Source organism: Rhipicephalus sanguineus, chromosome 1 (genome assembly GCF_013339695.2).
Source record: "Rhipicephalus sanguineus isolate Rsan-2018 chromosome 1, BIME_Rsan_1.4, whole genome shotgun sequence".
NCBI lineage: Eukaryota > Metazoa > Arthropoda > Arachnida > Ixodida > Ixodidae > Rhipicephalus > Rhipicephalus sanguineus.
The window spans coordinates 96,282,981-96,427,159 of record NC_051176.1 but is presented as its reverse complement, the minus strand read 5'-3'; the positions used below and the strand labels follow the sequence as shown (position 1 = coordinate 96,427,159).

At 46.6% G+C, this 144,179-nt stretch overlaps 1 protein-coding gene and 12 non-coding genes across 13 annotated transcripts; 12 read left to right on the top strand and 1 right to left on the bottom strand.

Moving 5' to 3' along the window:
- Positions 1-72,430: 72,430 nt before the first annotated feature.
- LOC119375139 (xaa-Arg dipeptidase) lies at positions 72,431-139,409 on the bottom strand. The gene is made up of 6 exons (XM_037645366.2): positions 139,135-139,409; positions 105,264-105,409; positions 91,528-91,677; positions 80,875-81,016; positions 79,459-79,701; positions 72,431-72,891 (listed from the first exon to the last, which is right to left on the bottom strand). Exons 1-6 carry the CDS (start codon positions 139,364-139,366, stop codon positions 72,599-72,601), a joined length of 1,206 nt encoding a protein of 401 aa, XP_037501294.1. The 5' UTR covers positions 139,367-139,409; the 3' UTR covers positions 72,431-72,598.
- On the top strand, positions 118,230-118,301 carry Trnap-ugg (transfer RNA proline (anticodon UGG)). The gene has a single exon. It is a non-coding gene; the product is annotated as a tRNA-Pro (tRNA).
- Positions 118,496-118,567, top strand: Trnap-ugg (transfer RNA proline (anticodon UGG)). Its single transcript has one exon. It is a non-coding gene; the product is annotated as a tRNA-Pro (tRNA).
- Trnap-ugg (transfer RNA proline (anticodon UGG)) lies at positions 127,704-127,775 on the top strand. Its single transcript has one exon. It is a non-coding gene; the product is annotated as a tRNA-Pro (tRNA).
- On the top strand, positions 127,971-128,042 carry Trnap-ugg (transfer RNA proline (anticodon UGG)). The gene has a single exon. It is a non-coding gene; the product is annotated as a tRNA-Pro (tRNA).
- Trnap-ugg (transfer RNA proline (anticodon UGG)) lies at positions 128,237-128,308 on the top strand. Its single transcript has one exon. It is a non-coding gene; the product is annotated as a tRNA-Pro (tRNA).
- Trnap-ugg (transfer RNA proline (anticodon UGG)) lies at positions 128,503-128,574 on the top strand. Its single transcript has one exon. It is a non-coding gene; the product is annotated as a tRNA-Pro (tRNA).
- On the top strand, positions 128,769-128,840 carry Trnap-ugg (transfer RNA proline (anticodon UGG)). Its single transcript has one exon. It is a non-coding gene; the product is annotated as a tRNA-Pro (tRNA).
- Positions 133,954-134,025, top strand: Trnap-ugg (transfer RNA proline (anticodon UGG)). Its single transcript has one exon. It is a non-coding gene; the product is annotated as a tRNA-Pro (tRNA).
- Positions 134,220-134,291, top strand: Trnap-ugg (transfer RNA proline (anticodon UGG)). Its single transcript has one exon. It is a non-coding gene; the product is annotated as a tRNA-Pro (tRNA).
- Trnap-ugg (transfer RNA proline (anticodon UGG)) lies at positions 134,486-134,557 on the top strand. Its single transcript has one exon. It is a non-coding gene; the product is annotated as a tRNA-Pro (tRNA).
- Positions 134,751-134,822, top strand: Trnap-ugg (transfer RNA proline (anticodon UGG)). Its single transcript has one exon. It is a non-coding gene; the product is annotated as a tRNA-Pro (tRNA).
- Trnap-ugg (transfer RNA proline (anticodon UGG)) lies at positions 135,018-135,089 on the top strand. Its single transcript has one exon. It is a non-coding gene; the product is annotated as a tRNA-Pro (tRNA).
- Positions 139,410-144,179: the final 4,770 nt, after the last annotated feature.

Sequence of the window (144,179 nt, the reverse complement as noted above, 5' to 3'; positions counted from 1 at the left end):
TTGAAGCACGCTAGTTTCCTTCGCTGCTTCGGCCGCCTTTGCAACAGAAGCGCTGTTCAAACTGAGAGTATCCATTGGCCAGCCTCACTTCGTATAGCATTAGTTCCTTGCTATTGGCCGCGAGATCGAGCAGAGTCGCCGCCTGGCGGCTACTGGCTGAAGCGCGCCTAGTGTGGATTGCTCCCTGCGTCGTCTGCTAGCCACGTCGTGTTTGCATGTGCGCGTACGTCTTGCACATTCTCAAAGGGCGGCTTGTTCTGTTATGTTAGCGCGAGCTTAACTGCTTGTACGTATACCTAACATGGTGTACAGAAGCAAATGGGCTTGCTAGGTTGCATACGTATTGTAATAAGATCAGTGAGCGCGACTTTTGAAAGAGCAGTATACTGGTGTCGTATCCTTCGTTCGCCAGAATAATTTCAGTGTTGGGGTCGCTTTCTGGTTCAAGCACATCGTAAAGTGCGCTTGGCATAGTCCCAAACATGAGGAGCATTAAAAATTGTGTGAACGCAGCGTTTTACCGACTCGGTGGTAAACAAAAACGAGGCTCTGGGCCATGCACTTTCGCGTTGTTGTTAGGTGTATAACTGCGGCGCTGTAGTTCATCGGTTATGCGTTGAGCTTTAGTTGTGCTTGACATGTCATTTTATTGTACGGTCGTGGTCCCACTACAGCGAAATATTCCTATCAAGTGAAGTCTGACACTTCGGTACTCAAAATGTCCCCTAAAAAAAACAGACAATGTAATGACGCGGCAGTGATAAAACAAAGTTGCCGCGCGCAATTTTAACTTGGGGCGAAATTTATGCAGAACCACCCGTGGGCTTAGATTTAAGTGCGCTTTGACGAACCCAGATGTTCGTAATTCCGACGGCGTGCCTTACATTTATGTCGTATAATTTCACGCAAAACCTAATCCTTTTTTCTTTTACATTATCTTTTAGCGTTTGTGTGGAGTTGTTATAAATTGATGGAAGGCAGCGGACATTATTAGTTTGAAAAAAAAAACACTTATTCCATAATATAACCGAACCTTTGTTGCATCACTGTCGTGCACGTAATCAATGGATGAAAGCTCTGTGCTAAACTCTTACCTTTTTATTCTGTTACTTGAGCAAGAACAAGTGCGTACGCGTTGAACGCCTCCGTGGCGCTAAAGCGCTGTCAACCACGTAGCTTTCCTGACTAAACTTATCAACTGTCCTGGATTTCACGGAGAACTGAACAATAAAAAAAAAAAAAGGTGTAGGCGTATTCGCGCGAACAGTGCTGTTGAACTCAGTGCACAGGAATATTGGTTGGTATACAAATGAACAAGTAAATACTTAAGTAGTTCAGTGGTGCTACAGCAGTGCGTACTACACAAAACACAAGCTAAACACGTACACAGAAAACAGCCAAAAACGTCATACACTGTGTAAGCGCAGACTGTCATCCAGGGCGAGCATCCCTTTCATCGGCAGATTCCGCTTCTCTCACTAGTAATAGTAACGTTGGATGATCTTCGTGCACGAATTCAACAATGAAGAGCGTATATTACCAGTAAGCTGCAGTCAACGCGTTTTATTTGCCGATAATCGGCTCAAATCATTCACAACGAAGCGCCGCCGTGTGCATTTGTATACGCGGCCCCGACCGCCTGTCCACACTAAAGCGGCGACGGTGCTACCACCTATAGGTCGATCTCGCAGCCAATCGCATTCATTGCTTCGCCCTTGCGGCGAAACTGTGACTTATTTCTTCCTCGCGCCTTAGGTTGGCAAATCCACAGCATGATTAGAGGCTCAATACATGTGTAGCTCATTGTTCGTACACCGGTGCACCGAGCAGACAATGTTGAACCAGCTGCAATGGAAAGCTTCTGAGCTTTCATTTTTGCCAATACAATTAAGTGTAAACGATCACATTAGCAGTTTGAGTTGACAATTAAAAAACGACCGTTTTAACTGATTTGACGTATTTCATCAGGGCTTATAGCTTAGAACGCTAGGTTACGTTAAATCCAGTTAACTTGTATGTTCAACAGCTAGGGCACACTGTTCATTCTGCTGTGATTAAGCCCTCTTTCGGTCAGTCCAAGAAACGGCTCTGTGAGCACCATAAACATAATTATCATCATCTTCAACCTATTCAGTGACCACTTCAAAACTAAGGTTTTCTCTAACGATCTCCCATTCCCCCTATCCTGCGACAGTTGATTGCACTTTATTCCTGGGTTATTCCACGAGAGATCGAACATGCCTGTCCGGTCGATGTTTTTGTTTTGCCTGGGTTTTTTATATGTTATGTGGGCACATTCAAAGTGCACGGAACCGAAAATTTTATTTCCAAGAAACGCTCCCAGCGCGCCAAAAAAAAATAATTGAAGGTGGCGGCGCGGGCCTCCTGTTTTTGCTCACTGCAATGTTTTCGGATTTCGCGGCCGAATTTAACGCGAACTATAAATTATTTGTCGAAATATTCTTTTGCTGGTTTTAATACGCATTGCTGTGAATTACATCCATGCTCTTTTTATGCCGTCCTCAAAAAGAAGAAAATGTGAAAAAATGGCAAACACGGCCGAAATCAAAAAAGGGTCCTAAGTTTGAGGCGCCTTGGCGCCTTTGCTTTTTCAAACAGAAACTTGAAAACAATGTGAACTATAGAAAAGAGCCTTTGCAACATTTATACGGAAGGTCATTTTCCTACGAGCAGTGTGAAAAAAGAAAAAAAATAGTTAAAGAAGCGAATTTTTTTCAAAACAGTTCATTTTCAAAAAATAAAATGAAAAACCTCCCGTCTCAATTTTGACAAAAATTTTTTATCGAAGAGCGCTTATGTCAGTGAACACACGGTTGTAATATCATATGTCATCATTTGCTTTGTTCACGAGCTATAACGGGCCAAAATGACTCTTGCTGTGTGTGCTCACTTCAGTGCGACTGATGGTTGTTATCATCTTGCATTGTGCGCAAATCTCAGTTTTAATTATTCTGCTGCAGCAAAACCTTGCTCTGGTGGCTTTTGGTAAAGAAAAATGTGTTCTCAAACTTTATTTGTGTCTAGGGTGTGCGTCGGCGGGCTGCTGCCGCTCTCTAAAGGGCTAACGCGTACGCAGTTTGCAGCTTACAACCTTAAATTTGCAGATACAGGAAAAAATATTTTGACTATCATTGCTCCTCCGCTTGGGTTTTTCTCGGGGGAACGTGACTCGACACATCGTTTTTCTTTCTTTGCGGGCTCACTACAGGCAGTAGTATATAACTCCTCGAAAAAATACTTACAGAGTCCCAGTTTCATGCAGGAGCGTTTTACAGCACTTTGAAGGAAATCTATACATTTATGGCGTTATTTCAAGAAGTGCGCAAAAGAGCTACCGAAGAATTCGACAACGAACAATGCTTGTGCGGTAGTGTGGACGCTGCTGCCTTCCCGTCTGCGTCGAAGCATCAAACGCTCGATCACGCAATTTTGAACCGCCACCTACGCAGGAATCATGATATGATGCTTAACCAATTCGCTCAGTTGACGAATTTGAATGTCACTCCGGCTGAGTCATGCTCACAACTGATAGGTCACTTTTATTCTGATTACTGCTTAGTAATTCTCTTATTTGCTGCATTTCTTAGCGAACCTTTGGCACTTTGAGCGTTTCTATCTATCTATCTATCTATCTATCTATCTATCTATCTATCTATCTATCTATCTATCTATCTATCTATCTATCTATCTATCTATCTATCTATCTATCTATCTATCTATCTATCTATCTATTTGGATCTCAGCAGGAATCGAACCCAGGGATTCTGCGTGGCAGTCAGGTATTCTACCACGCCAGGTCTATAAACTGCTTTGGAAAAACACCCAATGCAGGCGTAATGTCGGTGCAACATCAATTGTGGTTGTGATGCTGGGTATATAATTGTATAACAATGCAATAACATGTACTCCTACGATACAGGCGTCATGTCAGGTTAACGTCTCTGGTTCCAGTGTTGGCTCCGCTTTTATAGCAGTCTAATAAACATTACATTTGTATTCGCATGGTTTAGCAAGCTATAATGAAGCATTGCTCGACCCCGGAAGAATACATATTAACGAAAGTTACGTATGATATTCCCATGATTGCACCGTAAAGTGCATTTAGTTTCGATAATACTGACGTATGTACTCTAACGTGAGGGCTCATGTTACGTCGCACCATAAGTTACACTTTAAACGCCAGTGTTGTCGACGTGCCTGGTAAGCCCAATATGTGCACACAGCTACTACACTTACAAAATCACTTTGATCAACCTCGCAACGGTTGGCTCAAAGCCATAAAATAGAGCATAGAAGTACTCGCTGACTGCTTCGCATAAAACCGATTCCCAGAAAGCATGGGATCTGCCGAATTTTTATTTAAGGCAACAATCCGAAAATGTTTAAAATTCATGTGAGTACTTCTTTAACGAGTTGGCCGGCTACGTCACGGGTCCCTGGAGTGCTCTTCGAAATCGAAACTGCCTCAGGTTCTAATATACGAGCATATAAATAAACATTCGTCTCGTGCTGGGGTAAATGAGTTTCGTTGCCGTTATTAACGAGACCGTCGCCACTGACTGGGAGAAAAAAAAAGAGGTTCACAAATTTTCTGTCACCCCTTCTTTAAGACATGCACACTGCACGTAGTTATACCACGGTCACGTAAAAGCGCGTGCGTTGTTCTTCAGTCCCGCGTACAGGCAGCATCGGCAGCTAATAAGCCCAAAGAAATCGTGACACTTGCTGGGCAAATAAAAACGAAAATTTAAATAAAAAATAAATTACCGTCTGGATTCTGATAGCGTTCATGTCAGACCAGACTTTGCGTACAGCAGCAAAAAAAAAAAGCGTGACGAATGTTCCATTCTTGAAGCAGTTTGCGCATGCGTGTGGGAGCGACATTGGTATAAAAGGCAAAGCCGCATGGTCGACAAGTAACAGCGGTGTAACTCTGTGTTGGCAACGATTCGTGCGGCTTCTTCCCGCGGTGGGCACTTCGCGTCTTCCTGCAGATGTGCTTGGACGACCGATTCACCGATCGAGCATCTGCGTATCGGCATGGCTTGGTGTCTGCGTACCAGGAGCCAGGCCTCATGGTTCTACCAACAGCGCTCTAAGTGAAGGTGAGTTATGCGTTGTAATATTTTCGTTGGAGCATTCGTGTTTCGCTGCAGGTGGCAACGAAGTTTCATTTGTTCAGAGTAGAATGGTGTAATACTGAAATTTGACATTAGCACAAAAAGCATTCAAGAGTAATAACAATTCATCGGGTTTTACGTGCCAAAACCACAATATGAATATGAAGAACGCGCTTCAGTATAGTAACGGGGAACGCTCCAACAAAAAAGCAGCACATAGTTACTCTCGCAGAGAAAGAAATCTGATGATGAGAGCAGTGCTTTAATAATACACAGTAGTCCTGTTATTCTTTCATTCATTTGCTCCTGCGAAGAATTTGGGACGCTTCTTTCAGCTCGACCGGCTTCCGTCGACACCTAGCATGTTGCCGTCCTATACATCACAAAGCCTACCGAGCAAGGTAACTGCGATACCGTGACATTTGCGCCAGCGGCTACAAGAAATGTGTTCAAAGCCAACCGAGTAAGGTAACTTGAGTGCGATACCCGGATGTGTTCACTTCAGTTTTGGTCGAAGGTAGTCGCGTGTTTGCACTCTTCCTGTTTTCGCGGATTCTGCGAGTTCCACAGCTTAGAAATCAGCGCCGTGACTTTTGTCCTGGCGTGGCTTCCTTTATATGGTGCTACACATCTGTTACCACTGCCAATAAATGTAGCCGCACCGTTGGCAAACATTCAATCTAACCGCAGGTTCAGTGCCATCGACCAGTCGTCTTAGTCACGCTAGTTTGTTTTTTATGGCAGAACATAAGCATTTTGCGCCGAATCAACTAACCCTTTTTTGTAATGAAAATTCTCTATTGTGTGAAATACACTGGGAATAGAGTGAAGTGCATGTAGTGCTCTACAAATTAGGTACGATAATGTGCGTTAGTGCCCCTCTGGTGTTTTTCGTCATGCAGGAAGATACTGAACACTTCACGAAGTTGAAATCATCTCTTGCATGCAAAGAACAAAGCCTATACTCGGAGACAACTTTCTGTGGCAATGAAGGGAAAGCTGCAGAGCCACAATGCACGTATCCTACCGCTAATGAATGTAGCCCCACAATTGCGTCCGTATTTTCTGCGCGAGATATATAAAATACTCCTTCATGTTCTACATGTATAGCTTTTTGAGACGGAACGCAGCGCACACAAGCGAGATATTTGTATTTCTTTTACTTTATACGTTGTCACTTTACGTTTTTGCGTGCTTGAAAAAATCGCGCCTTTTACCCGTACCTTAGACGCTGAGCAGCGTTTGCGTCGAAATGCAACGCTAGCCATCACTTTCCACGGCGTTACGAGACGCGCGCCAAACCGGACTATTTCGCGTAGCAGTACATGTGCGGACGCTCCGCCCCCCCCCCCCCCTTTCCCTTCATTGCCACAGAAAGTTAATAATATCCGGGGTTTAACGTCCCAAAACCACGATATGATTATGAGAGACGCCGTAGTGGAGGGCTCCGGAAATTTCGACCACCTGGGGTTCTTTAACGTGCACCTAAATCCAAGTACACGGGCCTGAAACATTTTCGCCTCCATCGAAAATGCAGCCGCCGCGGCCGGGATTCGATCCCGCAACCTTCGGGTCAGCAGTCGAGCGCCATAACCACTAGACCACCGTGGCGGGGCTGCCACAGAAAGTTGTCCCCGAGTATACATGGTCACCCAGAACTAAACTTCGTAGATGCGTGCCAGATTGTATTCTGGCCGATAAGTTAACGGTGGTTTCTTGGCCCGCGCTCGGTACAACTTGCACCGTCACGCGCGCCAACTGGCTGACGCGGGCCAAGAAACTACCGTTAACCTATCGGCCTACCGCTGCAACGGAGCCGGCGTGTCGAGGCCGCAGCTGATTTCGTTCGCTCAAACCACGGCTGAGAGCAGCATGTTCGCTGCGCGCGAATGCGCCAGTCATGTGGCTCTTTTTGTATTTCGCGGGCTTTCTTTGCAGCTTGGAAAAAATGGTATACGTGAGACTTTTCTTTATAGCAAATAATGCAATTGGGGTTTCTGAAGACGCTCTCGAACTTTGACGTTAGGCAAGAATTGCAACTTTAAATGTCTAGCGATTTAGTTAAATAATCCTATTTAACAAATTAATTAACTAACAAACAAAAAAATGTCTGTAGTGCACAAGATGACTGTCAGCAATTTACAAGTGATTTCACTCGCCTGCCTCTAATATTGTATTTTTTATCCCTTCACTAAAGATAGCTGCGACACTCGGTATATTGGGACTGGGCGGCGGAGGTATAACCAAGTATGTAGTCATCCTAATTACACGTTAACTGCAGATATGGGTAGCTATAGCACACAGTCTCGCGGAGCGCATGCATATTCCAAGGTACTTGTAGATTGATATGATCAAGATAATGCAGCTAGATATTGAATATTCGCGGATGGGAGAGGATGGCCTGCAGTGGAAGAAGTCATTAGTGTACAGAAGCAATGACCCTTTCCTTCACCAGGTTGCGATCTGTGTCGGGAGCATTGACGAAGTCGACTATACATACGAGGTGCGTCCGAGAACTATCGAATTTTAGGTCATGAGAAATAAATTTGAGTAGAAGGTACAAAACCCTCATATCCCTTCAATATATCTCGTCTGTAATGGACACGCTTCTCCTAGCGCTCCCGTCCTTGTTGGACACACTTCTGGCATGCACCTTTTGGAATGATCAATCGGGTCGTCGCATTCCAAATGTCTTGGCTCGAATCTGATTCGTTTCGGCGGCATATATATATATATATATATATATATATATATATATATATATATATATATATATATAAAGGGAGAAGGTTACGATATTCCTCTAGGTTTGCTTGCTTTGCTCGCTAAGCCGTCGTCTGGCGCTGCTGTCGCATGCGAAAAGCTACACCGCAGTGTGTATTTTCGCAGGGCACAAGTCAAGAAATGGCTTCTCCTGCTCTTTGTATTTTTTTTCAGTCATATAGCAAGTTGAGAAATCCAAAGCACGACTAGACGCTTAAGACGAGTGCGGTTTAAACCAATGCACTGCTGAGAAAACATTCAACCAGGTTGAATATAGAGGCTTCGAGCTTTAATTTTTGGTAATTCAATTTACATAAACCAACACTCTACCAGTATCAAGTGTTATTAATAATAATAATAATAATAATAATAACTGTTGAGGTTTAACGTCCTGAAACCACGATATGATTATGAGGACGCCCTGATTCCGTAGTTCCTGCGTAACTGCTGATACTGGACCGAATAAAATGCCTTCTCGTAATCAATGAAGGTTATATACAGGGGTTGGTTATATTCCACGCATTTCTCTGTCACATGCTTGATAGTGTCAATGTGGTCTATTGTCGAGTATCCTGTACGAAATCCTGCTTGGTCCTTCGGTTAACTGAATTCTAATGTTGTTCTAATTGCCACGCCCACTTGTTTTATTTTGATGTATTCGGGTTTGACCAGCAAGGACGGTTTTCAACGCTCGACGCTGTCCGCGAAGCAGCGTTCGAGAAGCTTCGCGATTGTAGTAGATCGTTTTGTTAAGATTGCGCGCCGCACGCGAATGTTCCAGCTTTGTCGAGAGATAATGCCACCACCAGCGATGTCGCTGGAAAGTTCGATAGCGCCTGTATAAAAGCCGACGCGCTTGACCGCTTGTCAGTTGTTCGACGGCCGACGCCCAGTTCGCCGCTATCAGTGTACAGCGTGTATTGCTGTAGTCTAGTTTTTATTTCCCGGCCACAAGTTCGGTCAAATAAAGAGTTTCATCTTGACCACGCCAGCTGTTGTCTTCGTCGACGTCACGACCCCGGGACATAATTCTGTTAGCTATTGTGTTTGTAAATAGCTTGTGGACAACGGACAGTAAGCTGATTGGCCTGCAATTTTTCATGTCCTTGACGTCCGCTTTCTTATGGATTAAGATTATGTTAGCATTCTTTCAAGGTTCCGGTACCTCACCGTCAAGAAGCACTTCGTATACAGGGTGGCCACTTTTTCTAACACATTCTGTCCACTGTCTTTCAACGGATCTGATGTTACCTGATCCTCACCAGCGGCTTTGCCTCTTTCCCTCCAAGGCTTTCGTTATTTACCTTGTCGTTACTGGTGGGATGTCCGATTCCTCTGGGCTACTACTACTTCTTACATTATCGTCCTGGTTGCCTCGGCTACTGTACAGATCTTTGTAAAACTCCTCAGCTACTTAAGCTATCCTATCCATATTGTTAGTCACTTTGCCTTCCTTGTCCCTTAGTACCAGTGTTGCGGAGTTGCCACTCCGGAATTGGAATGACTCCGGAATCATTCCACATTTTCGCGACACCGGAATGGAATGGGAATGTAATTAAGCGCTTTTTGCAAGGAATGGAATGCGAATGAAATTACGTCTTTTTCCGAAAACAGCAAGTTTTCGTCTACGCGCCGTTTATCAAACTTTTCAAACATCAGTAAGCCAGAACCCTGAATTTAACAATAAAGCAGTATTTTTAAAATACCTTGGCTTATTACAAGCACGGTACATTTATATAATAATAATACTGTCTGGGGTTTAACGTCCCAAAACCACGATATGATTATGAGAGACGCCGTAGTGGAGGTCTCCAGAAATTTCGACCAACTGGTGTTCTTTAACGTGCGCCTAAATCTAAGTACACGGGCCTCATAAATTTTTGCCTCCATCGAAAATGCAGCCGCCGCGGCCCACGGTACATTTATAAGCAACGCGCCTACTACAATCCTGTCCTTATATAGACTGTGTTGCTCCGAAGTCTCGAGCTGGTCAGCCTGCACTCCCACTGCTCCGGGGTGGGATCACTTCATTATTATCGGTATCCTTTTTCTTTGCATCTTTTCTTCGCTCGGTTGCTACGACTCGGCACATAACCGCGTTAGCATCGCCAAGCAATGAGTGCATTGGGGAGGAACGTATTTTGCTACACCTTTAATTGCTACTACTGTAATATGATGCTGAAAATTAGTCATGTAGGCCTGAATACATGTTTTTTCGAAGTCGAGGGCAATAACGTATTCTCTAGGTCCACCTTTAGTTAGCCAGAGCCAAGGGTAAACGTGGTGTAAAAGTGTGAACGATCTGCCAATTTGTAAAAGAGAAACTGAGGCATAAGTTAGTGTACAAACAAATGCATTATCCCAGCAGATACTGAAGGGAGAAACAAATTATCCCTACGCGTTGGTTCCCATTGATACCCCCAGACGAAAGCGGCGAATACTCTATGCACAGCCTGATCTTTATCTCACGAGCAGTTCAGTACCTGACACACGTAAATAACCTTTGCGACAAGGAAGATATTGCATACCTGCGCACAGGCGAACACAAAGTCCTCCTCACCTCATCCATGCTTGCGAGGCGCGCTTGACAAGCGTGAGTGCTGACGAGCAGTGCTGCCCAGTGTTCCGTATTCGATGCAAAGGCACAAGGTGCCCGAGCGGTGCACTGTACTAACTAATACCAGCAGATCTAGAGGGTTTTGTTCACTATTAACCAAATCTTATTTTTCTCTATATTCACGACCGCTCCAGACGCGTGGCAAAACTGCTTAGTCTTCTTAAACGCTGCTTTTGTCAGCATAAAAATGCGTTATGTCGTCATTTTAGCTTAAACACATTTAAGCTTAAACAATATTAAAACATCACCATTCGTTCAAACATGCTGACCATGCAAATACTATAAGTAGCGGGAGAACTGCCCCTATGGGAATTAGTAGGGTGGATGTACTGCACGAGATATGTCCGAAGCTACTACCCCTTCACCTTGATTACGTGCTTTGCGTACTTTTGCAGTTCTTGATGCATCTGATGACATCAGCTTGATGGGGCGTTCATTCTTAACTCGATAAAACTATCAAGATGCCTTTCCTACACTGAGGAATTGCAGAAATGGAATTGAACTGCCCGGCCATTCTTTCATTCCGAAGAATTGAAAGGAATGGAACTGCGGCAAGTTCTAATTCCCGGAATGGAACTGGAATGGAATGAAGGCGCCCATTCCGCAACACTGCTTAGTACATACATCTGGTTTTCGCCTGTGCCCAGTTTTCTGTTAACCGCTGTGAGGCTTCGTCCGTTCTAGAGATGACTAATAAAAACATGGCACGAAGTCAGTCACGTGCGAGTCGGGCCGGGTCCCCTGCAGCATAAATTAAATAAAACAATACAACTCGGCTTCCTAGATGAAGTTCAGGAGCGGTCTATGCAATTCGCGGATCCATTTGGAATCGACGTCCGTCGACACTGTCGACGAGCTGAAAGTGAGGCTCTGATATTTAAAGAGTACTCGAGAGAGTATAGTAGGCGTTTACTAAAATAAAGTATACATTGATTAGACCGCGTGCGCGTCGCTCGCACCATATATGTAACAAACGGTAAACTTTTATCGCCCTTCGTTGATACTAACTGCAGTTGTTGCATTTTAGAAACGCTGGTTGTGCTTTCGCGTGTTGGCTAGCTGGTGAATGTATACCGCAGATATGAATAGTCGTGAGCAAGATGAGCTGCAACTCTGTATTACCTTTTGAATAGGCTGTAGCGACTAAACACAGCGAGCAAGCGCAAAAGTGTTCATGACACCAAATGCTCAAACGGGAAGGTGTGTGTGGCAATTCAGTACGTCACATTTACATTAGTACGTTATAAGTATTCGTACACAAAATTAATACATTAATTCGGTGTTCGGCTCATATTGATAACAGAACGTCTTGACGGCATCTGCACGCGATAACGCACATGCCCTTTAAGTGCTACGTCCGATATACATACATACGCTCGGCAATACCTACACTGACTGCGTTATTTCTTTCACATTTCATGCGTAGAGATACATGCAGATGCGTTCGGATATGTGAAGTGTTCTACGATGTAAGAACATTCAAGCGGCGACGTGTTTTTTTTTTCGTCTCGTGCTCCCACGGCGCCAACGAGCAGCGGGCGACCGAACGGCTGGCTCGATCGATGTACACACTTTTCCCATAGCGCCTCACGCTCCCGCGGGGCGTTCTGGGATTGCTTGAAAGGGTTTATTAGCAAGAATCTCCCAATGCATTCACCCTCTCACTTTAGGGTATCGTCTGATGCTTTGCAATCATATCCTTCATTTATTATATATCTCCACTTAATTATTTGCCTATAACTATCAGCGCAATTAATTACTCCTTTAAATTGCGGAACGGTGTCTTGAAGGGCCAGTTGGTGCCTGTTACTGCGTTGAAAACAGCGCGAAAACGGGACGAAGGGTAAGGAACAAACAACACAAGGCGCTCTTCCTTTGTTTTCTTAGCTTTCATGCCGTTTTCGCGCTGTTTTCAACGCAGTAACATGTAGCAAATGGCCCTTCAACACACCCTTCTGCAATTTGTTTCTCTTACACCAGGCTCTTTCGCACCCAGTGCTTTGCATAATTCATCAATGTGCCAGCGCTTGTGTCGTTTTTTCTTTAGCCTTTGTCCAGTTTTCGCGCTGTTTTCAACGTAGGACTCCTTTAAATCGTGATCTCTCGTAAATGTTTCTTGTAGCACATGTGAGTGATAAATGGCATGTATATCAAACGACTAATTATCATTGATTACGAATTCATGATATCTATCGCTGCTAATAATGAACGATATTCTATTTCCCGCCATTGTGCTATAACTACATAGATTGAGATACTAGCTATCTACCTGTCTTAATCATGTCCTACACTGACAGCTTTCACCCCTACATTTAAAATATGTTGAATTCGTTGTCGCCATTCATTAGTAATGCACTGCATGCCAAGGTGTGAATGTGGATCAACATTAGTCATTCTAACTGTGAATTCTGCTTGGTTAACCTAATTTGAGAAATTCGCGCAGCTTGCACTGAGTCGCGCAAAGCTTGGCTAGAGGGGAGGTGGTCGACACTTGGCTGGTCCTGGCTTGATTAGCCAAGTGTCGACACGTGCATTCACACGCCGATGCACGAAGTGTTCACGGGATCACATTCTAAATCACGAGTATGGACTATAGTTGTTGATCGGGTTCGATTGGGTATCGCTTGGCAATCACGACACCAGGTAGGATAATTAATTAGCTTAATAGCATTGTAACGGAAAAAACATCGCGAGAAGACAGGGACGGAAGGGGCACACATACAGCGCTCGTGTGGGTGCCCCTTTTGTTCCTGTATTCACGCGCTGTTTCTTCGTTACAATGCTACCAAACCAACTAGCCCACCGACATGCAATAGCTTAATAGGTCTAAGTGGCACATTGGAGACTTGGTCTCGGTTAGCTTGCATCCCAAGTCAGACAAGCCTTAATTATAACTGAATTAGCTAAATTATAACTTAATTAGTTTAATTAGCCTAACTCGCACACTCGAGGCTCGGCCTCGACTAGCTTGCATTCGAAGTCAATGTAAGCCTAATGAACGAATTATTCTAATTAAAGATAATTAGGAATAGGACTATTTAGTCTTAATTAGGCTTTGCTCGGCACATCTTACCGAGCGCGGCATGGCTACGCACACCAGGCTTAAAGGGACACTGAAGCGGTTTTGAATTCGCGAATTTATTGCAAATGCGGTATCGCGTCCTCTTAGAATATGCCTCCGAAGGTTTTTTTTTTTTCGATTTTCGACTAAACAACGGCGCTATAAGCGAGCAAACTTTGGCCGAGGGAACGCCCCCTTGCGCGCGCGGAGCGTAGGGAAGGACGACGGCAGAGAGAAAGGTGGAGAGGTGACGTCATCGACAGGAACGAGCAGGGCCATTGCCGCCTGTTTGCTTCGGTTTGTTCCTTGTTTCTGCTACGACCTGCTGCCTAGCGAAGCATCAGTTGTGCCAGTTCGCAGGGGTTTGTTGCCGTTGCACCGTTCTCTTGTTTCGATTAGATTTTTGCTGTCCGACATTCACTAGTTGTGTTTGTCGGGGGTTGAAGCGGACTCGCGATGCCGCAGTACTGCGCGGCATATGGCTGCTGCAACACTTTCGGTCGCGATGAGGTCGATTTGCATAAGTTTTCTCGGGATCAGAAGATGGCTGCCAAATGGGTCACTGGAGTTAAAAGAAAACTTCAAACCTACGAGAACAAGTGTGCTGTGCTCTAAGCACTTCCATGACAGCGACTACGTACGAAGCCCGTCTCTGATGCAGTCGCTGGGATTGACGATCAAATGTATGCGACTGAACAGCGACGCGTTTCCTTCTGTGTTCCCGCACCTGAGGGGGCCCTCGCCCAGGGCGTAAGGTGCTTCCGTGTTAAACTTTGATATGGCTTACGATGAGATCTCGAAATCGGATACTCTACACGAGTCGCATACTTATGACGCAGCAAATATACCGTTTGCATTTCAACACACCATCATTGCAGTACTGGCCAGAATTCCGATTCATGCGCAAGATCAGGGGCGTAGGCAGAAATTTTTAGGGGCGAAGCTCCTTATGCCGTGGGTCTGTCCATCCTCCGTTTGTTTGTAGTAGCGACGTCTAGTTCGTGAAGTGCTCACTAGATGGCGTTGGTGGCGCTCGCTCCATATATATATATATATATATATATATATATATATATATATATATCGCTAGATGGTGCTAGTTTTAGTATAGTTGATGACTAAACTTAAGAGATGGCGCGTGTTAGCGCCCCAAAAGCCTCCCTCTTGGCGCGCTTTCTCTTTCGCTCGGAGACGCCGGACGGAAGCCAAGGCTGCGGAACGGAGGGCGCGGAAGGCGGCGGCAGCGCGCGCTCGCAGACAGAATCCTGAGGTGAGAGCCCGCGAGGCCGAAGCTGCACGTCGACGCCGCGAAGCACATGCCGCCGTTCGAGCCCGCGAGGCCGAAGCTGTTCGACAAGCTGCACGGCTGCGGCGCGAAGACCCCGCCGTTCGAGCCCGCGAGGCCGAAGCTGCACGGCTGCGCGGCACGACTGTGAAGCGGCGAGAAAGCGCGTGTACCGGCAGGCAGAGCCCGAGGCTGTGCGAGCACGTGAAGTGGCTGCAAAACGCATCAGGCGGGCTCTGCCCGAAGGCGCCGACGCGCGCTTGCAGCGGGAGTTTCTTGACAAGTTTCGGCCATAGTTGTGGCGTGTGCGACAGATTTTGGTTCTCAAACAATCTAGGCACAATGCGTTACACGGAAGATTCACGGTTTACTGATTCCCTCCGGAGCTTCCCCCCACTCATCATTCACCGCGTGGATATGCTGTGATTTTTTTCGTGGGGGGGGGGGGGGGCAACTCCTTGATCTGAAGTGGGGGCCGGGCAGGAAGATGTGGTCGAGTGTCATTTTGTGCTCTATATTCTGTGGCGAAAAAAAAATTCGGGGGGGGGGGGCAGGGGCCCAGTGTGCCTCCCCCACCTCCACCCTGGCCACGCCACTACGCAAGATTGCAGCGCAGTTTGGAGCACATGTCACCACTGCGGCAAAGAGCGGCTCTCGTGTGCTTTTCCTTTGTTTTTCTCTCGCGATAGCACACTGACTCATCACATGCTTCTTGCCCGCTGCGAAGTGTGATACTGATTGCGTAAACAACGCTGCACTTTGAGCAGTGAAATTCACGAACAGCTGATTTTGTGGCACGATGTGCGCGCGCAGCGCGGACCCTGCCAATACGCGGCTAAAAGCGAGTGCCATATGCTGCTGTTCCTTATCTGATTTAATATACATGGCTGAACGTATCATTTCTATCAGTTTACTGCAGTGAAATTAAGCACTAACATGCGTCTTGCATGTACCAGTCCATGTTTCCGACGCGGGTGAAGGTTACCGGTTGGGACACGCTTTCTTGTGCCGCATCATCGGCGCTGGCAGCGTCTTCGGTCGTCGCTCTTACAGTGGCGACTGGCTCGGACATGTAAGGATATACAGTGAACTCGTTACGACTGCCACACTTCGCCATAACAGCAACTGCACGCCGATTTCAACAACAAAAAAAGAAAAACACGGAATCGCCTGCTGGAATGCGCCGTCAGCTGTCTTCACGATACCGTCGATAATGTCACGGAGCTTCGACCAATCACAGGCGGCGGCGAGACTCGCAATGCCGCTGGAGGCGCCTGTTGCTCGTTTTCGCCAAAATAAAGTTATTTGCATTGGTCTATGCAAATTTTCGACATGACTTTCGAGTTTGCCGCACGAAATTACTTAACATGACACGATAACCTAGTTCTTTTCAAAAGTGCTTCAGTGTCCCTTTAATTATGGCTAATTAGCCTTCGACTTAATTATGCATGGCTAATTAGGTTCTTCCCTGCTCAACTATGCTTAATTAGGATTGGCTACGATTCACTCGGCTTAGCTAGGCACCGCTATGCCTAGCGCGCCGGCATGATGATGACTGTTTGTCGACATCGCGAGTCGGACAAAGGGTGGGCATAACAGCTCTTCTATAAGAATAAATATTTTAATTGTGCTGCAGGCCCCTAATTGCCAATTAGTAAAACATTCTAAATGTATTCAGCCTCTATGCTTTCGTTTGATGCATTACAATGATATCGTCCTGTTAATTCATTGATAATCTACCTACACTTGATAATTGCCTACAACGATCACTAATAAACTATAAAATATGTTTCTCTTTCATAAAATTTCATTTGACACCTTTAATCACTCGGTTCCATAGATTTTCCCCGAAAATCATCCCTAACTACTAATCATCGATCACTACCACTAAAGATAGTTGCCTGTTACTCTCTATCTCTGATCGTAATTTCATGCATTGAATACCGTACATATTTCATGTACGTATGCTTCTATACTGAAAGCCTTCTCTTCTGAGCTTAAAATTGGTCATTTCATTATTACAAGTGATGACTTATATCGTCAGGGTGCAAATGTGCATAATGTTGCTGAGTAAACATCAGTCACTGTGACTTCTTGCGGGTCATTGCCAAATTGTTATTTTTCCGTAATAATTAAGCTAAAAAACCCCCAATCACGAATTAGCAACTTAAGATTATATCTTCCATCCTCTTCGTCTCCACTCCATGTGATACATTACAACGCGATCCTCCGATCAGTTGATTCTTAATTACCCCTTTCCTATTTAACACTAAGTGTAAGTATTAATAATTCCAGAGTACGATTATCATATCTTTTATACCTTTGATTCGAAATTAGCTATAACAGTAGCTACTGCTAGTTACATGCGATAGCCGTGTAGTATCAATGGTGTACATTGCAGTACTATCTGTAAACATATATGTTATAGATGTCCTTCTATACTGACCGCTTTCACCAATAAGTTTTAAATAAATTGTGAAATTCATTACTACCTTTGATTACATATACTCAATAGGGGAAGATTCGCATGCGTATCAATGTCTCTTGTTAATTCTTACTTGCTTTGAATTACGAGGAGCTATTCTCGTTTTTGATCTGCTCTAATTAACCTACGATTTCTCATTGCCAATTATCAACTGAAGACCTCCACGGTATTCATATCCTCTATATCTTGAGCAGCTTCAAGAAAGACAAACTTGTATAAAAAGACTGACATTTTCACGTGTTTTGGGGCCACCGAAAACACTATGAAGCGCATGCACCCCTATAAGGTGGTTTCGCTGCATTGCACCTTTTCATAAAAACTTCCCGTCGAACCTCATAAACTTCGCCAACATCAGCCAAACTTCACAGGTTCGAAGACTGAATAATAGAGATTGGGTCACCTTAGTGATTTAAGCAGGTGAGGGCGCATTGTTTTTATATAAATTTTTAAATTCTCTCCCATGGAGTTTCACATAGTACGTTAAAGTGGTTCTCGAACCCAGAATGTTTATTGGAATAAAACAAAACTTCTCGCACTGTGAGATGGACTCCCAGATTATATGGACGAAGTGATTTAAGCGTATATTGAAGCGTTGCACTACAGTAAATGTTTAAAGGTCGTTTCCCATTCAGTGACGCTGCCACTCAGCAGCCAACGCAACAGATGTCGCTAGTTGTCGATGTCCCCAATTCCTGGACATGGCTCAGAACAATACTGCGCTAATTGGAGACGCGTAGCACCTAAGCTTAATATTTTTAATATTTGGTGCTTTTTTCTGAAACACTCTGTATACGCATGAAACGGCACTCTGCGGGTAATATGTTCCGGAATACAACAAAGTACTACAGTGCATTTCACATAGCAGACATTTCGACACATGTACGCATTATACACGTAAGCAGTATACGCACACGGCACTTCGTATGTTGTTACAATTAATGTAGAGATGTTGGTATAATCATGACTGAGATCATTTGCATGCTGACGTCACGCAGGGCGTGATCTTTTTACGAGCTGGCAGCTGGACAGTAAGCACTGGTATACTACCTGCAGGCATCAAGTATGCCAGAACGAGACCCCCGCTACGAATGAACGAAAGAAGGTAGGGGTGTGCGAATATTCGAAAATGTCGAATAGCATTCTATTCGATTCAATACTCCAATCGAATAGCAGACATTCGAAATACCACATGTTTTAACAGCTAAGCTGCTTAGCAAATCGTTCCCTGTCCGACGAACCAAAAAACTATCGTCACCATGAACGGGTATGTGCCACAGAAATTGGGCAAATCCCCACTACTCTCCACTGGTCCACTAAAAATGAAGAAGGAAACAATTAGCCCAACAACAAATGGCTGCGAAGCGACGGCGGCGAGCCGAAGATCCTGAGTACGTACAACGAGAGAATACTAGGTAACGGGAAAGGCAGCGGCGGCTGCGGGAAGACCCCGAAGCGATGGAAGGCCTACACCAACGATGACGTGCCCGTAGATATGGGAAAGGGCGGACGCTTGGTTTCGGCGCGAGTTTCTGTCTCTGGAGTTCGGACGTCCATGTCGTCCGTAACCGTCTGTGGTTTAACTCGAAACTCTCTACGCTGAGAATCGGCGTAGAAATAACCTAGCATCACCTAACTAAAGCCTAGCAACGACCTTGAAACAACATGCATCACCTAGCTAAGGCCCAGAAACAAACCTGAAGCAACCAGATTAGTCTATGGCGAGCCGTCAGCGTCGCGGAGAAAACGACGAAGTTGCGCCTCAGCTGCTCCGCACGTTCGAGCCTAGCGCGAGAGAAGAGGAGGCCCGCAAGAAGACAGCATCTGTGGTTGCCCATCGGAGAGCAAGCATCGATAAAATGTGTGGGAAAGCGAACGCCTCACGTCTTCCCACAAGTCTTCAGAAATGTCCAGTTTCGCTGTTTCAAGCTTTGCGCGGCTTAGTGCAAGCTTCGCGAATTTTCTTTTTCGAATAGTTTTCGAATAATCAGCACCGACGGGAGAACCCGAACACAATGAAACTTTTGGAACAGCCGAAGGTCATTTTTTGTCTTTAATCACTGAATTACCAATATGCACGCAGCCCAACATTTTACGAGACTACCTGTGCTAAATTGATTACCGGATGAAGGCGTTTTTTCTTCTTAAAACTCCACTCCTACTCAATTTTTACTATGCTGCATCGCATTAATCGGTTCCTGTCTTCGTCTTGTACTAACTGACGGTGGGGACTACGGCTGCGTTCAGCTTCACTATAGACAACAGACGCGTAAATTGTTTGCGTAAATTGTTCTTGCAGATGCAGCTTTCAACACTGATGCTTTCGGTGCAGAGGCCCATGTTGTAATGCCAGATTTATCAGTTTTATGACAGATTTAACTGTATGCGTGGTGTTCGGTTAAAAATTTATTAGTTTTTATGTCTCAATTTTATTTAGAAGCAAGCGACTAAGTATCACCATGATTACGGTAGTCACTGCTGTATTTAAACCTACAGTTGCGAAATATTTCGAAGGCTCTGGTAGCTGCTCTATACGAGCTTAACTCAGTATTCATAGCCGAGGCATTTGGAGTCTGTTACAAGTAACCGTAATGGTGTTTGGTGAAAGTTTGTGAATATTCGTTTAAATTAAAATGTTGTGGAGTGAATGTTTTGAAAGTGGTTGTCTTACTATTCGAAAACTATCCCAAGAGTAATCGATTAGTATTCGATTCGGTGTCATGACTATTCGATTCGTATTCGATTTGGTTTTAAAATTCACTATTCGCACACCTCTAAAAGAAGGGGAATTTTTAAGGGCTCGTTTTTCTTTGTTAGACACAACGTTGCATCAAGTCGGCCGTAACGAGAATCCCGCTACGAATGAACAAAAGAAAGGGAATTTTTAAGGGCTTGTATTTCTTGTTACACAACACTGTGTATAACAAAGAAAAACGAGACCTGCTAAATTCCCCCTTCTTTCGTCCGTAGCGAAAATTGTAGCACTTGTTTTACATAACTAAAGTTACACCCTTTAATTGAGTCTTCGGCTATGCGTGTAGTATTTGTCTTGTTAGCGTTTAGTCCGGCTAGTGCTGGTCGCTATTCAGTGTTATAATATAGGCCATGCTTGTAGTTCCGTCATGGCCTACAAGTTCACATTAGACTAACATGCGTAGTATTGTGTTCTACAAAAAGATCAATAAAGAGTTAAAATGTCAGGCACTTTACATATTGCACAAAAGACGTGCTTTCGTAATAGTGCGAGCCTGTAAGCTGGCAAAAAAGTGTATAAAAAAAGTGGCAAGAAGTGTGGCAAAAAGAAACATGCTGATAGATTTAGGACGATTGCAATAAATATGACGCATTTTCAGAGTTCAGAATAATCGTATGGTTTGCGTGTTCATTTCGTCAGTCAACAAGAACTTTATTGACAGGTCCTGAGGAGTTTAAGCCGCCGGGGCATCCACGAGGGACACCCTAGCAGCCGTTACCGTAGGCGACGCCCGAGTCGGGGCGGGAACGTGGTGGCGTTCCGCGAGTTCTTGGGCCCTTTGGGCTGCCTTGAGTTGCTCCTGAGTGCCCTGAGTGCCTCCTGAGCTCCTGCCTCCTGAGCTCCTGAGTGCCTCTTCCCAGTCGTACTAACTGGTGAGAGGTCCCCGAGGTAACGCTAGACATTGCCAGAGCATGTGCGAGAGTGAACAATAAAAGTTCTCTGCAATCTGGGCATTGTGGAGTGATGTCTGAGTTGTAATGGCCGAGTAGGCAATGTGATGGGTACAATCTCGTTTGTAGCATGCGATAGGCTACCGCTTGCGCGCGTTCAAGCTTTGTGTGTGCTAGGAGGTATTGGCTTCCGTTGTTACGATAGTGAGAGGTGATTTCGTGGAAGGTGAGTAAGGGGTCGTTAAACTAAACTGTATGTCTGGGCCCAGCTCTTCGGTGGCTGATTGATCGTCGCGGCGGGTGAGTTCTCGCGCTCGGTCATGAGTGGCCGTCTTTGCTCATGTGGGCAGGGAACGAAGAGAGTCAGTGCCAGCCCATGTGCTTGCGTGTTTGTAAAATTTGGGCTGCTTCACGCGCGATACTGCGGTTTCGTAAGCCCGAATGGCGGCTCTGGAGTCTGTGAAGACGCTGGTGTGCGAGGGATCGATCATCGCTGAAGCTATGGCGACCTGCTCGGCTATGGCGCTCGTTGCTAGTCTTACCGAGGCGGCTGAGCGTAGGGCTCCGTAGCCATCTACTACCGCGAGTGCAAAGGTGGAGGAGTTACCGTATTGCGCCGCATCGACGAGTACGGTAGAGTCGCGATTCGCGGCGGTGCGGTCGAGGATCGCGTGAGCCCGGGCCAGGCGGCTGCCCTTGTCGGGTTGTTGGTGGACGTTTCGTGGGAATGGGGTTACCATGTAGGTATCTCAGACATCTCTCGAGAGGGTTACTGAGCGTTCAAGGTAGGGGTGTGGGGGACATGCCGGCCTCGTTTAAAAGTCGACGGCCTGCCTTGAAGGAGGAGAGGCGGACCACTTGGGCCGTAGTCTCTGCCTCGATGACTTCGTCGATGTCGTTGTGCATGCATAGTTGGTCGATTCGGGAGATACTCGTGTTTTGGGGCAGGCTGAGGACTTGTTTAATGCTTTTGCGCATGGGTTTCATCTTTTCCACCTTTGTCCAGTTGTGGGCAGAGGCGACGTAATTGATGTGGCTAATTAGGTACCTGTCTTGGTTAATTGTACCCGCTCTACTTGCGTGCCAATTAGCACGATTAGCTCAATTAGCACGATTTCAGCAATGTTGTTTCGAGGTGCAAAAATACTGCTTTAGCTTTATTGTTAATAAAAATTAGGCAGATCCCACGCCTTGTGGGAATCCGTTTCATGCGAAGCAGTCAGCGAGTAGTTGCCTATGCTGCATTTTTTGGCTTTGAGCCAAGTGTTACGACGTGGACCGACGTATTGTTGTAAGTGTAGTAGTTGTGTGCATATCGTGGGCTTACCAGGCACGTCGACTACACTGGCGTTCACAGGGTAGCTTGTAGTCGGACGTAACGTCAGCAATCACGTTAGAGCACAGACGTCAGTATTATCGAAACGAAGTGCACATTACAGTGCCATACGTAACTTTCGTTAGCGTATTCCTCTGTGGTCGGGCAACGATTGAATATAGCTTGCTGAATCAGATAGAAATGTAATATTTATTAGGCTGCTATAAAAGCGAATCCATCCCTGGAACCTCAACTGACGTTAACCCGACATGATGCCTGTATCATAGGAGTACATATGTAATGTTTGTTGTTTTGTTATAAAATAGATAACCAGCACTACAACCACAATTGACGTTGCACCGACATTACGCCTGCGTGTTCTCTGAATCAGAATAAAGTTGATTCAACAACGCCTGCATAGGGTCTTTTTCCAAAGCAGTTTCTAGATCTGGCGTGGCTCTGTGGTAGAATACCTGATTACCACGCAGAATTCTGGGGTCCGATTCCTGCTGGGACCTTAATTTTTGTTTGCATTCGTCTGGTCAACGCGGCCGATGTCGGTTTTTCTTAACGCCTTACTTAGATTTAGGTGCATGGTAAACAACCCCAGGAGGTCGAACTTTTCGCAGCCCTCCACTGTGGCGTCCTTCATAAATGCTGGCTTTGGGACGTAAAACCCCAACAATTCTATTACTCAAACGTCTGGAGTGGGCCAAGTTTGTTTTGAACATGAGTGAACTGAACCTTTGAATTCGGTAGTCAGTTTCCATTGAGTTTCCATTCGTCCATTCATTTTTGGGTGGGCCTAAAAATGCCCAATATACCAAACCATGCATTGCCAATGTTATCCTGCAGGGACATTGCCAAACTGTACACTGCTTGTTGCGTTGACATGCAATCCATTCCCCCGGCGAGTCCAGTTGACGCCCCGTATTATTTCCCGACATCTGCGACATCTGATAGAGCGCGCTCCGAAGGGTATTAATGGACTTTTCCCATCTATTGTTATATATGCGAAATCTTGACAGGTAGAATATGCAGTGAAGAGTTCGACGAAAGTTCGACTGGTCAGGTAACATTATGATGAAGTTGCGGTCACTAACCAAGTCAAGGCAAAAACGCACGAGGGACGTTTGAGGGCTTGTACGGGTTCCTTGATCACGCTAAAGCAGGCAGAACACGTAAGTCTCGTATACTAAAATATGGCTTAGCGAATTGGCGTCGTTAGCGGGCAGATTTCCATTGTTCCTGTTGGCGGTGTTGTCGACTGAATAAAAATTTTAGACGTGTTCTAGTTGCTAGATTCTTCTCCTTAGCTTTTGTATTGGAGTCATCCCAATCGATGCGGTGACCGTGAATGTGTGCATGCTCAGCCAGCACGTTCGATGCTTTCTTGTTGCAGATTTCGCTCTGACGCTCCTTCAATATCCTCGTGAACTTGCCAGTTTCGCCGATGTAGCTGCAGTCTGCACATGGTACTTTGTCGACAAGAGGGAATTCTCGCTGTTTATCGGATCCCCGACGTTAGCAAGCTGATTTTTCCGTTTCTTGGACGGCATGCGTGGATTGTGAATGTCGTATGTAAACATGCGGTTTAGAGCTTAGCTGACACCTGGAACGGACGGAACACCGGCGCGCCCTGCAGAAGGCCTGCTTTGAGACGGCTTTCGATAAAACGAGAGATAAAACAGCGGAAGGCTTCTGACAAGCCTGGTGGCATGAATACCGGTATGAGTCCTTCCGGGCGGCGAACGAGAGTCTGTTCCTGTTCACTCACGCAGACGTGGAGGATGGAAAGGATGTTATCCAACTTGTACTCTGCAGTGAACTGCATGGCTGTTTCTATGGTGTTGAGAAGATTCAGGAGACATGTTGCGTCTTACACTTGTATAATGCTGAAGTGCTGAGTATAATGCTGAGTATTTGGTGTGGGCGCAAAGTAAGCGAGGGCCTTCTGTTTAATGACCTCCGTTCCCAAACTGCCGGTAGTCATAGAATGGAAGATCCCATGGCAATTACGAGCATTTGCTGAAATAACCGTTTCCTGCAGGAGTATGTGTTGCTCAAGAACATCTCAAGCTCCCTTACCTGTTCACTTAGCCATTCCCGATTAAGTAATTTCGTGCAGTAAAAGAGCTCAATGTAGTAATTTTTAACATGACTGTTATCGCAAGATTAGTCCTGTAATGCAGGGATTTTGGCTTGCAATTCCAAGAAGTTTTATTAAGCCACCGTATAGCATGATTTCTTCTTATAGAAACAATGGTGTGGTTTTATCTTTCCACTGTAGAAATATGCGTGCTCGTCTGCTTCGCAGGATCCGGAGAGTAGCAGATTTCGCGTCGTGTCCTGCGATGCCCAAGCCTTCAGCTGTTTCGACAATGCTTCGCAGCAGCTCGGGGACCCATACCAGCGTACTTGGCGTCTTCTCCATCTGGTACTTTGGGGTTCTGTCGATCAGGTGTTCTGCATGACCGAGCGTGCATGTCAGCTCTCATCGCAATCGAGATGTTCAACCATTGCAGTACCGGTGGACCAAGAGCAGCAGAGTTCAAGGACTATCAAATGCTGGTGCGTAAATACATTCACCGAGGTGTATATTATCTATTGAGGCCAAATATGTGCTTGCGTGTGGTTTCGCTTTTGAATTGTTAAATTGCGAAAGCGTGTGCTCATTAGTTTGCACATTGAAACTCCTAATGAATGATGCATACTGAATAAAATTTGTGCCGTGTAAATTCTTTACCGCCGTAGGAGAATACTGGGCGCAAAAATTATACCTTCAGTTCCGAAATAACGTTGAGTGAATGTTCGCACTAATGTCATTGCTTGGGCAGTTACCAACCATATGCAGCTTGAACTTGAGGTGTGCGGAAGTAGCGTAGACGTTAATGTGAGTCGATGTAGCTTCATGTCGTGATGAATTGGCAATACAAAACCAACGAAAAGAAGTGTGTTCTTTCTCCAGTCTGACTGCATTAGTATTTCGCACCTAATTCATCACAACGCGACGTTTACTATTCGTTCAGATAAATAGTACTAGAGGGTTTTAAGTCGAAGAACGCGTTGGTTCGTAGCGTCAAGTAGACCATTTAGGAGCATACGACGCCAGAATTGGAGCCGGACGTAATGACAGCCGTTCGTTGTGTGAGCCCTGCACGCATACCAGCGCAAGCACGTAGTAGTACTGCGTGAATATTCCGAGCAGGAAAGACGAAGGTAGTGGACGAGAAACGCTGGTGTCGATTCTTTAAAATCAAATTTTCAAGGACGTTAAGTTCAACTGAGCTTAGATTCGTCACACTTACCTGAGCATGTCTCTTTTTACTCATCGGTCGTGTTGTTTTTTGTTTTGCACTTAATTAGGGTGAAGAGGAGAAGGCTGGAGGTCGGCGAAAGTCGAGTTGATTCCGTGAGCGGCTCCTGCGGTGTGCGTCTGCTTTGAAGAACTCGCTCAGATCGGGGAAGAAGCGTCGATTAAAGGCAGCCGCGACGTGAGCAAGTGCTTACGCGAACGAATGCGTGACCACCCTGTATGCATTGGATATGCCCTTAGACTCTGCGCAATATTTATACGCTGGACGTCATATGTGTACATATTTGTCGTGATTACTTTGGTTATTTTCTATTGCGTTATTCTATTTAGCTAGTCTTGTTACTGGTTGTTTAATACCACAACCATGGTCATGGATGGGTTGGCCGGCTAGAACATTGGCTGACCTGCCATATTTTCCGTGTATAATATTACAGAAAAGTTATTAAAATGTGCGTGCTGTTGTTGTTGCGTCACTGTCGTTTTTCCAGGCTCAGCCAGAACAGGTTGGCGTAAGGGGAACCTCTGAACAACAACAACAACAACAACAACAACAACAACAACAACAACAACAACAACAAACGGGGAGGAGATGCCAGATTCGTGCCTGCGCGCACAGCAAACTTCGTTTGCTGGCGCTTGGCCGACTCTGACTGAGGGGAGGAGATGCCAGATTCGTGCCTGCGCGCACAGCAAACTTCGTTTGCTGGCGCTTGGCCGACTCTGACTGAGGGGAGGAGATGCCAGATTCGTGCCTGCGCGCACAGCAAACTTCGTTTGCTGGCGCTTGGCCGACTCTGACTGAGGGGAGGAGATGCCAGATTCGTGCCTGCGCGCACAGCAAACTTCGTTTGCTGGCGCTTGGCCGACTCTGACTGAGGGGAGGAGATGCCAGATTCGTGCCTGCGCGCACAGCAAACTTCGTTTGCTGGCGCTTGGCCGACTCTGACTGAGGGGAGGAGATGCCAGATTCGTGCCTGCGCGCACAGCAAACTTCGTTTGCTGGCGCTTGGCCGACTCTGACTGAGGGGAGGAGATGCCAGATTCGTGCCTGCGCGCACAGCAAACTTCGTTTGCTGGCGCTTGGCCGACTCTGACTGAGGGGAGGAGATGCCAGATTCGTGCCTGCGCGCACAGCAAACTTCGTTTGCTGGCGCTTGGCCGACTCTGACTGAGGGGAGGAGATGCCAGATTCGTGCCTGCGCGCACAGCAAACTTCGTTTGCTGGCGCTTGGCCGACTCTGACTGAGGGAGGAGATGCCAGATTCGTGCCTGCGCGCACAGCAAACTTCGTTTGCTGGCGCTTGGCCGACTCTGACTGAGGGGAGGAGATGCCAGATTCGTGCCTGCGCGCACAGCAAACTTCGTTTGCTGGCGCTTGGCCGACTCTGACTGAGGGGAGGAGATGCCAGATTCGTGCCTGCGCGCACAGCAAACTTCGTTTGCTGGCGCTTGGCCGACTCTGACTGAGGGGAGGAGATGCCAGATTCGTGCCTGCGCGCACAGCAAACTTCGTTTGCTGGCGCTTGGCCGACTCTGACTGAGGGGAGGAGATGCCAGATTCGTGCCTGCGCGCACAGCAAACTTCGTTTGCTGGCGCTTGGCCGACTCTGACTGAGGGGAGGAGATGCCAGATTCGTGCCTGCGCGCACAGCAAACTTCGTTTGCTGGCGCTTGGCCGACTCTGACTGAGGGGAGGAGATGCCAGATTCGTGCCTGCGCGCACAGCAAACTTCGTTTGCTGGCGCTTGGCCGACTCTGACTGAGGGGAGGAGATGCCAGATTCGTGCCTGCGCGCACAGCAAACTTCGTTTGCTGGCGCTTGGCCGACTCTGACTGAGGGGAGGAGATGCCAGATTCGTGCCTGCGCGCACAGCAAACTTCGTTTGCTGGCGCTTGGCCGACTCTGACTGAGGGGAGGAGATGCCAGATTCGTGCCTGCGCGCACAGCAACTTCGTTTGCTGGCGCTTGGCCGACTCTGACTGAGGGGAGGAGATGCCAGATTCGTGCCTGCGCGCACAGCAAACTTCGTTTGCTGGCGCTTGGCCGACTCTGACTGAGGGGAGGAGATGCCAGATTCGTGCCTGCGCGCACAGCAAACTTCGTTTGCTGGCGCTTGGCCGACTCTGACTGAGGGGAGGAGATGCCAGATTCGTGCCTGCGCGCACAGCAAACTTCGTTTGCTGGCGCTTGGCCGACTCTGACTGAGGGGAGGAGATGCCAGATTCGTGCCTGCGCGCACAGCAAACTTCGTTTGCTGGCGCTTGGCCGACTCTGACTGAGGGGAGGAGATGCCAGATTCGTGCCTGCGCGCACAGCAAACTTCGTTTGCTGGCGCTTGGCCGACTCTGACTGAGGGGAGGAGATGCCAGATTCGTGCCTGCGCGCACAGCAAACTTCGTTTGCTGGCGCTTGGCCGACTCTGACTGAGGGGAGGAGATGCCAGATTCGTGCCTGCGCGCACAGCAAACTTCGTTTGCTGGCGCTTGGCCGACTCTGACTGAGGGGAGGAGATGCCAGATTCGTGCCTGCGCGCACAGCAAACTTCGTTTGCTGGCGCTTGGCCGACTCTGACTGAGGGGAGGAGATGCCAGATTCGTGCCTGCGCGCACAGCAAACTTCGTTTGCTGGCGCTTGGCCGACTCTGACTGAGGGGAGGAGATGCCAGATTCGTGCCTGCGCGCACAGCAAACTTCGTTTGCTGGCGCTTGGCCGACTCTGACTGAGGGGAGGAGATGCCAGATTCGTGCCTGCGCGCACAGCAAACTTCGTTTGCTGGCGCTTGGCCGACTCTGACTGAGGGGAGGAGATGCCAGATTCGTGCCTGCGCGCACAGCAAACTTCGTTTGCTGGCGCTTGGCCGACTCTGACTGAGGGGAGGAGATGCCAGATTCGTGCCTGCGCGCACAGCAAACTTCGTTTGCTGGCGCTTGGCCGACTCTGACTGAGGGGAGGAGATGCCAGATTCGTGCCTGCGCGCACAGCAAACTTCGTTTGCTGGCGCTTGGCCGACTCTGACTGAGGGGAGGAGATGCCAGATTCGTGCCTGCGCGCACAGCAAACTTCGTTTGCTGGCGCTTGGCCGACTCTGACTGAGGGGAGGAGATGCCAGATTCGTGCCTGCGCGCACAGCAAACTTCGTTTGCTGGCGCTTGGCCGACTCTGACTGAGGGGAGGAGATGCCAGATTCGTGCCTGCGCGCACAGCAAACTTCGTTTGCTGGCGCTTGGCCGACTCTGACTGAGGGGAGGAGATGCCAGATTCGTGCCTGCGCGCACAGCAAACTTCGTTTGCTGGCGCTTGGCCGACTCTGACTGAGGGGAGGAGATGCCAGATTCGTGCCTGCGCGCACAGCAAACTTCGTTTGCTGGCGCTTGGCCGACTCTGACTGAGGGGAGGAGATGCCAGATTCGTGCCTGCGCGCACAGCAAACTTCGTTTGCTGGCGCTTGGCCGACTCTGACTGAGGGGAGGAGATGCCAGATTCGTGCCTGCGCGCACAGCAAACTTCGTTTGCTGGCGCTTGGCCGACTCTGACTGAGGGGAGGAGATGCCAGATTCGTGCCTGCGCGCACAGCAAACTTCGTTTGCTGGCGCTTGGCCGACTCTGACTGAGGGGAGGAGATGCCAGATTCGTGCCTGCGCGCACAGCAAACTTCGTTTGCTGGCGCTTGGCCGACTCTGACTGAGGGGAGGAGATGCCAGATTCGTGCCTGCGCGCACAGCAAACTTCGTTTGCTGGCGCTTGGCCGACTCTGACTGAGGGGAGGAGATGCCAGATTCGTGCCTGCGCGCACAGCAAACTTCGTTTGCTGGCGCTTGGCCGACTCTGACTGAGGGGAGGAGATGCCAGATTCGTGCCTGCGCGCACAGCAAACTTCGTTTGCTGGCGCTTGGCCGACTCTGACTGAGGGGAGGAGATGCCAGATTCGTGCCTGCGCGCACAGCAAACTTCGTTTGCTGGCGCTTGGCCGACTCTGACTGAGGGGAGGAGATGCCAGATTCGTGCCTGCGCGCACAGCAAACTTCGTTTGCTGGCGCTTGGCCGACTCTGACTGAGGGGAGGAGATGCCAGATTCGTGCCTGCGCGCACAGCAAACTTCGTTTGCTGGCGCTTGGCCGACTCTGACTGAGGGGAGGAGATGCCAGATTCGTGCCTGCGCGCACAGCAAACTTCGTTGCTGGCGCTTGGCCGACTCTGACTGAGGGGAGGAGATGCCAGATTCGTGCCTGCGCGCACAGCAAACTTCGTTTGCTGGCGCTTGGCCGACTCTGACTGAGGGGAGGAGATGCCAGATTCGTGCCTGCGCGCACAGCAAACTTCGTTTGCTGGCGCTTGGCCGACTCTGACTGAGGGGAGGAGATGCCAGATTCGTGCCTGCGCGCACAGCAAACTTCGTTTGCTGGCGCTTGGCCGACTCTGACTGAGGGGAGGAGATGCCAGATTCGTGCCTGCGCGCACAGCAAACTTCGTTTGCTGGCGCTTGGCCGACTCTGACTGAGGGGAGGAGATGCCAGATTCGTGCCTGCGCGCACAGCAAACTTCGTTTGCTGGCGCTTGGCCGACTCTGACTGAGGGGAGGAGATGCCAGATTCGTGCCTGCGCGCACAGCAAACTTCGTTTGCTGGCGCTTGGCCGACTCTGACTGAGGGGAGGAGATGCCAGATTCGTGCCTGCGCGCACAGCAAACTTCGTTTGCTGGCGCTTGGCCGACTCTGACTGAGGGGAGGAGATGCCAGATTCGTGCCTGCGCGCACAGCAAACTTCGTTTGCTGGCGCTTGGCCGACTCTGACTGAGGGGAGGAGATGCCAGATTCGTGCCTGCGCGCACAGCAAACTTCGTTTGCTGGCGCTTGGCCGACTCTGACTGAGGGGAGGAGATGCCAGATTCGTGCCTGCGCGCACAGCAAACTTCGTTTGCTGGCGCTTGGCCGACTCTGACTGAGGGGAGGAGATGCCAGATTCGTGCCTGCGCGCACAGCAAACTTCGTTTGCTGGCGCTTGGCCGACTCTGACTGAGGGGAGGAGATGCCAGATTCGTGCCTGCGCGCACAGCAAACTTCGTTTGCTGGCGCTTGGCCGACTCTGACTGAGGGGAGGAGATGCCAGATTCGTGCCTGCGCGCACAGCAAACTTCGTTTGCTGGCGCTTGGCCGACTCTGACTGAGGGGAGGAGATGCCAGATTCGTGCCTGCGCGCACAGCAAACTTCGTTTGCTGGCGCTTGGCCGACTCTGACTGAGGGGAGGAGATGCCAGATTCGTGCCTGCGCGCACAGCAAACTTCGTTTGCTGGCGCTTGGCCGACTCTGACGGAGGGGAGGAGATGCCAGATTCGTGCCTGCGCGCACAGCAAACTTCGTTTGCTGGCGCTTGGCCGACTCTGACGGAGGGGAGGAGATGCCAGATTCGTGCCTGCGCGCACAGCAAACTTCGTTTGCTGGCGCTTGGCCGACTCTGACGGAGGGGAGGAGATGCCAGATTCGTGCCTGCGCGCACAGCAAACCGCGTGCAGAATGTGCTTCGTTACTGCCTTACGAATCGACTGCTGCAAAAAGTTTTGAAATCGGTCAAGTAGAAGCGGAGTTATAGTGATTTGTTGTGCTCGCATGATAAGAATGAATGTGTACATGTACACGTTTTCCGGGAGTTCCTTGTTGTGACATTTTCTACTTTCTTAATTAAAAGGGCGCTTTACAGTATGACGTTCAGGTTGGTCGCGAATACGGGCCAAGACTTCTTGAATTGGTGTTTTTCATTTTGGAACTGACAAACTGAGTCCCTGGCTTTCGTGTGGCTCTGATCCAGATAAGTTTTCTAGCGACAGTCCGTCTCTCTGTTGTCTCTCTCCCACAGTAGTGAGGCAACGGCCCCAGCACTCAAGGTCATTTCTCGGCAAACTCTGCGAGAGCTGTTTTATTATTGTTTACTTGTAAATTTACCTGACTCTACTCTTTCCTACCAAGCTGTCAAGATGCGTGTTTCTCGCACCTGCTAAACAGAGCTCCCAACACGTCGTAATTCACGGACCTACTCGATATAGCACTGACAACTTTAGCATGGTAAAAGAGGAAAGCGTGCTGCAGTTTTACTAAGCACATAAAACAATGATTTTCACAACAGGGCAATACAAAACGGTTCAGATGAACAATAAAACGACAGCTGTTGTAGACCGCTGTTTATCTAGAATCCAGAATAGATCCCGATGGCTGATCAACTACAGAAATTCAGCAAAGTAGGTGTACTAGTAAAGAGGTATGGGTGGACATTCGAAGACTTTGAAAGACGCAGATGTTAGTATTCAGATTAAAATTAGCCATAAAAATTTAAGCAAATCTGCTAGCCGGCCTAGTTGGTGGATTCCCATTTCATTACTTGATTTCTGTGCTGCGAATGCAGCGGCTTCTACCTGTAAGCTGACTTCTTACACGATATGTTGCTTGCTGGTAGGGTTCTGCGAAAATCATGCACTTCAAACTCATTACACTCACTGAAACACGAAATATGTTTCTGCATAGATAAAATGACGCGCCAATGGTTCTAGTTACGTTGTACAAAACAGTAAATGTAGTGAAACGAGCCTGACTTCACCTTCAAGAGTAGAACGCGACAGCATAATAGGGCCCCGTGCACATCGTTTTTAACCGTGCCGCGCGGAAAGGAACATTCATGCGCGGAACATTGGCAGGGGCGTAGCCAGAAATTTTGTTCGCGGGGGGGGGGGGGGGGGTTCAACCATACTTTACGTATGTTCGTGCGTGCGTTTGTATGTGTGCGCGTATATATACGCAAGCAAAACTGAAAATTTCGGGGGGGGGGGGTGTTTGAACCCCCAAACCCCCCTCCTGGCTACGCCCCTGCATTGGCTGTTTCGAACTATCCTACAATGTCTACTGCAAGTACAGCTGCGAAGCGCCCACTACGCCATTATTCCTCGATTTGCTAATTTGCGAAGTACTCACTACGCGTCAGTTAGGTGCCACGCGCACCTGTACACTTTGTAATGGTTGGACAGCTTTAAAGGGACACTAAAGGCAAATGTTAAGTCGACGTTGATTGTTGAAATAGCGTTCCAGAAACCTCGCAGTGCTTGTTTCGTGCCAAGGAAATGCTTATTTTGAATGAAAATCACGTTTAGGTGGTCCGCAAAGCGTTAGGGCATTCCAAATCACGCGCCTGAAAAGGCCTAACGTAGCATTTGCCTTGCGCAACATTGCCCGCCTTTACTGCCCGGCAACCGACGCCGTGGTTTCTGCTCTCAAGGACACATTACACAACATCACATGGCCACGGTGTTTTGTCGGAGTGTCCGCTAGAGCGACTTTCATGAGCGTGCAAGGCACACGCAGCAGTACACGATAACGAAACTACCACTGAGACGCGACCGCACGAGCGGAGCGCAGCCCGGCGAAAACGGAGCTTTTGCACAACCTGTATTGCACAACGTCTTGCAAATTTCGGAATGTTCTTTTTCATCATGAGTAGCTTGAATACAAGTGATAATTTGTACTCGGAACTCTTGACGCCATCGGGCTCGTTCCAAAACGTCCCACTGGTGGCGCACACAGTGTCCTACATTTACCTTAATTTTTCGATTACTAGAGCACTGCTATTGATAATATTGACGTTTTAGACGTTCTCAAACGTTGAGCTTTCACTCTGACATAAATTTTTATTTGCCTTTAGTGTCCCTTTAAACCACCCTTTCTCTCTCAATTCAGATATTTTGACGCCTGGCGCGATTCTAGAATTCTGCCACGCAATATTAGGGTAAGGCGGGGCAAAATGAGACGCAGGGCAAAACGCGACATTTTGACTTTGCCGCTCTCTATTGGCCACGAGACTGAACAAAGTCGGCACCTAGCGGCGAACGGACGAAGCCCCGAAGTGTGGATGCGAGTGGCCCGCCGCCGCTCCAGCAGCAGTGTGTCTTGTGCTTGTTGCTGGAGAATTCGCGATGGAAGTTGCAACGGGGACGACTTGGTCGACGTTCAGTAAACTCATTTTTCCTTTTTGTAATGGAAGCACGCAGAGCCAGTCGCTTTTCTTTTTTTTCTAACTAGCGATGCGAAAAGCATTTGTTTAATGCGACCGCACCACATACGTTTGCCACTTTTAACCACATACGCTTGTCCTCCAGCCTTTCGGGCTTAGCAAAAACAAAAAAAATTAAACATCTTCCCGAAGGGAACCCTGAGGTGATGCGAAGCATCGGGGGGGGGGGGGTGGAAGGGGGTGGTTCCGTTGTTTTAATTGCGTAGACGAAGGTGAAACGGTTAACGAAGGTCTTTATTGAGCAGCGTGTAGTACTTGAGGTGTGCACTTTGCTTTGAAGAGGATGGCTTTGTGGTCGCTGAAGTGAACCGCGAGGGGATCTTGGTGCAGTGGGTGGATCTTGAAATTGGTGAAGACGTGATCAATGCATGTGCCGTGAATGGTAGTTGGCTACTGTTTTCGGTCGTCGTGTGATACGTGTTGCAGCGAGTGGTGTGACGACATGTACTCAACTATCCAATCGCTCTTCATGACGTTGACATTAAAGTCACCAATGGACATGAAAGGATGTGTGTCTGCGTATTGCTTTTGGTAGTCACCCATGGCCTCGTCGATGTACATCTCCATGGCTGTGCGCGAGAGGTTGGGTGCAAGGTACATTGTCATGACGTTAACGCCGTAGACGATAACGGCACAATGCTCGCCGCAATCTACACTGACCGGATCTTCGACATGATCATGAACATCTTGGGAGACAAGCGCTGCTCTCCGTTCAGGCCGTACGTGGTCGTTGATTACTTCAAACGAGTGGAGTTTCAACAGCGCGGCAGCGCACACATCACACTTCATCGGAAGCATCAACGGAGTAAAACTGAGTAAACCGAAGCAAGCGCTGAACTGAACGCGCACAGCGCTCAGCCAACACCTCCTAGAACTTTTCAGGCCTGCGCGCAAGAATTTGACGTCACAAGCCGCCGGCCGACCAACCCGTCCGGCGAGTTCGTTTACCTTGCATTCCAATCCCCTGTCTCCCCAGTGACCCTGCCTGAAGCGCGTGTGTCCGCGTCGTTGCTGAGGGCACGTTTCATGTATTTCTGCATTCGCTGGAGAAGAGAGGAGACTAGAGGAGAATAGTAGCGCATGCGCCGCGAGAGCAGAAGCGAGAACGCAGGAGAAGCGCAAGCAGGTGGTATGAGAGAAGTGGAGAGTGAGTGCGGAGTGCGGAGAGTGCGCAGTGTGAGTGCGGACGCCGACGAGCACGCGGGACATGTCGCCGCTAAGAAATGCTTCGCATTTAAAAAAAGTTTACGTCATGTTGACTAACGAGAAAACAATGTTAGGATATGGTTGGTCGCGGCGCGTACTGCAATTTGTTGAATCGCCCCTTGCGAGGGAGCTGATGCTAACCAAATACGCGCTACGGTAATTTCAACTTTGGTACTATATCAGGCCTCAATCTTTAGTGGAAGATCCCTTTCAAAGATTAAAAACAAAAAAAGCCGGCAGATCCCACGCATTGTGGGAATCGATGTAATGCGAAGCAGCCAGCAAAGAGCTGCATACATCGTCTTGTATGTCATTGAGGAAAATGCGTGTCATGGTTTTCATGTTAACTGCTATTATTTATGTTCGTCACACAGTAACGTCGCGCAATACCAACTTCGGGGTCGATCAAGCTAGAGAAACGGCCGCCAGCGACCCATGAGCGTGGCACGCAAGTCATGCTGTACATGACATACGTGTCATGACTTTCATGTTAACTCGTGTTATGTTCCTCACACGGTCACGTCGCAAGATACCAATTTTGGTGTATATCAAGCTAGCGAAACGGCCGCCAGCACCCCATGAGCGTGGCACGTAAGTCATGCTGTATATGACATGCGTGTCATGATTTTCATGTTAACTCGTGTTTTTATGTCCGTCACACAGTCACGTCGCGCAAAACCAATTCCCGGGTAGATCAAGCTAGCGAAACGCCGCCAGCGCGCCATGATCGTGGCACGTAAGTCATGCTGTACATGACATGCGTGTCATTATTTTCATGTTAACTCGTGTTATTTATGTTCGTTACACAGTCACGTCACAACATACCAATTTTGGTGTATATAAATCTAGCGAAACCGCCGCCAGCGCCCCATGAGCGTGGCACGTAAGTCATGCTGTACATGACATGCGTGTCATGATTTTCATGTTAACTCGTGTTATTTGTGTTCGTTACACAGTCACGTCACGCAATACCAATTTTGGGGTAGGTCAAGCTAGCGAAACCGCCGCCAGCGCTCCATGAGCGTGGCACGTAAGTCATGCTGTACATGACATGCGCGTCATGATTTTCATGTTAACTCGTGTTATTTATGTTCATTACACAGTCACGTCACAAGATACCAATTTTGGTGTATATCAAGCTAGCGAAACTGCCGCCAGCGCTCCATGAGCGTGGCACGTAAGTCATGCTGTACATGACATGCGTGTCATGATTTTCATGTTAACTCGAGTTTTTATGTTCGTCATACAGTCACGTCGCGCAATACCAATTTCGGGGTAGATCAAGCTAGCGAAACTGCCGCCAGCGCCCCATGAGCGTGCAACGTAAGTCATGCTGTACATGACATGCGTGTCATGATTTTCATGTTATCTCGTGTTATTTATGTTCGTTAGACGGTCACGTCGCAAGATACCAATTTTGGTGTATATAAAGCTAGCGAAATAACGGACCCCAGCGCACCATGAGCGTGGCACGTAAGTCATGCTGTACATGGCATGCGTGTCATGATTTTCATGTTATGACTTGTCATTTATGTTCGTCATACAGTCATGTTACGCCATGCCAATTTTGGTGCACATTCGATGAACCAAGCGACCAGGAGAGCACAAAGTCGTAGGCGGCTAGATAGATAGATAGATAGATAGATAGATAGATAGATAGATAGATAGATAGATAGATAGATAGATAGATAGATAGATAGATAGATAGATAGATAGATAGATACCCACGTGAAAATGGGATGTGAATTCCCAGCTGGAAATCGGGTTTCCAGCCTGGTTTTGAACTGGAAATGGCTCTTCAGGCTGGAAATTTTCCATTCCCAGCTGGAAATAGAATTTCCAGCTGGGAATGAAACCCATTCCAGGCTGGAAATGGTATTTCCAGCATGGATACGGAAATAATTCCCGACTGGAAAGCCAATTCCAGCTTGACGTTTCCAGTTCCAGTTGGGAAGTTATATTTCCAGCTGGAAATTTTTCCAGCTTCAGTTGGGAAATAATTTGCTCAGCATGAAATTTTCTTGTTTGAGCGAGGAAGTGGTTTAGTTGACAAAAGGAATTCCAGCTGCCCAAAGATTGATCTGCATACAATTAAGTGATAGCAGATTAAGTGTATAATGCAGACCGTGCATTTAGACATGACTTAGAACAGTGGTTCTCAAATGGGGTCCGCGAGGTCATTCTTCGGGGTCTGCAACACCCAATTAAGCTTGCAAAAAAGAGAGAGTTTTTTGAAGGCCCACTATGTCCCGTGACAGCGGCCCCTTCTGGTTTTTGGTATGCTTCACTGCATTACATTTGTGCAGTGCGACGGAGCTGACTTATGTTTCTCCTTCATGAGGTGGCTGTAAAGTTTCTGTCGCAGTTTTCTACGACATTTGCGAGCATGCTTTTTCCAGGCTTGCATATCTGAAAAACAAACATCGCGATAAAGAGGCTGAATGTGGCTGCAGGCTAGAGAACTTATTGACAAGTTGTTCAGATCGAATTGACGTGGCACTTTTGCCTGACCATTCTTTGCCACGTAGAAATAAAAGGCACCTATTTCACACGCTGCATATTGCGTATAACCCACCCACCCCCTCTTCCTCTGACTGCAAGGGGTCCCCCTGAAACATCCATGTCTGAGAATCACATTGAATATTCATCACATGGCACATAGGATACATTTTACAACCGTGATCTTCCGCGCCCCGTACGGCTGGGTTGCAAAAAAATTGGAAAATATGTATGGCTGGGGTAACACGCACTTTTATTTGACCTTTTCAGTAGTCGTGCGCCCGGTCGACACGGCATTACAAATGTGTTACAACTGTATACGTCCAACCACGTGCTTGCTCAGTTCATCATTGAGCCGTTGCGCCAATAGCTAGTGTTTAAACAATAGTAGTTACTTCCTTGTGAAAAGGGGCATTATTTTCAGCATTCGTCATTGACTGCCACGATCGAATAGCAGTGAACTTTGCTAACTTGCTCCCTCCGACGCCGCGGCCATGAAAAACGCCGCACTGCCGCGATCTGTTTGTTGGCGTCTCAGTAGCTCTATTCTCGTATCATTTCTCGGTGACTTATGACGTTAATGCTAAATAATAACCTACTCTGTAATATAAATACAGCGTACAAAAGTTATGTTTCTTTTTTTAAGGTTAACGCCATTAAAGACAGCGGTCCGATAGACCGCATGTCGCCGCAGTCAGCCACAGTTTCGTACAGCACATGGCGGCTAGTCGTGGTGATATTGGTGATATCTGTGCGTGTGTGTGCTCGGTGTTCGCTACTCTAGGGAGTTTCCTTGATGAATATCTGTGCGACAGTTACATGGAATAGTTCTTTGTGGTGAGGTTTATCTCTGGAAAGTGTTACGAGTGATGACCAGCATGTTCGAGCGGTTTTTATTGCTGTACTGTGTGCGATGTCTTGGATACACCAGCGCCGATCAAGGGACAGCGATTTTCTCAGCTCTAATTATTCCATTTGGAGGTAAGTTGCACTGATATATTTCAAGTATAAGTGAACGTCTGTCTCGAATGTTTGTGGGCTTCGTTATCACGATGTCATGTTACCTGGCTGCGTGTAATGTTTACATATGCGCGCAGTACACTACAGGCCGGTTTGTGTAAGCAGCCTTTGTCTCCAGTAGCCCTGTGCCGTGCAATGCTTGTGCCTACTGGTGCGCATGCGTCTATGCAACAAACGCGAGTAATTACATATGTTCGAGTGAACTCATTGGACGCCTATTCGGAGTAGTTTAAGGTCGATATAAATAATCGTTGCATAGCGCCTACAGTATGAACCGCAGTGCTCATCAGATCTTGCTCACCTTTGCTTTGCACTGCATTGACTTTGTATTGAGGTACTGCTTTTGAAAGCTGTATTGATGCTGTTCATGTGATTTGGTAAAACTATACTTCTGCTAGAATTGCGTTTTATGGGTCATTGTGGTTTTGATGTTTGCTCATATGTATAAATATTTTTTTTCAGGTGGTGTACGAGGATATGAGCAAACTCATTCTACATCTCGAGATATGTTCTAACACTTGCTACAAACGTTCAAATAAATGCTGTTAAATTTCACCACCATGTTCTTTGACTGTGTGCAGTTCACTGGACGAACAGGTCCTGTAGGAACCATGCCAAGACGCATGCGATAGCCGCGAGGTCAAATCTGGAAACTCTTCCATTTCCAGCTGGGAATGAAGGATTCCAACTAGAAATTTTGCCATTTCCTGCTGGAAATATTTGCTGGAAATATTTCTATTCCCAACTGGAAATATTTCCATTCCCAGCTGGGTTATGGAACCTGGAAATTTTTCCAGGCTGGAAATTTTCCCATTTCCAGCTGGGAAATTTTCCAGCCTGGAAAGATTTCCAGGTTTCATAACCCAGCTGGGAATGGGAATCATTTTCACATAGATAGATAGATAGATAGATAGATAGATAGATAGATAGATAGATAGATAGATAGATAGATAGATAGATAGATAGATAGATAGATAGATAGATAGATAGATAGATAGATAGATAGATAGATAGATACGCTCAAAGTCGCAGAAGTTCGCTAAGAAATGCTTCGCATTTAATATATCAGCATGAGCTGTGCAGCTCGCTTTCGGATACTCGTTCATCGCTTATACGGTCCGTCCGTTTCTGGCTCGCGAAACGATATTTTTTTGCTCTGCACGAGTTCATGCACAAACTGGACGAGTTTCAGCGCTTATATAATTCTATCGGGACACTGAGAACGCTTCTCTTAGTTGAGTAAGCGCGACGGTAAACGCGCTAACAGTAGGTAAGGCTGAGTGACGCTCGCTTATAAGGACTCGCAGCTAGTGTGGACAAACCTTGTATTCACTACGAAGGTGACGCACAGAGGATGTAAACCGCATTGCATAATTCGAGAATCAATTCATTTACGTGCGGAAGTACGAAAAAGCGCAAGTAAAACATGACTGTCAACCCTGGCCAAGCCGCCACGATCTTTTGCGGACTGCAACAGTGTTAACGCACGTAGCGCGCAGAAATTACGCATTCATCAAGCATGAATGCACATATTACGGACTGGTAGTGAGAAACGGGCTAGCGTATTTGACTGAGCATCAACAATTTTCGTCAGCAAACGCTTCAAGCCACCGTGATCGAAGTGTTGGCTACGCAGCATCATCGCAAAGCGCCTTGCCGTTCCGACGCCTGACAAGCCCCTCTCGGTGTTGTTGCGCGTTGCCGGGGGAGGAATGAAAGCCTATTTCTGGCTTTGTGCATTATGTGTGGCATTGCGGAACCTACCAATACTTCCGCTTGGAAATTGAAACGTTTTCAACACTTACGGAGCGCAGAATGACGACACAGAAACAGCGGCTCCCGTACACTTACCCACAGCGCACGGCCGACGATCCACACAAACGCAGGGGCAGTGCTGCCACCTATAGGTCGATCTCGCCGCCATATTACAAAAAGTACCTTTTCTTTATTTCTCTATTTTAGCGATATGTGCCGGTAGTTTTCGACGTTTTTGTGTAAAAGTTGATGATCGCTCACAGCGTTCACGCGGATAAAATTGCGCGGCTGATGTCAGCAATGCCAGTGTGTTCGTGACCCGCCGAAAAAGGGCGAAATTCTGCTCGTCCAAATTTTCTGATGCGTGCATGAAGCTACTCCGGCGTCAGTCCAACAACGCAAGTATTTATGTTGTTAGCTACATGCCCCCAAAAGTTTAGTTCATTTGGTGCCATGGGCCAAAGGGGAATTTTTTTTTTAATTTGGGCATGTGAGAGGGGCAAAACGCGACAAAAAGGCATTGAATTGCCTTAGAGAGTGTCTTGTTAAGTGAACCATTTACTTACGCTCATTATGTATAATATTCTTTTGTTTAGGATGGTGCGGACGTGCACCAGGATATCATCTAGAGCTTCCTGGGAGAAAAACGACTAGAAAAATGAACTGAATGTTGTTCGGGAGTTTTTGAGTAACACAGCGCCGGGTTCTATATTGATTAAATGCGTCGAGTGCGAAGACTGTGCTCATGAAGACTGCGTGAGGGCCCACGGAGTGAATTTCATGTGCTGTACTGTAAGAACTGAAGAGATGAAATTTTTTCACACCGTCTCGTTTCGCCCCACGCAGCGTCTCGCTTTGCCCCGCAGATTGGGGTAAAATGAGACATCTGGTGCATTTTTTGTTTCTTTTTAAAATATTTTTTTAAAATAAACTTTTGTTCTTTTTCTTTTGTTTTCTTTTTTGTGTTCTTGTTTTTTTTTGTTGTTTTTTTTTTCGTTTTTTTTCGTGTTTCCAATATGCTTTTCTTTTGCTCGCCACTTGCCTGTCCTGTATTCAATCAATACAATATCGCTAGGAGGTCCCCCTAACAGTGTTTACTTCGGGACCTCCTTCTGTAATACTTATGAACCATGTCACTTTTATTTTCGTGATGTTACAATACACTTCAAACTTCAACAGTCCCAACACCGCCATATTTATGTAGCACATACCTTGTACCCAAAAGAAAGTTCCGGCGTTGATGTTTTATGGTAACAAGTGAAATAAAAAAATAATATTCACTATTTTCACATTTTTGTCCCATTTTGCACCGCCTTACCCTACGTGCGTTAAGGCGACCCCTCCCAATACATGACATTCTTATAGCGTTTTTTTTTACGGAGCACTTTCAAGCACTGGTATGGGTTCGTGGTTGAACAGCAGCTTGTCATGCACAAGGCCTGGGTTCGATTCTTAGACGGGCCGAAGATTCTTTATTATTTACTTATTTGCAGCTATCTCGAATTTTAGCTCACGGACAACGCCGCCGCCGCCAAAGCCGACACCGACACCGGAACTTCTGTCAAACGAGCTCTTTAACGCTGTCGCGTTAACATTGGCGTAGCTCCGTACTGTATAGTGGTGCGAAGACTGATGAAACAGCGGCGGTGGTTGCATTATCCTCCTCCTTTCCCTCGTCTTCACCTTGTTTTAGGGGCGAAGCTCCTTAAGGCAGCACCCGTTCGTCCCTCGTCGTGCTCGTAGTAGTGAGTAACAAGTCTTACCCTTTGACCTCCAAGGTGGTGCCGGTGGGAGATTTCTCCTGTGCGTTGTTGAACAATAAAAAATTCGCAGCGTGCGCGTTAACTAAAAGCCGAATTCTTCTGTCTCTGTAGAAGTGTAAGTGTTAGCTAAAAGCCGACTTCTTCTGTCTCTCATTCCCATCAGCAGCCATTGTTTACCTCCAAGGTAGTGCCTGGTGAGATTTCTCCTGTGCGTGATTAAACAATAAAAATTTTGTTCAAAACGCCGTTGATTGATGAAATAAACCAACGAAAGACGCCAGATGTTTTGTAAAAACAAAACGAAAGAACGCCAGATGTTTCTAAAGCAAAACGAAAAAGACGCCAGCTGCTTAACGAAAGACGCAAGGTGTTTTCTAAAGCAATGGTTTTCTAAACAATGAAAATTCACAGCGTACATGTAAAATTAAAGTGAGCTGCAAGTCGTCATAACTCATCGAACCTTTAGTATAAACGCGCCCGATCTCACGTCGGTGATGATGTACTGGGCAGAATTCACGGAAGATTCACGGTTTACCGATGAACCTCCGCAGCTTCGCCCACTCATCATCATTCACTCCGTGGATATGCTGTGATTTTTTTTTCCTTTCCCGCTCCTTGCTTTACTATATTATACAAGTATATTTTATGCTTTACACTCTGCCATCCTCCTTTCCATCATCCTTACCCTCAAATCACTCCTCCTCATCCCCACTTTTCTTTCTCACCCCTTGCTGTACTCTTCTATACATTGCTGTGCTATGATTCACCCTCCCCCTTCATTCTTTCTTCCCTCCTCACCCCCACATATCACTCCTCCTCACAATCACATCCCTTTCCCGCCCACTTGCTATATCATACTATAGATGGCTACGCAATGCCTTACCCTCTCAGAAGATCTTCTGTAAGGATTAGTTAGAACATAATGGATGAAAAAGTCAGCGATGCAAAGTTCACAAAGAAGGCAGACACGAACGATGAGACGAAGCGCATCCAACAACTGATTTAATGAAACAAGTAGACAAGAAGGGGTGGGTAAAAACATAAAAGGATAGGGCACTGTTGGCAAACCGCGCACGGGCAAACGTGAATGCTAACAATAATAAAAACCCTCGCATTTTTCTTGGAAATTTACGTTACCAAAATGCCATATCAGAATCCAAGATGAAAGATGTGCGGCGACCACAATTATCTTTGTTTCGCTAGAAATGCAACTTGCTTGTCTTTAAGTGCAATGGACGGAGAGCTCACGCATGCGCCAAAGTGCCCCGATGGCATAGCGTACTCTTCTACATTGTCTTATTTTTTAATTCGGTCCCTGCTGTGTCAACATAGTTTTGTCGCTGAAATTCGGGTTACCCTTAGAAGAAGATCAGTGCTGAGCGTGATTCCCCTCAATTGAAACTATATTACACATATTCTTTTGTTCCTGTAGCCTTTCGTTCAGGCACCTGCCCGTCTGTCGAATATATAATGAGCCGCAGGACAGAGGAATCCTATAAACTACTTTATCCTTGCACTCAAGAAATCACTTGACACGTTTTACGTTACATGTTGCATCTCGGGCGTCTTCATCAGTGCTCTACATGTTAATTTTAGACACAAACCTATCGATTTTCCGGGCGCCGAGAATATCATCGGCGCATCGCACCGGGAAGCCATTATTAACACGAAAGTGTTTTATGCCGGGGTCCACCACGGCTCCACTGACGCATTTCCGTCACGGAAATGACGTTGTAAAATATAAAGACTAACAGTGGGCAAAGAAAAAAACCAGAAGAAAAAGTTCCGTCCACCGGAATAAAACTCATGACCCCTCGCTCCGCGGCGCGCAGCGCGAAACGATTCGGCCACAGACGGTACGCTCTTCACAATGCTAACGGCGAGCTATTTATATACATCATTTGCCGGTGGCGGTACTAAGAGATCGGCGTTACAGCGTGTTTTCGTTATCACTAGCGAGATGGCGTGAAGGGTGCGAAGAGCGTAGAAAAGCGCGCTTGAAAAGGTCGTCGCCGTTGCGACGAGCGCCCGCGTCTACAGGGCGTGGTCGCTCGTGCGTGCGCTTATCTCGTGATCGTGGTGGTTTGTACGTCTCGCGTTGAGAGCACGAAGGTCACTTGGCTCACTGCAGCGGCCGCTTTTGCGAAAGGAGCGCGGTGCTCACGCAGAAATAAGTTACAAATGTGACAGTTAGTTCGCTCTCATCATGTGTATGTTCGTTCCGTGCGTCCTTTCTGCTTGAGCAGCGCGTTGCTAGTTTCGAGCTGCTTGCCGTTCTTCGCGTGACATTACAATTTGTTGCTGTAGCATTCATTCCTTTGCCCTTGGGGCGAAAAAATGCGCAACAAACGCTCAAGCACGTCTGTGAAGACACGTTTCACTTTTGTGTTATACCGATTCCTATGGCAGAGGGATCAGCCGTGTCTTTTTTTTTTTAATCTGTGCGTTATTGTGTGCAAGAACGCCAACACAACCACCGGATTCCTGTTTCTTTTCTAACAGGAAAATGTTTTATGCCGGGGTAAACCGAGACTTTCATGACGTATTTCCGTCACGGAAATACGTCGGCCAAATGAACGCCCATCAAATGGCAAAAAAAACTGTAAAGAAGTTGTGATGGCAGGAATCGAACCCATGACCTCTCGGTCCGCGACGATGGCTGGTGGGAGTTTAGCCCGCTGAGCTACCGCCAAACAAATAACGGAAGCTACATGAACGCGCCTTTTATCTTTCACACTTTCCTCTCGCAGTGCTCTTGGATGGATGCTATGAGCGTCCCCTATATAACGGGTCGGTGAGATGTGTGCCACCAGGTTTGAAAAAAAAAAAAAGCGCGCCGTTGCTACGACCGTCCCCATTCGGCGCGTTTACACTGGAAATGCAATTTCTTCGACGCTTTAACACACCGCGGGGTGGCTTTAGCCCAAGCCTCGCTCATAGCATCCATCCATATCGAAAAATCTCTCCGACGCTCGCCTGGCTGTCGCAACGCGTTTCCCGCTCGCCCTATGCGAATTCACGGCCAAGCTAGAAGAGACGATGCACGTAGCGTTTCTCTTCGCGTTTCACGACGTTTTGAAGGAGTGCATATCGACTTTCAGTGTTTATTATGTGCCCGTTGATGCCATATTTGCGCGGGATTCACCATATGCGGTGTCCACATATATGTTAAGAACTTCAGCTGCATGCAGCAAGGTTTAAATCATGATCATGGGCGTTAGTAGTAGGTACGGAGATGTGCCTCTAGGTGACAACGTGAGTGCGTCCACATCAAGTGGTGCTATGTCTCCCAAACAACAGTTGACATTGTACAAGTTCTCATGTACCAATGCACTATAAACAATGAACTGCTACTGTGACGACACGTTTCACTTTCGTGTTATACCGATTCTCTTTAGCTTTACCGCGATTGTTTATCTCATTCAGGCAGAAATCCGTCACCGCCACTAAGACCACATTCGAAAAACCACTCTTTCGCAAGCGCTCTATTTCCATATTCGGGCTTTGGCTCATTCTGTTCTGGCACGATATCTTAGTGGCCTGCAGCATGCAATATTTTATTCCTTTTGCGAATCAGCGAAGGGCCCACTACGCGTGCGCAAGGCAACACGCGAACCTACGCAACTGTTCACTTTGTTGATGTTTTTGCTGATGATGATGCTTAAATATGTCTCAGCGCTTTGTAACGGGTGGGTTTTTAAAACACCCACTCATCGCGCAATTCACGTGTTTTGACGCCTGGCGCGATTCTACGCTTCTGTCACGCAATATTGCATGCGTTAAGGAGACTGCTTCCACTACATGACATTCACATAGTGTTTTTTTTTTCGAAGCAGTAGAACACGTGGTAGAACACGTGCTTCCCACGCTGACGGCTTGGGTTCGATTCTCACTCGAACCCGAAGATTTTAATTATTTATTTTATTTGCATCTTTCTCGATTATTCATGTAGTGTTCTTTTTTTGTCGAAGACGTTTCAAGAAATAGCGTGGCTCTGTGGTAGAATACCTGCTTGTATCAGACGGCCTCGGTTCGATTCTCACTCGTGCCCGAAGTTTTTTATTATTTATTTTATTTGCGTCTTTCTCGATTTTTCTGTCACGGACGAGGTGATCATTTTTCGCTCACAACCAACGACACTGTCACCGACGCCGACACCGGAATTTCTGCGAAACGAACTCTTTAACGCTGTCGCGTTAAATCCCTGATACCATGAGAATAAATTGCTTGACTCGTATCCCACGAAGTAAAATGCACTGCATTGAAACATTTCACGTGCAACAGCAGCGCCAGAAGACAGCCTAGGGAGCAGAAGCAAGATCGGAGGGGCGGAATAAACATCCGTCGCGGTAACTGGAATACCTCATCGCGAAGCAATAGCGTCAGTAGTCTGGAAACGTTCATATGCGCATGCTATGTGCATGACTAACTTATGCTTGTCATAGAACATTCCCAAGCTTAATTTCGACGAAGCTTGGTGCGTGACACCCCCGCATTAGCGACAAAGCATATATGCGTGGTTGTGTTCAACGGGTAGTATCTTTTTGCCCCCCAGTCACCCATGTCGGCGACTTCGGACTACTAAATGTTAGGACTGCCACCTGAATTTTGTGAAGTGCTTATTGGTAGTATCGCATGACTGAATTTGTGACAATGAGGGACACAGTAGTCGAAGGCACCGAATAGGTGTGCTTAGAGATTGTATGAACAGGAAAAACTCAGAGGGACCCTTACGCGATCGCCTAAGACGACTCGAAGGCGATAGCCATTTTAACGCGATGGCGTTAGAGAGCTCGTTTCGCAGAAATGCCGCCGTCGATGTCGGCGTCGCTACGTAGCTTGTGAGCGAAAAATCGTCCGTGACCGAAACATCGAGAAAGGTGCAAATAAAATAAACAATAAAAATCTTCGGTCCCATTCATGATCGAACCCGAGCCGTGTGCGTGGCAAGCAGGTGTTCTACCACAAAGTCACGATGTTACTTACGACTGCTTCGGGAGTGAGTGAGAACTTTATTGTGGTTCAAAAGTGGCAGAAGCTGAACGCGACTGGAGGTCCCACTAGCTCAGCCAGGTGGCTCCACCCAGGAAGGTGCCGGAAGCTGGAGCCTCTCGGCGATGTCCCGGGCCCTCTGGACTAGGAAGCTCTATGCTCTGGACCAACGTTACTAGACCAGGTTCCTAGTATAGTGACGCAACGTTACTAGACCAGGTTCAGTTTACAAACTGCGCCGCGTCGCGCGGAACCGCCACCGATTCCGCTTCGACTGGCGCTGCAGTCGCATCAGGATCCCGCGCTAGGGTGGCTAGGGTGGCCCGCGCTGCACGCGCTGCGCAGTTAGCTGCAGTTCAGTGAGGTTCCGTGCAGGGAATTTTCCCCTTTTCGGGGAATTTTCAGCCGTCATTTTGATCGAAAGGGAAAAAGGGAATCTTTGCGATATTGCAGGGAATTTCAGCAATGGTGACTTCGCCTAATACGAGAAAAACATAGCAGTAATGGGCTCGTTCGTGACCCATGATATTGATGAAGCAGCTTAAAAAAGACACAATCACGCACATGTAAAAATGAGGCAAAAACAAGCGTTGGGTGTGTGCGCATCATTTTATGTGGGCGAGCTTGTGTCTTTCGTGCGCTACTTCACCAATTTCTGCAATCGGTTCTGACGTAGGCAGGAGGGAAAAGCAGAACCCTTAAAATTTGTTTACGATAATTATACGGAGGTATTTATTGTTCACTCCGGGTGTTCGACTCAAAACCCACGTATGTACAGGACATGAGGTTACGAAGGCCATGCTTTTTGTGCCGTGCACGAACGCAGGCACTAGTGATGATTCGAATAGTCGTAAACATGTCGCACGCATCCATTATACATGTGTGCGTGCGTGTGTGTTTTCGCACTTCGCGTGCATTACTGCCATAGTGCAAGGAAATATGCTGGGATTTTTTTCGAAGTATGCAGGGAAAATGCCCGAAATAGGGAATTTTCATGCCTCGAAATGGGCATTCTTCGGCGTAGGACGGAACATCACTGCTGCAGTTAGCTCGAGTAGTACTCCGTGTAGTCCCCGTTGGAACTGCTTGTGGCGGTTAACCTCCCTCATTCTTTCTTCTGTCGCCGTATGTTCGGAACTTTGCCAGTGCTCGGTAGCTGATGTGTTTACATGACTGCTAATTCGATGAAGTGTTGTGTGTGCATCTAAACCGACCAAGTAATGCCGACGTGTTGTGTGCCCGGTTGTACGAGCGGGTACCGGAACGACACAAGCCGGTCGGTCCGCCACTTCTTTTCCGCTCCTAGCTCTCCGCACGTATTTTAAAGTTTGATAGAGTAACTCGCATGCATTTTTATGCAAAGTTTCTAGGGCAACACAAAGACACGAGTGTGCAAGTTAAAGTTGCCAGAAAGCGTGCAAAGCTCTTGTAAGCACCGGCCGAAGCAATGATATCTGGGGTTTTACGTGCTAACACCACGATATGGTTATGAGGCACGCCGCTGTGGAGGGCTCCGGATATTTCGACTATCTGGTGTTCTTTAACGTGCATTGACATCGCCAGTACACGGGCCTCTAGCATTTCGCCTCCATCAAAATGCGACCGCCGCGGCCGGGATCGAACCCGCGACCTTCAGGTAAGCAGCCGAGCACCGTAACCGCTATACCACTGCGGTGGACATATGTACCGGCCAGTACTTGAGATTTGTGAGTGTGAACTTGAGTTTACTGAAAAGTGGGAGGACAACCAGCGCATTTATCATTTATTTCGTGCCAGTAGGAGTAAACATTTGCCCGATTTGCCCGCCGAGTTAGCATGAAGCAGCATTTACGTTGAAGTTGGGGTGCTCACGAGCACGGAAGCCACGGCCGTTAGTTGCGACACGCTTGGGTTTCTGTGCGAATCGTTTGTATAGAAATCGTTTGTATAAAAAAACGTGGCCAAAAGATATGGCGTTGACGTAGTTTTCTCATCTCCTCATAAGCTGGTGTCCATTTGTGCAAAGGTACAGCAAAGCATTGATAAGCAGAGGAACGACAGGGAAAGTGTTCCTGGCAACTGTGCAATTAACCACACCTACCACTATACAGATTGCAAGGAGGCCATAGTATACCAAATACCATTATCATGCGGAAAAACTTACATTGGCCAAAGCGGAAGATGCGTTAACGTTCGTCTTCGTGAACACGAACGATCATTGACAGAAACAAAGCCATTTTCTCTCGCCGCTCATTGCCACGAATGCGGCTGCGCACCCTTCTTCAGTGACACAATGATTTTATCGCATCATAAAAAGCAGGTAGCAAGGGAAGTGATCGAGGCCTTCCACATTAGAAGAAAAGGAGATAAGTGTGTTAGCATGCCATCGATTTCGCTGAGTGACGCGGAATTTTCGTACCTTTGCAGCACCTGCAGACTATGATACCTGTTTTTTTTGCTTTTACTTGCTTGAGACTTGTTTGGGTCTTATTCGCTTTTGGTGTTTTTTTGTTGTTTTTGTTGTTGCACATCACCATATATATTGGGTGTTTTTCCTAATAAACTTTAGTTGCGAGTCAGCGCCTGTCCTGTGCCTTCTTTTACTTCGTCGTCGTCTAGTGAGCGCTGTTTCTACAAAGATGAACGCATACCAACTCGCTCAAGCTTCCATTCTTATCATCATCATCATCATCATCATCATCATCATCATCATCATCATCATAATCATCATCATCAGCCTGTCTACGCCCACTGCAGGGCAAAGGCCTCTCCCATGTTCCGCCAATCAACCCGGTCCTGTGCTTTCTGCTGCCACGTTATACCTACAAACTTCTTAATCTCATCTACCCACCTAATTTTCTGTCTCCCTCTCACGCGTTTGCCATCTCTTGGAATCCAGTCAGTTACCCTTAATGACCACCGGTTATCCTGCCGACGTGCTACGTGCCCGGCCCATATACATTTCTTCTTCTTGATTTCAACTATGGTATCCTTAATCCCCGTTTGTTCCCTGACCCACTCTGCTCTCTTCCTGTCTCTTAAGGTTACATCTATCATTTTCCTTTCCATCGCTCGCTGCGTCGTCCTCAATTTAAATTGAACCCTCTTTGTAAGTGTCCAGGTTTCTGCTCCGTAGGTAAGTACCGGTAAGATGCAGCTGTTATATACCTTCCTCTTGAGGGATAGTGGTAGACTACCATTCATGATTTGATAATGCTTGCCGAATGAGCCCCATCCCATCCTTATTCTTCTAGTTATTTCACTCTCATGGTCGGCTCCGCGGTTACTACCTGTCCTAAGTAGACGTACTCCTTTACAACTTCCAGTGTCTCGCCCCCTTTCGCAAAGCGCTGTTCTCTGCCAAGATTGTTCCACATTGCTTTAGTTTTATGCATATTAATTTTCAAACCTACTCTTCTACTTTCCGTATTCAGTTCAGTAATCATGAGCTGTAATTCTTCTCCCGCGTTACTCATCAATGCAATGTCATCAGTGAATCGCAGGTTACTGAGATACTCTCCATTAACTTTTATCTAGGGGTGTGCGAATATCAAATTTTTCGAATACGAATCGAATACGAATATCCACCTTCGAATATCGAATCAAATATCGAATATCAAAGGAAAAATGCCTCCACAGTAACAATATTTTATTTAACATGTAGCTATTTGAAAAAAAAAAAAACATTAACAGCCTGACTGGCAACGCAACATACACTGCTATCTCCAGAACACAATTTCCAGGCTAGCACAATGCACATCACAACACAAGCAAATATCACGGCACATTGAGAGTAATGACTAGATGTTATCATGAACAAATATGAGTTGCTCAACATGATCAGGCAGCAGGCGCTCCCTTCTAACAGAGACAACCCCCCCCCCCCCTGCCACTGAAAAGGCACGCTCGCTTGGACATGGGGCAGACTGGGGTATCTGAAGGTGCCTATAGTCCGCCACCAGTCACGAGGGTCACTGTCCTTCTTCAGAAGTGGTCCCGCATAGTGAACGAGTGGTAGTGCGGCACGTTACGGCCGCATAATATTGAAAATGTACGGTTACATGATCGCCAACAGCGCTGCACATCGGAGACGCACCAGTCATACGTATTGGGGCGCTCGTCGCAGGCAGATATCGTGCCTCCGTGCACTTACGATGTTTATCGCTCCTCTCGGCAACGTTTTTAGCTATACGAACGCAGCAGAAATGTGGAAGACGAGTTATTTTATGCATGATAATCGAATCGCATATGCGAATTTTTCGAATATGCAAAGTTATCAAATATTCGAAACTTTTCGAATACACGATTTTCGAATCGAATACGAATATTTCGAATGTAATATTCGACGAATATTCGAAACTTTGGAATATTCGCGCACCCCTACTTTTATCCCTAATTCTTCCCAATCTAGGAGAGATCGCATTGGAGAGATCGTGTCTCCCTGCCGTACGCCCTTCTTTATTGGGATTTTATAGCTTTCTTTATGGAGGACTATAGTGGCTGTGGATCCGCTGTAGATTTCTTCTATTATGTTTGTGTAGGCTTCGTCGATGCCGTGATTCCGCAGTGCCTGCATGACTGCTGATGTCTCCACCGAATCAAATGCCTTCTGGTAGTCTATGAAGGCTGTGTATAGGGGTTGGTTGTATTCCGCGCAGTAATGCGCAATTTTTCAACAATTTTTCTTCTACGAGAGGACATGTGCAGCCCAGAAACGTCCCAGAAATATTGTATACTTGCAAAAAGCGCCGCAGGACACCGCCGCTATTCCCACTATATTGCCACTTATAGCTCCAATTATCTGAATCACCAGGTAATTGGAGCTATAAGTGGCAATATAGTGGGAATAACGGCGGTGTTCTGCGGCGCTTTTTGCAAGCATACAATATTTCTGGGACGTTTCTGGGCTGCACATGTCCTCTCGTAGAAAAAAAAAATTGTAAAAAAATTGCGCATTGCTGAGTACGTCGCTAACGAACGCTTTACGCCAGCAGATAAGTAGAATGTAAAAGTCATTGCAGTTTTAGGTCCTCTACGTAAACACGATGCGTAGCAAAGAATGACGCTGCCAGTGTCCTTACTGCTGTACACCTGTTCGGTGATCCGGTATTGCGAAAACCGTAATACGTTTACGGACAAGGTAGAACTCCCCAGCGCTACTTGCACCATCATGCGGAGTCTTCTTTTCTTATTGAAGTTCTTGTGAATAGATGGCAACCCGCTAACTCCTCGGCAAGCTGAGCAGCGACTGCCACCAATTACACAAGCGACAAGCCAAAACCGCAGGCAGCGAAGTGTATAAAGAGCTGTCATGTTAAGCAGCTAAAGGAACGCCAATAAGGTGTTTCGGAATGAAACTAATGTGGCATTGAGCAAGAAATACAAAGCTTTTGAGATACTAACAGACATTTCATTCAAATGAAAGAAAGTGGGTCGCAGGTAATACATTTTCAAGCGAACATTTTTGTGCATAGGCGTTTAGTGGTACATTATCTAGGTATACAATAACCAATTTGCGAATGTGTCGAATATACAATTGGAATGTATCGTATCGATTACGATCAGTGTTGTGATATCTTGTATCTGTATCTCAAATACATCTTGCCCGAGTATCTTGTATCGTATCACGGTACAGTTTCAAAGTATCTTTGCCCAGCCCTGAAATTTATATGAGCTGGGAACCCATGCTCACTTTTAAAAATTTTATTTCAAAGCATGGATTTAATATTTATATAAATAGAAATAAAAACAAAATGGCCGCTATAGCGAGATGTGTGTCCTCCCTTGTGATTTAACTGGATTTACGCCAGTGATTGGCAGTGGGGTAGGCAGAAATTTTATCGGGAGGAGGGGGAGGGGGGCACCTCCTTGATCCCACATTGGGTCCGGGAACATAACCGGCCTATCATAGGGCGTGGCGGCTGGATCAAGACCTTTCGCTACTTTTGAAAGATAGAAGGACTTTACGCCCGTTGCGCTCCTCGCGCCATCATTGGTAATGAAGAAACGCTTATGAGCGCCTTCCGCCTCTGAGTACTGCGGTAAAGGGTGTGTATATAATGCTCGCCGTTAGCTACCTGAAGGATCTGCGTTTTGTGGCGTAGTGGTTAGCGCCACGCGCTGCGGAGCGAAAGGTCGCCGGTTCGATTCCGCGTTTCGGAAGCATTTTTCTGGGCCCGTATTCTCAAACGATCGCAAAAGGTGATAGTATCGCGTTTGGTGACGTAGAATCTATGCTTTCAATAACTGAAGAAACACTTGCTCGTGAAGTCATTGTTGCACTGGCCGTTGGTGTTACGAATGTCTCACAACACAGGAGTGAGTGCACCGTACGGCGCAGAGCGACCCGAGTGCAGCGTTTTCGAGCGTATTCTGGCTTCTATGCAGTGGCCAGGCTTGGCTGTGGCTACTTGAAATATAGGACGTGTTGAAAGTACTTTCAACGTCTTTTTGCGGAATTGCGGAATTGTTTAATGCACAGTGTAATATTTAAAAAATGAAACTTTGTGTCAAATGTTTTTCGTTGAGAGTTTAACACGTCATACTCAGAGAATTCAAATGTAGTGTTCCGCACGCAGCGACATCGTCTCGACATCTCAACATGTTGCCGGCGCGCGATAAAGCACGCGAGCAACGCACGGTTCATGTTCCTGGAACGCTCAAACGATGCGAGAACACGCGCTAGCAAACAACGAGTACTCAAAACACCCCAAGGTTATGCTCCGCTGAAATCTTCAGCGTAAAAAAATGCTGCGCACCTCCACCGAAGATTGATTACTACACACTAAGAAAAAAAAAAGAGTATGCGTGACTCTTTTCAGAGAGTTCTGATTTGCCACGTATAGGACTCTCTTTAAATAGTCACGGTGACTCTCTTGGTGGGTCAGGGTCGGCTCGCTCTAGGAGTGTCCCCTGACCTTCTAGGAAGAGTGCAAAGACTCTCATCGGGAGGATCACGTTACCACTTATAAGGAGTCAGACGACTCTTGCCGGTAACGCTCCTGGGGGGTCAAGGGACCCACACCGAAGCATCAAGCGACTCCACAAGTATTTTAAGCTACTCATTTGATCCTTGCTCTACTTTTGCGCGACTACTGTTGGAAATAGTGGAGTATTCATTTTAAGCAAGTCCAATAATACTTGCCGTTCTGCCCAGCGACTGTAAAAAAAGGATAGTTCAGTTTTAGCATTATTTTAAAAAAACTCGTCAAAACAACACATATTTTCCAACAAAGTTATTTAGAAAGCGCGAAAAGATGGTCTGTGATTTCCAATTAAGAAGTTTGGGTATTCCTCATTTACATGCTTCCATGAGTATAGCCAACTAAAATGTGTGGCTGTGATGTGCACAGTGTCATATGGTGCTAAATGAAGTAGAGCTGTGCACGGGCCGTATTTCTGAGCCCGAGCCCGGCCCGGGCCCGCTGACTTTGTTGAAGGCCCGCCCGAGCCCGACGGCAAAGGGCTGCGAGCCCGCCCGGCCCGGCCCGACGTACGAAAACACAATCCCGGGCCCGGCCCGGCTCTTTGAACGACATTTGAACGAGCAGGTAATGCATCTATATCTAGCGATTTTTTCACAGAATGAAGGCAATTTTGTTATTGTCCTTTTTACCGGGCTTGGCTGGCAGAGGAAAAACGGAACGCGAGACAGCCGGCGAGTCACATCCACTCTTCTTGCGTGCTGCCAGAGTTCGCGTAGAGTAGTTACGAGTAAAGGCCAAACCCCATATGCGCCAAAATGCACGCGACAGCGACGAGCGACGAAACGGGCCGTTCGCGCGATGTATCGCGTGGTCGATATCGCGCGATCGCTCGGTTTTTAAATGCGAAGCATTTCTTAGCGAACTTCTGCGACTTTGAGCGTATCTATCTATCTATCTATCTATCTATCTATCTATCTATCTATCTATCTATCTATCTATCTATCTATCTATCTATCTATCTATCTATCTATCTATCTATCTATCTATCTATCTATCTATCTATCTATCTATCTATCTATCTATCTAGCCGCCTACGACTTTGTGCTCTCCTGGCCGTTTCGTTAATCGGATGTATACCAAAATTGGTGTGTCATAACATGGCCTTATTACGAACATAAATGACAGGTCATATCATGAAAAACTTGACATGCATGTCATGAACAGCATGATTTACATTCCACGGCCTTTGGGCTCCCCGGCCGTTCCGTTAATCGGATGTATACCAAAATTGGTGTGTCATAACATGGCCTTATTACGAACATAAATGACAGGTCATATCATGAAAATCATGACACGCATGTCATGAACAGCATGATTTACATTCGACGGCCTTTGGGCTCTTGCGGCCGTTCCGTTAATTTCATATATACCAAAATTGGTGCGGCGTGACAAGAGTTCATGACGAACATAATGACAGGTCCTAACATGCAAATCATGACGCGCATGTCATGTGCAGCATGATTTACATGACATGGTCTCGGGGCGCTCGCGGCCGTTTAAATGAAGGGATACATAGAAAAACTGGTATGACGAGACATTTCTGTATGACGAACATAACTGACACGTGGTAACATGAAAATCATGATATGCATGTCATGTATGACATGATTTACATGCCACGCTCATGGCGCACTCGCGGCCGTTTCGCTAGATTGATATACACCAAAATTGGTATTGTGCGATGTGACTTTACGAAGAACATGAATAACAGGTGGTAGCACGAAAACCATGACATCCATGACATGTATGTCATGCTTTACATGCCACGCTCATGGTGCATTCGCGTCGGTTTCGCTTGCATGATATACACCAAAATTGATGTTACGCGACACGACTGTATGACGAACGTAAGTGAGACGTGGTAACATAGAAATCATGACATGCAAGTCATGTACGACCTGATTTACATGCCACGCTCATGATGCGCTAGCGGCAGTTTCAGTAGATTGATATACACCAAAATTGGTATTGCGCGATGTGATTGTATGAAGAACATGAATGACAGTTGGTAAGATGAAAACCATGACATGCATGTCATGTATGTCATGATTTAATTTCCACGCTCATGATGCATTCGCAGCCGCTTCACTAGCTCAATGTACAGAGTCGTCCACATTTAAGCTGAACACCTCAAGTATTCAAGACCTCATTGAAGCTGTTGTTTAATATACAATTCGGAAAATCATTACTGTGTTTGTCGACACCATGATTAGACGTTCTATAACGGGCATTGCACTTGTGAAGTATAAGAAACCTACTAGTTTTACCGGTTTGAATACTAATGAGGTGTTCAGCTTAGATGTGGTCGACCCTGTACACCAAAATTGCTATTGCGCGAAGCGACTGTACGACGACGGTAAATGAGACGTGGTAACATGAAAATCATGACACGCATGACATGTACGACATGATTTACATATCATGCTCATCACGCACTCGTGCCGTTTCGCTTGCTTGACACACCGAAATTGGTATTGCGCGACGTGACTGCATGACGAACGCAAATGAGAGGTGGTAACATGGAAATCATGCCATGCAGGTTATGTATGTCATGATTTACATGCCGCGCTCATTGTGCATTCCCGGCCGTTTCGCTAGCTTGGTATACACCGAAATTGGTATTGCGCGACGCCACTGTATGACGAACGTAAATGAAAGGTGGTAACATGATAATCATGACATGCATGAAATGTACGTCATGATTTACATGCCATGCTCATGGCGCACTCGTGGCCGTTTCGCTAGATTGATATGCACCAAAATTGGTATTGCGCGATGTGACTGTATGAAGAACATGAATAACAGGTGGTAACATGAAAACTTTGACATGCATGCCATGTATGTCATGACTTACATGCCACGCTCATGGTGCATTCGCGGCCGTTTCGATAGCTTGACATACACCAAAACTGGTATTGCGCGATGTGACTGTATGATGAACATTAGTGACAGGTGGTAACATGAAAAACTATAATATGCATGTCATCTATGGCATGATTTACATGCTCTACTCATGGTGCACTCGCGGCCATTTCGCTCCTTTGATATACACCAAAATTGGTATTGCGCGATGTGACTGTATGACGAACATAAATGAGAGGTCTTAACATGCGAATCATGTTATGCATGTCATGTACGGTATGATTTTCTTGCCACTCTCATGGTGCGCTTCCGGCCGTTTTGTTAACGTCATATATACCAAAATTGGTATGGCATGACACGAGTGCGCGATGAACATAAACGACAGGTCATGCATTTATATACCAGAATATGCGTTTCATTGGCATGGTTTATACTAGATTGTGCATGCATGCGTGCATGGCAAACATGCGATATATAGTGGACTAGATGCGATGGCATGAATGATTTCATTTGGCTCAAAGACAAACAAGGCGATGTATGCAGCTCTTTGCTGGCTGCTTCGCATTACATCGATTCCCACAGTGCGTGGGATCTGCCGAATTTTTTTGACATTTGGAAACCGTCGCTCATCACCCGGAAGTCACAAAACACCCGAACCGGATGTAACATACATCAGCGACGTACTAAGCACATCAGCTGTACACCAACAAATAACGTAATAATTATCCACGTGAATATAGAAAATACTGCGAGACAACGGTAAACGTTTTACGTACCAACATGCAACAAATATTTTATTTGCATTGCATACCTGCGACAGCGCGGCACTTTTGCTGTACAAGTAGACGGCCTCATGCCAGCAGCAATGGAGTTCGCTCGCCAAAGCCGTCACGTGTATGGGGTATGCCCATGCAAGCGTCAGCTTGCACGAAGGCGATCTACATCGGGTCGCCCGTCGCTGTCGCGTGCACGTTCACTCATATCGGATTTGGCCTTAAACCTAACGCGAACAGTCGGGTGGCGCCGTCACTAGCTCAGGTGGTGTTACTAGTCTGGTCGTCGGAGTGCAACAGAGGCAGTGCTTTACCTGCTCCCCTTTTGTTTAAAGCAGCGAATGGAAAGGAAAAGCGGTAAAGGGCGGTCGCGGAAAAGGCGCTGTATGCGTGCTGGAAAACAATTCCCGCTCATTCTCTATATTTCGGGCTTGAGTCGGGCTTTGCGCCGGGCCCGAGCCCGGCCCGATAAAACTCCAAGTAGCCCGAGCCCGGCCCGTGCCCGAGGTGAAAATACGTCGGCACGCCCGAGCCCGGCCCACGGGCCGGGTCGGGCTTTCGGGCTACCCGGAGCCCGTGCACACCTCTAAAATGAAGAGAATAAATCGCCATCATGTTTCCATATTTATTCCTTGTGATTAAGAATAAATCAAAAAGTGGTGACGGCTTGAGGCATCAGACTTGTGGCTTGCTAGGTTGTCGCTCCTGTCCAGCGTGAGCACCATGAAAAACGGTATCTGAAAAGCAGAATGTGATATTATGATGAAAAAATGAAATTGCAGTAAAGGTTTGCAAAACCTACACAATAAGTAGTTCACAAAGACATAATAAAGGCTAACAACAAAACAACAAAGCACATCCTCCGGCAGCCAGGGGCATGCTGTGAGCGGTTATTGACCGCACGTTTTACAAACGTAACCCATCCTTAAATACTCAGATAAACAGATGCGAGTACTAGGGCCCGAACGATACCCAGCGCGTGCGTACGCCGTCTACGTCGAGATCAGCTAGAATTAGCGCACGTAACTCCCACAATCACGTACACTCACTCGATTCTGTTATAGCGCCCGACGTCATCGCAGTGTATGCAAACCACGAAAACAGCAAACAGAAACGAGGGAAAAGAGCGCACGGCGGCGGCCGCAACAACGCGCGCCGTCGAAAGTCTAGAGCTTTTTCACTTTACCAGCGAGGCGTGTCCAACTTGAATGACTACCGCATACATTCTGGAAGCCACCGTACTATATCTGCCCCTCAGACTACCGTCTGTAAGCCAACAAAAACCATTACATATAGTGCGTCTGAGCGTTCTGTACACAGGCTTTTTTTTTTCACGTTCCCACGCGTGGAAGCACGCTGCACACTCAAGGTCGATGGAAATGTTATTATGAAGTAGACTAAAGTGCATCTCAAAACGACATCTTGCACCTTCAAGAGTGCAGACACGACGTGCGATCAGCAAGAAATGACCCTCGATTGTTGGCATCGCTCACTTTATTGGAGCTTGTACAGCAACGCGCATAACGGTGGCAACTCGTTAACTGACAGCTTTAGTTGGGCATCCGCAACAGCCCCGCGGATACAGGCTACTGTTGGAAATGGCTGGCAGATTCCGCAGAGCTGCTGCAGACGCCCAGCTAGAGAGAGAGAGAGAATTTATTTACAGAAAGGCAGAGAGGTCGGCCTGAGCTATAGTTTGCTCTGGCCTGCTACTCTACACTGGGGAGGGGGGACAGGGGAGCGAAAGAGTGATGAATGACGATGGTAAGGTAGGGAGATGAGAATATAGTTCGTGACGCTGGGGCAAATCTAAAGACGTGCATCCAGTCCAGTGGCTTGTAAGAAGGCTACGACTGCATCGATGACCACACTTGTGCTGCTGACGTCAGGCCAAGGACCTAACACAACCTCATCGGTTAAAGGCCTACTATGATACTGCCCAATCGATGAGATCAGTTTTTGTCGTTCTCGTGCGTACGCTGGACAGGCGCAAAATATATGTTGAAGTGTCTCTGGTATCCGACAATGACCACAATCGGGACCTGTGTCACTGCAGCCGATCAAGTGGGCATAGCGTCTTGTGAATGCCAAACCAAGACGAATGCGGTGAATGATGCATGTCATATTTCGCTTCAGCTTGTGAGGCATACGAAACTTCATTTCTGGGTCCCATTTATGAAGCCGCTTGTGCCGGCGTTCTGGTTTGTTCCAGTGCTCCGAAGTGTAGGTGCGCATTACTTGCCGAAGTAAGGCGTTAGTGTCTGCTCGCGAAAACGCAATGCACACTTCCGGGGCATTATGTAAAGCTGTTTTAGCTTCGGCGTCAGCCATTTCATTCCCCATCACGCCACAGTGAGCAGGTATCCACTGGAATGCTACATGATGTCCATTTTTCATAGCATTGCCAAGAAGCTCAGCAATTTCTATCGATAAGGTATAATACGGGCCTTGTATCATGATGCAATCGATGGTTTGGAGAGCAGCTTTGGCATCACAGAATATAGTCCATCTTCGAGCGGGCTCTGCGGAAAGGAATCTTATTGCTTCCCGAATAGCAACAAGTTCCGCAGCAGTTGAAGTGGTCTTGTGATCCAACTGGAAACTTCTAGCGACGGTCATTTGCGGAATGACAAAGGCTGCGGCGGAAGCACGTGAGGTGGTAGATCCATCAGTGTATACGTGTGCCGCACCGCCATACATTGTATAAATGTGCAGGAGGGTAAGTTGCTTTAGGCCGATAGATGGTACCAGGGACTTCTTCGTAATCCCAGGTATCTGAAGCCTAACAAGCGGTCTAGGCAGAACCCACGGAGGTGTCACAGGAATAGATGTTGGAGAGAATCTTGATGGCATAATGTTCTCGTGCCGCGATAGAGCTCTAGAATAACAGCAGTCTGGGTGGGTAACTGGGAGTGCTGATAGGGGATGTTGCCTGTGTCGGGTCAGCAAGCGAAGATGGACTCGAAGGGGCTCGCAGAGCCTATATACATCCATGGGACAAGCCCGAGCTTCGGCGATAGTACCATTGGTTGATGTGCACCGTGGCAGTCCCAAGCATGTGCGCAAACCTTGAGCTTGGATGCTTTCTAGCGTGCGCACACAACTAGGTTTCATGTTGGAGAGCACGGGCATGCTGTATCGTAAGTATCCTACGAATAAAGATTGGTACAGTTGTAGGAGAGCAGCCTCCGGCGGACCCCATCTTGCTCCTGCCAAGAACCGAACCACGTGGACAAAACTTTTCAGCTTTGTCTTCATAGCAGCGACGTGTTTAGACCACGATAGATTCCGGTCGATGATGACACCAAGGAATTTGTGTTGTGCTACCGTAGGAATCTCGGTCCCATTCACGATTATTGGGTACCTCGTCATTTGTTTGCGCGTAAATGCTAGCAGTGCGCATTTTTCAGTTGAGAGTGCGAGACCTTGACGTCGTAGGTACCTTGCTGTGATGGTCACTGCACGTTGCAGTCGGACACGCAATTGAGGACGTGTAGCTCCAGACGCCCATATGCAGATGTCGTCAGCATATGTGCTAACCTTCACCGTGTCAGGAAGTTCAGCACCAAGTCCAATCAACGTGATGTTGAAGAGGGTCGGACTGAGAACACCCCCTTGGGGAACTCCGCGGATAATATTATAACGATCGGTATCTCCGTCGCTCGTCGACATATACACGGTACGGCCACTAAGGTAACTCACGATCCATGCATACATTCGGCCGCCGATGTCTAAATCCTCTAGCGCATCAAGGATGGCATAATGCAAGACATTGTCGTAGGCGCCCTTTATATCAAGAAAAACTGCGGCCACTAATCCGCGTCGACATCTTTCCTGCTCAACGTCGGAGACCAAGTTGATGACACCGTCAATGGCTGATCGGCCTCTCCTAAAGCCATTCATGAATTCAGGAAAGCAATTATTGCTCTTTAAGAGCCACTCTAACCTCGACAAGACCATCCTTTCTATCACTTTGCCAACGCAACTGGCTAAGGCGATCGGCCGGTAGGATGAGAGTTCGTTAGGGCACTTCCCCGGTTTAAGCAGCGCAACTATGCGACTGCACTTCAACTTCTCTGGAACATTTCCCGACTCCCAGGAGGTGTTGTAGTAGGACAACAGGATCTGTCGTGCTTCTGTATCAAGATGGCGGAGCGCAGCGTACGTGATTCCGTCCGGCCCTGGAGCCGATGGGCGTCGGGAAAGTGAGATTGCTGCTTCCAGTTCTTGCATTGTAAAAGGTACATCAAGGCGCTCATCAAAACACGGGGGGGGGCCGTGGTGGTAAGAGTTTGAATCATGGTATCAGAAGTGTCCACGACAAGGCAACAGTAGTCCTTGGCTACCTCCAATTCGCTCCTACCCTGATGCAGAGCAACGACACGGAATGGCTGAGTTTGTTGTGGAAATGACTGCAGACTTCGTACTATCCGCCAGATCTTAGATAGAGGCTGTCTTGGGTCCAGAGATCCGCAGAATGTCCTCCATCGCTGCCTGTCAAGCTTGTCGAGGTGCCGAAGAACGTGTCGTTGAGCTTGACGACAGGCTGAGAGGTCTGACGGCGATCTTGTTCTTCTGTATCGCCGTTCTGCGCGGCGGCGGATAGCACGAAGGGCCTCGTATTGTACATCGATAGCTGATCGCTGCATCGGGATGTTAACTTGTCTTGTTGTGTCACGCAAGGAAGAAGCAATGATCTCTTCAACTTCGGATGGCATAGTTGTGCGCTGACAGCCGGTTTTCACCGATGTCCTGAATAAACTCCAGTCTGTTTGATGACTACACCGTCAGTCGAAGCGGCGGAACCACTTAAACTGAACGTAGGTTGGAAGGTGGTCACTACCATGAGTCTCTATATCCGTGGACCAAGATGCAGAAGACAGGAGACTCCTGGACACAAACGTAAGGTCGAGACAGCTGCTATAAGAAGTTCCTCGAATGAATGTAGGTGATCCGTCGTTGAGCACCCTTAGTCCGAAATTACACACGAAATCCGACAAATCTCTGCCACGACCATTCATTACCGTGCTACCCCAGAGGGGATGATGAGCGTTAAAGTCACCAATCACAATGTGTGGGCCTTGTGCAGTCTGAAGCATGGACCGAAGGTGGGAGCAGTCGATCTTCGCACTTGGATGGATGTATCCTCCAACCAGGGAGAGCCTGCGTCTTTTATGTTTTAAAGTCAAGCATACGTAATCGTTCGTAGTATGCGGCGTGATGTCGTGTCTTACGTACGTCAGGTCGCGGCGTATACAAACTAATACTTTGCTTGCTCGTTGATCACTGCGAGACCAAAGCTGGACATACCCAGATAGACGAAATGTAGAATCCATGTTTGGCTCGCAGATTACAATCACTGGAAACTGGTACTTCAACACCCGCTGTCTAAAATCAGACAAACGGCCACGTAAACCACGAGCATTCCATTGCATAACAAACGTTTGACGCATGCGCTCTTCGAACACCGATGCCATATACACTTACTGTAGAACCACCAGAAGTGGCTCCAGCACCTCAAGTAGCTGTACAGCAGCCTTAGCAGCCGGAGTGTTAAGACCGCCAAGGATCTTGCGCATTGAACCCATCAAACTTTTAAGCATACTCTTGACGTCAGTGTTATCCATCCTGTCTCTCTCCTCACTGCGTTCATCAGCATTATACGGTGAAGGCGTGCACGTGGGTCTTGATGGTAAAGAAGGCCATTGTATCTCCGAAGTATTAGGGGCCAATGAGTGGTTGCCTTGTCCATTCGTCGACTGTAAAGGCGCTGAAGCACATGCGTCTTCATTTCTTGCCGGTAAAAGCAAGCGAGGAGGACATGAAGACTGGACCTGCGGTGTTCTTTCTTCGACTTGATGAGCACTGTTGCCACGTTTGCGTCGGTGTCGTGAACGACGTCTACTGCGCCGGACAGCCCTTGCAGCTTCTCTGTGCGTGGAGTGATCTCTAACCATCTTCTTCATGATAGTTATTTGGTTCCTCATTTTAGGACATTCCTTTGAGGTTGCGTCGTGGGCGCCCGAGCAGTTTGGACACTTTGCAGCGGCGTTGCAGTTGCCATCATCATGAGGTCCACCACATCGTTTGCATGTTACCACGCCCTTACAAACAGCACTGACATGCCCGAATTTCATGCATTTATGACACTGTAGAGGCCTCGGCACGTACGGGCGTATCGGATGCCTCACATATCCAACCTTGACGTGTGTAGGCAACGATTCCGATTGGAACACTACTTTCACACATCGCGACCTTCCAAAGCGGTGAAAACCAAGTACAGGAGCCGAAGAAGAAAGCAGTTTCTCAAGACTCGAGTCTGTAATCTCTTCGTCCACATCATAGATGACGCCTGTTGTTGTTTCCTTGTCGTACGCGGAAAATGCGCGAACTGGAATGTCCCCCACCTGAACAATAGCCTTTAACGTGTCCAGTATAGTCTTTGAATTAACCTCGACTGACAGGATGTTCTTGCGGGTATTTATGCGTATTTCCTCGACTTGGCCAGGGGCGATGCGTTCGAAATACTCCGACAAGCTTTTCCTATTGAGAGAGTTCAGGATGTCTGTCGTCGTTGTCGGCACGTACGAGATCGTGAAGGACCGCTTGCTACTCGCCTTTTTCGGTGCCTGTCGATCAGTCGGCGACGTCCTTCTGATCTTTCTCTTGAGACGGCGGCTTGACACAACGGTGAAATCACTATCCGAGGCCATGTCTTCGGTGGAAGAGCCATCAGAAGCGTCAATCTGAACCACGTTGGGGCCGAAGCGGGCGCTCACGTCAGGCGCTCCATGATGAGACCGTCCAGGGCCGCCCGAAAGCTGGGCGGGGTTTTGGTCCCCCATTTTAAGGGACCACGTCCCCCAGTGTTCTTGTCCCTGATTGCAGCAATCACAGAGAAAATCGAGAAAACTCGGAGAGATCAAAGCTGAAGCTGTTCTCTGCGATCACTTCTAAAGCTGTATAATTAGTACCTACGAAAGCAGTACACTCACCGTTAACTGGCGCCCGTTGTCGGTGTCCGCAGCTCCATTAATATTCCGCCCTCCAAGCGTCACTTAGCGCACGAAGCCGGCGTCAATACCACCGAAGACGCGCAACCAACTCATCCACGCAACGCATTCCAATAGACCAGGAGACTGAGAGAGACTGAGACGACTGAGAGAGGAGAGCGGCGCGCCACCCCCGTCTGCGTCGCCGACACAGTGGACCGGGCGCGCAGGAAATTTATCATTCCTGTCACGTCAGACCGGAAGCTGACGTGATAATTTTTGAAATGTTATCTAATTAAGCAATTAAGCGGGACACAAAATATAGGCTCCTCAAGCAACGCTTAGTGGCGCTGCTGCTCTTGACAGGCAGCGCCATCTCTGGCATAAAAATACAAACTGGGTGCAGGCAACGCGCGTTTTCCCTTCTCTCCAACGCGCTGCTGCTCTCTTCCGTGCATGTGCAGAGCTCTCGCGGTGCACTTTCGGCGCCTCACAATGTACCGCCTGCAGTGCGGCTTCAAAAAGATCTTCAAGCTGGACAGGCACTTCCGAAAAGCGAACTTGTTAAAAGGAGAAAGGCTCGTCAGTCACGTTCGCGGTGAAGAGCAGACGATCGACGACAACGATGCCTGACTCAAAGCGAAATGCATTTCCCAAGTCGCGATTACACAGTGTAGGACGTATACCTCGGGGCAAGTCTCATTCTGTCATGGTAAAAATGAATAGTGGTCCACATGCACTCCGAAATGAAGCCGTACACGCTATCGATGTTCTGCGGTGTGGACTACGAATTATATGATTGTTGTTTTGATATGGCATGCTTACGGCAGGACCGTGTACTTTCCTGAACAAACGCTTGCGGCGTGCGAAAAAAAGAAATTATACGGCCATGGAACTGTTTCCTGAGACGGTTAAAGTCAAGTCCTCGGTGCCGCTGGAGAATCATCATCATCATCAGCAGCAGCAGCAGCCTGTCTACGCCCACTGCAGGGCAAAGACCTATCCCATGTTCCGCCAATAAACCCGGTCCTGTGCTTTTTGCTGCCACGTTATACCTGCAAACTTCTTAATCTCATCTACCCACCTAATTTTCAGTCTCCCCCTCGCGCGTTTGCCATCTCTTGGAATCCAGTCAGTTACCCTTAATGACCACCGGTTATCCTGCCGACGTGCTACGTGCCCGGCCCACATCCATTTCTTTTTCTTGATTTCAACTATGATGTCCTTAACCCCGGTTTGTTCCCTGACCCACTCTGCTCTCTTCCTGTGTCTTAAGGTTACACCTATCATTTTCCTTTCCATCGCTCGCTGCGTCGTCCTCAATTTAAGTTGAACACTCTTTGTAAGTCTCCAGGTTTCTGCTGCGTAGGTAAGTACCGGTAAGATGCAGCTGTTATATACCTTCCTCTTGAGGGACAGTCGTAGATTACCATTCATGATTTGATGATGCTTGCCGAATGAGCCCCATCCCATCCTTATTCTTCTAGTTATTTCACTCTCATGGTTCGGCTCCGCGGTTAAGACGTACTCCTTTACAACTTCCAGTGTCTCGCCACCTGTCGCAAAGCGCTGTTCTCTGCCAAGATTGTTCCACATTACTTTAGTTTTATGCATATTAATTTTCAGACCTACTCTTCTACTTTCCGTATCCAGTTCAGTAATCATGAGCTGTAATTCGTCTCCCGCGTTACTCATCAATGCAATGTCATCAGCGAATCGCAGGTTACTGAGATACTCTCCATTACCTCTTATCCCTAATTCTTCCCAATCTAGGACCCTGAAAACCTCCTGCAAACACGCGGTGAATAACATTGGAGAGATCGTGTCTCCCTGCCGTACGCCCTTCTTAATTGGGATTCTGTCGCTTTCTTTATGGAGGACTATAGTGGCTGTGGATCCGCGGTAGATTTCTTCCATTATGTTTATATAGGCTTCGTCGATGCCCTGATTCCGCAGTGCCCGCATGACTGCTGATGTCTCCACCGAATCAAATGCCTTCTCGTAATCTATGAAGGCTATGTATAGGGGTTGGTTGTATTCCGCGCATTTCTCTATCACCTGATTGATAGTATGAATATAGTCTATTGTTGAGAAGCCTGTACGAAATCCTGCCTGGTCCCTTGGTTGATTGAACTCTAATGTCATATTAATTCTGTTAGCAATTACTTTTGGAAATAGCTTGTAGACACAGTATACTATACTGATGGGCGACTTTAATGCAAAGGTAGGCAAGAAGCAGGCTGGAGATCATGCATTGGGGAATATGGCATCGGCTCTAGAAACGCCAGAGGGGAGTTACTAGTAGAGTTTGCAGAGCGCAATAATTTACGGATCTTGAATACCTTCTACAGAAAACGGGCTACTCGTAAGTGGACGTGGAGGAGTCCTAATGGCGAAACTAAAAATGAAATAAACTTCATAATGTGCGGCCACCCGGGAATTGTACAGGATGTGGAAGTAGTTAACAAGATCTGATGCAGTGACCATAGAATGGTAAGATCTAGAATTCAACTAGACGTGAGGAAGGAACGGCAGAAACTGATACGCAAGAAGCCGATTAATGAACTAGCTCTGAGAGGGAAAGTACAGGAATTCAGAGTTTCACTTCAGAATAGGTATGCGGCTTTAACCGAGGAAATCGACCTTAGTGTTGACGCAATAAATGATAATCTGACTAGTATCATTACGGAGTGTGTAGTGGAAGTCGGGGGTACAGTCGTTGTACAGGACACTGGTAAGCTATCCCAAGAGACGAAAAACCTCATTAAGAAACGTCAAGGTATGAAAGCCTCAAATGCAACAGGAAAAATAGAGCTGGCGGAGCTTTCGAAGTTAATCAATAGGCGTAAAGTAACCGACATAAGAAAGTATAATATGGAGAGAATTGAGCATGCTCTAAAGAACGGAAGAAGCCTCAAAGCTATGAAGACAAAACTGTGCATAGGCAAAAATCAGATGTTTGCATTAAGGGACAAGGAAGGCAAGGTCACAACCAATATGGATAGAATAGTTGAGGTAGCGGAAGAGTTCTACAGAGATCTCTACAGCAGCCGAGACAGTGAGGATGATAACGTAAGAAGCAGTAATAGCCCAGAGGAATCTAACATCCCACCAGTATTGACAGGAGAAGTAAAGAAAGCCCTAAAGAGAATGCAAAGAGGCAAAGCAGCTGGTGAGGATCAGGTAACATCAGACCTGTTAAAAGACGGTGGAGAGATTATGTTAGAAAAACTGGCCACCCTGTATACGAAGTGTCTCTCGACGGGGAGGATACCAGAATCTTGGAAGAATGCCAACATCATCTTGATCCATAAGAAAGGGGACGTCAAGGACTTGAAAAATTACAGGCCCATCAGCTTACTGTCCGTTGTCTACGAGCTATTTACAAGCTGGAGAATCATCCGCCGATTAAGACGCTAGGTAGCTATAGCTGAGATTTAACCACTGTGTTCGTCCATGTCCCTTCTCGTGTTCGTCTCGTTTGCGCCTGATTCCTTTCGTTAACCACTGTGAAGCAAGATGAACTGCTCGCCTCGTTCTTTCGGCTCTCGCGTCATGCTTGCACTCTCTTTTAAATGCGGAGCATTTCTTAGTCGCACCTGCCGCGTCGGCGGCGCCACATCCCCACTGCGCATGCTCGGCTCGTCTCGTGCCGGCAGCAAGCCTCTCCTCTTTCTCCCTCCCTCCCTCCCTCCCTCCCTCCCTCCCTCTCTCCTCTCCGTCCCTCCCTCCTCTCCCTCGAACGCGGGCGGTGTGTATATAAGCGGCGGAGCCCGCGTTCGGAATTCAGTCAAGGGCGTCTTTACTTGGCTTTCGCTTGACTCGACGCTTTGCTTGACTCGAGTAGATACGATGGAAGCAACAGTACTTTCAATCAGCGTCCCACCACTCGTTGAAGGCAACGTTACCCCACCCTCACCGTCGTCGGCGTCAACAACAGCAAGCAACGCAGAAGACAAGGCTGCGAAGAGACGAGCGTATACGACGCTGAACGCAAGCGTTTGAAGCGAGCTGCGCACCCGGAACTTCGTGCGCGCTGGAGCCGTTCAAGTCTTACTTGGTGTGCGCATCGTGTAACAATTAAGCATTCCCAAACCATACCCAATTATGCAACATTCGCGCGATACCTCCACCTATCTGCGACGCATTTACTCGAGTTCCCCCCGTGGGAAGATGCGGGCGACATTTATTGCGATAGCAATTATATGGACAGTCTCGGCTGGATTTTGCTGTCGCCGTCGCCGTCATGCACCGTATATGTATAAGTATGTATACATATATAAAAGCCCTAAAGGAAAATAATTCAGAAAAATTCTTCCGAAGCGCGGAATCGAACCACGGACCTCTTCCTCCGCAGCGAGTGGCGCTAACCACTACGCCACGGAAACGCAGGTCCTCCACGTAGCTAACGGCGAGCGTTATACGCACACCCTTTACCGCTGGACGGACTCAGAGACGGGTGGCGCTTATAAGCGCTTCTTCTTTATCAGCGAGATGGCGCTAGGAGCGCGACGGGCGCATTTAAATGTCGTCGGCGAGCTCGCTCGTTTCTTCTTATATTTGCGCATGAACCTTGGCCTTCCGCTGTCTGCTCGCGCGGTTTTCTCGTGGTGAGGGCAAGAGAGATGTTTCAAGCTTTCACCGTGATGTCCGCGCTCATGTTACGAAGCGTACGAAAGTCACTCGAGCTCAAGAGACGCCGCTAAACGAACAAACAGAATATGAGCGCGAACTATCAAGTGTCACAGCTCGACACTTGAAGCAGGCTAGTTTTCTTCGCTGCTTCGGCCGCCTTTGCATTTATGAGGATATCGAGTGACAGGCGTATAAAACCTGCTGCGCGAACGCGGCTAGAAAATCGCACAAAGTCAGAAGGTGGTTACTTCAAGGTTGCAAATGCAAAGCATGTAATAGGTGCCAGTTATATTTAGCGGCTTAAATATATATCACCCTAGTAAATTGACAAAAACAAAGCGAACCTACAGAACGATGTCAAAGCTTGCTGAAAATGCACAGGCGTCCGTTCCGGCGGGATCAAGCAGCCTTCCCGACGCGTGAAACGCAGGCGCCGAACTTCTGACAATGTGCTTTCAGTTGCATTAAACCAACCGCGCAACGCTAACGGCATAACGCGAGTCTGAACGTTCAACGACGACGGGTAGGTCTCACTAACACGGGGAATCAAAACACAAAGTTGTTTCACCTACAACCGTAACTGGACTTTCACAATGCGAGAAGAGAGCGAGTAATCATAACTGTAGTCGCTGCGTGCATGCGCCGCGATACGTACCGATTCAGGTAGTCGAAACGAACGAAAGCGATGAACTGAAACAGCCAAAATAGAAGGCGAGACAGCGCTGTCAGCTATCCACGCTTGCCGCCTTTATTTCCCGTGCGACACGTCCGGTAACCGATACAGTTTTACAGGCGGCCTTGGTGTTGTATGTACTGTTGTGGCAGCCCACGACACAGCAGTACTTCCGACCTCACGTCCACTTCCGTGGGGTCGCTTCTGCCATCGTGGAAATGCGCAGCTTCGCGCAGCAAGCCTCTCGGTTCAACGTGCCGAGCTGACGCCCCCCCCCCCCCCCCCCCCCCAGTTACCCGCACCGACAGAAGTACGCGTGCGCACGTGCGCTACCGCTACCGTGAAAGGGGCTGAGTCTGCCGCGCGTGCACCCGGTAGCTCTAGAGCTTTCCGACAGAGCCACATCGCGGCGCTGTCGTCGCGCCGCAAACTTGAGCTTGGGTTCCCTATAGTCTGACTTACTCCAGGCAATAGTAACAAGCATTTGATCGCGTCGTCAAAAAGTGAGTTGGCATATTTTTAAACTCTGGCTAGAGTTAGCTGGGGCACCGTGTGTAGACATAATCCAACATAATACCAACACGCCCACTTGTCCACCCTGACTAGACACCCACACACACCTACGCACGGCACTGCAGATCTCTGCCGCAGGATTCTCTTCCGCCTCCCGTTTGCTTCGTTGCCATACGTTCTTCAGAGGCGACTGTACCAGGCATATTGCACGATCATCCCACATTAAAAAAAATCTAAATGCCCTTTACAATCCTTCTAGCAGTAATTTTACAACATAATATTGCTGAAATTCTTTCAACAGTTTATCCAAGAACGTGGAGCACCTTGCTGCAAGAAACATGTTAGTGCACAAATATTTTATTATGAAAAGCTGCACAGCTCAGCGCCGGATCTTGGGGTTGTGAGGCTAGTCAAACAGTCGTCTGGACTGCTTTTCTTCCCCTCAAACCTTCGTTTCCTATGTAGGAAAGCTGATAAAAATACTGATTGAGTGAACTTGGCCTGCCCAATTTGTGGCATAGTGCATATATCAAATGTTGGTGCGGTGTGCACGTTTGTACACGCTTCCTGAGTGGATAACTATAGCGCTTATTTAACTTAATTGTGCTGCGTATTTCTGCGGGGGATTACTTTGCTGAAGACACTGTCATGTTCGTTGAGCTATTCGACGTGCCACGTTCCGGGAGGCACTTCAAGATGGTAATTTTTCTTTGCTCGAAACGATACCGGGAATAACAAACTGTGCGTGCATCCTGAGCTTAAAGGAGTACTGACACGATTTTGAGACATCGCAAAAGGGACATTTTTTGTTTCCTTGGTATGCAGTGTCAACGTTCTCCACACACCGGAGTCGGAGAACACGTATAAAATATTTTAATTCGACTTTGAAGTTTTCGTCGCTGAGCATCTGCAAGCTAGTCCCACTGCAACTGACATTATCCCGACGAGTCAACACAGTTCCCCAGAGTTTGCGAGCTCTGCGTCCTGCATGCAGCCTAAATCGTTGAAATCACTGTCAGGGTCACTGGACGACAATTCACTCATCGTTGTTTACGTGCATCACGAGCAGATGACGGATTTTTCGCTAGTACGTCGCGAGTTTCTGTATCCCTGTGACGTCACACTGCTATAAAACGTCACTGAGAAGCCACCCCCTCGATATCGAAACTGAAAGTGTCCTTTTAAAGTAGCGGTAATTAAAATATATTCGTTGCATTCCCAGGCACCGCAATACTCGTTTTAGGTTTATCGGCACCGGTATTTTTATTTAGAGCAATAATCCGAAATTTTTTAAAATTCGTGTCAGTAGTCCTTTAAGAGTTGGTTATTTGCATACAAAAAAGGAACATCACCGACAGCAGAATACAATGTATTTACTTGGACGATAATTACAGATCATTACTCAAACTTTCACAAAACAACCTATTACCTTGTTTATGCAATACAGAGTGTCTTGAAATAACGGTGTACAAATTTGACACATTTGCAGACAGTCCATCATAATGTGCGCCTGAAGGGGTCGAGAGTCCAAAACACGGAGAAATATGTAACTCAATCCGATATTTAAATTTGTCTTTCACTAGTATTTCGAGCCAAGACTAAAGTCTGGCCAGCTGCATTCTCGAGAGAATATCGCTAAATAATGTATGCGCCTTCTTAAACAATACGATTCCTACAGTAATTATAGTACTCTAGCACCTATTTTTACCGCATATTTATTCGTAAGGCAGTAAAAATATAGCCCTAACTATATACTATTGAGCTTCTGCGCACACTTATATATATATATATATATATATATATATATATATATATATATATATATATATATATATATATAGTTTTTCCATGCCGACTTTCTTAGATGTATCGCACGACCATCTTACTTTTTTAAGGCTATTTACTATTCAGCAAGCAGCCTTGAATGTTAAAAAAAATATTTTGTTCTATGTACACTTCAAAGCCGAAGGCATTCTATTGGCAACTTCCTGACAGGAATTTGATGGACTTGGTTTTTACTTTCACGATATTCCGTTAAGCACACAACAGCGGGGTACTGCACAAGGCGTGTAATTAGAGCGTTTTTTGCCCAAGAAATGTTAATTGAGGCGGAAGATAGGCTGACACGTTTTCCGCGAATGCGGATGTATGCGTGATGGCATCGACATCGTAATATGCATGGCTGCCGCAACAGGAGTTCCGGAGAAAAAGACACGTCTTCATTTAAATATCAACCACGGGAGTGCTCGTAGTGGCACATAATTCTCTTTGTATTTAGGCGCAAGAGGATTTCCATTCGCGGAACTCCCGTTGCACGTCAGCCAACAGCGCAGGGTCGGCGAGTACATCCAGCGCCGTGAGCGCGAGCAGCTTGGCCGCGCGAAGGGTCGGCGGCTGTGCATCGGGTGAATTGGCCGCTTCGGCAAAGGCCCGTGTGTGGTTGCCGGAGCTGGCTGGTATGAGAAACACCGGGTGCAGCGTGGGCAGCTCGTGCGACACGTTGCCGGCGTCCGAGGACGCACCGGTGCCGTGCACTTTCACCATGTCGTCGTCTTCAAAGCGCACACCTGCACGCAGCGCCCGAAAGACGCAATTAGCATCGAACGACTCAGCTCAGTGCCAAGCAGAGGCCCAGTTCAATCAGAAACGCTGTCATACTTTTAACCCTTTATTTCCCCGCCCCATGTGTAGGGTAGAAAACTTTATGTAGTCTATAGTTAACCTCCTTGCCTTTCTTGTATTCCTTTTCTCTCGATCGGGCTTAAAAAATGCGACAGTTTGCGGTAGTTCGTTAGAATTATTTTCCGAACGACATTGCTACGTCACGCACCCACCGCTAAGCTTTCCGCGAGAAACTGCCTAGTCGTTTTAACTGAACGTAAGTGACTCTACCTCACTCTAGTTAAGCTTTCGTTATGTAAACTGTTTTGTAGCTATACCTATGCATACATTTTTCTTTCTGGTGCCAATAATCATTTGTAAGTTCCATACCAACTCATCTAATTATGCATTGTCTCCCTTTCTGTCGTTCTTTTGCGTTAAGTGAACGATTGCAGTTTCTTGCTGCTGTGTTCTGTTCAGTTTTTAATAACAATACGTATATACGTTACTCCACCTGTGTAAGAAACCCGCTCCCCCTTATGTTACGTTTCCGGGCTGTTAAAGCAGTATTTACACAAAAATTTTACATCTTAGTTTCTTCTATTGCAACAGGTCTCTAGCGACCCACCTATATCACGGCTGGAAATCTCGTTTGCTCGAGCGCCCGACGGTTAAATATTTTGACAGTCTTTCATAGCGCCCAGGCGCAGTTTAGGTTTTAGAGAGGCGGGACCCAGCGGGGTTTTTCGGTTAACACAGCTGGCCACGTGAGCACCGCGTCGACATCTGCTGGAAAGAGCGCATGCAAGGAGCATGGCACAAACTCGTGATGTACCTGGCTGTTGGCCGTTTACATTGGAACCAAATTGATGTCGATGTATGTCGCAAGTAGCTCCGCTTCGCGTGCAGTTGCGCGAGGGTCACTTTCAAATTGAATTTAAATATGTTCTCGGTTACATTTGCCACTGGTATTTGTAGATTATCGGCGCTGGCTAACACTCCCAGGGATTATACGTACAGAAATACCCATTAAAGTGGATGGGGAAGCGCCTTCCGCCGTAGCTGAATTGGTAGAGCATCGGATGTAGAGCATCGGCGGGCTGTTGACAAGCTTGGCATAAACGAACACACGTTTTCACCGTCGGTTGGTGGCAAAGTACTAAAGTCCAGCAGGAAATTTACCTCTATCCTCAGTTGGCGGCATCGGTTTATTAAATTCGCTGTCTTGAGCTATAATTCCACATGTAGTTTGTTGTCATAATCGCCGTAAGTTTCAGTCAGCTGTTTTTTAACTGCGCCACTAATCTCAAACTCTGCGTGTGCCCGATGGCCCAGAACTTGAATGTGAGCGAATTGGTCGACATTTGCAAACTGCCGTGAGTGATACACTGTATGGAGCAGGGACTCTTCAATATAATGAGATCGCTTTGCCTTTTAATGTATTGTTTCAGGCTACCTGGCGCTACCCACACAAACGCACTATAAATACAATTACAAAACGATTGGCTTCCTGGAGGCTCTGAAATTTATGTAGTTTGCTGAAAATATACCGAGAATTTGGCAGACAAATTTGAGACCTTTACGTTCAATTATCAGGTCACTTCGGGCCATATTTATTTCACAAAAGTTATTTGATTACGAATATTGACCCTCCTATATGTAGGCCCCATATGATGAAAAAAAAAAACACTATAATGTATTTTCTACAAGTAGATGTTCTCATTGTTGTAGAAAAAGAATAAACGTGCGGAGCCTAGGGCTTTGAGAGGAAGAAGTAGCGAAGGAAGCTATCAAAGTGGCTCGGCGCCTGGTTTTTCGCCTTCGCTCGTAGTCTTCTTATAATTGTGATTAAGTGTACGGCCTTCTGATGCGAGAAGGAACAACATTCAACAGCGTTTGCACATAACAGCTCGTCACTTTTCTCGACAAACCTGGTAGCAAACCTTCCTAATTACTTTTGAATTATTATCAGCAGTAAAGTGACTTATTGACAGTGTTTATGGCTAGTGGAGGGATGCGTTTACGTTCCCTGCCATGTTCAAGACATTTTCTGCCGTTACTATTTGCAAAAATCAAACTTATGTTGTATTTCTATATGGGGACACGGTGGCTGAATAGGATATGAATGATCGCCAACAAGAAGATGTTGTCGGCCTGTCGAGTTGGTTGTCCATCCCGTCAGTGAATAAAGCAAGCAAGCAGTCGACGAAAATTACGTATTGTTAAAAAAATTACAATGTAATGTTACAGCATGCCTTGCTCGTTTTATGCGGTGGTGCATACTTCCGAATTTAAAACAAAAAACAAACAAAGAACCAAAAGTACGCAGAGCAAGAAGAGAAGCGAGTTTATCTGATGCTCTGTGGCAAAAATTATGAATTAGAGCATTGAACGCCATGTGCTTGTATCATTTGCCTGTCAAAAAACGCCCGAGGAATCTTTTTTTTCCTGCCGCACTGAAAATTGGCTATACAGTTCTGGCGAAAATTGAGGATGCGAGATGGAGACAATGAACATAATAAGTTGCGTCTCAAATTTTATCTTGAGCGCTATAACGTAAACTTATTCTATTCTCTTTCTATTACGCTTTGCCTAACGCCGAGATTTGTCACCGCCGACGCCAACTCTTAGACACACATAAATTATGCTACTGTTGGTATATCTTTGCTTTGGATATCAGTGAACTTGCTTTGTTATTTCTGCATTGAAGTTTTTCTTTGCAACCATTTTCTGTATTTTTTCTCTGACGTGGTTTTTAACTACTTAATTTGATATGTTGCGCGTTATTACTTTTTCTTTTTGCTTCGTTGCCTGCCATTTGGAAATGTGCAACGTTTTGGTCACCTAAGTTAATTTTTTATTTGTTTCTTGTTTCTCCAAGTATTGAGGAAAGTACCCAGTCGAGCTCCATAGGAATTTTGTGCTTGTCTTAGCATTCTTCTGTTTTTTATAAGAAAATGCGGTAAAAATTCATACGGCGCCTTATTTATTCCCCTAAGACGACTCGAAGGCGAAAGCCATCTTCTTCTTTTGTTCTCACTCGATTAAATATAACGCTAAATATATCTGTTAAATATAACCAGTGGCGTATTACACACTAGACGTGTGCACGGGCTCCAGGTAGCCCGAAAGCCCGAGCCCGACCCGGCCCGCGGGCCGGGCTCGGGCGGGCCGACGTATTTTCACCTCGGGTCCGGGCCGGGCTCGGGCTACTTGGAGTTTTATCGAGCCGGGCTCGGGCCCGGCGCAAAGCCCGACTCAAGCCCGAAATATAGAGAATGAGCGGGAATTGTTTTCCAGCACGCATACAGCGCCTTTTTCGCGACCGCCCTTTACCGCTTTGCCTTTCCATTCGCTACGTTAAACAAAAGGGGAGCAGGTAAAGCACTGCCTCTGTTGCACTCCGACAAACTAGAGTTACTGTATATGCTACGTAGCATATACAGTAACTCTACGACAAACAGAGAAGTGGCGCCACCTGAGCTAGTGGCGGCGCCACGTGACTGTTCCCGTTAGATTTAAGGCCAAATCCCATATGAGTGAAAATGTACGCGACAGCGACGAGCGACCCGACGTAGATCGCCTTCGTGCAAGCTGACGCTTGCATGGGCAAACCCCATACACGTGACGGCTTTGGCGAGCGAACTCCATTGTTGCTGGCATGAGGCCGTCTACTTGCTTGCTGTTTTTGCACAACAATTTGTAATCTGTGTAATAGAGACTGTTCGTCGTGTGTCGTTTGATCACATTTTCTATGCTCAATAAAACGCCAAATTACCGGAAAACGATGTTTTGCTTTCGCAGCGAACCTTCAAAAAGCCGGGCCGGGCCGGGCCCAGGATTGTGTTTCCGTACGTCGGGCCGGGCCGGGCCGGGCGGGCTCGCAGCCCTTTGCCGTCGGGCTCGGGCGGGCCTTCGACAAAGTCAGCGGGCCCGAGCCGGGCTCGGAAATACGGCCCGTGCACAGCTCTATGACACACACACACACACACACACACACACACACACACACATATATATATATATATATATATATATATATATATATATATATATATATATATATATATATATATATAGAGAGAGAGAGAGAGAGAGAGAGAGAACTACATTTGCCCTGAATTTGACGTGATTTTTTATATTCGTAGAGATGATTTGAGGATTTCCTTTTCAAAACTGTTTGTTTTAAATCAAGAAAGAATCTGCACAAACAGATTGTGCAGGCTGGGCCGCCCTATACCGCGACACAAAGCAGTGTTTAGTAACATTTTGGAAATATTACCGTGAAGTTTAAAAAGTACAGCCACATTTCACCTGTTCTTCATCTGAGCATTCCATCTGCAAACTTCACGGTCTCACTTTGGCGTTGTAAATACGAAGAGTATGAAGAACCTATTATGGACACTAGTACCTTCATGTCTCACTTATTAAACAAAACATGTGGCTGGCGAAGCAAGGTACTTGGCAGAAGCCTTCAGGATAAGCCGAGTGCCAATTTCTTTACTGTTAGAGCCCTCTAATACGAAGTGATTCTAAAGAAGAAAACCAAGTTCAGTCGACTAATATTTATGGAAACCACATTGAGCTGGTAGTGTATAGTTATAAGATTATAAACGACTACGAATTTATATACTAGGTGTCGTTGTTGCCCTCCTGCTTTTCCCAGCTTGGGTGGGAGTTGGAAGTGGCCCTTTACTCCTCCCCTCCGGTTCCTCCAAGGAAATAGCCTACGTAAACTGTGTAAGCTTAAATTTTCTTTGAAAGAATGTGGCTGATTATAACGTTAAAGGGACACTAAAGAGAAACAATGAATCGGTTTAGATTGATAAGTTGTACTTTGAGAACTACAATGTCGTTAATTTCACCATCATAGGTGTATTAATAAATGAGAAAATGAAGTTCAAAGTTTCATTTTTAAGTTTTGCACCAAGATCTCCACGCGTGACGTCACGGATTTCAAAGTGTATTTATCGTATTTTGGCGGCATTGGCGCAACAAAGTTTCCTCAAACTTGGTATGTCATCTCTATGGCCCCTTCAGAGGACAGTGCACTTCATTTTTACCATTTAGGAACTACGTAGGCCGTAGTAGGCGCCGTCGAAAATGTGAAGTCACGGCGAATGGTGCGGAAACTTCAAGGTGGCGTCGCCACCCACATTTTCTTTTTGCGCGATTTCTCGCTTACTAAGCGTCTTTTCGAAGCAAGCGCGGTGTTTTTGGTATCGTGAAAAAGTAGTTTACTAATGCGAGAAAAATCATTTTGCTGTTTAGTGTCCCTTTAAACTGCCCCGCATTGTTCCTTCCGCATAAGTCGTTAGCTATTAATCATTCCTCGAAATTTTCAGGGTTATGCTCGTCGTTGCTGACAGAGAGGTAGAGAGAGAGAAATAAACATTATTAGGAGCAGACACAATTCTTTGCAAGTGGGCAGCCTTCTTAGTCCCGAAAACCGTGGACACTGATCATTTCCTTGGTGAGGTAGATCAAGGTACAGGGCAAACTTGAAAGCTGGGCTTCTCAGTGTGCTCAAGTCCACTGCCTTGTTACAAGCCGCGGCGACCGCTGCACCTTGCTTATCACCATGTGATAAGCAAGGTGAAGCAGGCTAATCGGAGACTAAAGTTGGAATTTTTTTTACCTCCCCTGGCTAGGCACAACTAAAATACTCAGCACTTCTGCACACTCATCAACTCGCAGCAGCTCGCAGTGGCGCTATTGGTTTTCAAGGAAAGAAACTAAATTTTGTGGAAAGGGAGAGCGTTTGATCGGGCTATAAAACGTTTTACTGGTTCCCGCCCATATTTGTGTCGCCGATTACATAAATGTCAGGCCAGGCAGAACAAAATAAAATCATGACATATTGCTGTAATGTTATAGAGCCCCAGCTGAGCGATAGCCTCCTCTGCAATGCTGGAGCGCAAGGCGCGAAAGCGTCACCTAGGCAGCCCGCACCGCAGAGAGCCAACAGTACTTAGTCGTGAGACACGCAGGGCAATCTTCACAGCAGAAGCGTGGGACAAATTTCAGTACGTGATTACGTGATTGCTGTGTTGAAGGAAAAATTGGCCTCACTTGTTAGTTTCCCACTCTGCAGTCGACAGTGACCACTGCCGAAAGTGGGGGGGCTCCGCCCCCCTAACATTTCTCAGTGGGGGAGTGCCCCCCCGGTAGATACGCCCATGAATATAATGCATCCTGAATGAAGACTAGTCCGCAGAGCGATCCCGTATAAACGCAGGAACGGTGGACAGCGTTCTACTACACCGGTAAACATTTATTATGCGGGAATAAATACGTTCTCGGAAGCACTTTGCTCAATATGTGGCAGTTTTTTTGGCGACGGTTAGCTAGCTTTAATATTAAAAAATGCAGGTAACCGCCTTAAAATTTTTCTTTCGATGCACCTTTTTTTTTCTTTCAACATAATGTATAGTTGGTAATTTCTAATGTTCGCAAAATGAAAATGCGAAAGAAAATGAAAAATGAAGGTAAAGTTAGCAACGTCTTCTGACGCATATTTCTAGATGACTTACCCATGCGCCGCCCATGTTTTCGGTATATTTTTGACAGGACCGTGTTGTGGACGAAGTCCTTGTATAGTATGTCGTTCTCCATTGTCACGGTACACCCGGTAGCCAGCGCAGCGGCTTGAAAACAGTCCTCTACCTTGGCGACCAGTTCATCCAGATCACGAGCGGTTTCGCCACGAATGTTGTAGATGAGCTTGCTGCTTTCGGGTATAACATTGCAGCTTGTACCCGCCTCCACGAAAATGCCTGCGCAAGTGGATTGCGCGCAAGAATGCGCAAATTTGTTAATGAGAAGGCTAAAAGAAATCGTGTTATTTTTTTGGCACGAAGTAGTAGTTGTAATTGGTTGTTCCTTAAAATAAAATGTACAAAACCCGTAATGTCGCCGCAAGGTCGAAGCAATGAATGCGAAAGTAACAAATTGTAATGTTATATGAAGTAAGGCTTGCAGCAACCTCCTTTAATATCCTATCTTGCGTAAGTTTACAAAACGCTGGTTTAAAGGAATACTACGGCCGCTGCAACGAGCGAAGCGACCTTCGTGCTGCTATTCCTTCAACCCAAACTGAGCGGCGAGAACACAACACTTACAAAGGCATAAGCCGTCTGTTGATTCCTGTGAAGATAAGGTGACCGCACTTGGTCTCTCAAAGTACGCAGTCGCTGCGGTAGCCACGGCACTAATGGTAACTAACTAAGGTTGGCATCTGACAAAGATGCCGGATAGTGACACGTGAGCGGCGACGCGTCTCCCTGTTTTCTGTAAAACTGGACCGGCGTGTGCGCGTTTTCACTGGGAACTTATTCATTGTTAACTGCAAATCGCCCAGTGACTGGCGCCATTGGCTTCCGCGCTGAAAGCGATGCCGTTAAAGCCAGAAAAAAAGATAGCAGTTTTTTATTAAGAAACACCAGGGAACGAGAGATATATATTATACGAGATTGTGGTCGCGTGTCAGTTTTCGTGCTAAACTAATAACAAATAAATATTTACGGTACTTTATATTACCTATTCTGCAAGCCTCACTTCGTGTAACGGCCCATACTTTGCTATCGTTGTCAATGCGAGACTGGCTTTTTTATTAAGGAAAAAAAAAACGACTTAAGGAGGTAGTCAGTCGGAGAACAACTAAGTCGTTGCACCAGAACGACTGCAATGAAATGTCGCAAGGTGTCATTGCGATGCCTTCTATTTTGCACTGGCAAACGAGATTGATCACTTTGCAGTTTCGAAAAGCACGCGACTTTGGAGATGACAGTGCGGCAAACGTAAGACAAGTGCTAAACACGTTCTTGTCAATCTTACAAGTAAGAGGTGATATAGAAATTGCTGAGCTTATCCGTTGCCGTTAGTCCTTTTATTAAAGCATTTTCCTCGTTTTTCTTGTTTATCAAGAATAGATTTAGCCAATCACTTACCATGTATTCGAGAAGTTGGCTTCATCTGCTGCCGCAGTAACGAAATATTATTGTATGAGGCTACAGCTGCATCCACAGCATTCAACCCTTCCCAGGGACATCCGGCTGCATGCGCCGCTTTTCCTCGAAAACACACTGTCGTCTGCAGCAGGAATAAGACAAATTTCGTGCCCTAAACACACAACAGCTGTTTCTGAAGCGATGACAACACCACGAAGTGAAAATGCAGCAAATGTGGCTGCATTTGCTGCGGCCAAACGGGACGCTGCCTTAATGAAAGGCTAAAAGAGCACCATTACAATGTTCACAAAGCAATCCAGGGCCATATTGGAATTCACTGCCGCGATTGTGGATGTTCCCCTATGTTTGATCAATGTGAAGTGTTAAAAAAGCACCCGTCACAAATCACTCGAGAAATAATAGAAGCGCATTGTATAGCCAGCGCTGGCATCACGTGTATCAGTGCTCCTTCCTTGGCTTTATCTGAACATGAAGTGGCCTTTCTTAATCGGGGAAACCGTCTGTGAATCTGTGGTGTGTGATGGTGCGATGGTGTCTAATCTTGGCGTTGCGTTAGGGTGTTTTTTGTATGCTTGCGCAAGTCTACATATTTGATGCATTTTGACAATAAAGCTCAGTTGGAAGTTAGCGCTCTGTCCTCTTGTGTCGGTCTGCTAGGCCGTTTCTTCTTCCCCGTAATGCGCTGTACCCTTTCAAGTTCGCGAAGTGCATATGTACTTGTTAGCTGGATATCATAGTGAAAGGAACAATAATGATATTCAGATATCAAACAAACACCTACGTAATTGTTTCCCTCCGGTATGGCATGTGAGAACGCTACTTAGAAACACTGGCGCTTCGTAGTGCGTATGTGTAAATATAGACTGTACTCGTGAAGTCAAAGTTCAAGGTTACGAATACAAGAATACAAACCCGATCATTCGGGCGGCGAGCTGGCAACGCTTGAAGAACATAACCAACCTCAATGCACAGGTGCTGCAGCAGAGCTTTTTTCTTGTTATCTGTACCTTCAGGCCAATACCTCTTGCTGAATATTTGGTCTATTTATTACTTGTGGGCTGACATTACAGACATTGGCATGATTATGTCAACCGCAATCACGGCATAAAGTTAACCTGCACAACCAAGCATATCCGTATGTCATCCGTAGCATGTCGCCTATCACCATAAGAACGTGAACTCACACCCTACTTCGTTATTTGCTCCGGACAAAGATTGTACACTCTTTGTGAACTCGCAACTTTGAACTGCATAGATTATTAGTATTTAGGACACCTTGATGAAACCGCACATCATAAACTTTGCTCGCACTTCGCGCCCGAAGGACTCTTCAATCCTTCGGAACTTAAGTTACATGCAGCAACTATAATTCTACACGAAGAAAACGGAAGTTAATGTGTATGGCGGTTTCAAGTGTTTCTCGCCGCACTAATAGCTTCGCTGTAATATGTAGTAGTCAAATATTCACGGGTGCTTGCTTACTGAATGCATCGTACCTGGCAATATAGGGACACGGTTCGGGAAGGAATGTCTAGAACTATTCTTTATCATAAACAATGTCAAGTAACGTGTAACTTAAGTGTGCTTCTGGCAGCTATAGGGTTCTTTTTGTGTGTCTGCACGTGTGCTGGGAGGGGCTATTCGCTATTGCTTTCGCCGGATTGCAGATTTCTCCCTCTGAAACGGCACCGTGAGAGGGGGAGAGATTCCATGCTCAAATCGTGGCAGGTAGGTTAAACCGCGGAGAATCTGTAGTATTCGCAAAGTGAAGTAGCGTGCGGCGTGCACGACGCAGAAGCTATAGGTCCTCAGTGGGATCTAACATCGTTATCCGCCGTCAACAGGGCTCCATTCAAACTTCTCGACACTTTGTCTCTCTCATCTTTCCATTCCCCTTCCCTTTCCCCCGGTAGGGTAGCCAACCACTACTGTCTGGTTAACCTCCTTGCCTTCTCCCTTTTGTATTCCTTCCTTCCTTGGGGGGAAGAGATGCCAAATAAATTGCGGGTTTGAAATTCGAATACATTTTCATTGGGAAGCGATCGAGACTGTGACGTCATCGTTTTTGTGCAAAACCAAACACGCCTGTAAGAATCTCCAGTGATTTAAGACTGGCTTCGGAAGCAGACGTTCTAGCACAACCGCTGACATGTCACAGTAAGAACACCCTGCCATCCCCATCACATGCGCACAATCGTAATATACACTTGTAAATCAGCGCACAAATCTTGTCTAAGAAATTGCGTGGCCTTTACAATTTTTTAAATCAGTATCTCTGCGGTATACAAGGTAACCTTAAAAACTCAAGGAGCAATAACACCTTCATATACAGGAACGAAAAATAAAAAAAAAAAACAAAGACACTAGCTGGAGTTGGATTACTGCATCTTGCAGTCGTTCGGTCCATCCGTTTTATTCTCTGGTTTCGGTGCAGTCTAGGCACTGCCAGCAATGGCTCGCTGAGACCGGGTCACGACGCCAACTGCAGGTTTCGTTGCTACAGAGTGAGGTGGGCCAGAAGTCTATTGTGATGGAGTTGGAGCTACTGCTGCTGCAGCAGCAGCGGCGGGACTGTCATTCAAGATTGGCGCCACCTTTTCAAAGGTGCTGTTTTGAGCTGCTGTACAGCTTCAGTGGACAGCTTCAGTGGACAGCTTCAGTGGGAAAATATCGCCGATCCTGTCCTTGGTCGGATGTTTGACGAGTAGTTGGGCATAGCGCGCTGCTTCGGTGTTTCCACCTTGGTGTGAAGTGCTGGCTCAAGCACCTGGCCTGCTGCAGTCTGGGACGTGGTCAGAGAGCGATGGTTCCTCGTGATCACGCCCGACACAGAAGTCGTGGAGGTCGCCTTGTTGTGAGTCCCGTTCCGGCGCTTGGTAGTGGGCAACGTTGGTAGTAGGGGAACAGCATGGCTTAGAAAAGAGCGACCGCTTCGTTGTCGTCATCTTGGAAGTAGCCGATTGGAGCATGCCTGCGGGAGACTTGGCAGCCGAAGGCGCCTGTGGCAACGTTCTCTTGAATATATTCGCGGCCGGGGTTCTCGTTGCAGACACGGGGCTCCTAAGCACCGACAGAGTCACGCGGAATTCCGCCTCTTCGCGCACATGCTCAGTTGTGTGACGAAGGGCGGCTGTTGTTGTCCTCTGTGCATGGCACATACCCAATGCAGGGGATTGGCCGAGTAGTGGGTGAATTCTTCCAATATTTTTCTGTATTGTATAATTCCTAGATGCGCTAGTTAATTAATAATTGATTTGAAGTGCCAGTTATCAGTAATGAACTATTTGAAGCCCGCAGAATTTTGCAAGAGATTTCTTTAGACACAATGATATATTTCTGAATGGTGAAGAAAACATCCCTGTTGCTGTATCCAGAGTAATAGCCCCAAAAGAAAAAAGTCGCAGTTTCGCCGTCAGGGCGAAGCAATGAATGTGATTGCAAGAAAAGCGGCCCGTAATGGACGCGCTGCTACGCTGCAGAAACATCTACCCCCCGGCAGCAACTACCACGCGAGCAGACAGCGGAGGGCAAGGATCTCCCTGCGCAACTATTAGAAGAAGCGAGCGAGCTGGCCAACGACTTTTAAATGCTCCCGTTGCGCTCCTAGCACCATCTCGATGATAATGAAGAAACGCTTATAAGCGCCTGCCGTCTCTACGTCCTGCCAGCGGTAAAGGGTGTGTATATAACGCTCGCCGTTAGCTACCTGAAGGATCTGCGTTTTGTGGCGTAGTGGTTAGCGCCACGCGCTGCGGAGCGAGAGTTCGCTGGTTTGATTCCGCGCTTCGGAAGCATTTTTCTGAATTATTTTTCTTTGGGAACTATATATATATATATACACGGTGCATGAAGGCGGCGACGGGACGGCAAAAAACCAGCCGAGACTGTCCATATAATTACTATCGCAATAAAAAGAACCGGTTCTGATTATTATTCCAGGTCCATCTTTCGAAAAGGTGGTACTAATATTCTTTTCCTCACTGTATTGAACCGGCGACGGGATATAAAGAAATGACCTATCGTTTCCTCCTGAGAACAGAAAAGGCACAGAGGGGAGGTCACTGAACCTGATCTATGCAAGTAAAAATTGAGGGAGGTAACGCGACAACGAAATTTTGTGATAGCAACTTCCATCATCCTTAAATAAGGTAAATCGTTGCACCAGAGGAAAAAAATTTCGGCAGATCCCACGCCATGTGGAAATTGGTTTCACGCGAAGCAATCAGCGAGTAGTTGTCTATGCTGCATTTTTTTGGTTTTCAGCCTAGCGTTACGAGGTGGATCGACGTGTTTTTGTAAGCGTAGTAGTTGTGTGACCACCGTGGCCTTACCAGGGACGTCGACTACACTCGTTTAAAGCGTAGCTTATGGTCTGACGTAACGTCAGCACTCATTTTAGAGCACAGACGTGAGTATTAACGCAACGAAGTGCACTTTACGATGCGATGATGTGAATATCATACGCAACTTTTGTTAGCGTATTCCTCTGGGGTCGAGCAACGCTTGAATATAGCTTGCTGTATCATAGGAATACAAATGTAATGTTTATTCGACTTCTATGAAAGCGGAGTCAACACTGGAACCACAATTGACGTTAACCCGGCATGACGCCTGTGTCATAGGATTACATATGTAATGTTTATTTCTTTGTTGTAAAATTAAATAGCCAGCACTGCAACCACAACTGACGCTGCACTGACATTACGCCTGCATAGGGTCTTTTCCCAAAGCAGTTTCAAGACGTGGCGTAGCTCTGGGGTAGAATACCTGACTGCCAGACAGAATGCTTGGGTTCGATTCCTGCTGGGGTACTGATTTTCATTATCTGCATTCGTCGGTCAACTCTGCCGATGTCGGTCTTTCTTAACGCTCTCGCATTTTAATTACGAATATCTGTTATCGCCCTTCCTGGGAAGATATAACCTGTCAATCACCTGTGGCGCATACCCGCTTAGTGTGGCCCGCGGTATACAGGTATGTGCCACACGTGTCTGGAGGAAAGGGTTTGACGACGTACGCGAGAGGATTTTTACGTTATTCATGGCATGACGAGACATTGATATTCGTCAAATGCTCTTACCCTCCCATGCCAATTATGGTCTGCACCAAGCTAAGAAGGCGATCACGGGAGCACCCAGACGTAGGCGGCTAGACAGATAGATACGTAGATAGAAACGCTCAAAGTGCCTAGGGTTCACTAAGAAATACTTCGAATTTAATAAAACGAGGTTGCATTCCGGAGAAGCAGTCAGTCTCATAACCGCCCGAACAGGCTTTCTTCCTCTTCTCCACAGTAAATGTGGCTCATACCCAATACGGAGGAACTGGCCAAGAAGTGCATGGATTATTACACTCTGTCCCAAAGGTATTAAAATCCTGGGCCGTTACATAGCAGAAAAAAAATCACGCCATATCCACGAAGTGAATGATGATGAGTGGGCGAAGCTCCGGAGGTAATCTGGTAAACCGTCAATCCCCGTAAATTTTGCCCACTCGATCATCATACAAAGACCTGACACACAAACGCGGGGGTCATCATATATGACGTTAAGCTCAGGGGAACGTTTGTTGTCGGCGTTGCCGTTTTGCCTTTCGAGGGCGACAGCGCGTTCACCATCGTTTTCATCCATGGCAGAAAGAGAATGTGTGGTCTAGAACGCGCTTATACTTCATGGTCATCAGCGTCATCGTCATCGTTATCACGTGTAGTGGGTACATTCCATTATACTGGAACGTGCTCATTCTTCATGGTCATCAGTCGTCATCGTCATGGAACGCGCTTATACTTCATGGTCATCAGCGTCATCGTCATCGTTATCACGTGTAGTGGGTACATTCCACTATACTGGAACGCGCTTATTCTTCATGGTCATCAGTCGTCATCGTCATCTTCATCACATGGAGTGGATACATCCCACTATGCATGGCTGCCTACTACTACATACTACAAAGGAGGGACAGGCCCACACCTTGAGGAGCTTCGCCCCTAAAAATTCGGCAGCTTTACATCCCTGCAACACAAGACGGCAAAAGCCTGGCTGCAATCGTATATAAGACAACTGACTGAGCCTCAGCGAGCAAGCACATATGTTTTGCAATAAATCGACCCTGCTAAACGCGCAAGAATTTGTGCCTCATTGGCGAATCGGGGTAGAACCCCTGAAATACCGCAAATAATTATACACTGACAAGCAGTGTAAATGCCTGGCTGATCATGTGTCTTCTGTGCATAGCGCGGGCTCTGAAATGGTTCTCAGCTTGTGGCCTTCTATGTATGCGCGGTGAACGCTGCTATGTGTGCGCTCGTCTCAGTTCTCGCTTTCCTTCCCTATTCTTTTACTGCCCCTTCTCCCCCACCCCCCCCCGTTGGGTAGCAAATCGTGTGCAACCTGGTTAACCTCCCTGCATTGCCTTTGCCTTTCTTTCTCTCTCTCGTGCTTCTGTGTATAGAAATATGGTATTCGATGCAACGTAAAAAACCTGACAATAAAGAAAAATAAGCGCAGAGTAGCGTCGGACTCGTGGTCAGAAGGTCAGAATTTTGAATCGCGTCGAGATGTGCTGCTTTATTTATTTTTTTAATTTTTATAAGTGTTTTGTGATCGAGTTATTATTATTATTATTTATTTTCGAAAGCCTGCCCTTATAGGCATGCACAAAGCGGTGTCATAAATACACACGCAAGTTTTCTTCCTGTAGGAAGATTTAGATTGAATCGATCAACTCGAATGCCACAGGCAGGCATAGAAAATAATTAGCGAAAGAGTGTAGCAGACATCGCCCTAAAAAAGGGCTACGTAGGGTGCTCAAAGGATGTAATTGCAGCACTCTTTTGCACGGGTGCATGAGTTCTCTCAACCCCATTTTTTGTATGTGTAAGGGGTTGAGTTGTAAGCGCAATGAATGCCATTAAAGGCGCAAATTTACTCGTTGGGTAGCTGCCGCAGGTAATCTAGACTAAAAAAGTAACTGTTCGAATGCCAATGAACACCTCCAGCCGACTCTATCTACACTGCCTACAAAAGGAATGGGATTAAACAGTCAGCGTGTCTTGCATGAGCCTTAGGAGCTGGTATCGTAGTAAGTGTTTTAGTGCCATGCCTATTGTAATTGCTAAACACATTTCGCGCTTCCTTGAATCTATTCTGGTCACGAGCAAATTGTCCATGTGTTCATCAGTATAGGACAACGTAATTTGACGCCACAGCTGGAGTACCAGGACCACCACTTTTTTCCGACTACTCGTGGACTCGAGCAACAAGATTATCTCGAAGTCTCCTCTCGAAGATTTTTTTTCCCGATGACACTTTCGTGGGCTGTGAAGTAAAACCCCACACATAAGCTCGGTGTTTAAGCGAAAAATGCTTATACCGCTATGTGCTACCTGCGAAAAATTGGCGGTTCGTTCGTCAAATAAGCTTTTCATATTGGGGTGCGTAGTGAAGGTTGAAAATGTTGAGATGATCCCATGTTACGACATATAGCATGTGAACAATGAATATTCGCAAAATATTTCACATTATGTTCTTTTGCTGAACAATTTCACCGCGTTTTTCAAAAAGCCTCAGTAAATCTCGACAGGTGCTCATTTTGTTTATTATTTAGAATTGACGAAAGCTTTTTAGCGGATGTGTATCTACCGTTATATTATAATTACTGTATATATATATATATATATATATATATAAACAAGCTTATAAGTGTTTCTGAAATGCGGGTTTGAAAGAAGTCACAGTTTCACCGCAAGGGCGAAGCAATGAACGCGATAGCAACAAATTGTAGTGTTACACAATGTGAGGCTGGCAGCTAACTGTTTTGTATCCGATCTCGCGTAACTACAAAGCGCTGGTGTAAGAGAATACGGCCACTCCAGAGAGAGATGCTCTCCGCATAGTCACTTCGAGTTGAGAGCGCAGCACGTAGAACGGTATACGAGCCGCCCGCTGTGATGGCTTTCGAGAGAGCGCGCGCGCCAGTGATCGCGACCGCGCCCTTAGATTCAAAGTTCAAAGTGGGTGCGCGCGTGACAACCCCCCTCCCCCCCCACCTCGCGTTTTTTTTTCATAGTCGATAAAAACTGGCGGGGCGTTTCCTGTCTGTTTCGACGGCAGGCCTCCCGAGCGGGGTGATGTTATCGCATGCACCCTCCGAGCGACGGAAATGGGCCGGCTCGTTTGATCTGTGCTTCGGCCGTGTTCGTTGCTCCCGCTCACGCGCTTTTACCCGCAGTAGAACATACAATGCGCGGGGGGCTCTTATAAATTTGGACTTCATACCGGAAGGACGTGACGGCGACGGCGACGGCAAAAGCCCGTCGATACTGTCTCTATAATTGCTATCGCAATAATAAAATGTACGAGTTCACAGAACGGAAACATCATATTGTTATTGGAAACGTAGTTTCTTTTTTTTCATATTCCCATTGTGGCTGCGCATCTCGTTGTGGTTATTGCTACGTCGCTAGTTCAAATTACAAATCGTTGTAGAAGCAGGGCAAATAAATCTAAATATAATTCGCTATCAATCACTTAGCCCCATAATTATGTTCGTCAGAGCGAAAGTGCACAACGCCTTCACTTTATGTCTTGAAACAAGTACGGCTTGCGATACAAGGACAAATAATAATAATAATAATAATAATAATAATAATAATAATAATAATAATAATAATAATAATAATAATATATTAATAATAATAATAATAATAATAATTTATTTAACGTGCTCAGGAACACCCGTTAGGTCTTTGTGCTGGCATATGAAAAAAAGGCTAATAATAAACAGTACAGTAAAGACAGTTTCAGGATAAAATGCAAACAACAAAGACCGAAAATGTAAAAACAGCAAGTCGGGAAAACATGGAAAAAATACAATGACACAACACGCGAAATACAGAAGGAGAATGATAAGTACAATCGCAAATAATGCTCAAGGTAAGCTGAAAAACAAAGGATAAAATGATATACATGTACAAAGTGCGGCACTATGCTAAACAGCGCGAAGCTCGGAGGAAAATAATGGCTGTGAGCTATATGGAAATTATTGAGATCAAGAGAATAAGAAATATAAAGACTTTGGGCGGTTAAGTGTTTGCAGAGGCAGGCGGGTGCATGAAGCGATCGATGCTCTCTGGTGTACATACGTGAAATTCGAAAATCGATTTAACTGAGCAGTTCGGGGCAGGTTATTATGGCGTGAACGAGCTTGAGAAAAAAAAAATATCGGATCAGTGCGATTTCGTCGGCAGTGAATTGACGGCAATGATAATAATCCAACAGTGTTAGAACGAGGTCCACAGCCATTTCTAGCGAAGCGATGGTTAGGAATTTGCTTAGGAATTTTTGTGGTCTCGCTCAGTGATGTTACTGCTGTATTTAGAAATGCAATTCCAGATCACACACGCATATTCAAGTTTGAGAAGACATATCGCCGTGTACAATTTGCGGAGGGGTATCAGGAAATCCGCCTTTTTCACGGTGCCGCGGCGCAAGCGCTCTTCCCCTAGCGAAAAAGTCGCCAAACGCCTCTTGATCTCGGAGCCTTTCGTTTTGGCGATACCAGTATTCCCGGCCCCTACCAAAACCATACCAAAACAGCTGAGGGCAGCAGAGGAAAATGTAAAAGGCGGATTGAAATATATATATATATATATATATATATATATATATTCTGCAAACAGAGCCGAGAAAACGAAAACACCGCATAAAAACGCGCTTAGTGTGAGCAGAAAAGTGTTAAGTGCTATCTAAAAGAACACCGAGATCAAGAACCTCACAAACATTACATAACGACACAAAATCGACAGAGTACGAAGGTGAGACGCTACAAGTTTTGAGAGTGAAAGTTATGACTTTGGTCTTCGCAGTGCTCAGGGAGAGGTTATTGGTCTTGCACCATTCAGAAAAAGAAAACAAAGCTGGCTGCAGCATGCGACAGTCGCTAAGAGAATTAGAGAAATGTCATGAACAAATAATAATAATAATAATAATAATAATATATATATATATATATATATATATATATATATATATATATATATATATATATATATATATATATATATATATATATATATATATATATATATATATATATATATATATGATTTGCAACGCACATAATGCTGGAGAGAATGCAGTAAAAAAAAGAAAGGTACTGAGGTCGTCAGACAGCTTGAATAAGCCACAGGACCCCGTATATAGCAGCTGGAAAGCTACACGATACCATATCCAAAAGAGTCGCAATAATACATACACATAATACAACAGTAATATTTTACAGAATATATTTTACAGGTACAGTAGCTCAAGAGACTAACAAAAACTAATCTCACATGTATAGTTACATGCATGATCACACACATAAAGTAAGATAAAGAAGATTAGGGGGCAGGAATATGTCAGTAATCAGCTTATCGACCTCGCAAACAAATCGTCGTAGGGCCATGTGGATTGTTATCTGGGTTGCTAAAAGATCTGGACATGCCAGGTCTTTTGGCCTCAAATGTATTGGGACAGACAACGTTTCGGGTACCCACTAGCAGCATAAAATCTCGGTCGGTATTTTTACCCATAGTGCATAATTAGCAGGCCGTCTGGAATATGGCAATTTATTTGAATAAGGACAACAAACCTTTTGCCTCGCTGAAGCGCCCGGTCGGATAGTGTCACTTGTACAAGGATGGACCATCATGGCCACGTCAATGTCACTGAATGCACCTTTCTGCAGGAGAATTTCCTTACCTCCGCAGTTCTCTTCGGCTGGTGTTCCCATGACGACAAGCTGCGTTTAAAGACAAAAAAAGTGACCACACCCTCCGGACCTTCATGGTATGTGTCTGGCACTGTAGCTGTGTGTGTGGTCACGCCCGAGAGCAGGTTATGGCGTCGTTGATACATTGTGCTACAGGGCCGTCTACACAATTCGTATACCCAGATAAAAAAGTGTATACAATGTGCATTATTTCTTTCAGTATGTGTATGCTAGTTGTGCAGATGACCCTGTAGCACAATGTACCAACGACGCCATAAGCTGCTCTCGGGCGTGACCATACTTCCCATTGGGCCCGCCAAGCAAGCTCACATTGTAACGTGAATTCATTACTCGTTGCCCTGAGATCAACGCGACAAGACTTTCGAGCACTTACGAGCCACTGACATACATCTCGCATCTTGCCGCCACCTGTGACGAGTGTCAGCTGCAAGGGCGACCACATGCTTTGCGGCGAAGTGGCAACAAAAAGAAATGCAGGGCGCGTTTGGAGGGCCAAATTCAAAAATTATTTTATTCCTTAAAACAAAAAAAAATTATTTGATTACACTTTCTTCATTGCTTAACGATGAAGTGTTCTATCAAACGCCGCATGATGAAGATTTTTACTTGGAACGTATCAGTATGAAAAATACGGTCAAACATGCGTCAAATCACATATTTTCTCTAATTTCGCAATTTTTTCGGAAAGATTTCAAGTCTATTTTAACATTTTTGTACTAAGATACACTTTCCTGAAAATCATACTGTTATTAAGATTGGTTAGGGAGAGTTCGAGATAGCTCAAGAAAAAATTACGAACTTTGAATATTTTTGTAGTTTTCGAAAATACGTAGCTGGTAGTGAAACACAAAAATTTCGGAATGAATAAATCGGGACAACTAAACAGAACCTCTGTAATAGCGCAAGCGCTGTTTCAGAGCTCAACACACCAAAATAGATTATATACACATTTTTCTATTAGGCACAGTTTAACAAATACAAGCGAAATTCGAGAGGGCGCCACGATCGTCAAAATTTCTTTCGAGCAAAACTGTTTCGCCACAATACTCCACGTGGCAAAGGAAAAAGGCACGTATATATATATATATATATATATATATATATATATATATATATATATATATATATATATATATATATATATATATATATATATATGGGTATAATACAACGGAGGCGTTGTCAACAGTGATATAAATATTTATTTCCCAACAGTTTCGGGAGGGGACCTCCGTTCCTCAGAGGATATATATATAAAGAAATAACGGGAATTTTTTCGAGGAGCTCGTTTGGACCCGCTCGTAACGAGCCCCTCTGGTCGACACAAGCATATGAATCACCCTTCCGTCGGAAAGGGTGATTTTTCGTCCACTCCATTTCAATTTACGTCACAATTTGAATAGTACAGTTAAAGACAACTAATAACGTCCTCTATGCTTTCCCAGGCCCAACTGTCTGTCCGATTCGTGTGGCTGATTTTCATTGCTAAGTTGTGCTTCTTCATGCAGGTTGTTCCAGGATAAACGTGCAAAGGCTGCGCAGAGTGTTCACGGCATTTATTTGGGGCTCCGATTCAGAAAGTTGCAGCTAAATCATGTTTTTCCGCTTGGTGAAGGACGGGTTCTAGGTGTGGCGCACCTTTTTGTACGACAGGTGGTGAATACATTTTAACGCGAAAGTGTTTCATGCCGGGGTCCGCCGCGGTGGTCAGTGGTTACGGCGTTGCGGTGCTCGGCTGCTGACCCGAAGGTCGCGGTGTCGATCCTGACCTTGGCGGTCGCATTTCGGTGGAGGCGAAATGGTAGCGGCCCGTGTACTGTGCGATGTCAGTGCACGTTAAAGAACGCCAGATGGTCAAAATTTCCGGAGGCCGCCGCTACGGCGTGCCTCATGATTAGAGACCGGATTTTAGGCAAATGCCTAAGTATTTTGTTCCTTGCGCTCCTATCGTGCCTTTTTGATATATGAGCATGAATTAGAGGTTGAAAAGGGATTTTATGGTCTTTTTATAGTGCCTATAAATGCCTATTTTAGGCGTTCGTGCCTAAATGCTTACAAATGGCTATTTCCAATATTGGCGCTTATATGAACGCTATTCAGCCTCAAATTTCGCGCCCGGGTGCTGTTTGAGACCGTTATTCATGTTACCGCGTAAGATTGACTATTAGGAACTATGGGGTTCAACCTAGTCCTGTAGTTCAACCGACTTTAGTCCTCTACTTTAACCAACCAACACCGCTAGCAGCAGTGAAGCGGGACACGCCGGCGAGCATTCGCCGCTGCGCTGACATGGCCCGAGCGGTTGGCGAATGCAAAACCGCGGAGAGCCGTTAACGGAAAGAAGAGTGAAGAGCAAGAAAAGAAAAAAAAAGAGTGATGTGCAAGCAGCTTTTGCTTTGTTTGTAATTTACTTTTTAAGGTGTTCACTGCAGAAGCGTAGCCAGAAATCTTTTTCAGGGGGGGGGGGGGGCAACCATACTTTATATATGTTCGTGCATGCGTTTTTATGTGAGCGTGTATATAGACACACGTAAACTGAAAAGTTTCGGGGGAGGGCGGGAGGTTGAACCCCCCCCCACACACACACACACCCCTGCCTACGCCAGTGGTTCACTGCCAGGGGAGAAATTGGCGCTACGCAATTCGACCGGGTCAATAGGAGGAATCCCCCTCTTCTGGTCTTTTAGAAAAATCTGGATGTCTGCTCCTGCTATGCACTTTAGTCATGCCGGAAAGACACACTGGAGTGTGTTGATTCGACATTGGACAGTTGACTCACTCTGCAGAACACGGGAGTGCGAACCGTGCGGGACAAAGCCGGCTATGTTGAAATGTTGGCGCCTTTGTGCCATCTTAAGCAATAACATTTTTGTTTTCCTGTCTTAGATAGAGGTCGCGCACGTCTTCGTTTGAAATTATTTGCATTTATGTGAAACTTATTGTGGCTATATTTACGATTTTGGAAGCCTAAAACATTGTTTTGCCTGCCTATTTTTGGCGCCTAAAACGAGCTTTTTAGTGCCTAAAAATCCGGCCTCTACTCATAATCATATGGTGGTTTTGGCGCGTAAAATCCCAGATATTATTATGTTTTATGCCAGGGTTCATTAAGACTTCACTGACATCACTTCCGTCACGGAAGGGACGTGGGAATATGTACACGAACAGATGATAAAGAAAAACCATGCAGAAGAATAAAGGCGGAAGCTTGCACTCGGCCGCGCAAGGCTTGAAACAGCGCTGCTGGTCGATTCGATGTATGCGTCGCATCCGCATACATGCAGCAGTCTTCTCTCGTTCACGGCTGGCGTATTCAAAGTCTTTTTCACGTAGTCACTGCCTCCTGTTATCGGCTGCCCTGTCTGCGTATTCGGGATCGGCTTGCCGTTGCCGCTGGCTCTCCCGCTTAGCAGCGAGCCTTGCTTCGCCAAGCGCGGCGTCTTCGCGAGTACGAACTATCCTCGGACGCCCCATGTTTTCTACTGATCTAGTGGCGCCGCGCACGCGCTTACATAGCTGTCGTCTCAAGGTCAGCGCATACGCACATGCAGTCGTTATCACGGCGCATGCGCAGATCTCGGCGTGGCGGCGGAAACCCCGGCTGCGCACAGCGTCTCCATCGGTGGGCGTGGCTTAGCGCCAGCTGCGGCGCGGCGGCTTTGCGCCGTTACTACAAGAAGGAAGCGCGGTTGCTGGGAGGAGGAAAGTTGGTTGCATGGCTACGGCAGGGCTTGTTTTGTGACAGGCCGTACTTTCTGCGGCTGGCTTGAACAGCTTCGTTGTTAAATGTTTCGGCAATTTGGATGACCTAGAAATCGAACCGACGACAGGTGCGAGGCGCTCTACCCACTGCGCCACCGACGAACATGCACGAGGCTTTACAAGCGCGCCCTATATCTCTCACACCTCCCTCTCGCAGTGATCTTCGTTGGCGGGGTGATTTGGCTGTCTAGAAGCGGTGAAGTACTGCATCATGACACTAACGAGTGCCGACAGGGAGCGCTTCGGTAGTTTCAGCGCAACGGAGGCTTTCAATGCATTATTGTAGGAAACTCTACTGTCTGTGAAATGCGCTGTATGCGATGATTCGGTTTCGTGACGATGCAGTACGTGCTTTGCCTTTCGCGTCGTGTTAGCGTGACGGCTCATCGACAGAGTAGTACAGCTTTTACATACAGCAACGGCGTTCCTTCACCGCTTACTGCTTCGAGTGCGGTAGCACCGGCTAATAAAACTGCTGCACTAAGCGGCACAGAAAGGCAATGACTTCAATGGGCGAATGTTGCGCATTGAGTGAATTGGGGCAGCGAGAGAGACGCTAGCGCTTAGCGGGACGCCTTCCCGTGTTCAGCGCTCATGCTGCGAGCTCTGCCTCTCTCGTTGCTGACGCGCTCTGTAATATATGCATAAGGACAGGCGTAGGTTGTCCTATCAATGGGGAGCGCACGCCTTGGCGTTTGTCTCGTCAGGTGATCACGCTTTGAATCAGTGCATATCGAGTACCAGTGTTCATTACGTGCTTGTTGATGCCATCTTTGCGCGGGATTCACCCTATGCTGTGTCCGGGTGTATGCTAACTATTTCAGAAGGATTAAGTCGAGATCATAGACGATAGTCGTCAGGATGGAGATGTGGCACTAGGCCTCAACGTGGGTGCATCTATGTCCAACGATGCTATTCGCCGCGAGATCGGGCTACAGGTGGCAGCACCGTCGCCGCGCTAGTGTGGGCAGGCGGTTGTCGGCGCGTATACAAGCGCGCACATCATCGCTTCGTTGTGAGCGATTTGACCCAATTTCCGGCAAACAAAATGCGTTGACTGCAGCTTTCTGGTAATATGTGCGCTCTTCATTCCCGAATTATTGCACGAAGCGCGCCGAACCTTACTATTACTTGTGAGAGGAGCGCATTCTGCCCACGAACAGGTTGCTCGCCTTCGGCAACAGACGGCGTTATCGCAATGGATGACGTTTTCTTGTTGTTTTACTTGTACATGTTTAGCTTGTGTTCCACCTACTACGCATGCTGTATAGCGCGACTGGATTAACTATTTACTTCTTGTTCATCTGGATGCCCCACAACAAAAAGAAAGCCCGTATTCCTGCACGAAGAGTTCAAATAGTACTTTGTGCACTGCGTGCTCAAATATTCATTTGCATTTCTTATTCAGTTCTCCATGAAATGTAGGACAGTTGATAGCATTACTGAGGAAAGCTGCGTGGCTTACAGCTCTTTAGCGCTACGGAAACGTTTAACACGCACACGTTTGTTTTTATTCCAGTAACAGTACACGAAGGTACAGCACGGAACTTTCTTCGATTGATTACTTGCACGACAGTAATAGAACAAAGGCTCGCTTATTTCACGGCACCAAAGTACGTTTTCTTCATGCGAATATTGTACGCTGCATTCTGTCAATCTAAACAACGCAACACTAACGCTCAAGATAATGTAAAGAAAAAGAGATGTGGCTTTGCGTGAAATTACTACGACATAAATGTAAAGTAGGCCTTTTGGATTAATTTTGATCATCAGGGCTCTTTAACCGCACCTTAACCTAAGTGCACGGGTGTTTTTGTATAAATTTCGCCACAAGTTAAAATTGCGCAAGACAACTCACTTTTACTGTTTCCGTGTCATTTCATTTTCTGTTCTTTTTAGGGGACAATTTAAATACCGAAGTGTCAGACGTGACTACACAGATATAATTCTCTGTAGTGGGACCAGGACCGTACACAACTAAAGCTCGTCGCGTAACCTATAAACGACAGTCCCAAAGTTATACACCTAACCACAACGCGCATGCAAGTGTATGAGAGCATTTTTTTTAAAACTACCGAGCCGCTAAAAGGCTATATTCACATGAGATTTCATACTTCCCATCTTTATGACAACGCCAAGTGCACTTTGCAATGCGCTTGAACCACAGCACGGAACCTACACTGATATGACTCTCGTTAACGGAGGGTACGACGACCACACACAGCTCTCTCGATAAGTGCACTCACTGACCTTATTACAGTACATATATAGCCGATCAAGGCCAAATGCTTCTTTACGTCGTGTTCGGCATACGTACGAGGTCGATTCCACGAAAGATCGAAAAACGGTGTATATTTGATGTTTCCGATTTTCCTGATAATTTTGTATGTTGTGCACATATGACTGCACAGCACGAAATCGCAGTTTGTTTTCAAATAAAAATTTTTTTCAACACAGCAAAATTCGACAAGTGTCGCCGGTTGACGACGACCATTTTACGAAGAGTGCGTTTTCGTAACTTCGGAACCATGCTGGCAGCTACTCAAGCTATATATTACAAATATCTTTCTTTTGAGCGGAAGTAGAAGTAAAGAGGAAATAGCTCTTATCATTTCATGGAATTCTGAGCAAATTATGTATTTTTAAAAATTCACGAAAAACGCTGCGTTTTTGAAAATTAGTCAAATTTGGGACGCTATGGCTACTTCTGTGAACATCTTGGCTTGTTCATATTTGCAGTATGAATTGGCCTTTATGTGAATAATGAACTTCTGCATTTGTATTTCTATAATAATTTTCAAAGTAGTAAATTTTCATGCTCGAAACACCAAAAAGAGAAAAGTGCTCCTTGATTCAAAAATCTATAATAAAAAAAAACCCAATCTCAATTTTGTTCAAAGTCCCCCAAAATCTTCTCAAAGGACTGCAGAATGATATTATGAAAAAACATGTTGCATCATTTTCATTAGAACAAAAGCAGAAAATGTCAAACATTGTGTTTCCAGAGCGTGGTGGCTACTGCGTAAAGGACATCTCTAGTAACAAGAAAATACAGTAACACGTCTTTTTTCTTCTCTGAGCTTCACTAAACAACAGTAATGATCTATGGTCGGAAATTGGGAACTGTTTTGTAAAGAAAAAGACCGTTCCAATTAAATGCATTCGCGTGGTTTGCGACTTCACGCCAGTGTTAGACATCCCTCAGTCCACAGTAGGCACTTTCAGTTGTAGCCTCCTTTTCTTTCATCTATTTCAGTTGAGTATAATTCATATCTTGAGTGCTAAAGAACGCATTCCCTCCATGCGTCTCTTATGATGATGTGGTGCGCCAGAATTGAGAGATTAGTATAAAAGCCAAGGTCTCTTCATGAATGGAAATGAATTTCTGAAGAGCGCGGTCGCCAAGAGGTGTGGTTTTTGTTGGCCCAAATGTGTACGTTGTCAAACCTTATGTGATCAATGCAGAGTTTAAAAAGAATCGATTACGTGAAGATTGGTGGCAGCAGTTCTGGCCACGGACAAAACACGTTTTGTTTGCATTGCATCTGCTTTGTTTTGCATCTCCTCGTATCTCTTGAAGCAGTGCTGGCAGATCTGGTCTCCCTCTTGAATTGAGCGCGCATCCTACTTCATGACCCTCCGCAAAAGAGACTCGATCCGATATCTTCTACATAACGAAAATTCCACTGCAGCGGAATTTTCTTTTTGTGCACCATGAGACAGTCCGTACAATATATCGGTCATGGCTATAACGCCTACCCATAGCCACCTTCAGAGCGTAGGACAGTGATGGCATCAAAGCGAAGCACAATTTGGATGCTTAACTTCTATCTCAGGTGGTGTTTGGCTGACTGGCACAGCCGTGCTCGTTGCTGTCGTGTGCTCACGCGGGCGTCTATCGCGCCGCCCTTTGCACCTGTCCGCGTAACGCATGCTACTCCGTTTACACGAAGGCGTGTAGCGCGGGCCACTCGATCCGCCGCCCGATCCGCACGGTGCGGATCCAGAGACCGGGTGGGAGAGCGACGAGCGGTGAGAAATGTATCGTGTAACCAACGCAATCGACACCCCAGCATTTTCTCGTGCAGAGCGACAAAGCCTGGCAAACCATGTGTGGCTGTTGTGCTTATAGGTTGCACTGCGGTACTCGCCGTTCACCACTGTCGCCATTTGCGATTTCTCACATTCTTACAATGCATGATCGACTCAGCTACACAAATTTCGCGTTTAGCTTTGTTGCTTTTATATAAGCGCATTTACTAAAAAAAAAATTATCTAGAGAAATCAAAATGTCCGTGCTGCCCGTCGACGAGGAATATAAGTGGTGTCGCAAATGCATTTAATTGGACCGCTCTTGTTTTCTTTACAAAACAGATCCCACTTTCCGACAATAGATCATTACTGTTGTTTAGCGAAGCTCAGAGAAGAGAAAAGACGTGTTACTGTATTTTCTTGTTACTAGAGATGTCCTTTACGCAGTAGCCACCACGCTCTAGAAACACAATGTTTGACATTTTCTGCTTTTGTTCTAATAAAAATGATGCAACATGTTTTTTCATAATATCATTCTGCAGTCCTTTGAGAACATTTTGGGGGACTTTGAACAAAATTGAGATTGGGTTTTTTTTATTATAGATTTTTGAATCGAGGAGCACTTTTCTCTTCTTGGTGTTTCGAGCATGAAAATTTACTACTTTGAAAATTATTAGAGAAATACAAATGCAGAAGTTCATTATTCACATAAAGGCCTATTCATACTGCAAATATGAACAAGCCAAGATGTTCACAGAAGTAGCCATAGCGTCCCAAATTTGACTAATTTTCAAAAACGCAGCGTTTTTCGTGAATTTTTAAAAATACATAATGTGCTCAGAATTCCATGAAATGATAAGAGCTATTTCCTCTTTACTTCTACTTCCGCTCAAAAGAAAGATATTTGTAATATATAGCTTGAGTAGCTGCCAGCATGGTTCCGAAGTTACGAAAACGCACTCTTCGTAAAATGGTCGTCGTCAACCGGCGACACTTGTCGAATTTTCTTGTGTTGAAAAAAATTTTTATTTGAAAACGAACTGCGATTTCGTGCTGTGCAGTCATATGTGCACAACATACAAAATTATCAGGAAAATCGGAAACATCAAATATACACCGTTTTTCGATCTTTCGTGGAATCGACCACGAACGGTTAAAGTTGCACTAACGCAACGGAACAAACCGCCTTTTGAGGACCTGCATGACGTACGCGCACATGCGAACACAAAGTGGCTAGCAGACGACGCATGGAGCAATCCACACTAAGCGCGGTTCAGCCAGAAGCCGCCAGGCGGCGACTCTGCTCGATCTCGCGGCCAATTCGCCGCGAGATCAGGCTGCAGGTGGCAGCACCGTCGCCGCGCTAGTGTGGATAGGCGGTTGTCGGCGCGTATACAAACGTGCACAACAGCGCTTCGTTGTGAGCGATTTGACCCGATTTCCGGCAAACAAAATGCGTTGACTGCAGCTTTCTGGTAATATGTGCGCTCTTCATTCCCGAAATAATGCACGATGCACGCCGAACGTTACTATTACTTGTGAGGGAAGCGCATTCTGCCAACGAACGGGTTGCTCTCCTTCGGCGACAGTCGGCGTTATCGCAGTGGATGTTGCAAACACGCATACGCTTGTTTTTATTCCAGTAACAGTACACAAAGGTAATGCATGGCAGCACGGAAATTTCTTCGATTGATTACTTGCACGACAGTAATGGAACAGAAGCCCGGTGATTTCACGGGACCAAAGTACGTTTTTTCATACGAATAATGTCCGCTGCCTTCCGTCAATCTAAACAACGCAACACTAACGCTCAAGATATTGTAAAGAAAAAGAGATGTGGCTTCGCGTAAAATTACTACGACATAAATGTAAAGTACGCCGTTTGCATTATTTTGACCATCAGGGCTCTCTAACGCGCACCTTAATCTAAGTACACGGATGTCTTTGCATAAATTTCGCCACAAGTCAAAATTGCGCAAGGCCACTCAGTTATGCGATTTCCGTGTCATTTCATTTTCTGTTCATTTTAGGGGACAATACAAGTACCGAAGTGCCAGATGTGACTTGACAGAAATATTTCTCTCTAGTGATACCAGGACCGTACGCAACTAAAGCTCGTCGCGTAACGTATAAACAACAGTCCCGAAGTTCTACACCTCCACAACGCGGAAGTACATGCGAGCCTTTTTTTTTTACCACCGAGCCACTAAAAGGCTATGTTCACATGAGATTTAATACTTCTCATCTTGAGGGCAACGCCAAGTTTTTGCGATGCGCTTGAACCACAGAGCGGCACCTACACTGATGTGACTCTCGTGAACGGAGGGTACGACGACCACACACAGCACGTTTCGACAAGTGCACTCACTAAACTTATTACAGTACATATACAGTCGATCAAGGCCAAATGCTTCTTTACATCGTATTAGGCATACGTACGAGCGGTTAAAGTTGCACTAACGCAACGGAACAAACCGCCTTTTGAGGATCTGCATGACGTATGCGCACATGCAAACACAACGTGGCTAGCAGACGACGCATGGAGCAATCCACACTAGGCGCGGTTCAGCCAGAAGCCGCCAGGCGGCGACTCTGCTCGATCTCGAAGCCAATAGCTGCCAAACACCATTAGACATGGTGCTAGCTCTCATACATAAGTAAAATAAACAATACGCTACTCCAGTGAAGCCAGGGTTAACTTTAGTGTTATACCGATTCCTATGACGGAGGGACCAACCATGTTTTTTTTTGTTTTGTTGTGGTGTCAGTGATCCATTTTTGCGTACGGTACGCGAGCTCAGGTTAAGCAACGCCTTACAGGAACTCATTGTCAGCACTAATAATGCCGTGGAAAATGCATGGCTGTCTGAAAGAAGTTGTAGATAGTGTTCTCTTCTTATTTGTTCCTTTTTCTTCCGAGTATCTCTGTGGTGTTGAAAGGAAAAAAATTGTATAAAGCTCTGTGTGACATTGTTTTTCCAGTGCCATTGTATAGAGCCATATACAAATAATGGAAGGCCTGGACATCTTATTCTCTCTCTGGACATAATGTCCAGACCTTCCACTGCAGGTGCCTACGGGAGCGAAAACCTTTTGCTTTAAAGGGGTCATGAACCACTTTTCCAAGTAATGATCTAAGGACCTCAGTATCGGAGTTTACGGCCTCCCGAATCGATTGCCGCAAAATATTTCTAGAATCCGTCAAGAACGAGCGGAGTTACGGGGTTTGACGCACGCTCTCAGCGCTTTCTCTCTTTTCTCGTCCCGACGAGCGCACTGGAAGCTACACGTCGAGGGATAGCACGGGGGAAAGAAGTTACGTCAGCGCGCGTCGTGAAACGCGATCGCTCTCCCGCTGGGATTCGCGTGCGCGAGTGTGGTTACCGTGAAAAGTTAGCAGACTGAGGAGTGCGGCGCCGACACAGCACCCCGTGGCAAGAAGCGCATCTGATCTGAACGCCGCTCTCGATTTATGTCGACTATCAGCCAATGAGGATGCTATGTCTTTTGCGACGCGGAGAAGCAGATACGCGACGTCAACCGGCAGTCGCTCCGCCCACCAACGAGAGTGAGAACCGGCCTCCGTTTGAAAAGAGGGCGCCTTAGAAAACAGCAACTTCGCGCTCCGCTTGCAGCCTTTACGCGGCGCGCACGGCTGCAATATTTGGCTGAGCATTTCATAGCCGTGTCAGCTTTCCGCAGGATGTGTTTCTTCAACAAGCCCAAGGGGTGCTTCATGACCCCTTCAAGCTACACACGGGAACAGTGTTTGCAAAGACATTCATTGAGGAACCGGGCTGTCTGGTAACATGGGGTTCAAACCGGTTGATTTGCAAGAAACCTGAAACCATAGATCTTGTTCTCCTGCACTGTTGGGAAGGAATATACTTCTGTTACGTATTGTAAAGAGCAATCAAGATTTTCAATTGTATCCACAGGGAATTAGGTATCTGGCGGCAAAGAATGACGATAGAGCCCTGTTTGGTCTCATGATGTTGAATAGCTGTCACTGTTTATGGGGGGCTAGGATGACTGGGTACTACTGCGACACGGACGCTAAGCCAGCGGGAATTTATTTTAGAAAAAATATGTAGACCTTCATAGAAAATGTCATGCATGAGTGTGTATCTGAACGGCTGTCGAGGATAGAACCTCTGGTAGCACCGAAGGACCTTTAGTTGACAACCCCAGTGTAAGCAGGACTGATGGCATGTTCTCCTTTTTTTCTCGTAGGATGTACTTGTATGCGTTATGTGCCACGTTTGGATTGTACATTGTGTACTACTGGCAATAAAGAAAAAAAAGAAAGCGTTTGTGGCGTTGTGGGCGGCGCGCCCCGCTTCTGTGCTCGAATGCCGTGGAGTTAGAGGTTCGATTCCGCGTACGGGTATCGCTGCCAAATTTTTTTTTATTATTCAGAATTTCTTTCTTACATACCCGCTCTTTTATAGACGTTGGTTTCACGACAGGCATGCCATGAGTAAGTTCTTAGTGGACCCCGTAATGAAACATTTTCGTGTTAAAAAGAGCGTTCTAGATCAAGAGCAGGGGCTGTTAAAGTGAAAAAAAAAACAAGAACAAAACATGGTGGATCCCTCCGTCATAAGAACCTTTGTAATGCGAAAGTGAAACGTGTCCTCACAGAAGTTGTTGAATGTTCATTCTACACTGATATACGAGAACTTGCACAATGTCTGTTGGTGTTTGGCAGATGTAGCACCGCTTGATGTGACGCGACGCGCGTCGTGTCTCCCCTCTAGCCTGGCCATCATTTCTCACGGTGCGGGTAGGGAACGAGGTGTGACAGCCAGGCGAGCGTCGGAGCGCTATTTTTATTAAGGATGGATGCTATGAGCGAGGCATGGGCTAAAGCCGCCACTTCGCGGTGTGCTAAGGCGTTGACTAAATACACTTCTTTTGGAAACGCGCCGAACGAGACGGCTGCAGCAACGACGTGTTGCAGGAGCTAATCGCGCAGGTCACGCATTACTTCACTCTGCGGCTTCCAGACGGCGACACCACCCCGCGAACCAATAACACTATGAGAGGAAAGTGTGAGACTTAAAAGTAAAAGGTGCGTTCGTGAAACTTTCTTCATGTGTTCGATGATGGCGCAGCGGGTTAAGCACCCGCCAGCTATCGTCGCGGACCGAGAGTTCGTGGGTTCGACTGCGGTCAGCGGAAGTTTTTCTTCTAGTTTTTCTTTGCCATCTCATCGCGTACATTTTGCTGACGTATTTCCGTGACGGAAATACATAGTCAAAGTCTTGGTGGACCCCGGCATAAAACACTTTCGTGTTAAAATAGAGAAGATCCATCGCGTGCGCAATAGATGTCGCAGTACGTGCATATAGCGGGCACACATGTCTATAGCATTCAGATACGGTAGAAAAACGAGTGCTGCATTGTGGGTTTTGAGAACTAGCTCTGAAGTCCTTTTCTTTGGTAAGAGCTTGACGGTCCAGTGGCCACATGCACTTATTGCCATGGGCGTATTGTGCGAACATAAGTATTCACATGGATATATTGTCTTTTTTTTCCATGTTGCTTTGTTACCAATAGAGGTGGGAAGCCTTGATGCACGTTTGCGACTATCCAAATTAGGTGACTATCTTTGTTCTCCAAAGTACAGCGCTTTAGCTTATTTATAAATGACGAACTAGCCCTCTAGTATATCTTAAAAACGAACAACCACTTTTCCATCCCTCTAATGTGCACATGCGATAGTAACTATGAACTTGTCGAATACACGTCAAATGATTGAAGTCAACATAGGCACTAAAAATCTGCTTGCTTAGCACCTTGCCACGGATGGTGTCCGTTGTCTTCATGGCCTCCATGACAGCAATGGCGGCGCCAACTGCACTCTCGGCGATGAGGTTGTGACCGCAGGCATGTCCTATTTCAGGCAAGGCGTCGTACTCGGCCATGATAGCTACAGTTGGACCTGGAGGGGTATGGTGTACTTGTACAGGTAGGTACTTTCAAGGAAACAGGGGCTGGAATTGCCAGAAGAACGTGAAAGAGGTAGCAAACGCGGTTACTCGAAATCAGTGCGACTAGCGTGCAGGCATTAGAGACGCGTAAACTTTAGTCATAATTCAATGTGATATGTATATTTATTTTATATCTTTGGTCATACACACACACGCACACAAGCACGCACACACACGCGCACACGCACACACACACACACGCGCGCGCACACACACACACACACACACACACACAAACACACACACACACACAAACACACGTTGCAGGTTAGGCGCGCGCGCGCACACACACACACACACACACACACACACACACACACACACACACACACACACACACACACACACACACACACACACACACACACACACACACACACACACACACACACACACACACACACACACACACACACACACACACACACACACACACACACACACACACACACACACACACACACATTATACACACGCAGGCACACACATACGCATATATACACACTACCAAGGCCCGTGCGATACCATCATTTCGGTACCACTGTACAGATACTGGCGTACGAGGAGAGAACGCGAGAAGCAGGTTATTGTGAAAAATACTTGCAGGGACACTGCACCCAAATATCACCCGCCAAATTCTGCACTACGATACGTGCCTTGCACGATACCGAGATACGCGGCAAACAAAAGGCACACAAATGCGGAATTTATGGGTGAAATGCGTGCGGTTTCCAAATGTCTATTTGCACTATGTAACACGAAAACCTTTGCAGAAATATAATATATGTATGATGTTCCAGCCACCACGTTATCGTGCAAAACGCTTTGGCCTTCGTGGGCAAGTTGTTCTATATCGAATGCGTGAAAATGCCACTATACCCATCCACAAAAACGTTCTTTCGTAAATTTAGATTACATACTGAAACACACTACACCCTAGCCCTCAGACTCCAGCGGCTGCCGAACATCCGACCACGGCGGCGGTCGAACTTGTAAAGCAGCGGAAGGAATGAAAACAAAAAAGGAGAAGGCAGGGAGGTTAACCAGAAACACTTCCGGTTGGCTACCCTACACTGGGGGATCGGGGAAGGGGAACAGAAAGACTAGAAATAGAGAGGAGGGAAGACAAAAAAAAAAGAGAGAGAGAAAAGATGCAGTGCATTCACTGCAGCGTGCTGGACTGCACCACAAGTCAGAGGCGTTCGCACAAGCCCGTCGTTCTCAGAAAGCACAATAGTGCTTTCACTGCCTTGTGGGCCGTCGAGAGATGTGGACGGTGCTGTAGTAGCATCTGCATGGAAATTGGTCGATCATCCAGTCGCCGCAGTGCGTTGGAAAGTACTTGTCTCTCCGAGGCAAAATGAGGGCAGTGGCACAGCAAGTGTTCGATGTTTTCTTCGGTGGCGCAAACATCGCATGCCGCACTGTCAGTCATTCCGATTAACATTGTATATGCCTTCGTAAAAGCAACTCTCAACCAAAGGCGATATAGAAGCCAAGCTTCGCGTCGATGAAGGCCGGATGGAGGTCGGAGTTGCAGTGAAGGGTTCAGTTGATGTAGTCTGGTATGTCTTATGCTTGGTGCGTTCCACTCCGTCAGTGTGAGACTGCGGGCCAGTTGACGAATTTGCCTCGCAGCGTCTGTCCTTGAAAGCGGAATTGGAACGATGTTTGCTTCCTGATGTGATGCGCGAGCAGCGTGATCTGCGGAAGCAGCGGAGGATACCAATAATCTCTGAACTTGAACAGGCCGCTGCTAGAAAATGAACTTAGGAACGTTTAACACAAAAACCTTATCAAGCGAAGCTAGACTAGCAGAGTTACTTGAGGAGTTAGAAAATGTTAACTGGGATATTATTGGCTTTGGTGAGGTTAGAAGAGCCGGGGAAGCATATACGGCACGAACTAACGGTCACGTCCTCTGATATAGAGGACTCCCTGATAAGAAATAATGTGGCGTGGGATTTCTAATTCACGAAGACCTTGCAGGCAACATTGAAGAATTCTCTAGTATCAATGAAAGGGTAGCGAGCCTCGTGATAAAACTAAACAAGAGATACAAACTCAAATCCGTACAGGTTCCTTCCAACATCAAGCCATGACGACGGAGAAGTAGAACAACTATACGAGGATATCGAACTATCAATGAGAAAATGACGTACCCAGTACACCATAATCATGGGAGATTTGAATGCAAAAGTAGGAAGAAAACAAAATGGGGAAGAAGCAATTGGTAACTATGGTACTGACTCTAAATATAACAGAGGAGCGATGTTAGTAGAATTCGCAGAGCGGAGAGGCTCCGCATAATGATCACCTTTTTCCGAAAGCGTAGAAATAAGGAGTGGACACCAAAAAGCCCCAACGGACAAACAAAGAACGAAACAGACTTTATCCTGTGCGGCAACCCAGGCATAGTAAATGACGTTGATGTCATAAACAAGATAAAGCGCAGTGACCATAGTTTAGTAAGGGTGAAGGTAGCGCTTCATTAGAGTAGATCGCGAGCAAGATTAGCTACAGAAAGACAAACAACCCAAACTAGCCGTATAGTAAGAATAAAACCTGAAGCTTGTAGGATAACAATCCAGAACAAATAGGGAGATTTAAAACAACAGGAGAATACTGACATCGAGGGAATGAACGAAAGAGTAAGTAGACTATCTCTGAAACAGCAATCGAAGTTGGTGGTAAAGCGCCAAGGCAAGCAGTAGGTAAGCTCTCCCAATGCACGAAAGACTTAATAAAGAAACGGCAACAAATGAAGGAGACTAACTCACGATCTAAAATAGAGTTCGCTGAGCTAACAAAGCTGACCAACAAGAATAAAGTCAGTGACATAAAGAACTACAGCGTCAAAGCAATAGAGACAGCACTAAAAAAGGCAGCAGCATTAGAACAGCAAAAACGAGACTTTGTTTAGGAAGGAATAAAATTCACGCTCTTAAGGACAAGCAGGGAAATATTATAAAAACATTCAATGACATAGCTCGGGTGGCAGATGAATCATATGCTGAACTATTTAGTTCGAAAATAATTCATCCACCCTCGAGCGAAAGTAATGACGAACAAGATATGTACGGAAGTTCCATACGTAACTACCGACGTGGTTAGAAAGGCCACACGCGGTATGCCACGCGGCAATGCGGCTAGCGATGACAGAATAACAGCCGATCTTATTAAAGACGGAGGAGAACTTATTTGGAACAAACTTGCTACACTTTACACTCAGTGCCTCAAAACAACAACGGTTCCAGTGAACTGAAAAAATGCGAATATTATTCTAATAGACAAGAAAGGAGGCATAGAAAACAAATAATTATGGGCCCATCAGCTTACTCTCAGGGATATACAAAATATTTATAAAGGTAATTTCAAACCGGGTAAGAGAAACATTTGACTTCAACCAGCTTAGAGAACAAGCTGGTCTCAGGGTCACATTCATGTGTTCAAACTGGTAATGGAGAACGCTGCTGAATACAGCAAAATCCCTTTATTTAACTTTCATGGACTACGAATAGGCATTCGAATCAGTAGAGATACCAGCAGTCTTAAAAGCAATAAGCCTACAAGGAGAACCTAAAACTTGTGTCAATGCCTTAGCCGACATCTACAAAGACCTCACAGCCACCTTACTTCGCCACAAAAAAAGTGATAAAACTATGGAAAAAAAGGTGTCAGACAAGCAGATATATCCCAAATGTTGTTCACTATATGCTTAGAGGAAGTACTTAAGCAGCTTGACTGAGAAGAATCAGGAATCAAAGCTAACGTAGAACGTCTCAGCAACCTACGATTTGCAGATGACATAGCACTCTCTTTAGTAACGATGGAAACGAACTGCAAAAAAAAAAAAATGGCTGAGGAATTAAAGCGAGAAAGTATTTAAGTAGGTCTAAAAATGAATATGATGAAGACAAAGATAATGCTGAATAACCTGGCGAACGAAAAGGAGTTCACGATTGGAAACCATACATTGGAGAGTGTACAAGAATATGCATACCTAGGATAGATCACTGCACGGGCCGTGATTGCCGGGCCCGGGCCCGGCAATCGTTCAAGTTTACCCGCCCGAACCCGGCCCGGTCACACAACGCGAGATCCGGGGCCAGCCCGAACCCGAGAAAAATTTAAACTACCCAACCCGGCCCGGCCCGACCTCAGATCGGGCCCGACAGGGGCTAGAACCATGGGCCGAATCCCAAAACTTCTCTTTCGTAAGTGCACTTTCCTATTGGTCAGCCGGCTTCGCTAATGATATGTCCCGCATCGTGATTGGCTGAAATATTCTCTCACGAAAATTTTCAGCGTAAGGTTTTTTTTTTGTGAGTACGGGCCCGGTAATCTAGTGGTGTTGCCCGAACTTGGAATTCACAGCAAAACGTTTTAGGTAGCAAATATATGTGCTTCGTTGGCGCATGCTTCGCTAACAAGCACACTTTAACCTACAGTAATTCCTTGAACAAAGGGGGCTCACTGTGGAAGTAGTTGAGCGGACATACTGGGTACGATGAAAGTTTGTTCCTCAGCGACATACTGTACCTACGTTTTGGGCAAATGCTCATGAGAATCGTCAAGGGCGTTTTGTAGCAGATATTGTAGCAAACAAAGGGATTTGTAGCAGGACTTCAGTTTTACTGCGCAATAAAAAACGAAAGGGACAGAAAACAGAGCACTCTCTTCCCATTCTGTTTCTATTGCCTCTCTATTGAAATTTAAAGGATGTTTTACGAACATACCCAATCGTGCACCCTTCTGGATTTTTAGCACCTGTCCTCAGCATAGTAGCACCTTCATGTAAAAAACAGCGCGAGAACTACAAGGACGAGACAGATGTAACAGGACTAGCGCTGTAGTAGCATAGTGGCACCTTGACACAGCAAGATAAATAAAGGAAAAATCCCAAATTTCTTACTTTTGTTGTAAATACGCCAATCCTGCGTAAAAATTATAACGAACCTCGTGCACTTCGTGTACTTTCTGAAGGACGGAAGGATAGCCGAAAGGGGAAAAAAACAAACTATTTGTGATGCTATTCTTTTCGTGTATCATTCACTACTAGTATTTGCAGTCTGTAAGATTTTTGCGGCACAGTTTACAGTTTATTTCCTGAGATGTTATTGTGCAAACAAGCAAATTATCGAGATATTCCGGCTTTAAGTACAACCTGGGCTGGGGCATCATTTATCCGGCCGCGCTAAAGTTTCTCTCACTGCTTGCGCTAGCCGCGAGGGGGCATCAAATCTGCCTTACGAGTTGTGAAGGCGTCGGCACTCGTTGTTCTAAGACTTTCACCACAGGAGCAAATTTTGGATGTCTCTCCGGACCTCTGCAGAATGAATACAGTTCTCCAGCTCATCGCTTAGTGTTTCGTTTCCGAGCGTCATGCCACTGTTCAATATCGTATTGTATAAAACTCGTCTTTGTGGGCTTCTCGTTGCAGGTTACAGCAGTGTACGTTATACTCGGTTTGTACCGTGCTCTTTTTTTCATATTGGTGTATGCCTTCCTAGCGATGTTGTACCGCTGGAAGGTGGCCATTGGACTACGCGGGTAACACTGGCAGGAGATGAGCGAAGAGATACCGATCTATTATCGGGGTTGGTTCCAGTTTGGTGACAAAGGCGCGAATACGCTTCTCGACGCTTATTCGTTGCGTGCACATGGTTTGAGGTAAGGGGACACCTCCCGGCACGGAAGTCTTAATTGTCTTTTTTCTAGCAGAATAATTGGTGAAGCGAATATGCTTCGCCCCACACCTTTGTTAAAAGACCTATACTACCCCTGCGCATTGCAATGCTATTCCGGCGTTATCATGTATCTGTCGCACCATATGGCGGAGTTGTGTGCTCACATTGTGAACGCTCACGCGTTCACAATGTGGGCACACAAAGTAGGCTGTGCATGTCCATCTCGCGTCATGGGACCACTGGGAGCCGTGATGGAGCCACGGAAAAAAAAATGTTTCTCTATAGTGATTCTATGTAACGAGACTACGCACAGACCGTTTAGTGGACGACTGGAACTTTCAAGAACGTTTCTCCTCTTTGGAACTCTCTGATGGTTCTTGCGATGATAAGTTATAGATGTCAATTTATTATATTACATTCATTGCTGCGATTACAAAATAACATTTCAGATATAAAATAATAACTAGTGCAAATAAAGCGCTGAATGGTGATATGTTAATTATATAAGCGCCTGGTCTATTTACTTGTAGCTCATTCGTTTCACATAAATGAAGTAGCCCCATATGCAAGAAACAATAGAAGTTCAGTACATATTTTTGTCCCTCATAAGACTTCGACAAATAGCTTGCCCCTCATAAAAAAACGTTTTTTTTTCGAGATGAAACATGCGGAACATACATGTATGCACAACGTATGCGGGGCAATCTTAAGAACGGAGCAAAGACCAAGCCCGGCCTGACCCCAAGCCAACCACCTCAAACCCGGGCCCGACCCTAAGTCCGGAGCCTCAGACCCGTGCCCGGCCCGGGCCCGCCGTGGAAGCTACATTACCCGGCCCGGCCGCCCGTGTTGTGCTCTAACCTAGGAGAAGTGCTAACAGGAGAGCCTAATCACGAAAAGGAAATTCACTGAAGAATAAGAATGGAGTGGAGCTCATTCGGCAGGCACTCCCAAATAATGCCAGGAAATCTGCCACTGTCATTAAAGCAAAGAGTATATAATTACTGGATACTGCCAGTTCTAACATATGGGGCTCAAGCATGGAGGATCACAAAGCAACTAGAGAAAAAGTTGAGGAGCACGCGGCGTGCAAAGGAACGAAGAGTGAGGGGAGTAATGTCAAGGTATCAGATACCCTAGTTGACATCAAGCGAAAGAAATGGATCTGGATTGCGTAGGACAGACAACCGGTGGACAGTAAGAGCAACAAAATACCAAGAGATGGAAAACGCAGTCTAGAAAGGCAGAGAGTTAGACGGCGGGACGAAATTAAGAAGTTGGCAGGGATAAGATTCAATCAGTTCGCACAGGATGAGGTAAACTGGAGACCATTGGGAGAGGCTTTTGCCCTGCAGTGGACTAAAACAGGCCGAGAATGATGGTCATGAAGACTGAAAAATTCAGCCACGATTACGGTACTGCCTAACGCGAATTCTGAGCGCAGCTTCGTGTTGGGGCAAGGCAACTGTGCTTGGAGTTTTGGCTTTTCGCAAGGTATCGACTACGTCATAGATCATAATTTTTATGAAGCAGGACAGGCCCTACTACGCCACTTTTCGTCTTTCTGCGGATAAGCGAGGTACCCGCTGCACATCTATAAGGTATTATGTGCACTTCGTTGATGCCGCGTGTGGCTGATGACGATGAAGAATTATGGCTGAGCACTTTGCAGTGGGTGGGAAGCATTAAAAGATACACTCGTTGCGCATTACGCCGCTCAACGCTGGAACGGAAGCCTAAGAGCTGGGCTCTAAAATTACCTGGAAAGGCTCGCTTACGTTGAAGAGGCATTTTCATGTCGTCCATGTGACTGATTTTACCTTTGTTACGTACCTGAAGCAATTAACATCACTTTAAAAGCTGCAGAGATGCCTCTTATTTTGGGTTATATTTTAACGGACACTTCAAAAATCGTGTACCTGTATGCTCATTCTCTATGACATTTGGTGCAACTTGTTGCATCGACGATCTTTTAACATGAAAGTGTTTTATGCCGGGGTCCACCAAGACTTGCATGACGTACGTCATCATAATACGTCACGGAAATACGTCAGCAAAATGAACGCCATCAGATGGCAAATAAAAAGAGTTCCGTTAACAGGAGTCGAACCCATGACCTCTCGGTACGCGACGATGGCTTGCGGTCGTTTTGCCCACTGAGCTACCGCCAAACACATAACGGAGGCGGCTACATGAACGCGCCTTTTACCTTTCACACTTTCCTCTCAGTGCTCTTGGATTAATGGATGGATGCTATGAGCGTTCCCTTTATAACGGGGCGATGACATGTGTGCCACCAGGCTCGAAAAAAAAAAAAAAAAGACGCGCCGTTGCTACGACCGTCCCATTCGGCGCTTTTCCAATGGAAGTGTAATTTCGTCAACGCTTTAGCACACTGCGAGGTAGTGGCTTTAGCCCAAGCCTCGCTCATGGCATCCATCCATATCGAAAAATAGCTCTCCGACGCTCGCCTGGCTGTCGCACCGCGTTTCCCGCTCGCCCTGTGATAATTAATAGTCAGACTGGAGGGAAGACACGACGCACGTAGCGTTTCTCTTCGCGTTTCACGACGTTTTGAAGGAGTGCATATCGAGTGTCAGTGTTTATTATGTGCTTGTTGATGTCATCTTTCCGCGGGATTCGCCATATGCGGTGTCCACGTATACGTTAAGAACTTCAGCTACCGCATGATCATGGGCGTTAGTCGTCGGTACGAAGGTGTGCCACTAGGCGTCAACGTGAATGCGTCCATACCAAGCGGTGCTATGCTGCCACACAACACTACATTGCACAAGCTCTCATATACTAATGCACTATAAACAATCAACTACTTCTGTGACAACACGTTTCACTTTCGTGTTATACCAATTCCTATGACAGATGGATCAGCCATCCTTTTAAATGTCTTTTAAATGCGAGCCCTAGCAACCGGAGCAGGTGGTGCGGGCGGAGTAGCGGAGAGTGAGTGGAGAGGAGGAGCGCGCTCTGGCGTGTGAGGGCGCTCGCATCGCGGTAGCTCGGCGGAGTTCCCGCGTGTGTGGAGAGAGAGTGTAGGAGAGGGTAGGTGCAGTGCTTCGCCGCTCCTTCTCCGGCCGTTCGCTCTCTCTCCTCCCTGCGCCCCACTCTCCCGTCCGCTCGCTCGCACGTATATATAAATGGAGTGAAGCGATTACTACGCCGTGTACTCTCGGTGCAAGAAATGCATTCGCATTTACTCACGATTCCCTTCGGGGAGGTGGGGGCATTTTTTTACTCACTGATACGCATAGCCTGTGGAAGACACGGATCTGACAGCGAAATGCCAAGTTAGTTTCCTCTGCAAACCGTTTAATTCCAATTCAACATATGAAGAAATAAAACTTCTGCCAGACTTGCATTCTGCATTGGTAACGTGTTGGTCATTACTACTATTTTAGTCATTACACCTATGTGGTTAGTACCGCACTTTGGACGGGGACAAAAGGAATAGTAAGGACACGACACTCGCAAATAGCGCTACATTGTAGTGTTGTTTAATGATCAGTCGTAGGTATAATGATCAGTTACCAACTAGCCCAGCTCTCAACCTTATTGTACCGCCCCGCCACGGTGGTCTAGTGGTTATGGCGCTCGGCTGCTGACCCGAAGGTCGCGGGATCAAATCCCGGCCGCGGCGGCTGCATTTTCGATAGAGGCGAAAATGTTTGAGGCCCGTGTACTTAGATTTAGGTGCACGTTAAAGAACCCCAGGTGGTCGAAATTTCCGGAGCCCTCCACTACGGCGTCTCTCATAATCATATCGTGGTTTTGGGACGTTAAACCCCAGATATCATCAACCTTATTGTACCATTTTAGTGTTCACTGCAAAATCCCGTTGCCGGACTTGGACACTTCAGGATGCGTGGAAAGTCCATAGGGCTTTGTGTATGTCTGCGTCGCCATGCAAGTACATGAGACTTAATGTCTCGCGTATGTATTCAGGTTTCCGACAAGCCTCAATTATGCTTGAAATAAAGATCATAAACAAAAAAAAAGCTAGTTGGTTTAACGATATGATTCTAGCTTGGCGTAGAAGTATTGAGTTGAAGTCCCGGAAGAGCCCATTATTATTTTTTTCGCAGTCAGTCGGCGTCTTCTGATATATTCAAATGAAAGCAATGGTTCGCGTAGCTTTGATTTTCTACGTTTTCTCATTTGAGCCCAAGCGTGATCAAATACTCCACTCATTTGTCTTCGTTTTTGGTCAGCCAAGATCTTGGGATGCTGGTCACGCGCCACGATCCGCAGGCGTCATCAGCTCCTTGGTCGATATCTATGTCGACCGGCAAAGCAAGTTAGATCAACGAGCCAAGGAACCGTGCCAATTCTAGCGCGTGACCGCGCTGTATGAAATCTCTTAACAGCATAATTCAGGTGTACGAACGCCAAAAAGCGGAACCGCACTGGCTGCTTAGGTTATAGGAAGGCTGACGCACGTGCATGAACATTGATTGCTTCTCATGGCAGCCTGTGCTTGGCTGGCATGTCTGTATCTCATATCTCTGTCTGAATCAATAAAGGCTGTTCGAATAAAACGAAGTGTTATAGCTTTCTTTTCGCTTCGTTTTTTAGCCTCAGCGCAGTTAGAAACAGGCATGACATCGCAAGACCGGACGGCCGGGAGTTCATCTTAAGGTCTCTTCGATTTGGCTGCACTGGCGGCACCAGCTCAACGGGTGCAGCATCGTCCTCCTCGTTTTGCTGGTGCCGCGCGCGTTCTCTGCACCGGTTCCCTCGTTTTGTCAAGATGCAAGCGTAGTGCTGCACGAGTTCTCTGCCGGCCTGCACTCGCTCAAGAGGAGGTGCAAAGAAGTGCAGCATGGCGTGCGCCCCCTTCCCCCTCCCAAGCTTAGAGCAGAAGACGCTGCGTGTTATTGTTCTGGGCGTGCAAACGCTAGTTAAACTGCTGACTCCGACGGGCAATCTTAGCCACGTCTTTTCGGCAGCTATTAAGGCGGATCTTTTAACATCTCTCGTGAGCAGAAAAATTCACTGTACTTGACGGCAATACGAATGGTACAAAAAAAAAAAAAAGATGTGGCGCGAGTCGCGAGCCGCGCTCTCAGTTGGCCTTTGCGAAATCGTGAAGCTGAGGCGATAGGAAGTCTTCTAGAAAAACTTTTGAGTTTAAAAATGCTACTTGACGAAAGCCAGCAAAAGAACGGGACACGAGAAAGAGGCAGACACACACACCGCTGGTGTGTCTGTCTGCCTCTTTCTCGTGTCCCGTTCTTTTGCTGGCTTTCGTCAAGTATCATCAACCAACTGGCCCAGATCTCAACTCTTCTTTAAAAATGCATTCCTCGTGCGAGCGTGTGTATACATGTGTCTTAATGGTTTACAAGAATTGCACATTCGTTCCCTAGCGTGATGAAAAGTGGCGACGTCAGTAAAATTCTTTGAGCGCAAATTTGCGAGCGAACACTTTCCTGGATAATTGAACTTTGCCGTCTTAGCGTCGGTCACAGGACCCCAGATATTTTGGTTTTTTCTTGTTGTGTGGCCTCGCACGCACTTTCATAGAACGCCGAAACCAACGAAATTTTCCATTGAACCAGTAAAACGTCTCTCTAGATAGTCTGAACAGTCTCTTGAAATCACACTCATGGAACCTGCCGACGACGTTCTCGTACCCGGGAACAGGAGTTACATCTTCACGAACCAGCATGCAGGCAACCAAAACGCATACACCGTCAAATTCCTCCTGGGAGTCGCTGTGAGGGTCGCTGTTGTCGGAATCGTCGTCGCTGCAGAATCTAGCAGTTCCATACGGTCGAGCAGTTCCATACGGCAACTACGAAGAGTGCCGCCGCGGCAGTGTTTTTAGTAAACAGTGCACCAGCGATACACGCCGCGTCGGCTGTTCGACCAACACGGCCTGCACCTGCATCTTCGTTTTGGTGGCAGCCGCCGCGTGGTAGTGTCAGTAGTGTCGCGGCTGCACCGGTACTTGCTGAACCGGTGCTGCGCGCTCACAGCACCGCTTCGCACCGCCACGGCACTTTCCAGAACTAGTGCAGGCAGTGCAAGACAAATCGAAGAAACCTTTAGAGGACTTCACTTGTGTATACACCGACTCCAGTGTTCCTCACTGTTGAGATCCGAGGCCCTTTGATTGGGGCACAGCCAGAACATATGATCAAATAGACATGGAGTGTGTCCACAACGTTTACATTCCGCGGGAAAATTCCCGTCAGTTTTGTTAAGCGCAAAGGTTGTGGGATAGGATTTCGTTTAAATAAATCTTAATGTGACTGCCTGAGCTCGGGTAAGGTTCTGATCGGGGAGGGGGGGGGGGAATCTCCTGCCGTCCCTGTAGTGTGAGGTGATCTCATGAAAAGTGCTAAGAGGCTCTTTGTAGGAGCCGCAGTCATCCTGGAGCAATTCTTGATCTGGTGCACTGCATGCGAGATCTCGCACAGCAGAGTGAGCTTGCTCATTAGGGTTGCAGCCTTTGATGAGTATTGGGACTGTTTAGAAGTAACTTTATGCTTCCATTGATACGGAGCCGGCTGAGTAATTCCGAATGGCTGTTCGGGAATCGGAGAAAATCGTGGAGCTTCTCCTCATTGTAATTGCCAGTGCCATGCTTGCTCCTTCGGCGGCATGAATTGAGCTCGTTCTTAGTGATGCCGCGCTTATTAATTTGCCCGTCTCATCGACCCCGGCAATAGCGTAACGGTAGCCCGATGCATAACTAGTTGCATCGACAAAAAGAGCGGAGTTTTGTTGTTGGTGCAGTTTACCAAGAATGCATTTGACCCTGGCGTCTCTTCTGCCCTTGTTGTTGACGGGATGAATATTTCTAGATATGGGGTTATGGGGTCCACAAATAATCGTGTCTCCATCTCCTCGGGTAGTTTAAACTTAGCGACGTCTCCTCTTCGAGGCAGAGTTCGAACTTCATCTAGAAATTTAAGCCTAACTAACTGCTCATTGAACCACAAATTGCCCGACTATCCAACACTAAAACAGGGACAGAGACCGACTTTTTTTTACTTCCTTTTCAGTCAGGAAAGAATTTACGATACTCGTCACGCGCCAATCTGCGGCGTGTGTCGTTGGCTCGTTGGTCTAGGGGTATGATTCTCGCTTTGGGTGCGAGAGGTCCCGGGTTCAAATCCCGGACGAGCCCGTCATCTTTTTTTTCTTTCGTAGTCTGTAGGCTTGAAATTGTATATTCAAACAAAATGAAAAGTCATAGCCTTATTGTTTCTTCGCCTTTTGGCCTCGGACCAGTTGTGATCAGAGACCCACTTTTTTGTCGTCCGTTTCAATCGTCAAATATATTACGATACTGATCACGCGCCAGCTTGCGCGAGTGTGGCTGGCTCGTTGGTCTAGGGGTATGATTCTCGCTTTGGGTGCGAGAGGTCCCGGGTTCAAATCCCGGACGAGCCCGTCGTCCTCTCTTTTTCTTTCGTAATTCTGTCGACTTTCAATTGTATATTCAAATAAAGGGAAAAGTTATAGCTTTATTGTTTCTTCGCCTTTTAGGCTCAAACCAGTTGTGATCAAAGACCCACTTTTTTGTCTTCCGTTTCAATCGTCAAATATATTACGATACTGGTCACGCGCCAGCTTGAGCAAGTGTCATTGGCTCGCTGGTCTAGGGCCCGCACTTCCGGCCACCGTAGTCAACGGACGCGGAATGTTACGCTCCTCGAAAAGGGCGGTTTCAGCGGCCCAGCCGGGTCGCGGTATCATGCTTATGGAAACGTCGACACAGGATTATCAGCTCGTTTTGCCCCAGCTTCCATCAAGTACAACTGTTTGCAATACTGTGTTTTTGCATGGTGATTTAATAGCCCGCCCCTACCGAGTTGAGCATTTTCGCGATGCGCTCGATCGTCTCAAGCTGATGCCGGAGGTGACGGCCCTAGGGCTGTATCATATGAACCACGTTTGGGCAATAACATTCAAGGACGGAGAGGGAAAAGAAGAAGCTTCTGTCGGCGAAAACGCTCAGCTTAAGGACCACCGGTGCGTCGCCATTGACCCCTGTCACCAGGACAATAGGATGAAGATGTACTGGCTGCTTCACACGACGCCCGAGGAGGACGTTCGAACAGCCTTAGCGTCATACGGCACCGTGACTGAGATATGCAGGGAGAAGTGGTGTGTTCCAGAATGCGAGGACAAAGGCTCTCACACTAGGCTGGTGTCGCTGCGCCTGAAAGCTGGCATGAGCATTGAAGACATACCACATCAGCTACGAGTGGGTGAAGACCATGCACTCGTGTTCTTGCCTGGCAGAGCCCCGCTCTGCCTCCGGTGCCACGACACCGGCCATATCCGGCGCGAGTGCCGTGTGCCATGCTGTGGGTTCTATCGTCGCTACGGCCACGACGAGACCCAGTGCGTGAGGAGCTACGCCAACGTGACCGGATCTGGCAGGGGCGACGCCATAGAGGAACACATGATGGACCAGGCCGACGCGGAAGCATCTTCCGGAGGGAGCAGCGACTCGCCTGCTTTGCAGGGGAGGTCAGACCTGAAGGCTAGTGGAGAAGGTCAGTCCAGCGGAAGAAAAGACGAGAGTCAAGACAACAAAGGTCAAGCCGGACCGCGAGCGGAGGCGTCCATGGTACGTCCAAATGTGGTGGCTACTAAAGGGCAGGCACCTCGAAGCTCCTCTGGAGTAGACGCTACTGAAGAGCCTGTTGACGACATGGATTTAACTGGTGCGAGCTCAAAGAGGCCCAGGGATCCTTCAGAGGGATGAGATGGACGTGAAGGTGATGACGGTAGCTGTGAGGGTCCTCCTTCCAAAGCTACCCTTCTCAGACGCGCAACCCTGAAACCAAAACCGAACATTCCGCCTGACAAGCGGAAGTCGCCGTTGGCTGCCCCGCATCAGCGGGGTCGCTCTCTGGGAGTGGTCTACAGTTGTGGACGGTCTTCGTGCGGAACTTCTTGACCTTATAGCTAGTTTGCGACGGAACTGGTGTGCCTACAAGCTATGCGTCAAACATGAAGGGAGAGCAGAACGATGCAAGTTTGTTTGCAGTATAATCCGTAGTGCGAGTGTACGTTCAGCTCTCTCTTCTGTTTTCATGGCCAGTAATAATGGTGTAGCACTTCGTATTGCCACGTTTAATGTTCGAGGGTTAACGGCCAGGCGGCGACAAGTGCAATTAAATCTCCTGTTGATGGAAAACGACACAGACGTTCTTGCTGTCCAAGAAACAAAGATTGAAAGTGAAGAGCAAACAACGAAAATGGTTGATACGTTTAAATCACGGTACAATGTTTGCGTATGTCATGCAGTGGGCAAGCCAGGGGGGGGTGTTATTTAATGCTGCGTAATTCTGTCGGTATTGTTGAACAAAGTGTGTTAGCAACCCAGGATGGATGATTTATACTGTGTGATTTTGCTCTACATGATGTATGTTGGCGAATAATATGTGTGTATACTCCAAACATCGTACAGGAAAGAAATGCATTTTTTAATTATGTGGCCAACCTTTTGACACCTGACAGAAATGTGGTTCTCCTAGGAGATTTTAATTATTTGCATGCCGGAAGATCGTGTGCAGAATACGAGAGGTAGAGATACGTGTGCAACGAGGCTTCATGAAATCATGTCGAATTTTGAGTGTGCCGATGTCGGAAACATCTGAAGTGGAAATGAAGTTTTTTACACTCACTTCCAAGGGGAGAGCCATGCTCGGCTAGACCGGATGTACATGTCAGCGGGTCTTGTACCAATGCTCACGAACTACGCAGTGAAACATGTGAGCTTTAGCGGCCACAGCATAGTGGCGTTTACGGTCGGGAAACAATAGAGTGGGTCGAAGTTTAACTGGGAACTCTGGAAAATGAATGATAATATCTTAAAAGATGAATGCTTCGTGAGAGCTATAATGGCAAAAATTTGCAGTGGCTTAGCTCGGCTATGCCAGGATATACGTAGCGTTAGCAAAAGTTCAGCTGATTATTCTTAGCTTTGCAGATTGTCTAGGATTATTAGCCTTCTTCTGTTCATTCTTCGTACGCTGAACCGCTAATTTCCAGGCAACTACTTCGGGATCTGATGAGATAAGCTTCTCGCCTCTTCTGCGCCGTTGAGCAGCATTTGCGTACTCCTTCTCCATGGCGTTACCCACCTGCCAGTCAGAGGCGCTATCACGCGGCTCCAGCGCGGTGTCAGACGGCGACTGCACAGCGAAGGCGAATAGCTGCGCGCGCGCGCGCCGGCGCCAGTGTGTCTACGATGGGTACGACGTCACTCCTCTCGAATGCGCAGACCAGCAGCGGCGAGTCGCGCGCGGCGGTGCCGGAGTCTGCGCGCGCGCCGGCGCCAATGTGTCTGCCGCGGCTACGACGCCACTCCTCCCGAACGCGCAGACCAGCAGCGGCGAGTCGCGGGCGGCGGTGGCTGAGAGCGCGGTGGCGGAGAGCGGTGAGCCAGCTGTGTGACATCACTGATCCTTGCGCATGCGCAGCATGGCTCATGAGAATCCATGCAAAATCGGCTCCGGCTAGGCAAGTGTAGCTAACGCTACAAAAATCCAAACGGTAAGACAGGATGCTGTGTCAAACAGCGGAGGCGTGGGAGAATTTTAAAACGAAGTAAAGCTAAACTTGCGATCGAGAGGACGATGGTGATACTCCGCAAAGCAATACAAAGGGAAAAAGAATTGCAAAACATGCTAGGTTACTTTCAAAACGCCGAGTGCACTGTACCGGGATTATTTAGTACAAAAATAAAAACTATCAAAAGCGAACTTGAAGCGATGGATGCGGAGCGTTATCAAGGCGCAGTGATAAGGGCACGAACGGAGCGATTATGGAAAGGGGAAGCGCCAACAAAACGCGCGTTCAGTGAAGAGAAGGGTTACGCATCAAGTAACCGTAATAAAGAAATCTGGTTCAACGATGCCTTGTCGGCAGACCAAAGTACAATATAGACAGCCTATGTTGAGCATTACCAGACATTGTTAGGCAGACAGGTCAAGGGTCAAGGTATCCGAAGAGTTCGTAGATACCTTTCTGGTGCTTCTTTTAGGTAGATGACGAAGTGAAAGAGGGACTCGAAAGGCCATCTCAGTCACTGAAATTTTACACGCTACAGAAACCCTTGGTAGCGGAAAGTCGCCAGGACCTGATGGGCTGGGAGCGCTCTTCTACAAAAAGTTTAAGAGGGAAGTTACTGAAATGCTTCACAGTGTTATAGCAGAACCATACGAATTTAAACAGCTACCACCGTCATTTAGAAGAAGTCACTTTGTGCTAATACCTAACACAAATGACCCAATTAAGCTACAGTCAGTAAAGGGATATAGACCTATAAATCTCACGAATGTGGATTATAAAATATACATGAAGGTGCTAGGGAAAAGACTACAGTCTGTTATTAACAGAATAGTCGGTCTTCACCAAACTTGCGGAATAAAGAAGAGAACAATATTCACTAATATTCACGTCGCTAGAAGTATACTGGAGTGCGACTCGAGCCTCGGGTGCGTTGCAATGGTACAGCTCAATTTGTAAAAAGCTTTCGACAGAGTTGCTCACAGCATTCTTATGGCCACGTTAGAATACATCAATGTAGGGGGAATCATTCAGGACGGTGTCGCCATGGCTTATGAAAAATGCTCTGCTCAACTTATAATAAATAAACGACTGAGTGAAAATATACCAGTGCTTTCAGGAGTGCGTCAAGGGTGTCCCCTGTCGCCGTTGCTCTTTGCTATTTTTCTTGAGCCTTTCTGTTTAAAGATATGTGAAAACCAAAATATCAGTGGCTATCGTCTAAAAAATCAAGAGGTAAAACTACTAGCGTACGCAGACGACATTGTGCTGTTCTGTACAGACCAAGAAAGCGTTCGGGAGGCAATTAAAGATGCTAGGCAATTCTGTAGTAGCACGGGTAGTGCCATAAACTGGCAAAAAATCTTAGGCTTCTGGCATGGCCAGTGGAGTAGTAGCCGGACAGTTTTCGAAAGCATAGCGTTTACCGACACCCCAACCAGTTACCTTGGCGTGCCTTTGCAATATTACCAAGATGCGAATACGCAGTGGACAGAACAAGCTGAACGGGTTCAGGCGTAAACAACCATGTGGGAAGGCAGGAGACTCAATATTTGCGAAATTGGCAGTGTGTAATGTGTTTCTTGTCGCCAAAGTGTTTTACATGTTACATGTATTATGTATGTCCCGAATGAGTGTGCAGAAGATGCACACTCTAAAAAAAAAGGGAGCGAGAATGGAGCAACGGGCTCCGTTCCTCCTTCGGAGCCGCGACTTTCTCCTTTGCGGACGATTTACTCGTCGCGCCCTCTTGCGGCAAGCGCCAAGGGAGAAACTTTTCTCCTCAACCACGTAACTTGCGCGCGCGCGCATGCGCACGCCGAGTTAAATCGTGATTCCGTGCTGCGGAGAGCGGCTGCCCTTTCGCGCTCACTTGGCAGCCTCAGACCAGACTATCCAGTGCTACCGATCTCGGCCAGTCGCGTGCAATTACTTGTACCTAGGATTGATGCGAGCAACACACGAGTGACGTTCATTGTTTTTGTTCTATGTGTTGAGTAACGTGTGTGGCGTTTTTTTTTTTTTAATAGGCTCGGCGTGTGCGCGGTGCGCCGCATACTTCCGTGTGTCTCGTGTTGTTTGTATACGTTTGCGCACGATCTGCTTGTCATAAATACAGTAAGTCCCGCTTCACAAAACAGTCTTGTTTTAATGAACACCTTAGACTGTACACCAATAATTCAACTTTTTTCAGCGTTAACATACTTGGCTAGAGCACGCGTTTTTAGTTTTACACAGAACTTATAGCACTTATCAATACAACAAGCAATATAAAGCATGGAGGTTAATTTTTACAACATTTTAGCAAACGTGATACCACTGCACAGTGCATGCGTGAAAGTACGATAACATATAATTGCTGGAGTTCGACGTGTCGAAACCACCGTATGATTATGAGGCACGCCGTAGTGCGGGACTACGGATTAATTTCGATCAACTGGGGTTCTTTAACGTGCACCCGAACATAAGCACATGGGTGTTCTTTGCCTTTCGCCCCCATTGAAATGTGGCCGCCGTGGCCGCATTTTAACGTTAACCTGCATCATAATTGCACATATCTGAAAAATAAGTCAATGACTTTTGTCAATTAAGCCAAAATTCTCAATCACATACGTTTTGGAATACGCATGCCATCACTGAGAATTAGGACCGACTTATGCACGCGTGCAGTATGTATCTCTCGTTCTCAGGATTTTGCTTTGGCGTGCGAAACTCAACACAAAATGCGCTTCTAATGACAGCTGTGCACAGTGGGTAATCACTAACACTCTCACTCACCTTTGTGAAAAGAGTATTCCAAATCTAACGCAAGACAAACCACCGCCACAACGACAACTATACACAGTTGTCGCACAATGACCACAATTTCACACGCCAGGCGAATACCGTGACGTAACAGTAGCAGAGCAGCATGTAGGTACAGCGTACTGAAATATTACAGAACACGTAGTGTGGGTAGCGTTCTTTTCCATAATTCGCGCGGTGTAGCGCCAGTTTCTCTACTCAAGTAATCGAGCTGCCGCGACGCCAAGAGCCACTGACATCGCTCTCGAAAGACCACCGTCCGGTGCGAGGCCATCTTGTCTTGTTTCTTCGCACGACCCGCGTTGTAACGTACGTATACACAAATGAGACGGCCGTACCGCACCAGAAGCATTGTCACTGAAGGGCTAGCAGTTGAAAGAATCCATGGCCCATCGTCATACTTGTGGTCAACGCATGAACAGAATGTGAACAGATGTTAACGCCAAACCACTCAACGAAGTCGACGCGACGAAGGCGACGGAATCTGAACTATGTTGCCGATGTTGCGCCCTCACACAGTAACTATTGAAAATAAAGAAATCAGAGAGAGAAATTTCATCTGTGGCCGCTGTCGGAAGATGGCGCTACTTCAAAATGTCGTCGGAATGGTATGAACGGTTCTCAATATGGTCGTTTTCGCACTACATTAATCAGCTCTTTGTAATTATATTGTTCATTATCATGCGGTTTTAGATTAACTGGTGCGCTTGGCTAAGCCATAGCTACTATTTAATAATGTCGGCGTATATTGTGACGCAGCCATGAAATCGTAAAGAGTTGAAGAAAAATGACGCATCTTTGTGCCACCATGGTCCATGTAATTCAGTGACTATATAAGGGCCAGCGCTTCTTAGAGGGGTATGTGTAAACGTCTGTACGTATGCGTCTGTAGTGAATTGTTCATGTTATAGGTTTTATGCATGCGAATGAATTGTGTATGTATTGAATTCATTGTGTGTGCTATGCGTCTGCCTAGTGAACGTGTGCGTATTAATAAAAGCTGTATCAACTTTCCGGTGTCCTTGAGTAATCCATGAATGGGCCTACCTCGCCGAAATGCCGTGTGCAGTATCAACGTACGCCGCCTCAGTCCGAAACAACTTTTTTTTAGTATTGTTTAATCCCTCTAGGTGGCGCCAGCTACCACCTACTTCGCGGCCGCGGCGCTCTCATAGCTCCACCTACCAGGGGCGTAGCCAGAAATTTTTTTCGGGGGGAGGGGGTTCAACCATAGTTTATGTATGTTCGTGCGTGCGTTTGTATGTGTGCCTGCCTATATACGCAAGCAAAACTGAAAAATTTCGGGGGGGGTTTGCACCCCCCCAACCCCCCCCCCCTTGGCTACGCCCCTGCCACCTACTTATATGAAGTTGAACATCTATCTATCGAAACTATGCTCTGCTGCGCCGGGATTGTTTTGATGCGACAGAATGTACATTTTGGAGGCACAAACGCGTGGATAACGTCGCTACACCGTGTGACGCTTCGACAAATAAAGACAGCAAGCCTAACGTACAGTCTCCGGGTGAGAGCCCCTTTGCAGTATCCGTCTCTTTTAAAGTGAACGCCGTCTCGCTGGCCGAGCGAAACGTACGAGTTCCGTCGTTCCGTTTCGCGAGGCTTTCATCACTACAGGTTTGTCTGCTTGACTTTATTGTCATAGCGTTCGATATTAAGCTCAGCGGGACCGTTTTTTGTGACTGCCAGTGCCGCATACGCTTTATCAGTATAGAATCGATGCGCTCGCTAGGCCTAAATCTATTGCTCGCTTCACTGGCTTGGCGTCAGCCATCTTGATTTTGACGGTTTCTCCATTGAAAAGGGTGGAACGGTTTCTCCATTTGAAGACGAACATTGGGGACATCGCCGTTTCTCCCTTAAAGGAGAGAGGGTCACTCCATTTTAAGAGTGCAGAGAATTTTTGCTGTTTTCGTGTGGGGATCTAAATGGGAGCGTACAAGTCGTTTGAATTTGTTTCATTGGGTGAAAAAAGGTGGACTTGGATTACAAAACTTGTCTCTCAAGCAGATAGTGGCTATATTCATGTTCCTGCGTGGTGAAAGTAATGGTTTCTTGCGATGTGTCATCCAGACGCGACTGGGTGACGCAATGCCAGATTTTATAGTTACGTCAAGCGCAGCACCAAAAGTGTCCGTGAAAGGGTTTTGGCATGAGATAATAAGTTCTTATCGGTTCCTGAGAGTGCACGTTTCTTTAGAATATTTAGGCTCTGTCACAAAAAAGCGATTGTACAGAGATTTGGTGGATGTTATGTGTTCTGTTCCAAGATACCGGGCGATATATGTACTCGGGAATGAAAAAGAATGTTTTAAAACGGGTTAGAAGAATGCCAGTGAGGGCTACCACAAAAACGTTTTTCTTCATGCTGCATACGGGCACGCTTCCTGTCAAACTGTGGCTAAAAGAGAAAGGAATATTTCTACCTTGGGGTGTTAACTGCTACATTTGCAAGAAACCTGAAACCATTGAGCATATTTTCTTGGATTTATGGGACTCCGTCTTCCTTTGGGATATTCTACAGAGGACACTTGAAAAAGAATTCCCATTAACATCATTCGGTATCCGGTTTTTACCGTTTGAAGAAACAGGAGGATTACCCTACGACATGGTGATGCTACTTTGTATGCACAGCATGTGGAAAACACGAATGGCTGTGTGAAATGAAGATGTAGATATAAGGCCTGCTAGTGAATACTTTAAAGAAAATGTTCTGTTTATTCGAGAAGTGTACTAATCTCAGTGCACCACCAGAGTGGTTACCTGCCTTTAAAGAAATGGCTACCACGAAATATTATTAACTTAATTCTTCAACAAGATACAATCGCGGATTGCACATTTTGATGTTTCGGCCGGGGCCGATAGTTTATGTGCTGTCTAATGTCTGTATCGCTATGAACAGGTTAAAAAAAGGCTCGTTGGTCTAGGGGTATGATTCTCGTTTTGGGTGCCAGAGGTCCCTGGTTCAAATCCCGGACGAGCCCGTCACCTTTTTTTTTCTTTCGTAGTCTTTAGGCTTGAAATTGTATATTCAATGAAGGGAAAAAATTATAGCTTTATTGTTTCTTCGTCTTTGGGCTCAGACCAGTTCTGATCAGAGACCGGCTTTTTTGTCTTCTGTTTCAATCGTCAAATATATTACGACACTAGTCACGCGCCAGCTTCAGCAAGTGTCGTTGGCTCGTTGGTCTAGGGGTATGGTTCTCGCTTTGGGTGCGAGAGGTCCCGGGTTCAAATCCCGGACGAGCCCGTCACCTTTCTTTTTTCTTTCGTAGTCTTTAGGCTTGAAATTGTATATTCAATGAAGGGAAAAAATTATAGCTTTATTGTTTCTTCGTCTTTGGGCTCAGACCAGTTCTGATCAGAGACCGGCTTTTTTGTCTTCTGTTTCAATCGTCAAATATATTACGACACTAGTCACGCGCCAGCTTCAGCAAGTGTCGTTGGCTGGTTGGTCTAGGGGTATGGTTCTCGCTTTGGGTGCGAGAGGGCCCGGGTTCAAATCCCGGACGAGCCCGTCACCTTTTTTTTTCTTTCGTAGTCTTTAGGCTTGAAATTGTATATTCAATGAAGGGAAAAAATTATATCTTTATTGTTTCTTCGTCTTTGGGCTCAGACCAGTTCTGATCAGAGACCGGCTTTTTTGTCTTCTGTTTCAATCGTCAAATATATTACGACACTAGTCACGCGCCAGCTTCAGCAAGTGTCGTTGGCTCGTTGGTCTAGGGGTATGGTTCTCGCTTTGGGTGCGAGAGGTCCCGGGTTCAAATCCCGGACGAGCCCGTCACCTTTTTTTTTCTTTCGTAGTCTTTAGGCTTGAAATTGTATATTCAATGAAGGGAAAAAATTATATCTTTATTGTTTCTTCGTCTTTGGGCTCAGACCAGTTCTGATCAGAGACCGGCTTTTTTGTCTTCTGTTTCAATCGTCAAATATATTACGACACTAGTCACGCGCCAGCTTGAGCAAGTGTCGTTGGCTCGTTGGTCTAGGGGTATGATTCTCGCTTTGGGTGCGAGAGGTCCCGGGTTCAAATCCCGGACGAGCCCGTCACCTTTTTTTTTCTTTCGTAGTCTTTAGGCTTGAAATTGTATATTCAATGAAGGGAAAAAATTATATCTTTATTGTTTCTTCGTCTTTGGGCTCAGACCAGTTCTGATCAGAGACCGCCTTTTTTGTCTTCTGTTTCAATCGTCAAATATATTACGACACTAGTCACGCGCCAGCTTGAGCAAATGTCGTTGGCTCGTTGGTCTAGGGGTATGATTCTCGCTTTGGGTGCGAGAGGTCCCGGGTTCAAATCCCGGACGAGCCCGTCACCTTTTTTTTTCTTTCGTAGTCTTTAGGCTTGAAATTGTACATTCAATGAAGGGAAAAAATTATATCTTTATTGTTTCTTCGTCTTTGGGCTCAGACCAGTTCTGATCAGAGACCGCCTTTTTTGTCTTCTGTTTCAATCGTCAAATATATTACGACACTAGTCACGCGCCAGCTTCAGCAAGTGTCGTTGGCTCGTTGGTCTAGGGGAGGATTCCACTTCCGGCCGCGACAGCGTACGGACGTGTTATCATGTGCTCCGACGGAGCGGCGATAGCGGCCACGCCTGGCCGCGGAAACAGGTTTTCGGAAACGGATAATGAGTACCAGGTTGTTCTGCCTAGTTTGCCTACAGGTCGCTTGGTTTTAAATACAGTTTTTTTGCACGCGGACGTAAGCGCTCGCCCCTACAAGGTTGAAGACTTTCGTGACGCCCTGGCTCAGCGGTCGATACTTCCCGAGGTTATCGCCTTGGGGGCGTATCGCATGAGCCACGTGTGGGCCGTCACCCTGAAGGATGCGGAGTCAACGAAGATGTTGGTCAACACTGGTGAGCTGCAAGTTAAAGGCAAGCGCTGCATTGTCATCGACCCGGCTAACAGGGATATTCGAATGAAGGTACACTGGCTCCTTCACAGCGTGCCTGACGAGGACTTACGACTTGCCCTCGCGCCCTTCGGCAAGGTCACCGACGTCGTCAGGGAGCGGTGGCGTGCCGAGGGAGTAGCGGACAAGGTATCCACAACTAGAGTCGTGACCCTCAAGATGAACGCCGGGGTCAAAATTGATGACCTTCCACACCAGCTAAGTGTCTCTGGCGAACTCGCACTTGTCGTTGTGCCGGGAAGGGCTCCGCTCTGCCTTCGCTGTCGTGGCACGGGCCATATCCGCCGTGAGTGCCGCATACCAAGGTGTGGGGTTTGCCGGCGTTTCGGTCACGAAGACCGCCAGTGTCAGCGAACGTACGCCAGCGTGACAGCACCAGGGAGCAGCGAGGAGTCAGCCGACCTTCTGATCGATGAGGCGGACTCGGAGGAAGCGGCGTCTCCGACAAGCGCCCGTGAGGGTGCACCGTCAACGTCGTCTTCTCCACCGCCGGGTCAACCTGAGAAGCAACCTCTCGCGGCCTCTGTAAGGGAACCCGAAGGTGCGCCTGCCCGAGCCGCCGTGGCCACGTCGGCGAGGAAGGCTAGCACATCAGAACCTGTGCCTCAGGCGAGTGTCAGTCAACCCGCTGATGAGTGCATGGACACTACCCAAGGATCACCTAGCGCGGCGGCCGGGAAACGGCCGCATGAGCAGACCACGAGCAGCGAGCCGCAGCTGGACGATGGCGGTGGGGACGAGCCACCGACTAAAGCGCCAGGTGTGAGACGCTTTCCTTTCAAACCACGGCCGAACATTCCGAGTGAACCACGACGGTCGGCGGCAAACCCGCCTCCGTAGTGGCAGCGGCTAACGGGGAAGGGATTGGGAGCGGGAGGGGGGCTGGTGGTGTTTTCCTATATATGTGTACCATGGCGAAGCCAAAGCGCTGTTTTTGCCAAGCGTGTCGCATTCAAAGAGGCTTTCTATTACTTTGTTTCCTGGCCATGTTTGACCTTAATGTTTCACCGATATGGCTATGAATTTTGAAACTGGGCTACGGGTGGCAACCCTAAACGTTCGAGGGCTTGGCGCTAGAAGGCGACAGTGTCAAGTGAGCCGCCTACTACTTGATCACGACTTGCACTTAGTTGCAGTCCAGGAAACGAAAATAGAGAGCCAGGAAGCGACAGACCGGATGGCGTCTGTTTTTCGCCCTCACTTTGACGTATGTGTTTGCCACGCGGTTGGAAGTTCGGGCGGTTGCGCCCTTTTCGTACGTAGCAACTTAGGCATATGTGTACAAACAGTTGTATCGTGCGAGAGTGGACGCCTCTTGGTCGTAGATTTCAGCTTTTCCGGTTTGTGTTACCGCGCGGTCTGCGCGTATGCACCAAACGTGGAAACAGAGCGCAAATTATTTTTCGAATGCTTCAAAACGCACTTAAACTGCGAGAAAATGGTATTGCTCTTAGGTGACTTCAACTGTGTCTGTGCGGCCGAAGATCGCTCTAGGAAATCTCGAGTTAGCGATAAGAGTGCCGAGTTGCTATCCGAAATAGTGCACGACAATGGCTTAGAAGACGTTGGCAGTGTTTATTCCAATGGCATTCGCCCAACGTACACTCATTTCCAACGTGACAGCCACGCCAGGCTGGACAGAATTTATGTATCAGCAGAACTTCTACCTTTGTGCACAGCGTACGATGTCAAACCTGTTTCTTTCAGCGACCACTGTTTAGTTATGGCCGGGTTAGGAAAAAGGCAGGTTAAAAGCCGCTTAAATTGGAACCTGTGGAAGTTTAATGTTAAGCTACTCGATGACGAGCATTTCGTAAGCTTAGTAGCAGAAAAATTGGAGAAGCTACTCGATACGCCGTCAACCAGTTTGGCAGCTGAATGGGAAGAATTTAAACAGGGAGTTAAAATAACGGCTATGGAGAGAAGTAGCATCCTGAAGTATGAACAGAACCAAACTGAGCGAATGCTACGAGAGCAGCTCGAATTTTTTAGTAGTATGGAAAACAACCAGCCCGGTACTTTTAGCAAGGAATTAAGAGACGTTAAATGTCAGCTGGAGGAAATCGACGTTGCAAAATATAAAGCAGCGATCATACGTGCGAGAGCCGATAAACTATGGGTTGGGGAAAGGCCAACGAAACGGGCCTTATCTGACGAAAAAAGATACGCGTGCCAGAAAGAAATCCGTCAGATAGCTAACGGCGACGAAATCACGTCTGATAGCAGGGTCATCAAGCGCGTGATAGCCGAGCATTTTAACAACCTTCTAGGCCACCAACCAGACCCCTTAGATGGCTTCCAGGAGGAATTCCTTCGATTTATGCCGAAGCTGGACGATGACGTTAAGGCACGCCTCGAATGGCCGATCACTATACGTGAAATCGAAGACGCTATCGACGAGTTGACTCTGGGGAAAGCACCTGGGCCCGATGGCCTCGGTGCAGCTTTTTATAAAACTTTTAAGAGCATGGTCGCTCAGATGCTGCTGAGAGTTTTCGTCGAAGCATATGACTTGAAAAGAGTACCATTATCGTTCACAACGTCGCACGTTGTGCTCATCCCAAAAAGTGATGACCCAGCAAAACTTCAGTCTGCAGCATCTTACCGTCCAATTAGTCTCACAAATGTCGACTACAAAATATTTATGAAGGTACTAGCAAAAAGGCTCCAAGGGGTTATAACGACGTTGGTGGGTTCCCACCAGACATGCGGGATCAAAGGTCGCAGTATCGCGACGAACGTACACGTTGCACGAAGTGTGCTCGAATGCTGTGACGCGCTGGGTGAGCACGTGGCGATGATGCAGTATGATCTAGCGAAAGCATTCGACCGCGCCTCACATCACATCCTCTTCAGCATATTAGAACATTCTAATGTTGGCCATGTCATACTTGAGGGCGTTAGGATGGCGTATAGTAACTGCACTACACGCATTATAGTTAATGGCGAGCTAACTGACAGCCTGCGCGTACGCTCATCAGTGAGGCAAGGATGCCCTTTGTCGCCCTTGTTGTTTGTAGTGTACCTCGAACCGCTCTGTCTGTCCATCACTCACAACGAACTTATTACAGGATTTAGGCTACAGACGGCACATGTAAAAATACTAGCCTACGCAGATGATATCGCCGTCTTCTGCTCAGACAGGGAGAGTATTAAGTATACCACGACCACTGTTGAAAGGTTCTGCGAATGCACTGGTGCCCAGATCAACTGGGACAAGAGTTATGGATTTTGGCATGGCGACTGGGACGCAACGCCGGAGCACTTCTCCCGACTGCGCTGGTCAGCAGTTCCAACGCAATACCTCGGCGTGCCACTCGGTAGTTACCGCGACCCTGATGCGTACTGGTCTGACCAAGTGCGAAGTGCAAGAGAAAAGGCTACAGCATGGCAAGGCAGGCAACTGTCAATATTTTCACGGGCCACTGTCTGTAACCTGTTTCTTATCTCAAAGTTCTGGTATGTGATGAATGTGCTATGCGCATCACGAGTGAATATTCAGAGAATTCACCGGGTTTTCGCCGTGTTCATTTGGGCATCCACCTGGGAGCGGACCAGTCGTATGAATTTGTTTCGCCCAGTCAAGCTTGGTGGGCTCGGTTTAGCTCATTTGTTTCTGCGACAGCTTGTGTCGCGTTTCATTTTCCTACGTGACCAAAATGACCCTTTTCTCCGCACTGTCATGCAATTGAGGCTACAGAGACTCATACCTGGATTTATTGTGGCGTCATGTGAAAACATATGTGGGCCTGTAATCGGGTATCTGCGAGAGGTGATTGCTTCGTATAGGATGCTGAGTGCTCGATTCACTCATGAGTACCTGGGCACCGTTAACAAGAAAAAATTGTATATGGATCTTGTTGAAAGCGTTCTACCAGTGCCTTTGTACCGCTTTCCACACCTTGGAGGCCCAGGACAGGACGTTTTAAAAAGAGTAAAGAAAATGCCAGTACTACCATCAGTTAAAACCTTTTTCTTTAAATTGCACACAAACACGCTTCCTGTTAAAACTTGGCTTAGCGATAAAGGCTTCTTCATACCCTGGACAACCAATTGCTATTTATGTAAAAAACCAGAGACAATAGAACATGTTTTCCTGGACTGTTGCGATCCTATTTTCTACTGGGATGTGCTACAGCGCACATTAAAGAAAGAGTTGCCCCTGAGCCCGTATGGAATACGCTTCTTGCCGGTAGACGCATCAGAGGGCATTCCTTATGATTTATTTATGCTCCTGGGCCTCCACGCCTTGTGGAGAACGAAAACGGAATTTGAACATGTTCACCAGGTTGTTCGTCCTGTTCGTGATCACTTTATTGAAAGCGTGGTGCGTTTGAGAGAGGTGCTTCGCACGCTCCCTGACACACCGGTGTGGATTTCTGTGCTCGACGAGTTAATCTGCATGAAACAATTTTAATCTCGTGTTGGCCAAAGCGTGGCCGACGCGTTTTATGTATGTAACCAGTGACTTCAAATGTGTAAGTCGGGAATAAAGAAAAAAAAAAAGCTCGTTGGTCTAGGGGTATGGTTCTCGCTTTGGGTGCGAGAGGTCCCGGGTTCAAATCCCGGACGAGCCCGTCACCTTTTTTTTTCTTTCGTAGTCTTTAGGCTTGAAATTGTATATTCAATGAAGGGAAAAAATTATATCTTTATTGTTTCTTCGTCTTTGGGCTCAGACCAGTTCTGATCAGAGACCGCCTTATTTGTCTTCTGTTTCAATCGTCAAATATATTACGACACTAGTCACGCGCCAGCTTGAGCAAGTGTCGTTGGCTCGTTGGTCTAGGGGTATGATTCTCGCTTTGGGTGCGAGAGGTCCCGGGTTCAAATCCCGGACGAGCCCGTCACCTTTTTTTTTCTTTCGTAGTCTTTAGGCTTGAAATTGTATATTCAATGAAGGGAAAAAATTATATCTTTATTGTTTCTTCGTCTTTGGGCTCAGACCAGTTCTGATCAGAGACCGCCTTTTTTGTCTTCTGTTTCAATCGTCAAATATATTACGACACTAGTCACGCGCCAGCTTGAGCAAGTGTCGTTGGCTCGTTGGTCTAGGGGTATGATTCTCGCTTTGGGTGCGAGAGGTCCCGGGTTCAAATCCCGGACTAGCCCGTCACCTTTTTTTTTCTTTCGTAGTCTTTAGGCTTGAAATTGTATATTCAATGAAGGGAAAAATTATATCTTTATTGTTTCTTCGTCTTTGGGCTCAGACCAGTTCTGATCAGAGACCGCCTTTTTTGTCTTCTGTTTCAATCGTCAAATATATTACGACACTAGTCACGCGCCAGCTTCAGCAAGTGTCGTTGGCTCGTTGGTCTAGGGGTATGGTTCTCGCTTTGGGTGCGAGAGGTCCCGGGTTCAAATCCCGGACGAGCCCGTCATCTCTTTTTTTATTTCGTTGTCTGTAGACTTGAAATTGTATATTCAAATAAGGGGAAAAGTTGTAGCTTTATTGTTTCTTCGCCTTTTGGGCTCAGAGCAGTTGTGATTAGCTACCCAATTTTTTGTCTTCCGTTTCAGTCATCAAATATATTACGATACTGGTCACGCGCCAGCTTGCGCACGTGTCGTTGGCTCGTTGGTCTAGGGGTATGATTCTCGCTTTGGGTGCGAGAGGTCCCGGGTTCATATCCCGGACGAGCCCGTCATCTTTTCTTTTTTCATATATGCGCAGCATATATGAAAAATGGCAGCATATCGGGAGGCTTCCGAAGACAATGACAAATTATGTGAAGCATTCGTTATCATATCAAGCTATACAGATAGTTATTAAAGAGCAAGACACAATAAACTGGACAGATAGCCCTGGTAAACTAAAAAAAAGTACAGAATGCTTCTTGTAACCGCAGCATGTGTATTGTACATTGTTTTGCGCTATTTTTTTTTCTATTCATGACAATTCTTATCTCCTCTTTTTTCTGTTTTGTACCCACATTGTATTGGGGAATTGCCACTTTATGCATATCAGCAACAAGATAAAAATGCCTAGTAAGCTTATCTAGCACACGAATCCTGTGTAAACTATTCAGTGCATATTTAATATGCATGTATAATGCGTACCTGTGTGAACTATGTGCACATGTAATGCATGTAATATTTGTTACCTCATCTATCAGAAGTCACTTTTTTTTGCTGTACATTGAGCACAAACCGCAATGTTCATATAATGTGCACGATATTCAATACGTTATTGTGAATGCTGTCTGAACTGAACAGGGGCAGGGGCCTCGTCAGGCTGTTGCTGCCTTCGGTCTCCATCTCCACAGGAAGTGTCCTGAAATAATGTGATTTTTTATGTCTTTTTTATTTTTATTTTCGCTCTCGTCGCCAGCTGTGAGCACCCAACGACAGTACAGTCGTCGAGCAGCCATCTGTTATTCTGTTCGGAACGGAATTCTCTTAAAGGGGTCATGAACCACTTTTCCAAGTAATGATCTAATGACCTCAGTATCGGAGTTTACTGCCTCCGGAATCAATTGCCGCAAAAATTTTTCGAATCCGTCAAGAACGAGCGGAGTCACGGGGGTTTGGCGCACGCTCTCAGCGCTTTCTCTCTTTTCTCATGCTGACGAGCACACTAGAAGCTACACAGGGAGGGATGGCACGGGGGAAAGAAATTACGTCAGCGCGCGTCGTGAAACGCGATCGCTCTCCCGCTGTGATTCGCGTGCGCGAGTGTGGCTACCGTGTAAAGTTAACAGACTGAGGAGTGCGGCGCCGACAAGTGGCGGCACCCCGCGGCAAGAAGCGCATCTCATCTGAACGCCGCTCTCGATTTATGTCGGCTACCAGCCAATGAGAATGCTATGTCTTTTGCAACGCGGAGAAGGAGATACGCGACGTCAACCGGCAGGCGCTCCGCCCACCGACGAGAGTGAGAACCGGCCTCTGTTTGAAAAGAGGGCGCCTGAGAAAACAGCAACTTCGCGCTCCGCTTGTAGCCTTTACGCGGCGCGCACGACTGCAATATTTGGCTGAGCAGTTCGTAGCCGTGCCAGCTTTCCGCAGGATCTGTTTTTTCAACAAGCCCAAGGGGTACTTCATGACCCCTTTAAGGTGATCCCTCCCCGCCCTCCCATAAAAAGATAACTAAAATTCATTTTTGTTCGGCATATTAACGGGCTCCTTGGCATATTAATGCGATGGGTCATTTCCACGGCTTTCATCGCATCCCGTGACAAACGAGCTCAGTGGAAATGGCGCAGAAGGTTTCCACCAGCCACCATGTGCTATTGGCGGATACGCAAAAGAAACAAAATGGGATATTTTTACGTTTCGCGTCCCTGAAAAGATTTAAAAGAGAGTACTTGGGACAGACGCCTGAACAGAATGAAGAAAATACATATTACAAGTATGCATAGCAGTTTTGGAAGTTCAGCATGCGATTGACCACTTGAATCTGTGCATCTGTTTGGTCAGACGGTCTTTGCGCTGCGTGGTACAAGCGATTTAAAAGGGAATTGCCAAGAGTGGTTAGGACTCTCGCCTTCGGATCGAGAATACGCGGGTTCTAATCCCGCCTCGTTAGGAATCTTTCTTCGGCAAGAATTTGTCTCTTTCTTTCTTTCTTTCTTTCTTTCTTTCTTTCTTTCTTTCTTTCTTTCTTTCTTTCTTTCTTTCTTTCTTTCTTTCTTTCTTTCTTTCTTTCTTTCTTTCTTTCTTTCTTTCTTTCTTTCTTTCTTTCTTTCTTTCTTTCTTTCTTTCTGCACTAGTTCTCAGGTAGCCGCACATTGGCACACTCTCGCCTTCGGATCGAGAATACGCGGGTTCTAATCCCGCCTCGTTAGGAATCTTTCTTCGGCAAGAATTTGTTTCTTTCTTTCTTTCTTTCTTTCTTTCTTTCTTTCTTTCTTTCTTTCTTTCTTTCTTTCTTTTTCTTTCTTTCTTTCTTTCTTTCTTTCTTTCTTTCTTTCTTTCTTTCGTTCTTTCTTTCTTTCTTTCTTTCTTTCTTTCTTTCTTTCTGCACTAGTTCTCAGGTAGCCGCACATTGGCACGCACCCGTTCAGATGATGATAGTTTTCTATCAGAAGAATGCGACAGATCCCTGTAACTCCGCTCGTACTTGACGTATTCTAAAAAAAAAATTGGGGCACTCGGTTCGTGAGGCAATAAAATCCTTTAATGACGCCATTCTATGATTACTTGAAAAAGTGCTACAGGGTTCCTTTAAAGTGTAGCGTTTGTTTACTTTTGTTCTGCTTTTACATCAAAAAGCTGCGTTGTCAACACTTGAAAATAATCATAATCGGGGTTTCTTTGAAAAGATTTTCCTGACCGTGGCACCTGTTGCTGGTACTGAATTGCCCGATAGGGCACACTTAAAAGTAAAGAACGAACTTCCCCTCCGACACAGCAGCTTGATACTCTACGATTGGACAGCCAACGCACGCGTACTTCTTGCCAACGCCAGCTATAGTTCTTCGCACTGTGCTCTTCATTATCTTGATACTGATGACAGCCCCGTCTAGGATCGTTGCAGCGAAGTAGTGCGCTACGAGGGCTAACGAGCACTGACATTTGAGCGCTGCTGCGATCAGGGAATTGAGCATGTAAGTATCTCGCCTGTATGCAACAATCTTCGTTGTCCCAGATAGTGGAGCTGAAATGCATTGGAAATACGTGCAAACGTACCGTCGTGGGCACCTCATCGTTGTGTGAAAGACAAAGATGCCAAGAAGGTTTCGCTGTGTGTAGATTCCACCAGAATGCCTTGGATGTAGTGCAAACTTCTGTTTACAGAAAATGCATCTCTTCCTGTTCTGTTATGCGGTTGCGTTATAGCATATCGATTATGAAAGTGCTCAAGGATCACTGAAGATCGTTCGCGCCCTCGAGAAAATGCGCAGCATGTCTCCTGTCAGGCATTCAAGTCTGTAGTCTTCAGATACCTTCAAAAAATGTCATTTAGCTTTTTGTATTGTTGCGATGAGAGACATTACTCTGAGGGCCACTGCGTCGCAAGGCCGATCGTCCAGGCAGCTCAAAGAGAACAGATTGTATGGCATTGTTCATCGATGCGGGTACAGTGGCAGAATACAGGTTATCCTTTTACATCTGCAATGAGCGCACATTAGTGAGTCAATTATTGTGGCGCGGAATGAAGCTTACAGGAGCTAAGGACATTGAAGTGTGGCTCCAGGCACAACTGTAAATCATGCTCACCGTGATGTTTGGTTTGCTAGTTATGACCATAAAGCCCGGAAAATTGTAGTAACTATGATGTTGCCTTCGGGCCTGAAAAACTAACCAAAACACTTAAGCACATGCGGTTCTTGTCGTTACTTGTAGCGGAATAAGTCCGTTTAATTGCCGATAAGAACGTGAAAACCTTCGCATTTACAGGTGCTACCGTATTTAAAATGTATAAAAAACAAGAGTGTAGCATAGCAGGAAATGTGCAGCCAAAGAAAAAAAGAAAACAGCGGGAACAAGTGAAGTAACAGGTAATTTCATACCTGTTGGCCCTAACCATATCAGTCCTAACCATAATGAAAGCAAACTTCTGATCATGACAAAATAAAACTTCCTGTCATGCCATTTAGCTCTACAATTCTGGCGTTTCCCCCAAAAATGCAATACATCTGGCTTGATATTACGGACAGACTTCATTCTAAAAGTATTAACTCGAAAAATTGGTCCACCAGCAGATAAGAGAAGGAGCAAACCACAGTCATAAAGAGCATGCTTACCATCAGTTCCTCCGGGAGCGTCAAACTCAGCCCTGAACGCAGTCTCCAGCAAGTGGTTTCTGCGGACCTCAAAGCCATGGCTTTTCAAAAACGCGCATAGTTTGTCGTGGGCCTTGAATTCAGCCAGGGCCAACTCGGGGTTTGCGTAGAGGAAACGGCTCAGTTCCCACAAGTCTTCGCCATGGCGTTCGATCACAGCGTCGACAAGAGACGCGAAATCCACGGTAGACATAACCTAGTCAAAGTTATTAAGAGAGATATGCAAAGAGACTTTGGCGCAAGAGCTCGGACTGCGGAATTCACTGCCACCTATGGGAAAACGTACACGCCCGAGGAACCGTTAGTGGATGCGTTGGAAGCGGTCGCCGTTTAAAATGATTTCCTATTTCCTGTTGCTTCGTAAAACGATGCACCGAGTAAATCTGCCAAAGCGCTTTCCTCCTGCAACGCACCTTTTTATTCCCGAGCAGAGAGACTACGCTTTAGAAACACGTTTGTTCCAGAATGGTGTGCTAGCGCAGTGAAGAGCAGAACACGGCAACATTACAATTTCACTCTCGCCTTTCGCTCCTGCCTAGTGACCCCAATGACAGGATTGAAGCAGATGTTTCACCATCTGGGCGAAAGACAAGCTTTAGATGACGTTGACAACGCGCTTGGCGTTGTGGGGACGCGAGGCTTTTGCACAACGAATCCTACACACACTTATCCGCTTTCTGCTTTCACTTATTACAGGATTACCGTAATGCGACTACCAAGTTACGTAAACTTGCGCCTGTGTAGTGTATAGAGCCCTTCGGCTTTACGTTATTTGATGCATATGAAAGGAATAACAGTTATTAAGTGGGCTGGACGACCTAACACGAACATCACAAGAGACAAAGAAGAGCTCTACAGAGGAGCAATTCTCTGAATGAGTCCGTGGCATGTAATAAATGTTAACAACAACGCCGAAAAACACAGACTACAAAAAACACCAAAATGAGCACTGATTTACAATTGAAGTTCATTACAGAAATACAAGATAATATAAGAAAATCCTGACATTTAAACATCAACAAAAATAACGAAAAATGATATCGAATAAGTGAGCCTACATCGCATGTGTCGATAATTCGCAAGCGACAAAAAAATGAATGTCCTTTTTTTTTTCAGCCAAGGCAATAGACAGCACGCTTGCACAATTTACACCTAATCTAGCTATCTCAGCTGCCTCAGTTATTTCCCGCGTAATATGGGATCCATTTCGCCCCACCACGCAGCACTGTTCGAAAGGGGTTTGCAGTCTACAGTCACGATTGTATTGCAAAGATGGTTTTGTTGTTGTTGTTCCTGAATGCCACGATTTCCTTATATTCTCTTGCATTTCTGCAATATACAACAGTCGTAAGCCACCACTTCGTTAGTATTCAACAAAATAGCCTGTATATAGTGAAGAATTCGCATCAACTTACCCATCTTTCAGTCATTCTGTAACTGTTATTAAAATTCATGCTTTGCGCGACCACCAGTACTAAAATACCAGAGAAGCTCAAGGAAAAGTTGAAATCGGCAGTTTCAACTAGATTCTGTGTGCAGAAAATCAGCTTCAAGTTCTTATGCCTTCGTTCAAGCGCGTGGGTATTTTGATGTTTTCATACTACGAACTTTTTATTTTAGGCTAGTGAACTGACACCTCTTGTACTGTGCGGAATCCTGGGTCTCGACACATCACACCTACCATGATCGAGAAAGACGGTTGCAAAAACGAGCTATTCGCACGATAATTTTTAGCGATATTATGAATCAAGCAAACCCCCGTTTTCTATGTTAAAAATCTTACCTTTTGATTTCGTATGCGAATTAAGATTAGCCACATGTATTAACAACGTCATAAAATACAACGAGGCATTCCATGTTTCATTACTTTGCTCCTCACATCGGCACATTAGGAACCAAACCTCAGAAAACTTAAATATTCCGCAAAAACGACTGCTATGGTACGCTGGAGCAAAACTCTGGAATGGCATTCTACATTATATCAAGAACTCGCAGAATTTTGCGGTCGCAATGAACAAGTATTATTCGCAACTAAAACTGTCTGCTTCTTGAACATATAGGTATTTTATTTCGTTTTGTTGTCTTTCTATTGAAAAGACTAACAAAACATTTACACCATACGTATCCTTCTTCGCTAATCAATGTTAGAAAATTATTTATTAGTCATTCTTGTATTTACTGCGAAATTTATGTATTCACTTTTTGTTTGTTCCCTTTGTCTGAAGCGAATGGACTCATTCCAGTGGCCAATTTATCAGTGTTTTCTAGTCAACACTTTTTTTCCACTCCGGTAATTGATTCCCTTGCATTTTCATATAGCAGTTTCTCATATTTACTTTTTTAAGCGGGCCCAGTATACGCCAGTGCCTATAGAACTTAACAGTTTGTGCGTAACTTGCAAAATGAAATGTATGCAATAAAAAATCACAGGTTCGCCGAAAGAGCGAGGCAATGAATGCAACAGCAACAAATTGGAATGATACGAAGTAAGGCTAGCAGCTAACTCGTTTGGATCCGATCTCACGTACGCCTACAAAACGCTGGTTAAAGCGAAAGAAAGTGACGCCCTTTGCTGTTCTGTCTCGGGTGCTTTTTTGATTGATGGCCACGCGTCTTTTTTTTGTATTTCAGTAAGGTTTTCGTACTGTTTGTCGTCTGAACACAAAGCTGTGACAGCACACCAAGTATATGAGCCGTCTAGCGATGTCTGTCGAGATAGATCTGGCCACCGCGCCCTTGTGATCAATGTTCGGAGTTGCTGCTCGAGCGACGCAGCCCCCCCCCCCCCCCCCAGCGGTGCCGAAAGACGGACGGGGCGTTTCCTCTATGCTTGACGTGCCATCGACGCCAGGGCTCGCACGCGAGTGATCTTATCGCATGTGCCCTTCGTGCGTCAGGGAAGGCCGGCTCTTTTCAGTTCTGCTTCAACCGCGCTCGTCCCCATCGCTGGCACGCTTTTTCTTGCGCGTAGGCCATAAGATTCGTGAGGCAATATTATTGATTGTGACTTTATACGGAGCATGACGGCAATGGCGAAGGCAAAAGCCCGCCGAAAGCGTCTATATAATTGCTATCGCGATAATAAATAGTGAGATTGTGAGAAATTGTGTGAAAGGAACTTCTGCAAGCCAGAAATCATGGAACGTTCACAAGGAATTGCAAATTTTGATAAATAATTTTTGCAACTTGCTTGACAAAGAAACTGCCTAGGGCTTTAAAAACACACGCCACATTTTCACTAATCACCCGTGCGCCTCGAAGACTTCCTGTAGTGCGCAAAATGGTCGTTATTAGCTCGCGAAACCAAATGTTTTGTGGCAGTTCGCAATGTACGTTCAGCTTCTTGGATCATCTTTTTTAAAGACATTTTACTTACTTTATTTACTGGCTCGGAACCCTGCACACACTTTTTGGTCGTATCCTAGCTTCGAAAGGTGTCATTTACTTCAACTTGATCCTTCGTTGAAGCTACAGCTACCCTCGCGAATTCCCCGCTCCGATGCAACGCTATTATGCCGCCTTTGGATTGGTGTTGCATTCACAAAGGCGTACTCGTTTCGCATCGGAATGGCGGACACCTCTGCATGCGTCTCCTGCGGAACCGAACAGACAACTGAACACGTCTTGCACAGCTGCGCTCGCCGTGACACTCAGCGATGCCCGAACCGGATGCTTCTCACTCAACAGGACTCAAGACCTTTTTGTGCAACCACGATTCTAGGACCATACACATATGCTTCGAAGTCACAGAAGGCTATCAAATCGCTACTGAAATACCTAAAGTTAACATATCCGTGCGACCGCCTGAAGGCTTTATGTGCTCCCCCAAGTGTGTGCGTGATTCTGTCTCTCTTTTAAATGCGAAGCATTTCTGAGCGAACTTCTGCCACTTTGAGCGTATCTATGTCTAGCCGCCTACGGCTTTGTGCTCCCGTGGCCGTTTCATTAACTGCATATATGCCAGAATTTGTATGGCGTGACATGAGTTTATAGCGAACATAAATGACAGGTCGTAACATGAAAATCATGATATGCATGTCATGTACGGCATTATTTACATGCCGCGGTCTTGGTGTTCTCGCGGCCGGCTCATTAACATGACATGTATCAAGATTGGTATGGCGTGACAAGAGTATATGCCGGGCATAAATTGCAGGTGGTAACATAAAAATCATGACATGCATGTCCCCATGGCATGATTTACATGCCACGCTCATGGTGCTCTCGCAGAAGTTCCGTTAACATGACGTGTATCAAAATGGGTACGGTGTGACATGGGTTTATGCTGATCATAAATGGTAGGTGGTAACATGAAACTCATGGCATGCATGTCATGTGTGGCATGATTTACACGCCACAGTCTTGGTGCTCTCGCGACCGTTTCGTTAATTTGATATATACCAAAAGTGGTATGGCGCGACAAGAGTGTATGACTGGCATAAATGACAGGTCATGACATGCATGTCATGTGCGGCATGATTTACATGACATGCTCATGGAGCTCTCACGGCCGGCTGGTTAACATGACATGTATGAAATTTGGTGCGGTGTGACATTAGTGTACGCCGAACATAAATGACAGGTGGTAACATCAAAAGCATGACATCATGTATGTCGTCGTATGTAAATCATGTACGACATGATTTACATACGACGCTCATGGTGCTATCGCGGCCCGTTCGTTAACATAACATGTATCAGTTATTATCGTGTGACATGAGTATATGCCTAACATAAATGGCAGGTGGTAACATAAAATCATGACATGCAAGTCATGTATGGCATGATTTACGTGACACGGTCTTGGTGCGCTCGCGTACGTTTGATTAACTTAATATGTGAAAACTGATATGACACGACATGAATGTATGAAGAACACAAATGACAGGTCCTCCATTGTTTAGGCCAGCATATACGTTTCATCAGCAAGGTATATACCCGATGGAACATGTATGCATACATGACAAGTATGCGATAGTGAGCGACATGTCATGACATGAATGTCT

Excerpts from the sequence above, each read along its gene's own strand:
- LOC119375139 (XM_037645366.2), bottom strand. The coding sequence starts at position 139,366 with ATGTCTACCGTGGATTTCGCGTCTCTTGTCGACGCTGTGATCGAACGC. Across the intron at positions 81,017-91,527 it reads GCGCTTCAGCGAGGCAAAAG|ACGACAGTGTGTTTTCGAGG; the intron begins GTTTGTTGTCCT and ends TTCCTGCTGCAG. Across the intron at positions 79,702-80,874 it reads GCCAACTTCTCGAATACATG|GCATTTTCGTGGAGGCGGGT; the intron begins GTAAGTGATTGG and ends CCACTTGCGCAG.